Source organism: Xenopus laevis, chromosome 5S, assembly GCF_017654675.1.
Source record: "Xenopus laevis strain J_2021 chromosome 5S, Xenopus_laevis_v10.1, whole genome shotgun sequence".
In the NCBI taxonomy this organism is placed as follows: domain Eukaryota; kingdom Metazoa; phylum Chordata; class Amphibia; order Anura; family Pipidae; genus Xenopus; species Xenopus laevis.
This window is the reverse complement of record NC_054380.1, coordinates 23,275,509-23,419,687: the sequence shown is the minus strand read 5'-3', so window position 1 is coordinate 23,419,687 and position 144,179 is coordinate 23,275,509. Positions and strand designations below refer to the sequence as shown.

Here is a 144,179-nt window from a genome sequence, read left to right as displayed (position 1 = left end):
TTTTTCGTTCACATTTTCTAGTAAATTAAGGCCATTCATGGTTGTGAGATTGGTCAAATTTTTTTCACTTTTATAAAAATGAGGAAAAACGAGTTTAAATAAATACACCCCCTAAAAATCATTTTTAATTATGATTAACTTTCCAGTTCACCCTTGTGTATGATTATTCTAAAATGATATCTGCCTTGAATTTACAATTTCAGAAGGTTTATATCATCTGAACTAGCACAATTTTCATTTTCATATTGACCAACTGCAGAAACACATTACCTGGGCATGGCTTCAAAAAATAAACAAATACATAAAAGCAATATCACATTTCAAAGGGTCTATACTTTTCATTAAGAAGTAAATCACCGGAGCATGTATATTATTAGTAAAGAACATAAGCTACTATTAAGAAACTAGAGGGAAAGTTGATGGATTATTCATGCCAAATAGGGTAAAATATCATAAGTACTGTATAGTGTTTTCATAATCAGAATTCTGATTAACAGTGAACTAACTTTTTTCTCAACTTCATAGAAATTGCCCCAAAGCCATTTTTATTGATCTCTGACTTAATTAAACTCAAACTTAGGTATCAGTTTCTCAAAACAGTTCATTCTGAGCCGTTTCGTTTGTCAGCCATCATTTGGCACATGAATGGTTTCGAATAAAACTGTTTAATGTGCAAGGTGTAGTATGTGCATCTGTCTTCACAGACAGACCTAATCCTTCACGGTTGACTGAGTTCACTTTTATGAGTACTTTTGATTGGTAATTGAGAAAATAAATCTTTGAAGGACCTACATAAATGCATAATATAAAAACAGACATTAGATTTCAGCAGGTGCTCAAAAATATATTTCATAAGGTGCCTTAAGAGACCAATGGAATTTAAATTAATTTTGGTAGATAGAGATTTAGGATTGCCATTCAAGCTATAAATGCATTTGTGATGCACTGTCAACTGCAACCTATGTGTTTTCACTACCGTTCCCTTCATAGTATATGATCTATGGGTAAAATGCGTTCAGGCTCCAGTCACGTAGCGTGGAGCAACAAATCATCATCCGAGCGCGTAGAGACCTTAGAGACAGAAGGTATCTCATATTTATAGTTTACTGATGCACATCACTAATTTAAAAATGAAGGGCTACACTTTTCCACTCTAGGAGAAAAGTTGTGGAAATGAATGTAGGAGCAAAATACTTGTTAGTTGAGAATTGAACAATGAAGTTTCACTTTTCACGCCTCAATTTTGGTACTAAACACAAATAAAAAAAAAACAATTTTATATATTTTTATATTATTTGTTTTCAAACATTTATCAATAAATCTTACTATTTCTGACAGTCTGCTTTACTGTTGCATCTTCAGAGGCGAATTCCACCAGGCAGTTGAACCCAAGAGTAGTGATGAGCAATTTATTTTCGCAAGGCAATTGAGTCACTGCAAATATTTTTGCTACAAAACATGTGTGACGAAATGCCCATTGACTTAAAAAAAATGCTGCATAATGATAGCTACTGCCTTTAATGCATATTTCATGAAAGAAATCACTATGAAAAATGCCCATTGACTTCAACGTGCTTCAAATTTTTTTGAAGATTTTCATTCATCCAGGACATGGTATATCTAATATAAGTAATTCTAAAACAACTGGACTTGCTGAGTAATCATTGAAGATGTTTCACTACTCATCCCAGCAGCTTCTTCAGTTCAACTGACTGGTGTTGGAAGTCCTCTGCATATCCAATCACAATGGCACATTGTAACTCCTCCACAGAGGTGACATCTGAAATGCACAGATGTGTTAATTCTGTGTAGTTACTTTGATAGGATTACCAATGGGTCATTGATTGTAACTGCAGTGTCTGGTAGCACTATGGAATAAATTGGGATCACCCCTGTTGCAGCATATCAAGGTATTGTTTTTTTTCTATATTGCTGACGTCTGGCTTGGCCAGTGCCATTGCCTTTCACCCTTTAAACTGAACTTCTCTGGAACTCTTACCAATGGGTCATGCAACTCCCAGAAACAGGTGTTACTTGTGAGAGTTGCATGGATGGATGTGTGAAGTGTACTGAAACCGCCGGGGTACAGATGTGAGAACAGCATTGTATAGTATGTACAACAATATCTGTTGTTTGACTAGTACTGTATGTCAGCTTTCATTTAGCAATAGCATACAGACAGAATAATCATGTGATGCACACAGATTGTTGGTGAACAGTAAAGGGTGAATATTAAAGGAGCAGGAAGTTCTTATTGACAATGATGATTGAATTACAAAGAACATATAAATTAACTATGTATTCATTTTAAAAGTCTTGTTTCTGGAATTATTTTGAACCTCAGCAACTAACATTGATTTGTGCCATTCGTTTTCAAGATGCCAGCGCCCATGGCCATACACAGACATCATCATGATGCAGCAGCACATGGCATCATTGAGTTTAGGGTTGCCACCTTTTCCCACCAGTAACTGCAGGTGTGGGGGGTGGGACAATTATGTTGGGTGGCGAGGTGGTGATGTTGTAGGTGGATTTCTGACATGGGATGGGTCAGTGGGTGGGGTTATGGCATGGCAATTGGCCGGTTGTTGAGTCAATCTTAGGGAATGCTGCCCAGTTTTACATATTAGGAAAGCCGAGCAGGTATTTCTGACCCGGGCAGCCCTCCTTAAAACTGTCTGGGTCAAAACCGGACAGGTGGCAACCCTAATCACACCACGTTTTCTGTGAGATTTGGATTTAATTCCTGAATATAGGTCTTTCTTGCTAAAGTTCCTGGTGTTGAGGTGTTCCTAAATTATTATTCTGCCTCGATCCTTCAATTCCAGACCTCCTGCTTTGACTCTGAGTCTGATCTTTCTACTCGCTGCCTGCCCCATCTTTGCCTGGGTAACAACTATGAACTCTCTTAAAGCTTTGGATACCACAAATTGTTCCATGGCCCCCACGACAACCTACAAGTGTTGCTGGCCCCTGACAATTTGAATGAACGCTTCCATGGACAATTTTCAGTAGCTTTAGTTCACATATATACTGTATATAGAAGTACTCCATTCTATTGAGCTGAACCTTCTTACTTTCTTAAAGGAACAGTTCAATGTAAAAATAAAAACTGGGTAAATAGTTAGCGGATGTCTTAACATAACAGAACAGAACCCTACTGATTGGTTACTGCCTGGTAACCAAGCAGGGGAAACCAAGAGAGCCACAAAGCAGGAAGTAATGTTCTGTTTCAGTCTCTCCAGCCTTTATAGATTATATTTTTGGCTAACTATATATGGAGACAATATTTAATTTGCACAGCCTATTTACCCAGTTTTTAATTGTATACTGAACAATTCCTTTAAGTACTGTACTTCCCTCATCCATTCTAAACTTTGTGTTACTTTACTATGTACGTAGTGACCAATTATTAATGGCACATTCTTTGAAACTTTGGTAGAAAAAATGTTCTTGGTAAGGAGGAAATAGTTCATTGTGCAGCAATTAGAATAAATAATGATTGCAGTCTGGAATTTGAAAATTAATAATAATGTGCAGTAGCCCTGAAAATATCTGCAACTATAACTCAAATACTTCATTTTATCAAAATGTGAAATCAGAAAAACTCACCCACTTTCTATTCATTCATATGGGATTTATAAAAGTGTATTTATTGGTAGGGATGTAGCGAACCGCCGAGTATGTGTTCGCGAACGCCGGCAAAAAATGCGAACAGTTCGCGAACTGTTTGCGAACTTCGAACATCTGAAAATCGTTCGAATCGAACGATCGAAGGATTTTAATCGTTCGATCGAACGATTTTCGTTCGAATCGAACGAAAATCTTAGATTTTAGCAATCGAATGGTCGAATGGTCGAACGATTTTGACACGAACGCCTATTGGCGAACGTCGCGCGACGTTCGCGAACTTGCGGCGGACGCGAACAGTCGAAGTTCGCGCGAACTAGTTCGCCGGCGAACAGTTCGCTACATCCCTATTTATTGGTGGATGAAAGTTAAAATTCACAATTTGATAAATATGGTTCTAAAAATCTCATATAAATTGATAGAGAGTGTGTGTGTTTTTCTGTGATGAACTTCAATTTCACACTTTGGAAACCCAGCTCAGCTCAGAAAATCTTCCAATTTTTAACGGGACATCTGCCATTGACTTTTACATGTTCTTGGCAGGTCTGAGTTGGAGTATGTTTTTCATCCAACTTTTAACACCATCTGAATTTAATAAATCTGAAAAAAAAATCGAGTTTCAAAATTGTTTATGTGCCATAACATGGGACCTAATGCCCATTGCCATGCATGGGCTACACACATAGGGGCAAATTCACTAAGATTCGTAGTTGCGTCAGGCGTAACTTCACCGCACTTCGCAAATTCACTTAAATCCGAAGTTGCGCTCAGGGGAATCGTAAGGTTGCGAAGTTGCGCTAGCGTTGATTCACTAAGCGAAGTTACACTAGCGATGGTTAATTTGCATACGGCGCCAAATTCAAATTTCAATGGAGGAATATGTAGCAGCACTACAAATGCCTGGGAAACCTTCAAAACATCAAATAAAATTTTTATTTTGCCCTACACATGTGCCCACTGTATAGTTAAGTTGCCATGAGTTAGGAAATGTAGGAGGGAAGGAGGGGAGCCCCAAAAAAAAAAATTTGGGACTTAGAAAAATTTTTAACTTTTTTTGAAGAAATCCCTATCTACTCTATTGCGCTTCGACTGGTCTGAGGTGGCGAAGGAAGTCTAGCGTAAAAGGTAGCGTTCAGAACAATGCGCGCATTAGTGAATTTGCGTAGTTACGTCCGTTGCGCAAATTCGCCAGGCGTAAGGGTGCGAAGTTACGCTAGTGAAGTTACGCTAGCGTCCGTTAGTGAATTTGCGAAGTAACGAAAATGGCCAACGCTAGCGAATTGACGCTAGCGTTAGGCGCTTCGGCGCATAGTGAATTTGCCCCATAGACTGTGAGATGGGAGAAGGAAATGAGAGAAGTGCATTGACATCTAGAAATTGCAGCATAGAAAGTAAAAGTAATTGCCTGTCCCGCTTCTTTCCCAGAGGCATAGAGGAGGGGCAGGCAATATATGATTGACAGCTGACATTTTGAAATACAGTTTTTAACAGAGATGGATGTTTCAATACAGAAAGAATTAGGGTTTCAAGTTTATTTCGAAAAGAGCTTTTATAATAAGGTTTATTGTGTCTGGGTGACAGGTCCCCTTTAAAAGTGGTGGTCATTGTGTATAGATTAACATAATAATGGAAATAAATGTTACTTATTCTGCTTGCAAAAATGTGCTATTTGATACAGATCCGTAAAAATATTAGGATTGCACATTGGCCTATTTATTTCAGACAAAGGATAACAGTGACTGCCCTTGTTTGCTATATCATTTTCTCTTTTCGTTAAATATGAAGAGAAATGCATCTGTTTTATAAGCTTGATATGAAATAACACACACTCTTTTTACTCCAAATAACTCCCTGGTTGCCTTGGCTAGATTTGCATAGCACCAATCAATTCAAATGTACAGAATTCTAAGATTCTAACCTTATGAGTTCTGACTTTGACATGTTGATGTTCATACTGCTGGCAGAGTTTTACTGAAATAGTCTCTGCATTTATGTCAGCTATGTTTTGATCAAGATGTTTACAGATCAAGGCAGAACAGAGCCATTGATCAGTTATTACAGGTTTATTGAAGTGGATAAACACCTCGGGTGCAAAGATAACCCATAAAAAAACAGCAAATTATATCATTCATTTTCTTGGAAGTTCTTTTCTTATTAATAAAAACAATAAGTGAGAAGAACATTCACTTATCTTTTGTATTGCGGATAATGTCTTATGCCACCTGTGCTCATGAAAATCTAATTGTTCTTGGTATTTCCTATGCTTTGAATACATTCGGTTACTGTGTCCTTGTGAATATATCGACACATTGTAAAGTTTCTGCTTTCATGTTATTCCCTTTGAAATGCTTTTTAATGCTGTATGGAGTGGACCCGTTCTGCTCTTCAAACAAACCCATTTTACTGTGTTTGATTAATTAATTGTTAACATGGACTGTGAGAGTTTACAACCCTTTGAATTGAGGGCTAGTACCATCAAGAGAATAGAAATATTTTTTGAATTGGTTCTTTTAAATGTGGGATAAGGATACAATTAAGCCATTACAATAATTTTGAAAAATACAGAGGTCTCAAAGGCGCACCAACTGTCTTGTAGTTAACAGACCTTTGATCCATTAACTTCAAGCTCTGTTTTCTTGGTAATACAGATATTGTATAAATTATTCCTCTTTTATAGTGATGGGCGAATTTATTCGCCAGGCACAAATTCGCGGCGAATTTGCGCAATTCACCGCCAGCGAATAAATTTGCGAAACGCCCGCGAAGATTCGCGACAAAAATTTTTTTCAAAAAATGGTCGCTGGCGCCGGTGTCAAAAAAACGGGTGTTGTCGAATTTTCCCATCACTACTCTTTTATTTTAGTCTGATCCATTTCCTCTCTCTCACTATCCAGTCCTCTCGCTATCCAGTCCTTTTGCTATCCAGTCCTCTCACTATCCAGTCCTCTCACTATCCAGTCCTCTCACTATCCAGTCCTCTCACTATCCAGTCCTCTCACTATCCAGTCCTCTCACTATCCAGTCCTCTCGTTATTCAGTCCTCTCGCTATCCAGTCCTCTTGCTTTCCTGCCCTTCTGCTGCAGTTTCCTTCTACACTCTATCCCCAGTTTGATCCAATCTACGCCTGCACCATCCTGTCCCATCCAGTCTGTTCCTGACCTTCGCTCTCTTCTTCCTGTCTAGTCCAGTCCTGATCTTTGCCCTCTCTGTTCTGTTCTGCTCTGTACCTGCTCCAGTTTGATTCATCGCCCTTGTCACCCTGTTCCTGCCCTTTTTACTGTTTGTGTCCCATGGGTTCAGCCAGCTCTTGCCTGAAAGCAACTACTGTATATGTAACTATGTAACTATTGAACCTTGTTTAAGCCTTCAGACTTTTAGAGGTTTTTGGATTTTTTTCCTCTGGCAATTGTCCAAAAACTCACATTTTTAAAGGTTTTCATATTTTTCATTTTTTGTACTTTTTTGTGTGGTTTTTTTTGTGTTTAGCATTCAGATCTTTTAAAACGTTTCGTGGCATTCATGGTTTTAGAGAAAATAAGCTTAAAGGGATACTGTCATGGGAAAAAATTTTTTTTTCAAAATTAATCAGTTAATAGTGCTGCTCCAGCAGAATTCTGCACTGAAATCCATTTCTCAAAAGAGTAAACAGATTTTTTTATATTCAATTTTGAAATCTGACATGGGGCTAGACATTTTGTCAATTTCCCAGCTGCCCCTGGTCATGTGACTTGTGCCTGCACTTTAGGAGAGAAATGCTTTCTGGCAGGCTGCTGTTTTTCCTTCTCAATGTAACTGAATGTGTCACAGTGGGAGATGGGTTTTTACTATTGAGTGTTGTTCTTAGATCTACCAGGCAGCTGTATCTTGTGTTAGGGAGCTGTTATCTGGTTACCTTCCCATTGTTCTGTTGTTTGGCTGCTGGGGGGGAAAAGGGAGGGGGGTGATATCACTCCAACTTGCAGCACAGCAGTAAAGAGTGATTGAAGTTTATCAGAGCACAAGTCACATGACTTGGGGCAGCTGGGAAATTGACAAAATGTCTAGCCCCATGTCAGATTTCAAAATTGAATATAAAAAAATCTGCCACTAATAAATGAATATCTAGATGTCCACTTTATGACTGTCATTCAATTTGATGGCAGCATTAAAAACTTTGTGACTTGAACCCCCAACAACCATCTTCAAGCTGGGTTGATTAACCTCAAACCAGCAGTATTTTATTTTATATTTTACCTATGACCTACCACTTGAGTTTGCCAAACATCAAACTTTGACAGCATAAACATAGTACATGCCCCTGTTTAAATGCTATTGTAGTTTAGTGTGTAATCTCTTACTTTATAAAGATACCTTTTTTGAAAAAATAATCTTTTCAGCTAGATTGAGTTGGTCATATTAGATCCACCAAAATTATAGCTTTTTCTGCTATACGCATTCTGCACATGCACATTTTGTATTTTCATATCAACTACATTAAGGTGATCTTTCCACCAGTTGTTCCATGCAGTGGTCCAAAAACAATTGTTCTTTGCCAAGGGCAAATTGTTCTAAGCAAGGTCAGATTTTAATGATTTTATAGGTTTTTGAAACCACAATTAAACTCACAAACATTTAAAACATGATTGTCATTAAATGTATTAAAAGTTCAGATTATAAAAAGAATGAACAAAAAAAATCACTGACCAATCTGAAAACAATATGAAAACCTCTAAAAATAGTTTTTTGGGCAATTTCTAGTGGAGAAACAATTGGAAAACCTCTAAAAGTCCAAATTGATTCCAATAGGATCAATAGGATCAGCACAGCTCCCATTAACTTATATAGCACCTCGACAACTTTTACTTGGCAAAATCTTGCCTTAGAGGTATTTGCTTTAGAAATATAGGAAAACCACTATGTTTTGAGATCTAGGGAAAAAAATAAAAATTAATTGTTGAATTGATATACTCCATCCTTTACGGTTCCAAATTTTGCTCCTGCAACTGCATTGGAATTAAGGGAAAGATTTAGCAATTCGTGAATTTCCCGCAAAATTCGCGAAACAGCGAAAAATTCACAAAATGGCGCCAGTGTCTCGTTTTTGACGAATGTATTCCCCGGCAGCAATTCGCGCCTGGCGAATAAAGTCACCCATAACTATTTAGCAACATTAGGAGGCCTATTTATTAAGTCTCAAATTTTTTTGTTTATAACCAAAAAAATACATTTTTTTAGAGGAAAAAACCCACAATTTTCGATCTGAGTAAAGTAAGCTAAATCATAATTGGGAGTTAGGTCAAATTTTTTTTTTAGAGGCCTAGTTACTAAAACTCAAAATTTTCTCTCTCTGTTATAAAAAAAATTTGACCAAAATCCCAAATCCTAATCTTCTTAATTTCATTAGTGACAAAATAGAAAATCAAATTGATTCATGCTACTTTTTCTAATTCTTGTATTTATTGAATTGTCTACCCAAAAACTTGAATTTATTGGATTATGGAACAAAATGTAGGGCAAACAACCCAAAACTCAAAAATGAGCCTGACCAGCAAAATTTGAGGTTTAATAAATAGGCCCCTTAATTTAATGAGAAAAATTGAGTTTTAATAAATAGCTCCTTAGAATAAATAGCTCTTTAGAATATTACTCGAGATTTAATAAACTGCGATGGTGTTAAAAGTCCTAATAAAAAAAGTACTCCAACTCAGACCTGCCGAGTTCATGTAGAAGTCAATGGCAGATATACTGTTGATATTTGGATCTGCGCATGATTTCGTTCAAGATTTTGTGGTCAAATGCGACAAATCAAAAAAATGTGTATGATTCCGATGTTTTTCATTTTTATATATGTTTTATTGATAAATAGATGGGAAAAGTCAGTGTGGATTTGGTTGGAGTAGTTTTCAGAACATAGTGAGAAATCTTTGGATTTTTAACTGTAGAGCCTTAGACACTATTTTAAGAGTAAGCCTCTCTTTTCAACTTTTTGTTCATGTTGCATGTTCCTTTTTTCTATTCTGTTCCTTTGTTTGGAATAAGTTACATTTTTATAGCCCATGCAAAGGCAATTTTACTGAAGCAGTTTGTACACATTCCCTAAGGCATTTGTTTCTTGAAGCTCACCTGATGAAAGCTGTCAAAACTTTAAAGTGTGTTACTCTGTCTTTTCACAAAATAGATCAATTTCAGTTTCTGCATTTCTTTCTGATGCTGGGACATTTTCTCAGCTGAAGAAAGCAACAAGGCTAATTTTGTACCAATAACCTCACCTTATTGGATCAGAAAAGTACTTATCTGTTTTCATGACAATGTTTTGATGAAAATGTAATTTAATTCATTGGTAACGGTCATTATAATGGCAATACCTATTAAAATATATTAATTTTCATTGATCAAGCTATTTTTAAACTTTTTTTTCCAGTTAAGGAGATAATGCCATCCCATAATTCTTTATATATCACATTTTTTTAATGAGCACTGAGTTTAAAGTGTCTGGACTGGCACATTATGAAGAAACAGCATTAAGACAAGTTAATGGCTAAACAAATGGACTGCCACACCAAGAGCAGACACCTACATATATTCTGCTGAACTAAGTAAGGACCTCTGACTACTCTACCGCATAGCGAGAGCCAACAAAAAGTAGTCACCACTGAGAATCATCTCTATTGGTCAGAAAAAAAGGAAACATTAGCTTAATCCAAGATGGTGAAGACCCTGCAGCCTGCCTCCCCGATACAATAAAAACAAGTGATGCTGCTCCACATTGGTTTGTTTAATGGTGCTCACATGCCCATTTTACCCTTTCAATATGTGAAATCACCAAAAAGAACAAAGGTTTTCTGACATATTGTTCCTATTTCAACCATTTAGTTATTTATTCTTGGTATTTAACTTATAAAACAAATTTATTTGTCTCCAGGCAGATAAACTGAAGCAAGCTATATCAGCATTCAACCAATATCTCCAATTGCTGAATTCTGATCCACATCTTCCAATTAGAAACATTTCGGTCTGGACAGATAGTCAGCCTGTAAAGGGCGGAACATATTTATCAAAATCAAAAATATTTATCAAAATCTGATCAAAATTTTTCTGATTTTTAAATATAAAAAGTCCGACCAAACTAGATTTGCCCTTATTAATCATTAGAGAACTCGAAAAAAATCAGATCTGGAAAAACCTTTTTTGGATTGGCACGTGAAAAACTTTTGAAGCCTGAAAACCATGAAAATTTTTTGTTGAAAAACCAGCATGAAGCCCAAACAGGGTTAAAACATCTGCAAATGGTTAAGATGACACCTGCGATTGACTTTTACATGAATTCAGCAGGTTTTAGATGGCGTATTTTCAGATTTGGACTTGGAACAGCTTCGGGGCATAATAAATCTCCAAAAAATCACATCTTTTTTTACCACAACTTTTTTTGGGTCTACGGATGCCAAGAAAAAAATTGTGTTAATAAATAACACCCTAAGACTGCAAAATTGGGAAACAACCTTTCAAGTCAAGCCTAGGCTTTAAATTGATCTCTAAAGTGAAAGCATCTAAGAAAAAACTGCATGTTAACCACCAGTGAAACCCAACTGGATGTACAAAAATGTACTAAATACTTGGAGAAAATGTAATGTGAAAATGTTACAAGTATACAGTACAGTATGTGGGGGCATATCTAGCTCTTCCCAAATGCTTGAGAGGCATCACACCAGAACTAGTTTTGGGGCTCGTCTCACTACCTCTGATAACTAATGATAATAAGGGTGCCAGACAATGCTGTGTCTTAAAAAGTTGGGGATTGCTGTAATTTTATTCTTTTTAGAAAGATAATCTCCGTTACACAACAGGGCAGGGCTGCTACATTTTAAATGGAAGTAGGCACTACAAATATGAATGGAACTCTCCAGCTACAAAATAAAAAGCATTTTCAAAATCTAGGTTTTTTTTGTAACCTGGTAAGTTTTGAACAAATGAATCTCCTGTATTCAAAAGTCAATTATGCAACAAAATTCCATCACCTTGGATTTGTACTTCCTATGTGAATATAAATCCTTATTTCTAACTAATACCTAGTCAGCATTTCAGTATTTCTTACTGAATTTTGATATGGGAGCCCTTTGTATTAAAATTTGTAAATTTTAGAGATTTTTTATATTCATAAACTCAATTTTACCAAACTTAAATGTTTGCTTATTTAGTATAACATGTAGGGGGTTATTTACTAACCTCAGATTACCTGAAATTTCCCGAAATCCGATTTTCTGTGTTATAATAGTCTTTTAAAAAGATCACAAATTTTTCGGAATTTATTAAACCCGAAGGCTAAAAAGCCCGAATATAAAAACAGGGCATCTCAAACCTGTAGAGGTTGCATAAAAGTCAATGGGAACAGTCCCTTTGATTTTTGGTTGTGTCGGGGGTTTCGGGCAATTTCACAATATTTTTGGACCTTTCGTATGAAAACTTATGAAAATTCACGAAAAAACTGTGAAAATCGGAGCTTTTCCCGCAAAGGTGATTTTCGGGAAAATGTAATAATAAATAAGCGTTAAAAACCTGAGCGGCTTAGATCAGAGTTTGTAGCAGCCGATATTGAGATAAATTAGGACCTTGAATCTAAAAATCTTAAATGGAATAAATTGTTAGAATAAAAATGTTGAAAAAAATAGCCAGTACTTTAATGCATCAAATTGATATTCTACTCATAACTTCATCATCATCACTCAGAGTCATCATCACTCGGAAATCTTGAATTGCTAAATGGTAAATTACCCTTCCTCTATGATACCAATTATTGTAAGATTTTTGAGTTTGTATGAAATAATGTTTATACAAAAAAATTGCATGCTATTTTAATTTTTTGTACTTTTTTTTAAAGAAAAAAGAAATATAAAGGCTGATTCCTTAAGATCTGTTTCATCTCATTTTCTTGAGAGAATCATGTTGATTAAGAGCTTTTATATCTGTCCCATGCTGAGTCATTTCCCATTTGAGATCTGAAGAGCACTTATGGGAGGATAGTTTGCTACATCTGTAATTGTTCTAAGCTGTTATCTGTTCACCATGATCACATACAGTTTTGATGATAGTTGCATCTTTTGTTTTAAATAAGAAGCAACACACATCTATTAAGTTTACTCCATTCCTTGAATTTTAACATGTTAATTAGTGGTATGTCTTCAACTGCTTCCTTAAAATGTGTACACAATATTTAAAAAAAAACTCTGAAAAAGAATCTGAATTCAATAAAAAAAGAAGGAATATTACTTGCCATATTTTCAGATGTTATTCATTTATCCAAATGAATAGGTTTCTACATGTTTTGTAAATTAAAACATAGGGAGGGTTGAATACATTTTAAAAGGCACAGATTAGTAGCAACAGAAACCAACTTTCAAAAATGTTCCTAATTTGCATCAAAAAAGGAACATGTACAGGTATATGACATAATAATAAAGATAATATTATCATAGTTCATAATTCAGTTACTTCTTACATAATAGTACCACAAATGGGCAAAATAGAATTTATAAGGGTTCATCTCTGCTTAAATATTTGGTGCAATTAAATCACTATTATTCTATTGCCATTTTTGCTGCAGAAAGACCCACTTAGGGGCAGTTTTTTTTAAGGTCGAGGTGAAGTTTTGAAGTGAAAAACTTCGAATTTCAAGCTATTTTTTATGTGTACTCCAACTAGTGAATAGTCTAACTTCGACTCGAATTTGAAAAAACGAAGGTCGAATTTTTTTGAACTACTGTCTCTTTAAAACTTCGACTTCGCCCATTCACCACCTAAAAGCTGCCGAAGTGCTGTTTTAGCCTATGGGGAACATCCTAGAACCTGTATGGAGGCAATTGGGGGAGTTTGGGAGATCGATGGTCTAAGTTAAAAAAAACTTCGAATTGAAGTACGATCAAAGTACAATCGTACAATTCGAAGAAGGCCGAATTCGGCCCACTTCGACCCCAAAAAACTTCGACCTCCATTCGGTTGGTCTTTTTGAATTTGAAGTTCGAAGTTTTTTTTACTTCAAACTTTGATAAATATGCCCCGTAATGTGCATTTAATATAAATGCTGTAGTACTAGGAGAGAATAGCACCCTCTTCAAAGTCTATGCACAAACAGGACCAGCACATGAAAGTTTTTGCTTGGGAATGTTCCCCTGTAGTTTTATTAATGTACATACCATACTGCTTGACTGCAATAATTTCAGCATACAGTAGCTTCAAACATACATGCAATATAAACTTTGTTTGCATGCCCTCATTCTAAAGAGCTAGAAAAATTTAACACATTTTTTTTTCTTGGATTTGTATAGCTTTCTTTTATAATGCAGCCATCTCAAAAGAAAACCGTTCAATATGGCAGGTGTTGCAACTCCAGGACATTTTCATAAAATAAAATAAGAAGTTTAAAAAATGCTTATTTTAAGGGGTCAGGGCACTTCCATTAACTTTAATAAAAGCATCTCTACAGCACAAAAGGCTTAGTATTGATTTATTAAAAGGTATAGGTCCCCTTCTCTCCAAAATATAAAAATATTAGACTTCATAGGAGAATCCAGTGACCATCATATCAGGATATAACTTGCAAACTTCTGATCATTGTTTTTAAAATGAAACACTTGTAAATACATAACAAAAGAACAATTTGTTTTTTAATGAATTTTTAATTTTTAAACCTTTTCTGAAAAAAGGTTTGTTTTATATCTGTTTGAAAAAAACGTATTGGGTTAAAAACATAATGTAGAAAATAGATAAGTTGTATCCTTTTGTAACGTTGCATCAATACCATGAAAGATGTAGACTTTAAGGGGGTATTTACTGAAACTCTTAATTTACTCATTATTTTATTAAAACAAATTTGACCAAACTCCAATCCACAATTTTACCTTATCTATCAATAATATAACTTTAAGGGGCACATTTACTAAGGGTCGAAGTAAAATCCTTCGACTTCGAATATCGAAGTCGACGGATTTACCGCCAATACTTGGATTTTAATCCATCGATCAAAGGATTTTCCTTCGATCAAAAAAAGCTTAGAAAGCTTATGGGGTAGGTTTAAAGAGCCGAAGTATGTAGTCAAAGTTTTTTTTAAAGAGACAGTACTATCGAATGGTCGAATAGTCAAATGATTTTTAGTTTGATTCAAAGTCGTAGTTGAAGGTTGAAGTAGCCTATTCGATGGTCGAAGTACCCCAAAAAAAACTTCGAAATTCAAAGTTTTTTTAATTTGAATCCTTCTCTCGAGCTTAATAAATGTGCCCTTAAAATTTTGGTGCAGGAAAAGACGTAAAAAAAATTCTAAAAGCATGCATTTTTTCAGATTTGATGCCTGAAAACGCAGAATTTTTCACAACATTCACAACATTTTTAGATGATCTGATGAAACCCATCGCAGATAACAATATCTTCCAATTGTAAAAGGGACATCTGCCATTAACTTCTATGTGACCTCGACAGATTCGAGATGGAGTATTTTCAGCAGCCTCGGTATAATTAATGAATCAAAAATTTGAGTATTTTTTTTCCACAAAAAATGTATGTTTTCCCTTTTAAAACCTTGACCAGAAAAATTAGATTTTTAGTAAATAACTCCTTAAATACCATGCCACACAGCACAATCTGCAGATGCCACTGATGTCTGGTAGCTTTTTTGGTCATATGTACTGGATGTTTGTTTTTAAGGCAGACAGTTTAATGCAATCAAATTGTTATGGTGGTACAAAATAAAAACACCCTTAGCACCTCATCAGACAAGGTTTTATGGTTTTAAGAAGGCATTATAAATTGCACCATGCACGGTAAACATCACTAATGTAACCATCTATGTTAAAGAACATGACACAGAGAAATTAAACTTTAGTTCTTAATTTGCAAATGGTTTTCAATTGATAATTTGTATGACATTCCTCCACTTGCAACTAGCTATTCTTCAATTTATATGCAAAGATGCCTTTTAATAGATTGATGACAGTTCTATACTAATTAATTATAACAAACTGCTGACACTTTGACAGGTGTCAGGATGCAAACAATGAATTGTATTTGTTTTAACTGCCTTGGTAAAACAAATCACTCTTCATTCCGGTATTCAAACCAGTGCATATAATATCAAAATTCATATTGTGTTTGATAGGCCTGCAGTCATCTTCTCTGAAGAACAAGTTTCCCAAACTGAGCATGTACTGAATCTGTCTGCAGTGAACAAATCTTTGTAGTGAATTGGTAGTGTTAAATATCAGCAGCACATTTAAGTCATTCTGGGAAAAGATCCCTGCATTATATGAATTATCAAGGCTTATCAGTTAGAGAAGTATCTAAGGACTTCCTTATTTAAAGCCGGTATTCCAATTACCATGGTTATCCCTATACATCCTGAATTACAGCCCCCAGTTCTACAACTGCATATATCAACAGAATCAGGCACAGAAAAATATTTATTGAAGCCATAAACAAGTGAACCCCAGAGCCTTGTGGTAAGAAAAGGCACACACAATGTAGTAGGTATAAATACAGGTATGGCAAATAGATGGTACTAACTTTGTTTGACATCACAAAGTCGTTAGTCGGTAGTGATGGACGAAGAAAAAAATCGTGAAATAGCAAAAAAATATCAAAATGCTGTAATTTTATGTGCGCAACTATTCTGAAGCACAACCATTTTTTTGGTCACGGTTGATTTTTCACAGGCGATTGAAATCCGCTGCAAATTTGTGGCTGCCGAATTAATTCGCCCATTACTGGTCGTTGGTCTTGATGTCTGATAACGATCTGTTTTAATATACTGACATGGTAGGACACGGTGTCTATATATAGTGAATAAAGTACCCCCTTTTGTAAAATATAGGGATATTATAAGTTACCGAGGAGTTTCATGACCATATAAAAACACGAGGCCGAAGGCCGAGTGTTTTTATACAGGTCATGGAACTCCGAGGTAACTTCTAATATCCTCATATTTTACAACTGGGGGGTACTTTATTTATTATAATACACAAATTTCAATGAGTCATGTGACAGAAATGACATCAGAACTCACCGTTTATAACTGATGACATCAGAACTCACCGTTTATAAGGATATAATTTACAGGATATTCATGGCTTTTGTGTATTATAAAGTCTTATCCATCTATACAACAGGATTTAACTTAAATCGGTTGGTCTTACTACCTCTCTAAGGGACCCATTTACTAACAATCAAATTAAATTTTTTCAACGAATCCCGAAAAATGCAAGGTATTCCTATATTTCTAAGAGCTCTTTTTTACACTTAGGGGCTGATTCACTAAGGGTCAAATATCGAGGTTTGATTAACCCTCGATATTCGACTGGGAATTGAAATCCATCGACTTTGAATATCGAAGTCGAAGGATTTAGCGCAGATAGTACGATCGAACGATCAAAGGATTATTCCTTCGATCGAACGATAAAATCCTTTGAATCGAACGATTCGAAGGATTTAAATCCAACGATCGAAGGAATATCCTTCAATCAAAAAAAGTTAGGCAAGCCTATGGGGACCTTCCCCATAGGCTAACATTGACTTCGGTAGCTCTTAGATGGCGAACTAGGGGGTCGAAGTTTTTTTTAAAGAGACAGTACTTCGACTATCGAATAGTCGAACGATTTTTACTTCGAATCCTTTGATTCAAAGTCGTAGTCGAAGGTCGAAGTAGCCCAAAAAAACCTTCGAAATTCGAAGTTTTTTTACTTCGAATCCTTCACTCGAAGTTAGTGAATCGGCCCCATAATTTTGTGTAAAACCCACTATAGTGCTATAGAAATTAATGGGAGTTGTGCTGATCTGACTGGACCTCTTTAAATTAATTCAAACTTTTAGAGGTTTTCAGAATTTTTTGATAGGAATTGTCCAAAAAACTAAAATTTTTTAGAGGTTTTCAAGTTGCTCTTATTTTCTGTGTATCATTCAGTACTTTTTTGTTCATTCTTTATATAATCAGATCTTTTAAAAAAATTCAATGACAATAGTGGTTTCAGAGTTTTCATTCAGAGCTGAACTCAAATCCACAATTTTACCTTATTTATCAATAAAATAAATAGATACATTTGGTGTAGGAAAAGACTCCATAAACTCTTAATAAAATTGTAATAACTCGAATCGTACGTTTTTTTCAGATTTGAAAATGAAAAGTTTTTTGCATTATAGTACCGAACCCAGCACAGATCATGATATCTTCCAATTGTAAAAGGGACATCTGCCATTGACTTCTACATGATCTTGGAAGGTTTGAGATGGAGTATTTTTATATTCTGACTTTTAGCAGCCTCGGGGGTATAACAAAATTCCTTGTTTTTTCACAAATCTCTAAAATCTATATTCGTATTCTGGCCATCTTGTACTCTATCCTAATCTGCACTGACTTTTTCTCCCTATTTATCATTAAATTTTCACAAAAATGTCTTGGGCGGGAAATGACTCGATAAAATTGCGAAGAAATCCGAATCATATGATTTTTTCAGATCTGAAGACTGAGACTTTTTCAGATTTGCCACCCAAATTACGTAATCTTCGGATTTATGAATGAAACCAGTGCAGATAAGGATATCTTCAAAATGTCAACGGGACATCTGCCATTAACTTCTATGTGAACTTGGCAGGTTTGAATTGGATTTAATAAATCTTGAAAAATTCAAGTTTTTTTTTCTATGAAAATTATGTTTTTCTGCTTTATAAGTCAGACCATAAAAAAACCAGACTTTAATAAATAACCCCCATCAGTGTAAGAACCAGGAAAACCTATAATACTAAATGTGCCAGGTGAAAGCTGTCAAAGTCATATAGAAGTCAGTGGAAGCTGTGCTGATCTTAATCAATTTTTTAACCAATTCAGACTTTTAGAGGATTCCTGATTATTTTTTTCACTCACATTTTAAGAGACTTTCATATTTTTTTTAGTGCATGGTCTAGGTTTTTTTCCAGTTTACACATTTTATATTCAGATATTTTAATAACTAACTTTTATAGCATTTGGGATTTTAGAGAAATTTAATTGTGGTTTAATCCTGATTTCAAATCCACGTCACGTTTTTTCCTTTATTGCAGTGCAGCAAAACTCTTTTCTCTCTACAGCCCATAGTGGAGTTTTTACTGTTTCCTTTTTTTTTGCATTAACTTTTTTTCATGTAATAAAATCATGAAATCCAAGTGTCCTATTGAGTGGATTTATTAAGTGAAAGATGGAAGCAAAGTGTCTATTAAATCATAAAATAGCACCCGTAATTGTTTAGATGACAACTTTATTCTAAATGGGATATTTTGAGAATTGCTTAATAAAAAAAAACCAACCTCTTTTATTGAGGTGCAATAAGAGTAGTTACACTGAAGCGACATTATTGTCAAGATTATCTACAGGGTTTTTTTTAAAAAAAAAAAACTGAACTACCTTGAAACTAGCTATCAACAATACCTGTTTAGTCATGAGAAGTAGAGTTCTTGATGTTGTGTGATGCCACATGCTAATGCGATTCTTGAGGAAATGAGAAAAATCAAGTGATACATATGAAAAAAAGTGTTTATTATTAAATGGAAGTCAAACACCTTAATTTAGTACCATTCTCTCGCCACATAGGGACAATTACAGTAAAATAATCACAAAATAAATCTATCCCTACTTTCTCACCTTAGGAGAGGCTCAAACAACTCTATTAAACATCTAAAGCAGTGCATGGGAAATGGTCCTTAATATTAAATCAATTCATGAGTAAAATTAACCAGCTGAAGTTTCCATAAACAATAACACTGGTGAATTGTGTAGATGGTAGTACAGATATGAAATCCCTTATCGAGAAACCTGTGAATCAATGTCCCTTTTAATACAGCTCAAGCCCTTATTTGCCCTCAATGCCGCTGACTGGCATTGCTTGCTACAGCCAAGTTTATTATCTACAAGGACTCCAAGCTCTGTCTCCATTATGGATTTGCCTAGTGCAGTCCCATTAAGGGTATAAGTGACTTGGATATTTTTACAACCCAGGTGCATGACTTTACATATATCAACATTGAATCTCATTTGCCAATTAGCTGCCCAGATTGCCAGTTTGTCAAGATCCTGTTGCATGAATGCTGCATCCTGGATGGAATTGCTGGTGGTGTTAAAACTATGAAATAAAAAAATACTCCAACTCAGACCTGCTGAGTTCATGTCGAAGTCTATAGCAGTTGTCCTGTTAATATCCTGATCTGCGTTGGGTTTTGTTCAATAATCTGAAGATTTTGTGGTTTTCGTGCATCAAATCCAAAAAAGTCAGAGGTTTCGTGTGTCAAATCTAAAAAAGTTGCAGTTTTCGGCGACAAATCAGAAAAAAATTGTATGATTTGATTTTTTTCACAATTTTAAAATGTATTGATAAATAGGGGGTAAAGTCAGATTTGGTTGGAGTAGTTTTAAGAAAATAGTGAGAACTTTTCGTATTTTGGACTATTGGACTTTTTCTTAGTCATTTAGACTTTTAGTGGTTTAGTGGTTTTTAGTGGTTTTCGATTTTTTTTTCGTTAGTTATTATCAGAAAGACTCAAATTTTAAGAGGTTGTGGAGATATTAGTATTTTTTTCTGCACTGTTTTCTGTTTGTACTTTTTGTATTCAAATCTTTTAATAATGCTTATGGAATTCGTTATACAGTATTAGAAAAAAATTGTTTAATCATGGTTTCAAAAAGCTCTAATACCACAATACCACAAAAATTCAGCCTTTAATAAATGGGCCTTATAAATATGCCCCAAAGGGTCAGTGTGTGTGGGTGTGGAATGTGGTGCAACTGCTCTTCAGCAGCAGAATGCAACTTACTTTCTATTTAGTTTGGGACTTTCCAAACAAAATCTACTGAGAAATTATAACAATTGATGTAATGACATAATTATTGAGGTGAATGTGCCAATGGACCATTATGGTTTCTGATGATAGATGAAAATAATGTATGTGATTTAGCTGAGCATTCTTCCACACAAAAGTCAAAACAAGAGATGTTGTTCCAACATTTATCATTAGTGTTGGACTGGGACACCAGGGCCCACCCAAAAACCTTAGACCAGGGGCCCACTAAAAAAACTTAGGCCAGGGGCCCACTCTCAGCGATATTATTCTTCCTCTCCTCACTGAACCTCTATTTGCCTATTCTGTTTTCTTTACATACTATAATCTATTATTCCATCTATTTAGCCTCTTTGTTCTCATAGAAATAGGGAATGGCCATGAAAAAAGCCAAATATTTAGCAGCATGAGGGCCCACCGGGTGTTTTCCTGGTATCCTGGTGGGCCAGTCCGACACTGTTTATCATCATACTTTGATCCTGTAATACCAGTGACAGTTTTGAGTGTAAATTAGCAATAGAAGCAATACTGCTGGGTTTTCATTACATCAGTACTCTAATAACTGTAGCGTTTTCAAGTATTTTCATGTATTCTTCTTTTTTATTTTTATTGAACAAATTTGTAAAAGTAAACTGAACAATACAGTTTTAAATGCAGTTAAGATTTTCCGCAAATTTTCCTCAAATGTTTTTAAGCCTATTTGCGATATTTTTTTTTTTTTGACACCTGATAATTTTTTTTTGACGCCTGACAATTTTGTTTTTGCTGAACGATAATTTTTTGAGGCGCATCCATTTTTTTTCACCTATTGGAGTTCATGGGCATCTTTTTTTGCAGCAAACCTGGTAAACAATTTTGCTTATCACTAGTCATACAGTTTTTACTCTTCGTGTTTTTGTAAGTATGTTAGCTATTGAGAAAAAAATTACAATGACAAAAAAAGCATTTTATTTACAATGCCTATAAAGATTTTCAATTATCCATATCATGATATGCAGAGCATGATATTTACAACTCATCCAAATGGTTTCTTCAGTTTCCTACCACTGAAGAATTGAAGCCAACTGGACGAGTGAAGGATTCGAAGTAAAAAAACTTCGAATTTCGAAGTATTTTTTGGGCTACTTCGACCATCGAATGGGCTACTTCGACCTTCGACTACGACTTCGACTAGAAGGATTAGAAGAAAAAATTGTTCGACTATTCGACCATTCGATAGTCGAAGTACTGTCTCTTTAAAAAAAACTTTGACCCCCTAGTTCGCCATCTAAAAGCTACCGAAGTCAATGTTAGCCTATGGGGAAGGTCCCCATAGGCTTGCCTAACTTTTTTTGATCGAAGGATATTCCTTCGATCGTTGGATTTAAATCCTTCGAAACGTTCGATTCGAAAGATTTAATCGTTCGATCCAAGGATTATTCCTTCGATCGCTCGATCGTACTATCTGCGCTAAATCCTTCGACTTCGATATTCGAAGTCGAAGGATTTTAGTTCCTAGTCGAATATTGAGGGTTAATTAACCCTCGATATATTCGACCCTTAGTGAATCAGCCCCTTACTGAATACTGGATTCTTGGTGATACATGATGAATTTAGATTTTTGAATTTTCGAAATTTTCTAATTTTTTTCAAATTTGAATCCAAATTGGACTATTCCCTAGTCGAACTACACAAAAAAACAGCTCAAAATTAGTTTTTTTTTTTCATTCGATAAATTCACCTCGACCTTTGATAAATCTGCCCTTATAATTTTGAGTTGCACCAAAAAATAACCTTCAATGCAAAATACAGGCATCTGTATGATCATCAGTTCATCATCCGTCCTGATTTGTCAATTCTCAGTACTTACATACTGTATCAGTGCCATATATCTGGTCTTAGATTGTCCAGAATAAATAAATGTTGATGACAAGATAGCTGTGCTTGCTTTTTATGTTTTAAATTTAAGTAAATTTAAGTTTACGTCTAGATTTTGCTTTAATGAATTGCAACATTTTTGATGTCCTTTAGAAGTTCTGTAAGCAAGACCATGACGTACTGTATGAATGGGGTCTAACACCGCAGCAATGATCACAATGAGTACGGTCACATAAGGTTTGTTGATGCATGTCCTGCAAGTAACCAAATCTATCACCTCTGTTGAAGTAAACATTATCTTTTCCTAAAATGTTCTGCAAAGATATACAGCAGCCTATTTAATATAAGTTGCTAGTAATCTCATAGAATGTAAGTACTGTATATATCCTTGATGTATTTCCCCATGAGTTTGATAAAAAAATGTAATCTAATTTCTCCTGAAACTGTATTATATATATTATCTATCACTGCAGCTGCTGCTCATTCTCTATCTCCTTGTGTGGTGTAGATGCCAAGAAGCCCGTAGTTCAGTAAGTATTGCTGAGCTTGACAGTTCTGACAGCAGCTTTTTTTTTTCATATGAGAAAGTGTATACAGGCTGGTGATTTGTTCATTTAATTGGAACCTGAGAGTGGCTGCACTTTATGGTTGATCCCATTAGTAAACTTACTTGGGTGAGAAAAAGTTTAGTATGACCACTCAGATTGTTACCTGTTTCTTTTTTTTTTATTTATTCTTTTAAGTCTGTTGAACAATTGATAGTTCCAGTCAAGGTTAAAGGACATAAAATCAAGAGAACTGTCATTATGCTATAGTTGATTCATGCCACTGTGTATAGCACAATATAGATTAGAGAGAAATATCACTACATTTATAATCACTAGTAGCAGCATCCATAATGATATTCATGTCTAGCTCTTTCCTGACATGCTTAGTGGACATCTTTTTTCTGAGATGAACAGGCAGAAAAATAGATCTCTATTTGCAAAGCATTAGGCATACTTGGCTTGGCTGGTATACACCAATATACACACTAATATTTACCATCCCAACTTAAAAATAAAATGTGTGCAAATCATCATGTTTTTTTTTACCTACAATGCATGTTTTTTTTACCAAAAATCCAGTGTAATGTAGATGCTAGAAACGTTGTACGGGTATAGGATCCATTATCCAGAAGTCTCCAATAGTGATGGGCGAATTTATTCACCAAGCGCGAATTTGCGACGAATTCCCACAATTCGCTGCAGGCTTAAAAATTTGCCGGCAAAAATTCGCCGGCATCCAAAAAAAATTAGACACCGGCGCCGTTTCAAAAATTTTTTTCACTGGAGATTCACAAATTATTTGACGAAACAGAACTCCACAGATTTGCCCATCACTAGTCTCCAATCGACTCCATTTATTTAAATAATTAAAATTGTTACGACAATTTCCTTTTTCTCTGTAATAATAAAATAGTACCTTGTACTTGATCCAAATTATGATATACTTAATAGTGATGGGCGTTTTTGATGCCGTCGTCCGTTTTTTTGGCGAAAATGCGTCAGCGCCCAAAAAACAGACACCGGCGTCCATTTTTTTTTTTACGCCGGCAAATTTTTACCAGCGAATTTTAGCGTCCGTTTCGTGAATTTATTTGCCGGCGGCGAATCGCGCAAATTCGTCGCAAATAAATTCGCCCATCACTAATAATTAATCCTTATTGGAGGCAAAACCAGCCTATTGCTTGGCTAACTTTTTTTGATCGAAGGATATTCCTTCGATCGTTCGATCGAACTATCTGCGCTAAATCCTTCGACTTCGATATTCGAAGTCGAAGGATTTTAGTTCCTAGTCGAATATCGAGGGTTAATTAACCCTCGATATTCGACCCTTAGTGAATCGGCCCCTTAGTCTATTTCTGGAATGTTTGCATCTAACTGGTATTGCTATTAAAAAAATAGATAAAAAATTGCTTTCAGTTCCCCTAAACTTGAAACCTAAGCAGAAAGAAAGATTCAACCTGACCGGGAAGACAGAAATATTTGCAATCCATCCTACAAATTTTTACATATCAGACTTGCTTAGGGCTGTGAATGTGATAAAATGCATGTTTTTTTATTTGTGCACTGTGCATTTGTTATGGACTTTGAGGTCTGTTTTTGATGTGCACCTACATAAACAATACATACTGTATGCAATATCATGACTTGTGTGCAACTCCTTGACATTGGTATGAGACTGCTACTGCAAACAAAGGTATTCTGTCTGTTTGTGACAAATATTAGAATGGTTTTGGTCTTCTTATATCTTATATCCCCATACACAGTAGATATTTAGGGGGGTATTTTTTTTAAAGCTTTTAAAACATTTTCTCATTATTTCAAAGATAAAAAATTGACCTAACTCCCAACCCCAGGTTTGGCTTAATTTACTAAAAAATCAGAATGAAAATTCTACTTGCAGCAGAAGTTGAGACATGAGACAATTCGAATCGTGAAAACTTTTTTGAATTGTCGCCCCAAAACCACACATTTTTCAGATTTTCGACTAGTTAAAAAACAAAAAAAACCTTGAAAATCATGAAGGCAAAAAACATCTTCCAACTGTGAAATGGACATACACCATTGACTTTTAGGTGGAGTATTTTCGGATCCAGATTTTTGGGATAATTTGAGGGTTTTTTTCCCTCTAAAATCTCAACCATAAAAATTCAAGGCTTAATAAATAGGCCTCTACAAGTGAATATTTAGGGGATTATTTATCAAAATCCGTAAAGTTCTCACTATTTTCTGAAAACGACTCACTACTAAATTACGCACAGACTTTTACCCCTTATTTATCAATACATTTTTCAGAATATTAGTTGTGCGTGAAAAACTCAATAAAATTATGGAAAAATCGGAATCCTATACATTTTTGGATTTGCTGTGATTTCAGATTTGACACTCGAAAACCACAAAATGTTCGGATTATTGAACGAAACCCAGCACAGATCAGGGTATCAATGGGACATCTGCCATTGACTTCTACCTGAACGTGACAGGTCTGAGTTGGAGTACTTTTTTATTCAGACTTTTAACACCATTGGGGTTTAATAAATCCTGAAAAAATTGTGTTCTTCCCCTTTAAAAGGAAAACAAAATCTGACTTTAATTAACCCCCTTAAAGTGAATTGAAAAATACAGGTTGTCTTTTTTCCAGTTTTCATTTTCTTGTAATTAGGTAAAAGAAAAAAAGCTAAATCCGATAAATTAAGATATATGTGTTATAAGTAATGTCCAAGAAATTACAATTTTTTTTTCTGTATACCATTATTTAATACCCACGGAAGCAAAAAAAGCAATCAGATCAATATTTTACATTGCTCTGAAGCATTGTTTCTGTGTGTATAACAAGTCATTGTTTTAGCAAAGCAATAGATCAAACAAATCGTTCTAAATACAATTTTCACAAATCTTCCAGCACCTACTGAGATATAAATTATACTGTTAATGTTTTACTAGTTGCATTAATTATCTACTAACATTGTTAATTAAGTTCTGAGGTCTGTTTCGTGTATTTATTCACATCTAAAGACATGACAAATTAGGCTTTGAAGGGGCTATTTACATGTGTTCTATATAAGCTATAAAACAGGAAAATGTGTTCTGTTGATTATGTTTATCCACTTGTGTATTCATTTTACAATGTACTTCAGGCATTTTAATTTTCATTGTCATCTGCATATGAAAATTGCTGCCCTATTGCTGAAGGTTTGCACATTATTAATTTGCCCCACTATTTAATTCAGACCTTGGGGAGTTTGCAGTGAATCATAGTAAAAAGTGCCCCATATTGTCAGATATGAATAACTGCAGCAGATGCGTTACAGTGATATTGTCATTAATGTCCACTATAAGAATTGCTACAGTCCTAAATAAACTATTGCAATGTAATTTGCCATCTTCAATATATATTATTACCCATTTCAACTCAATTGTGCCAATGTTAGTTACCCAAATAATTCTGTCTTCCTGGACAGCTGGAAGCCAAGAATTCTTTCTTTATTTCCTATGGGCAAATGAAGAAATCAAGTATTTCCCTTTTTCCCATGCTTGACAAAGGGGTTACGCCAGAAATGTTGCAATAAATGAGCAAGGCTTTTCCTGCTAGCATTACCCATGATGTGCCGGTGTGTTCTTTTCCTGACTTCATCTTTTGGACATAGGGGGCAGTTTTGAGACCTCAATTTTCTCCATAAACTTTTTTTTCTTTAGTGTGGCTTATTGAGGTTTTAAGAGCTTTCCCTATGTCCACAAGAAGAAGTCAACCACAGTCCTCATGAATCTTCTGAATAAGGGGAATAATGATCTCCTGATTCATATTGGGAAAAGAACAAACTTTTGATCTTAAGGTTGGTAAGGGTCTTAACAACACCCTGTCCAGAAAAAAGGTTAAATAAGGCTCCTTTATTGATTGTGTCTGAAGTTCTCCAATTCTTTTAGCTGATGTAATAGCTTGGAGAAAGAGTGTCCATTGGAAGTAAGTCCATTGGATCAAAGATACTATTGAGATGGCATGCATTAGAGAGAATCTCATCTCACTCCTCCTCAAGGGCCTATTCCACCAGTAAAGATGCAACTTTATGGAGTTTGCTGATTTTTCTATAGATCACATCTATAGATCAGCCACTTGGCGCAATCCAGACACCTTCATTCAACCTTGCAGGGTGGACATCTTGGCCTGCTGAAAAAGCATACTTTGGCAATAAGATTATCCTGCAACTTAACCAGTAAATCCATAAACCAACCCTAGCTACTACTGTCTTGCATTGTGAAGGTTTTTTTTTTCTCCTTTTAGCCCGTCTCACCCTAACCAGGTTGGTTTCTCTGCTTAGCTGCTCTCCTACTCCTATCAACTCAGAAGCCATGTTCCAAAATCTTGCACTGATGAGATCTAATAAGATGGAAACAGGCTGTCTGAAAGTTTGGATATATGGCTTTCAACTATTAAGCTGTATCTGTGCTTTTTGGCGCCTTTTAGCCCCTCTCATCCTAACAAGGTTGGTTTCTCTGCTTCGCTACTCTCAAACAGTATGGGACGTAAGGAACGAGTAAATTTATGCATACCAAAATTCGCCTTTCCCTTAGTGCCTTTGGCAGATAATCCCCCTCCCCACCTAAAGATATTCAGCGTGATTTTTTGTGTATGTCTACTTTTTTATTAAGGTGGCCCTAGACATTAAGATTTTTCTCTCCTAATTATTGTGAGGTTAGTGGTGCACCTAAAGATTGACATCCGTCAGGTTAGAAAATTGTCATTGTTCACAGTGAAATGTATCATTGTCCTATTGTTTGCAAGGCCAACCAGGCAGCTATGCACAGTTGTCCTGGCTTCAACTAGACGGTATCACTTGAAATAGTAATTTTAGCTGAATGACAAATCGTACATTTAAATGAACCTTTCAGGCTAAGCTTGGTTCTACAATAACGAAAAGATTTTTTTTAAAAAATCTTAAAATCTATGGGCTTAACACTGAGGTTTCTTACTGGTTGGTTATATTTATGGGTGGGGTTGGAGTAAAATCACCTCTTTCTTCCACTTGTCCTACATAGCAGGAAGGCCAACATATAATTCATGGTCTATATATAACTTGCTTGACTACTAGTTGATCCAGAGGAAGGCAAAAAAAAACACTTGCAGACTCTCTTATTTGCCTCAGAGAGGTAAAAAATTCCTTCCTGACTCAAAGATGGCAATCGGACTTGTACTAAGCCCTGTATTCCCTCTCTTGCTAAAAAGCCATCCAACCCCATTTTAAAGCTATTTAATATATCAGCCTGTATGACTGATTCAGGGAGAGAATTCCACATCTTCACAGCTCTCACTGTAACAAACCCCTTCCCAATATTTAGATGGAACCTAATTTCTTCTATTCAGGATGGGTGACCTCCAGTCAGCTGGAAAGACCTACTGGTAAATAAAGCATTAGAGAGAATATTATATGATCCCCTTATATATTTATACATAGTTATCAAATCACCCCTCAAACTCCTCTTCACCAGCATGAACAACCCCAACTTGACCAGTCTTTCCTCGTAGCTAAGATTTTCCATACCTTTTACCAGCTTAGTTGACTTTCTTTGCACCATCTGTAATTCAATAATGTCCTATTCCCAAAGTAACGCAACTCCAAACTGCATAAATGTTGCGTGACAGTGTGCAGTGTATGTAATAAAAAATATTTCCATATTTGCATTTGTCTAAAAAAATGTCAAGATCTCAATGTAATAGACTACAAAGGAACATTATTACATTGCATAATGTGTTTTTTTTTCTTATTTTCTTATTTTCAAATGATTATTTTTTGTATGTATTTTATTTCATACTGCCAATAATTCCTGTGACATGTATACTATTTAATTTAGTGTTGAAATATAGTCTAGTCGAAATATACTGAGCATACTGTAATTACAGTTGCAGCCACATTGGTTCTGGTTTGTATGTGAGCGATTGTGTTTCACCTAGAGGCGGTATACTTTGTGGTACACTGAATTCCATTGTTGAAAAAACTGTCAAGCACATTAATGTAAAAGTTGTTAGCTGAATAATATGGGGACCAAAACATGGGGTAAAACAGTGAATTGAATCAAGCACAAACGTTGCTTTTGTCTATGAAAAGAATAATGCTCTAGGTTGACAGATTTTCACTCTCATTCCCTGATGGAGCATTTACATTAGGATCTGCAGCTCTGCTGTTCAATAAGCACATTTATTACATACTGTATAAGCATATGCCTCAAATATAAGCTTCTAGCTGCAGGGTTTGTGTATTTGTTTGAGTTTCCAATTAATTTTGTTAATATTTTGCACATGAACAGTTCCATACATATGTATCCCATTTCCCTTGGCTCTTTAAAAACACTTCTTCTGCTCCAGGGAGCCTTTGTAAATATTTGTCATGGGTCAGTAGGTCAGTGGATGGTAGGCCATCAGAGAACAATGGCTGAGATTCCTTCTTTAGACAACGGGGATCTCTTCTTACAATTTTCTATTCACAGAACCTTTTTAAAGTTACTGAAAACACGGACATGACAACATGATTTATAGAAGTAGGGACTTGATTCCCAATATGTGATGATAAGCTGTTCTTGTTTAATTTAAGTATGAGCTTCCAAATAACAATTTCCGCAACCACCTTTAACTTTTCTATGCACAAGCCCCTTAAAATATGAATTTCTCGGAGGTTGGGGATATTAATAAGAGTTCAAAATTCTTATTCTCATGATTTACCAGCTGTTCTTTACACTCCCCATTGCTTATCTGTCTTCTTCAAGATAAAGATTCCTGAAATTTTGTAAGTGCATTACGATAATAATATAATGCTCTGGAGCATTTTTACAGATTAATTTAAATGGAAAACTCAATCTCCCAGGTAATGCTTAAACCTTAAGGGCAGATTTATTAAATTTTTTTGATTTGATTTTATTGAGTTTTTTTCCCGCCCAGGATTGATAAATAAGGGGATTTCGAATTTTTAGAGGTTTAAGAATTATTCATTTGTTTGCTTTTTTTTTCATCAGTTTTTATTTTTTTGTACTTTCATGGTTTTAGAGAACTAGAGTTTAATATTGGTTTGAAAAACCTCTAAATCCACTGAAATTGGCTTCCATGAGTCAAAGGTAGAATGGCTTAAATGGGGTGTCAAACTTTTACAAATTTCTTCCAGAGTAGTGATGGGCGAATAAATTCCCCAGACACGAATTCGCTGCAAATTTCTGCATTTCTCCACATGCAATTGAATTTTTTTTTTAATGCATGTCAAAATTGGCGTGCGCATCAAAATTATTCGGACACCCATTAACGTTAATGCATTTGGACAAATAGTTGTGCGTATAAAAATTTGCCGCACGTCAAAGTTATTTTGATATTCATTGACATCAATACGCTTTGCAAATTTTTCGCCTTTTGGTGAATTTCGCGGCACAGCTTCGCCCATCACTATACCAGAGTGGTAGTATTTTCCAAAAGAAAATCTTTACCCTATATATTTTTTTAAAAGTCCACTTTATATTATTTAAAGCAGTAAACTATATACCTACTCAATTTTACTGGTAGATTTATCACATTAACGCAGGTTGTCACTGACCCTCCTGTTCACAGGACCGTCATCAGAAATCGCAGGGCCCCATACGACAAAATTTCCTGGGCCCCCTGGGCTGCACCCACCGCAAGCCCCACCTACAGGTCCGCCCACCCCACAGGTGGCTAGGGTTCCCATATGTTAATAAAAAAATAAAAAGCTATTGGGGGGTAAGGGCCCCCCATAAAAAACATTTGTTATTGGTGGCTAGGACCCCACATGAGAAAAAAAAATTGGTGGCCAAAATTGGTGGCCAGCCCCCCCCCCCACATTATGAGAAAATTGGTGGCCAAGGCCCTTAAACGTCCATGCCTTCCCGAAGTCAGCAGCTTTCAGAAAGATGGGGGGCCCAACTAATCAAGTAAGTGTGGCGTGGCCGGGCCCCCCTTACCCTTGGGGCCCCCTACAACAAAGTACAGTGCAGGGTTAAGTGCTTTTGTGAATGCCAGATCTAAGAATGACTACAGCCCAGCTAAGCAACATTAGTGCTTAACACTGCTCTACCTTCACTGATTCTCTCTCTCCCCCAACTGCCGATCTTCTCTAAATCCACAGTAAACCCAGAATTGATGAAGAAGGCACTTTTTAAAAGGATTATACTTTGAGAATTACTGGTTTCCTAAAGGAGTAGGAAAAAAAAACTTTGGACTTTGCAAAAGGTGGGTATCCCTGTTAAATCATAGTTGATGAAAACCAAAGATAAACATTTCCAAAATTAACAAAAATTGCTCTGACTCATCAGAGTATTCGTAATAGTCATGGGCAGAAAATGGGTGAAGGCACAGCAAGTGAAACATAAAAAACCAAGACGTGGACTAGGAAAAATATTTCTGAACAAAATTTGCATTAGAAAACAACTACAAAGTCAGTAATTGAGTGCAGTTAAAAAGGACTGAAAAGCATCAGATGCTAAAAGAAAGTGAAATGCACAAATAATGCAAGGACAAGAAACATTTGAAACGTTGATGTTTAATTGGCTATATATAGAAAGATCCATTATCTGGAAAGCCCCAGGTGCTGAGCATTCTGTATAACAGGTCCCATACTTGTATGCTGTATGTGATCATTTCTTACTTTTCTATATTTAATGGAGCCACTGCACACATGCTTATACAGCTGAAGTGTGACATAGATATATTTAGTTGACTTAACACACGTTGAGGCTGAATAATACCAATAAGTTCATGGAATGATATAGAAAGGATTAAGTCAGGAGAATGGAATCAACTGTGATTCTGAACATAATCCTCTGAGCTCCATTACACTTCACCCACTACTGCTACACTTTATGTACCTGCAATATAACATTTTTCTTCTCCTCACGCAATTTATTCACAGCACCCATTAACTCATTATTGGCTGAAAAATATTTTTACTTGTCATTTCTTTTTCACAATAGACTTGGTCTGAACAAAAGTCCCAGTCCCATACCATATCTAAGGTAATTAAGTGTTTAATGCCATTGCAATTTATTTAGGATTCACTAACAGTTGTAAGTGGTCAACATGTTAACATCACAATCGACCTTGTCTGAATTCAGCAGTGGAACAATACAGTAACTACATAAGATCAGAATACTCTCTTGTAAGTTCAGGACTTGTAATTGATGACCATGCTGACTTGTCTTTTCTTCATTTGCAAGTTTTAACAGGGCATTCTCTATGGAAACGTGTGTAAAAATAAACACAACTACAGATTAGAAGCCAATTTGCATTTAGATAATTTGCACTATATTATGTTGAGGTTTGATGCTAATATCTTAAGTCTGTATGTGTCATGAACTTATTGATTGTCTATTGTCTATTCACTGTTTATGATGTTACAATGCAGAGTGTGCATTATGCCTCTAGACTGATCGCCATTTAATCTTTCAACATGTTATCTGTGCACTTTGTTTTTCAAGGAGATTCAGCAGTGATACAGCTATTCAGATGCCCAAATTCGTTTGAGTCCTTTAAGGATCCAAGGCAGATCTCATAAGGTCACATACAGTAGTATAATTACAATAACATTATGGCATTAGGTTAAATTAAAGAGTTCCTCCCCTTCTGTGGAAAATCCCTTAAAAAGTATAACATATGTCCTCTTGGAGGAGTTTGAACCTACTGGCCCAAGGGTGTTGTGGGTATTCCCTAGTTTAAAACAGGAAGCCACCCTGGACTTCACTCTGTGGGATAGGTGTATGCTAGAGAGCCTGTGGTAGCAGAACCTGAGGCAGAAGGACCTAGTATGTGCCTGGAGCACGAAGCCTGAAACTAGGAGCCTAATGTAGACGTGAAGGGTCACACCTACTAGAGCCCTGTAAATAAGGGCTCTAGTGGGTGTGATTGTAGACTTCAGTGCATATGGACTCACCACTGGAAATCCAGTACACTGGGGCCGAACAACAGTCATGATATTTTCCAACAGAAGAACTGGCATATAATCAGGGTAATTACAGATGGACTGCACAAAATCGCAGGGGACAAAACCCATTGAAACAGCACTGAAGTCAATGAGGTTATGTCAGTAAAAGTCAAAAGCCAATGGGTGTATCTTTTGTGCGTATATATGTTTTACTGACATAACTGCCCCATGTGTTAGCGAAGAAGGCATGGCTGGAACTAGGGGTAGGCAGTAGAGGCACCTGCCTAGGGTGCAACATTTGGTGGGGCACTGGGCAGGTATCTGTTAAAGGGTCTTTTGCCTACCTCTAGTTCATGTTCGCTCCCATCTGCCACTCTCCCCGCCCCTGCCGTCACCACCGTCCCACACAACATCACAGCAAGTGCATGTGCCCGGACGGCTTGGCCTGGCCCTGGAATAAGGTAATCCTGAGAAAAGGGATTTGAGTGTTTTGTTGATCAAATGGAACTGTAGATACTCTTCTTCGACCAATAACAGAAGTAAAGACTAGGGATGCACAGAATTCTGATTCAGTTTTGGATTGAGATGAATCTGAGCCTTTTTAGCTGGATTTGGTTCGGCTAAAACACCACCAATGATTCAGATTTGGTTTGGAATATGCCTAAATCAATTCCCAAGGATTCAGGGATTCGGTGAACTCCCAACTCCAGGGTTCTGTGCATCCCAAGTAAAACTGAGACATTAATGGCTACTGCTTGTTTGAGCTTTCATCCCCAAAATGTACACCACCATTTTTGGGCAGTACTTTGCCCCATGAACACAGTGTCAGGCTGCTGCCATTAGTATCAATGTCAGTGTGCACTAGTGCTAGCAGTCATTTCTCTCGCTGGCAGAAATTGGCAGAAGCAGAAAATGCAGGGTGTGATATTAGCCTTATTATAAACATGTGTATAGGTGGGTAGGTATAATAGTATTTCACAATAAAGATAAAATTGAATCTTTGTTTAGGATTGCAAGCACAATGAAAAACAGAAGAGGCATCAATTTGGGAGAAGGAATAATCCCATTATTAAAAACTATGCTGTCATTTACTATGTTAATTGCAAAGTGCATTGATGCCACCCTGTGGTTACTAGATGCAATAATGAGAGCTGAGCTGTATTCATAATATTACGTTGCCTTAAAAATGGAAACATTGGAGATTCAGGGGACACCCACAGAGTACCCTTCATTTCATCTGGATATATTTGCAAATTATTATATAATGCAAGGTTTGGGTTTTTTTTTAATGAAGAATTTAAGCCAGACCTTGCAAGTTTAAACCATATCTACTTCTAATGCTTCCAAAAAGCATTTAATTTCTTTTTCTCTATGTATGACGCCCTGCTACATCTAGTGGTTTGAAGGTAGGCATTTGCAGAAATCATATATGAAAGTCTTCTAAATGGATTAAAATATAATGTACTGTTGCCCGGCACTGGTAAAACTGGTGTGTTTGTTCCAGAAACTCTACTATGGTTTATATAAAGAAGCAGCTCTGTAGCCATGGGGGCAGCCATGCAAAGCTGAAAAAAAAGAAAAGGCACAGGATACACAGAAGATAACAGATAAACTCTGTAGTATACAATGGGATTCTTCAGAACGTACTGTTTATCCTGCGCTTGAATAATTGCCCCCACGGCTACACAGCAGCTTGTTTATATAAACTATAGTAGTACTTATCTGTTATCTACTGTGTATCCTGTGCTTGAATGGCTGCCCCCATGGCTACACAGCAGCTTGTTTATATATAGTAGTACTTATCTGCTATCTACTATGTATACTGTGCTTGAATGGCTGTCCCCATGGCTACACAGCAGCTTGTTTATATAAACTATAGTAGTACGTATCTGTTATCTACTGTGTATCCTGTGCTTGAATGGCTGTCCCCATGGCTTCACAGCAGCTTGTTTATATAAACTATAGTAGTACTTATCTGTTATCTACTATGTATACTGTGCTTGAATGGCTGCCCCCATGGCTACACAGCAGCTTGTTTATATAAACTATAGTAGTACTTATTTGTTATCTACTGTGTATCTTGTGCTTGAATGGCTGCCCCCATGGCTACACAGCAGCTTGTTTACTGTATATACTGTAAACTATAGTTATGTTTCTGTAGCAAACACACCCATTTTACCAATGCAAAGGCAACATAGCTTTTTATTGTAATTCCTTCAAAACATGTAATTTTTTTTACATTACTGTTCCTTTAAGGTTTGGGAGTTCTGAGACTGCAGTTTTACTAATGAAGTGAAGACCCATCGATATAGTGATTTAGCAGGTATCTGAGGGTGATATAGCCTACATATACTTTTTGTTGTAACTGAACTGCATGGTGCATGATTTCTTTAAAACATTAAGACCAAATGAGTATTGTAAAATTTTCATTACGGAGTCAGGAACCAATTGGGATCCACAGAAACGAGAATAAATTTTAAATAATAGAGAATTAACAAAAAGGGCAAGTATGAATTTCTTAGACCAATAGAACCACTTAAGTGTACTATTATTAAAATTTTCCATATTATATTCACATTTAAAATATTTTTCTTCTACTAGGACACATTCATAGTTGTTATTCCTGAAAGAGCTGTTTTTTTTTTTAGCTCCATATTGCTTTCTTTATAAGCAGTGCCCTAAAGCAACGTGCCAGATCCTGTAGTAAACTCATCGGCTGTCTCATCCTTCCAATGTAACTGCTGCTCCAGGCACTCAAACAACTGCAGGACATGCACGGAGTGCCTCTCTTTATGATCAATTGCTCTTTGAAATTCATAATCTGTTGGCACAATATGAATATGTGTTTCATGAAATGCATCTCGGCCAATTCTCTCTTCTTAAAGAAGACGCTCATAAAACCATTTGTTTGTTTTGTCTATAAGATTCCTCATTACCATGTGCTTAGATTTTTCTTAACTCGATACATTCTACAAGAGCTAGGAAGCCTAAGTTATTATTTTCTTTCTTTCCGAAATGGTAGCTGACTCATGGATTGAGCTACATAACCCACAACATTTTCACCTCTATCTACATGGCCATGTTTCTACAGATCAGTAGATAGAGGGGGAAATATTTGGTAGAAGTGATTTGTGAATTTGTCCCATTTAGGTCCTCCGAAAAAATTCAGAAATTTTCCATGAAATTCGCGAAACGGTGAAAAATTCACGAAACACAAATTTTGATGTCATGGGTGAATGTATTCGCCAGGTGCGAATTCGCGGCGAATTCATGTGAACGCCGGTGTCGAAAATGGACGCTGGCATCGAAAAACGGACACCGGCATCTTAAACAAGATGCCGGTGCCGTTTTGTGAATTTTTCGCCGTTTCCCGAATTTCGCGGAAAATTCACTAATTTTGACGCCTGCATTAAAGTCAATGGGCGTCCAAATAATGTTTACGTGTGACAGTTTTTTTTATGCCCGAGATCATTCTGACGTGCATCAAAATTTTTTGCAAATTTATTCACCAGCAGCAAAGCACGCAAATTCGCACCTGCCGAATTTATTCTCCCATCACTATTTGGTAGTTAATTGAGCGAAGGTGATTTTGAAAGTAACACACAAACTGTTTTTGAATGGACTATTTTGTGTACATAGGACATATTCATTTATGGCATACGGCACGGGCTAAACAGTATCATTTTTGCCTATGGTGATACAGGTATGGGACCTGTTATCCAGAATGCTCAGTTTTCCAGATAAGGGATATTTCCATAATTTGGATCACCATACCTTAACTAGAAAATAATTTCAACATAAATAAGGGGGTTATTTATAAAAATCCAAACATTTTCTCACTATTTTCTTAAAGCCACTTCAACCAAACTCGCATGCACATTTATATTTTTAAAAAAAATCTGGTTCGAGAAAAGACTTTGAGTACAATTTTTGAACCAGAAAAACTCAGTTTTTTGTTGGATTATCACCCAAAAACTAAAAATGTTTCAGATTATTGTATGAAACCCAGCGCAGATCATGATATCGTCCAATTCTAAATGAGACATCTGCCATTGACTTCTACATGACCTCAGTTTGAGATGGAGTACTGTTTTATTTGGACTTTGAACAGTCTCAGGGTTTAATAAATCTTGAAAAATTTGGTGTGCTTTCCCTTTAAAACTCAGACCAGAAAAACTCTGACTTTAATAAATAACCCACCCAATAGGATTGTTTTACCTAATAAGAATGATTTACAGGTATATCTTTGTGTGGATTAAGTGCAAGGCACTGTTTTATTATTATAGAGAAATACAGAAATCATTGTAAACATTTTGAATTATTTTTATATTTGGGAGATGGCCTTCCCGTAAGAGCCATTACAAAGAATAATTTTTTTTAGATGGGGTCAGTGACTTTTAAAGACTTCATGTGCACATCTCTGCTGTGGGGTCCTCTATAGTTATCCCAGTGGCTCTGAACCAAACTGTAGGTGACAACATTTAGTTCACAGATTGGACTAGAATATTTACAGTATGCATATATATGCAGATTAAGGTTCAGATTTGATTCAGTAAAAAGACTATGGATTATGGGTTTCCCAAGTACAGGTATGGGACCTGTTATCCAGAATGCTTAGGACATTAATTATATATTAGTTTGAATCAAGTACAAGATACTGTTTTATTATTACAGAGAAAAAGGAAATCATTTTACAATTTTGGATTATTTAGATAAAATAGAGTCTATAGCAGATGGCCTTCCCAAATTTGGAGCTTTCTGGATGATGGGTTTCTGGATAACAGATCCCATATCTGTACAAACAAAATAAAAATCAACAGGGTCTCAGCTCTTGGAATCCAAATATGTTGTTTTTGTTTTGACACATAAGAAACGTACAGTGAAATATTATATTGGCTAATAAGCTAAGAAACACAGAAGTGCTATCGTTTAGTTGCCAAAGCTAAATTTGATGTTATGGCAACTACATTTCTGATTTTAATTCTGAACATTGCAGAAGCCTGTCCACGCCATATGTTATGCTATTATAAACAAATACAATTCATGTAAAAATAACTCGCTAGTCGTTAATTTTTTTTTTTAATTTGCAAAGAAACTTTGAAATGAGAACTAAAACTATTATTAGAGCCGTCACATATTCTTGCAGGTTTTTCAATGAAGTCATTTTAAAAGAATGGCAATATAATGTATTGTTACCCTGCACTGGTCCAAATGGTGTGTTTGCTTTAGAAACTCTACTATAGTATACACAGTAGATAACAGATAAGTACTACTAAGAAGCTGCTGTGTAGCCATGGGGCAGCCATTCAAGCATAGGATACACAGTAGATAACAGATAAGTACTACTATAGTTTATATTAACAAGCTGATGTGTAGCCATGGGGCAGCCATTCAAGCACAGGATACACAGTAGATAACAGATAAGTACTACTATAGTTTATATAAACAAGCTGCTGTGTAGCCATGGGGCAGCCATTCAAGCATAGGATACACAGTAGATAACAGATACGTACTACTATAGTTTTTATAAACAAGCTGCTGTGTAGCCTGGGGGCAGCCATTCAAGCATGGGATACACAGTATATAACACATAAGTACTACTATAGTTTATATAAACAAGCTGCTGTGTAGTAATGAGGCAGCCATTCAAGCACAGGATACACAGTAGATAACAGATAAGTACTACTATAGTTTATATTAACAAGCTGATGTGTAGCCATGGGGCAGCCATTCAAGCACAGGATACACAGTAGATAACAGATAAGTACTACTATAGTTTATATAAACAAGTTGCTGTGTAGCCATGGGGCAGCCATTCAAGCACAGGATACACAGTAGATAACAGATAAGTTCTGAAGATTGTATACTGCAGAGCATATCTGTTACCTGCTGTGTATTGTTTGCCTTTTCTCCTTTTTTACAGCCTGAATGGCTGCCCCCATGGCTACACAGGCAGCAGCTTGTTTACTGTATACAAACTATTATACTACAGGGGGAGGTATAGGGGCCACATGATGCCCTAACCCATATACAGTTTCAATAAATACTGGTAAAACAAGTCAATCACTAAACATTTTGGAGACCTTTAAAATAATTTGCTGACCATAATTTGCTGACCACTGTTACCTAGTTACGTCACTGATTGGCATTGCTTTAAAACTAATTTATTTTTTGGTGTTACTGTTTCTTTAAGAGGGTGGGGTTTAATAGGTGAGCATCATTCTGCACAATGGAGGGAGAAAGGGTCAATGCTATTGGACCCTGAAACAGTGGAAGTTTGGTAGATACTAGAAGAACATGTTTTTCAGCATTAAGGCAAAGGGGCCTTGTTCTAGTTAAAGCAGACATATGCCATTTATGATCATTCTGTGAAAAAAGTTTCTTGGAAGACCCTTAGCTCCATACACAGCAATATCTGTACATAATAGGTTTTCTTAGATGCAAGTGGAATAACTTGACTGGCCACTTGATTGGTTTAAATAGAACCCTGACCTTAACTCAAGTCAACTGACCACCTATGGGATGAATTGGTCATAACTGACCCCTAAAATGTCTAAGGGGCCTATTAACATTAAATCTAATCTATTTTCTCATAAATCTCTAAAACAATTTTGGTGTTGTTGTAATTTTCTAAAACTCAAAAAATTTGAAATTTATTAAGGGGCCGATTAACTAACTTCGAGTGAAGGATTCGAAGGTAAAAAAACTTTGAATTTCTAAGTTTTTTTTGGGCTACTTCGACCATCGAATGGGCTATCTAAGGATTCGTAGTAAAAATCGTTCGACTATTCGACCATTCGATAGTAGAAGTACTGTCTCTTTAAAAAAAACTTCGACCCCCTAGTTCGCCATCTAAAAGCTACCAAAGTCAATGTTGCCTAACTTTTTTTGATCGAAGGATATTCCTTCGATCGTTGGATTAAAATCCTTTGAATCGTTCGATTCGAAGGATTTTATCGTTCGATCGAAGGAATTATCCTTCGATCGTTCGATCGAACTATCTGCACTAAATCCTTCGACTTCGATATTCGAAGTCGAAGGATTTTAATTCCTAGTCGAATATCGAGGGTTAATTAACCCTCGATATTCGACCTTTAGTGAATCGGCCCCATAGTGTACAATTTTTTAATAATTCTAATACAAATATTCACCATGTAAAAGCAGTCAAGGTCCTGTAGAAGTCAATGGGAGATGTGCTGATCCTATTGGACTATTTTTAATAAATTCTGACTTATAGAGGTTTTCTGGGGTTTTTTCATAATTCCCTAGAAAAAACGAAAATTTCTACAGCTTTTGAGGTATTCGTATTTTTTAGCACATTGTTCAACTTTGCGTTTATGCTTTTTAGATTTGGGTCTTTTAATAACCTTCATGATGTTCATAGTTTTACAGAAAATGTGTTTATTCATGGCTTTAAAAAAAAAACACTAAAATTAGATAAATGGGCCTCTCCATGACCTTAAGATATTTATAAAGGTGCAGAGCATTCCATGTTTGCATTGGATTTTGTGGTCATATCCTGGTCCCATCCCCAATATAATGATTTCAATTTAGTTGAGAGTTCAACTTTCCCTTTCCCTTATCCACTATTCTACTTCTACAATTAACTTCCATGATGGTTAGACTCTAAATCCACCCCCTACTTATACTACCTCTCAACAAACAGTTGATGAAGTAAATAAACCAAAACTTTTGTGGTTGTTAATTGCAAATTTGACCTTTAACAATATGTCCTGGGTTGGCAACTGCTGGACATGAGAGCAACTAATGCACCCATGAAAATAGTCATTCTAGAATTGTACCATTGGAACATTGGAGTTCTTTATTGCCTTGGGGAAACCGGAAAGCTGAATCAGTTTGAAGAACATTGTTAGTTTAAATAGGACATGCAGTTCTTTCTAAAAACAATATATAAAAATGGTTTATTAATACGTTCCATGAATTAACGATTCAGTCCTCTGAAATAAGTCCAAGATTTAATAATAAAAAAGGGCATTCAAGTCACGTTTCCTCCTGCGAAGTTCATCGACTAAACAATTATTTGTTTTCAAGCATGCCTTTATTGTCAATTAAAATAAACAATATTTATGGTGCTTTTTGATTCTGAACTTATTTTAAAAGCCGAAAGGAAACCTGACTTGGATAGTTTATTCTGGACAGATTGCTGGTCGCTTCTTAAATCATCTTATAAAAAGAAGCTTAACAGTCCTTAATTATAAACAGATGTATTGTGTTATGAGAGAGAGATTAACGGAGAGATAATAGTCAGAAAGTCTAGCCATGGTAGTAGCCATGGTAGTTCACACATCTCTGTTCAATGGAAATCTAAACACTGTGCACTCTTGGCATGGGGTGGGAAGGGAATTCTGGAGAAGAAGGACTCATTTTAAATGGTTGGGGGCAGATTTATCAAAGGTCAAGGTGAAATTTCAAATGGAAAAAAAAATCAAATTTCGAGTTTTTTGTGTACTTCGACTAGGGAATAGTCCAATTTGATACAAATTTGAAATAAATTCGAAAATTCGAATATCGAAATTTATCATGTACTGTCTCTTTAAAAATTCGACCATTCACCATCTAACATTTGCCGGATTGCTGTTTTAGCCAATGGGGGACCTCCTAGAACCTATTTGGAGTCAATTGGTGGACTTTGAAAAATTTTAATTTTTTTGGGAAAAACTTAAAATCGAATTCAATTGAATGCTCTATTCCTTCCATTTGTATGATTCGAATTCAGCTGAATACGGACCTATTCAATCGAAAACTGACGTATTTAACCAAGAAAAAACTTTGACTTAATTTCGATTGGTCTTTTTGAATTCAAATTTCGAAGTTTTTTCAATTCGAAATTCGACCCTTGATAAATATGCCCCTAAATGTTCACAAGATTTAGGGGCAGATTTAATAAGGTTCAAATTGTAAATTCAAATTCGAATTTTGAAATTGGATTTTTGGTCAAAACTTATAAATTCAAGTTGGGAATAATCCAAACTCTAATTCGACATGTATCATACCTTGACCCTGGGAACAACTCAAATTCACTAGTACGCCACCTAAAACCTGCCGAGTTCATGTAGAACTCAATTGCAGAGGTTCAGTGACCCATTTGAAGATGTTAATAGTCTTCCTGACATTCAAGCTTTTTTCAGAGAAAAAACTCGATTATAGTTTAGTCGATTATATTCAAGTTTTTGGAAAGGTAATATTCGTTCGAGTTTTAGACTCGAGTTCATTCGAGGTAAAAATAACTCTAACTAGACCTTTGATAAAGCTGGCCCTTAAATATAATACAAAGTGATGAAGGTAGCAAGAAAGTAGTATAAAATTACAGAATTGAGTTATTACCACTGTAAAAATTCACAAAATTAATTGAAGTCAATGGCCATTTTTTCTGAGCTGTGCAATTTTTTTTGACAATACATTGGAATCTGAAACCTGCCAAAAACGCTGAAAAAATAAAATAAAATAAATGGCAACTTTATCAAAGGGGTGTGTTTTATTTTATGCCAGCCTTGTGCCACATTTGACACCATTATTTTGCACCACTTTAGACCTCACGTAATCTGTTGGGAAAATTTTAATGGAAAAACTCAAGGGTGGGAAAAATTCTAGACCGTGAAAATTGATTGAGAAAAAAATGTGTAAAGAAACTGCAATGGGTGAATGTGTATTTTCCCTTTGCTTTATAAAAAAAAAAGGGCTGAGGCTGACCCTGAGCTATTGATTTTCGAGTTTCAGGTGTCCCTTTGGACCTTGGTAATATTGCCATGAAGTCCTCCATACCACGGTCAATTTTGCATAAGTGATTATCTACTAGGGTGTCTTCTAATTTTGATATTGCACCAACTTTGGTTCATTCTCTCTGTCTCTCCCTGACCAGTGTTACCAATGTGTCAACCACAATAAAGGGCAATTTTTTTTTAGCTAAACAAAGGAACTGAAGCTACTTCATGTTTGGTCCTTCCAAGGCAAATACTTGGATTGCCAGTGGTCAGATAAGCCCTTTGCATAATGGACTTCTGTTTGGCTTTACACTAGATCATAGCCTGACTACTTTAAAAACTGAATGTAGAAACTCCTTTGAATATGTACTTCACAGAAAAGTATGTTTATTTCAAAGGCAGAGTCTTGTTATAGCCTTTTATTTGATTGACCATTTTTTGTTATAATGTGTTTCCTACAGCTTCCAGTTACATGTGCCTGCTCCTATAAACCATATAACTTTCCAAATGATCAAACACTGCCAACTACTACTACTTTTTTAAAGTACAGCCATTTCAGATCCGTCTCCCACATTCTCGCCCTCTCTCTCTCCTGCTTTTACTTGTCGTTGGTGACAACTGTCCAGATCTTGCTTCCTCCTACTTTCCAATTTGCTTTCATTCTCACAGTTCTGCAGGTTTCTCCAAATTCTTTCAAACATCCTACCCCATGTAACCTTATACAGAAGCCTGTCTGCAGTTCTTTTGTGCCGCTTCGAATTAGTCCATGTCAGAATTTAACTTTGATGTAAACACCAGCCTATTTTGTTTCTGAGTATATACATTTTCCATTTCTGCTTTAGATTATGTACCATCTTAAATACATTTCATTTTTATTTCAAAAGCCTGCATTTTAATATATACTAATTAACTAACAAACACATTGCCACAATTTTTTAAATGTTTTTCTTTCCTGGAACTATGGGACACAAGAAAACTCTCTATGACAAATACTACGTAACAAGTAAATCCACTTTGATCAGTGATCTGTTTTGTTCAAATACTTCTTCTTACGTTGCCCTAACTGAAACCTGGCTCCCTTGAAAACACCATACTGCTGAGGCTCTCTTTCTCATATACTTTCCACTCCACTGGCCAGTGGCCACAGAGAGCGAGGAGGCATTCTCTCTCTTCCCTTTGATGCTTCAACTACATCCTTTCCTCCTTTTCCTTAATTTGGATGTGCATGCAGTTCAACTTTTTATCACTTTTTGTTTGGGTGTTATTTACAGCAATATAGCAGACAAAAAGCAGCCACCCATAAGAATGGTCACTTCCTTGATCTAAGCTTCTCCAAAAACAAATCTTCTCCAAATTTAACAGTGTTACCTCTTTCATGTCCAGGAATACTCACACCAACTAACACCCTCACCTCCAGTCTCACCCTCAACTGTCTTCTGTACTCTACAGTTGACTCCCACAATCTCTTACAACCTCAAGTAGTTGTGTTCACAATGGTTGGCAAACCTATGAAACAATATTTGTGCACTCTTGTAGACAAGCTGCAGAACATATATTAAGGAAATCCTGTGCAAAAGTTTTTCCACTATAATTTTTCATGTAGGGCCTCAGTCTTGCTCTCTCTCAGGCCAAGCAAGAATGCTTTAATACATTACTCATTAACACCAACTATGCTTGTTTCCATATTCAAGACACTTCTACATCCCTTACCAACTAAACCACTTACCTTTCTATATTTTTAGCTGGGCTTCAAAAACAAAGTTAATTTGAACACTTTGCCACTTTACCATTCCAAATTCTACATTCCCTTGGTATCTGCAATGAAGCTGCACACTAACTCTCTCCTTATTTTTTAACTAAATATTCCCTGTCATACGAATGTCTTCTCCAGTCAAGATTATTGTGGGTCTTCTCCAGTTAAGATTATTGTCGGGTTTATGTTTCCAAGACTCCTTCTTGCTACAAGTTTATGGAACTTTGATGGGAAAATGGTTTGCACCTAGCTAGGCCAACCTCCTTATGGGGTATTGGGAGGAACACACTGTCAATGTCAATTAAAATTTGCAGCAGAAAGATTTCAGAAAAGAGAATCCAATAAGAAGGTGATTGAAAAATCCACTAGACAGATGGCAAATATTAGTAGGGAGGATTTAACCAAAAGGAAAGAGAAGTATAGAGAAGACCAATGAGAGAAAGCACGTACATTCATATATGCCAGATGCATATGAAAGCCAAAAAATAATCCTGAAACATTGGAATGTTTTCGAATCTGATGAAGTTTGAAGAAGATTATCCTTAAAAAAAGGGGGGGAGTGATATTTAGAAAAGCAGACAATTTAAAACAAAAATTAGTCTTTATTTTCCAATTAGAGTGATAGAGATAAAAAAAAAAGAAAGGGATGAATGGAAAGGTTTTATCCCCATGTGCTATGCAAAGCATGTAAACATGCAGTAAAAAAGAAATCCTTTATAGTAAACACTATAGGAAAGGAATTTAAACTAGAGGACAGTATTAAATGTACCCATGGGGAATGAAGTTTTGGGGCATTGAGATTGTGAGGAAAAATTGGAAGGGGGTTGTGTAAAAAGGAAAATTCTCCAAAGAGAAAGTAGATGGATATATGAAATGCAAACATTTTTATCTTTAGGCCTTAATATGATATACAGTAAATTTGAGAGCCTTTTTCTGTTGTCTTTTCTGGTGTTTTATGAAGTCTTAATTAGTTTTTTAGGGGTATTTGCATGTTTGTCATTTATTGCTTGAAACTACTGTATTCTGTGTCTATTATACAGTATCGTTTTGCATATATATATATATATATATATATACATACACAAATGATTATGCCATTTTAAGAAATGTACGAGTGAAATAATAACAGGGCAAAACATATTTTTATATAAGAAGGGAGCTTGGTGTAAAAGGTTTGCCATGGAGATGTATTGCAAGACTAAAAATGAAAAATGATGAGTGTGTCTCCCTACAGCAACCGGGAAGCACAAAAAGTGTGTGAGAAGGAAGTGGTGACAAGACGCCACTGAGGAAGCAGGAAACAGTGAAGCGCGTCAGGCGAATATTACATACCGTACAGAGCAGGAGCGGCCCTGATCCAGATCCAGAGAATCATGTTCTCTCTCTTGCGGTACTAGCAGAGTGTCCACCCAATCTTGGAACTTAAGTGTCAATGCCCTAACCACTGTGAATAGCAGAACTTATTACACTCCTCTTTATGCTTGTAAGTTGCCCACCCACCTGCACTGTAAGTTCTATGGGCTAAGAACCAGGGCTATATTTATATATATAGGAACCCTAGGGCCCTTGCTTGGGGCAGCAGCTTTAGGGGGGATGACCTGGGGTGCATATTTGATAGATTCAAATTTATTTCAAGAATAGAATATCTCCCAATCCACTGCTGGAGACTATCTGAATAAATCCAGCAGCAGAGCTGGGCCATCAGACATAGTGACATCATGCTCAACCAGACGGGACATCACACACGTGTAGATTGCAAGCTCAGAGGGGCACATTTAGCTTCAGTGCCTAGGGTGACAGCACTGGCATGGACCTTCTTTCTCCTGTATACCTTAAACATTTAGGGGTTATTTATTAAAGTCTGAATACTACAAAAATTCAAAAAATTTGCGCTATGGCGAAGGGACCTAACTACGCTAATTCACTAAGTTGCGGATTTTTGTGAATGTTACCTCTTGCGCCAGACTTTACATCTCCACCTCAGACCAGGTGAAGTGCAATAGAGTAGATAGGGATTGCTCGAAAAAAAGTTGAAATTTTTTCTAAGTCTCAAAAAACGCTGGCGTCTTTTACTTTTTTTAAGGGTGATAGCCTGAAAAAGAGCGAACATTTTTTTTTAGGGTACCCTCCTTCCCCCCTACATTTGATAACATATGGCACCTAAACTATACTGTGGGCACATGTGTAGGGCATTAGAAAACATTTATTAAGGTTCCCTGGCCTTGTGTAGTGTAATGTGTTTGCTGCTGCATATATGGCCATTGTACTTTAACTGCATGCCGTATGCAAATTTCCAAACGCTAGCGTAACTTCGAACCACTGATCGTCACATCGCTATTGCAACTTCGCAAACGATCGGTAACTTGTGCGCAACTTCGAATCTTCGTGAATTTGCGCAGCCCTGGCAAATCTACGACTGGCGAAGTGCGTCACAGGCAACGCTGGCTTAAATTCGGAGGTTAGTAAATTTGCCCCATTGAGAGAGGTCCCTATCCTATTTGGAAGTTTCTGTGGTCTGTGCTGGAAAAATCCGATAGATCCCAAATTTTAAAAAATGATTTCCTTTTTCTCTATAATAATAAAACAGTAGCTTGTACTTGATTCCAACTAAGGTATACTGTAATTAATCCTTATTGGAAGCAGAATCAGCCTATTTCATGTTTACATGATTTTCTAGTAGACTTAAGGCATGAAGATCAAAATTACGGAATATCAGTACCCCAGGTCCCGAGAATTCTGGATAACAGGTCCTATACCTGTTCTGTATGCCAATCTGTAGAATATACATAAACGTATACTGTATAATACACCCCTATAACTAGAGTAATTGTTCACTAAAAACGTGAGGCTTTTGAATAGTAGTCTCCCTTTTAAAAGTGTTTAGAATGCAGGTATTGTCTCTGATGGATTTATAAAAAAAAAAAAACCATTGGCAGAAACGTCAAGGACAGTTGGAACTTCAGATAAACACCCTGTCCCTTGCCCTGAAATAATACAACTGTTAATATTACACATTCAGAGTTGTGTCCAACTGATTTTGTTGTCTTTTGTGCTCTTGGGATTAAACTTCAAGGTTACGTCGCAGCCCGAAAAAGACTTCTATGTTGTTCCCAAAAGGGATTTCTATTGATAAACAGTGATCCCATAGAGCTCGGCTGCAACTAAATATGAGTGAAGAAATGAGCTTCTCGTTTTCAGGCACGTTACACCTCTTTTGAAGGCGGATCTTTAAAAGTATTTCCCTCTCTCAGGAAACTGAAAGTCTGAACTTGTTTCCAGCACGAGAGGGGACATCCCATGAAGACAGAATGCCTCTTATTTTCCTCTGCTTATTGTTTTCTTTGCAACCCTGTTTTGGATGTCATGCTGTTTGCCAGTGCCTGGGCAGAAGTTTTGTCTGCCAAGAAAACAAGATGGTACAGATTCCAAATAATATCCCCAAGAATGTCACTGAATTGTAAGTCTTATTGAAGTTATTCATTTATTTAAAAGCAATTATTTCACTCATGGCATATACAGTATATATATATAAATATCTATATCTTGGGACTTGATCTTTCCATAATTTGGGTCTTCATACTTTAAGTCTACTAGAATATCATGTAAACATTAAATATACCCAATAGGCTGGTTTTGCCTCCAATAAGGATTAATTATATCTTAGTTGGGATCAAGTACAAGCTGTTTTATTATTACAGAGGAAAAGGAAATTATTTTTAAAATTTTGATTATTTGGTTAAAATGGAGTCTATGGGAGATGGTGTTTCCATAATTCAGAGCTTTCTGGATAATGGGTTTCTGGATAACGGATATATATATATCTATATATATATATATATATATATATATCTATCTATCTATCTATCTATATATATATATATATATATATATATATATATATATATATATATATATATATATATATATATATAGTCATGCATGTGGCTGGAGCACTCAAATCATTTAGGTAATTGCCCAGGTGCAGGTTATTATGAAAAATTCATAGAGTAACAAAAACCGCACACAAAGGACTTGTAAATATATATATATATATATATCTTCAGCTGCCTGGCAAAGTATAAACTATTTTAAGATATAAAACTGCCTGTACCGAATCTGAGTTGTATAAGCCTGTTCTTTATGATTAATATTTGATATACAGGTATGGGACCGGTTATCTTGAATGTTCGGGACCTGGGGGGTTTTTCAGATAACAGACCTTTCTGTAATTTGGATCTTCATACCTTAAGTCTACTAGAAAATCATGTAAACATTAAATAAACACAATAGGCTGGTTTTACTTCCAATACGGATTAATTATATCTTAGTTGGGATCAAGTACAAGCTACTGTTTTATTATTACAGAAAAAAGGGAAATATTTTTAAAAAAAAATTATTTGATTATAATCGAGTCTATGGGAGATGGCCCTTCCATATAGGAGCTTTCTGGATAATGGGTTTCCAGAGAAGGATCCCATACCTGTATAAGACTAGGAGCATTACTGGTGTCTCTATAAGCATTTCTACCAATCACCATATAATAAGTGTTTATGGAAACGTTTAGTTAAAGAAAATGTTCTTTTCGTGTGAGGCGCAATCTATTTTTATATCCAAAGTTGTTGTTTTTTTTGCTTTTCCCCCACAAATTCTTGGAAAGATGTTCTCTACATCTCATTATAGCACTTAGGGTGAAGGGAAAAAAAACATCTAATGTGGCAATTGTAGTGTTTATCTTGTAGCGTGTCTTATCTGCGTTAAGAAAGCATGTTTACTGTGATGTCAGCGCAGCAAGTGGTGTCACTTTATATAGATACAGAAGAGAGCCGAGCACTCCAATTCCTCCCACACACACAAGCACAGCTGAATATATAAAGAGAAGAAAGGATCAGAAATATATTGATATACATATACTAAATATTGAAAGATATAGATGTTCTATATTTTTTTCATATATACTTTAATCTATGAAAATATATATATATATATATATATATATATATATATATATATATATATATATATATATATATATATATAAATGTATAGACGGCCAGCACCTCTTCTCCAAAAAAGCTAACTTGTAGCAGCCCCTGTGCTCGGTATAAACGTCATACACAACTGGAACAAAAAAACAACACCACCCTAGGGGCACATTTACTTAGCGATTTCCTAGTGAAGGAAAAGAATAAAAAAAACTTCGAATTTCGAATGATTTTTTTGGCTAGTTCGACCATCGAATTGGCTACTTCGACCTTCAACTTCGACTTTGAACGATTCGAACTAAAAATCGTTTGACTATTTGACCATTAAAGTACTGTCTCTTTAAAAAAAAACTTCGACCTCCTACTTCTCCACCTTTGGGGAAGGTCCCCATAGACTTCCTAACAATTTTCTGATCGAAGGAAAATCGTTCGATCGATGGATTAAAATCGTTCGATTCGAAGGATTTAATCGAACGATTTTTCCTTTGATCGAAGGAAATGCGGTAAATAATCCTTCGACTTCGATATTCGAAGTCGAAGGATTTTACTTAGACGGTCGAATATCGAGGATTTATTAACCCTCGATATTCAACCATAAGTAAATGTGCCCCTAGGGTGGTGCTGGTTTTTTGTTCCAGTTGTATATATATGTCCATACAGTGAGCGCACTCTTTCCGTATTTAAAATATGGAGATTGGTGCGTTGGTCAAATTTTGTAATACATCGTAGTAAATGGACCAGCACTCCTTATTTATAGTGAAAAAAATTGATGTGCTTTATTCACAAACGCATAAGGAGTGCGGGTCCATTTACTACGAGACCTGGGGTTTACCCGATAACAGATCTTTCTGTAATTTGGATCTAGCTTGTCAACTAGAAAATCATATAAACATTAAATAAACCCAATAGGCTGGTTTTGCTTCCAATAAGGATTAATTATATCTTAGTTGGGATCAAGTACAAGCTACTGTTTTATTATTACACAGAAAAAGGAAATAATGTTTCAGTTTTAAAAAGTTGGATTATTTGAATAAAATGGAGTCTATGGGAGACGTCCTTTCCGTAATTCTGAACTTTCTGGATAAAGGGGCAAATTCACTAAGCGCCGAAGCGCCGAACGCTAGCGTCAATTCGCTAGTGTTGGGCATTTTCGTTACTTCGCAAATTCACTAACGAACGCTGGCGAAAATTCGCTAGTGTTACTTCTCACCCTTACGCCTGGCGAATTTTCCCTACGGACGTAACTACGCAAATACACTAACGAGCGCAGTGTACTGAACGCTACCTTTTACGCTAGACTTCCTTCGCCACCTCAGACCAGGCGAAGCGCAATAGAGTAGATAGGAATTGCTTCAAAAAAAGTCAAAATTTTTTCTAAGTCCCAAAAAACGCTGGCGTGTTTTCTACATGATGGCTGATAGGCTGAAAAAGATCGAAAAAATTTTTGGGGCTCCCCTCCTTCCCCCCTACATTTCCTGACTCATGGCAACTTACCTAGACAGTGGGCACATGTGTAGGGCAAAATAAAATTTTTATTTGATGTTTTGAAGGTTTTCTAGGCATTTGTAGTGCTGATACGTATTCCTCCATTGAAATTTGAATTTGGCGCCGTATGCAAATTAACCTTCGCTAGCGTAACTTCGCTTCACTTAGCGAATCAACGCTAGCGCAACTTCGCAACCTTACGATACCCCTGTGCGCAACTTCGGATTTTAGTGAATTTGTGGAGCGCTGGCGAAACTACGCCTGGCGAAGTGCGGCGAAGCGCGGCGAAGTTGCGCCTGGCGCAACTACGAATCTTAGTGAATTTACCCCAAAGAGTTTCAGGATAATGAATCCCATATATATATTTTTTTTCCATATATATTTTCATAGTTTTTTATATTTCTAATTGTAATATTTAAAAAAATATCTATTCCCTTTTTTTAATATTTAATATTTATATAATATACAGGTATGGGATCCATTATCCAGAAACCCATTATATAGAAAGGCCGTCTCCCGTAGACTCCATTTTATCCAAATAGTCCAAAATTTTTAAAAATTATTTCCTTTTTCTCTGCAATAATAAAACAGTAACTTGTACTTGATCCCAACTAAGGTATAATTAATCCTTATTGGAAGCAAAACCAGACTATTGGGTTTATTTAATATTTACATGATTTTCTAGTAGACTTTTGTAATGAAGATCCAAATTATTTTGGTTAACTGGTCATATATATATATATACTGTATATATATATATATATATATATGCAGGGCCGCCATCAGGGGGGGACAGGGGGGACAAGCGTACCGGGCCCGGGCATGAAGGGGGGCCCGGCAGCGCTGCATTTTTTTGAAGATCCGGGCCCCCCTTACGAGCGCCCGAGCCGTACGTCTTGCCTCTTCAGTGCCGAATGCGGAAGTGCCGAAAAGCCGAAGCCGATGCGACGAAAAGACCCGAAGTCATGGAAAAAGCCGAAGTCCCGAAGTCACGAAGCGCCGAAAAGACCCGAAGTCACGAAAACAGCCGAAGCCGAAGTCCTGAAGCAGCGCAAAGACCCGAAGTCACGAAAACAGCCGAAGCCGAAGTCCTGAAGCGGTGAAAAGACCCGAAGTCACGAAAGGAGGCGAAGTTGAAGTACTGAAGCCATGAGTTCAATTCTACTGAACACCAGTTTGTGTTTTTTTTTTTTTAATCCCCTGGCCACCAATGTATTATTTTAATATTCTATAGGCCCCTGCCACCAATCTTTTTTTTAAAACTTTTGTTTTTGGGGCCCCAATTTTTTTTTTAACTCGTAAGGGGCCCCTTGCCACCATTGTTTTTTTTTGGTTTTTTTTTTAAAAAAAAAAAATTAATTTTCTTTTTGGTGGCCCCAAATTTTTTTAACTTGTAAGGGGGCCCCTGCCACCAGTTTTTTTTTTTTTTTCAAAAAAAAATTATTTTTTTTTTAAATTTTTTTTGGGGCCCCAATTTGTTTTTAACTTGTAAGGGGGCCCCTGCCACCATTTTTTTTTTTTTTTCAAAAATAATTTTTTTTCTCCAAATTTTTTTTTTGGGGCCCCAATTTGTTTTTAACTTATAAGGGGGCCCCTGCCGCCAATGTTTTTTTTTTTTTTCCAAAAAAAATTAATTTTTTTTCAAATTTTTTTTTGGGGCCCCAATTTGTTTTTAACTTATAAGGGGGCCCCTGCCGCCAATGTTTTTTTTTTTTTTCAAAAAAAAATTAATTTTTTTTCAAATTTTTTTTTGGGGCCCCAATTTGTTTTTAACTTAGAAGGGGGCCCCTGCCACCAATGTTTGTTTATTTTTTAGTTTTTTTTACATTTTTTTTGTTGGGGCCCCAAGTTTTTTTTAACAGGGGGCCCCTGCCACCAATGTTTTTAAAAAAAAAAAATTTTTAATTTTTTTTTTTTAGGGGCCCCAATTTTTTTTATAAGGGGGCCCTGACCATCAATAGCTTTTTACAACTTGTGTGGGGGGGGGGTTACTTTTTTAGCGCTGATGTCTGTGTGGTCTTTTAACTGCGATGTGGGCGGGATATGGGGCGGAGCTTGGTCGTCAGTGTGGGCGGGGCCCAGGGGGCCCCAAAAATTTTGTTGTACGGGGCCCCGTGATTTCTAATGGCGGCCCTGTATATATATATATATATATATATATATATATATATATATATATATATATATATATATATACACACACACAGAGTGAGAGAGAGAGAGAGAGAGAGAGAGAGAGAGAGAGAGAGAGAGAGAGAGAGAGAGAGAGAGAGAGAGAGAGAGAGAGAGAGAGACACAGAGAGTGTGTGTCTGCAATTTTTTTTACTTTAGATGGTTTAACAATGGAGGGGCAATTAGGTAATAAACACAATCAGCACCCACAAAAATGATAGTGCTGTTGCCTAATTGGAAGTGGAATCGTGTTTGTTATTTCTCTAGACGAAGCACAATTTGGTTGAAATTATGATCAACTCAGCAACACAATATTTACTGATCAATAACATGTGCTTCATAAATATTAGCCTAAGCCAGCGAGGATTTTGGATTTCTGCCATTTGAATAGAATGAGAACACTGAGCAGATAATAATTAGAGCAGTTGGTATTTATTTTGTTGCCCCTTTTATGGGGATTGATATAATTCAATGTTTAAAAAAAACGAGTGGAAGTATAAAGATCTTAAATTAGGGTCTGATTATTAAAACTTCCAGGTCACACTTTTACATAATTTGTGTAGATTGTGGCAAAAAAATGCAATATTCCTTTTTTTGGCCATGATTTAGGTAGAACGAAAGATCGAAACAAAGCATGCTCTTGAAAGGCAGTAAATTATATTTTCCTGCAGGTAACTTCTCTCCAAGAAAAAGGGGATCCTATAGGGGGGGGTTATTTTCCACTTATTTCCTTGTGATTTATACATGAAAATAAAAAGTTTAATTACTGAATAGATATTTTTGCAGCTGCTGGTGGAAAATGACACATGTTGATAATATCACAGGCTACTTCAAACAATTAAGTACTAAATTAACCCAACTGATTTGCCACCAATATGGATTCAGCCAGTTTAATTACCTTAGTTGCCTTCCACTGCAATCATTGGTTGCATAATATAAAATAGAAAAGTGTTTCTTTATCTAAAGTCATCGCTATTATTTGCATCAGGCCAAAGTTATTTCCTGGAACATGATGTGGAGTTTGGAATATCATTTTAGTGTTGAGAACTTGCTGTTCTTGTTCGCATGTTCAACTAAAAGAGACAGTTCATAATGTATATAGATTCTTGTTTGATATTACTCCATGTAGCCACTCATATGTACCAGTGTTGATTTTGCCTGGGTACAGTCCAATTTTGGGAACAGAGAGTGGAGGTGTCCAAAGGTTGAGAACCATAAAGCATTTCAGTTGTGAACTTGTGATAATGGACTCACTTTATTCAGTTGTGATTATGTACATTAAAGGGATACTGTCATGGGAAAACATGTTTTTTTCAAAACACATCAGTTAATAGTGCTGCTCCAGCAGAATTCTGCACTGAAATCCATTTTTCAAAAGAGCAACAGATTTTGTTTTATTCAATTTTGAAATTGCTAGACATACTGTCAATTTCCCAGCTGCCCCCAGTCATGTGACTTGTGCTCTGATAAACTTCAATCACTCTTTACTGCTGTACTGCAAGTTGAAGTGATATCACTCCTCCCTTCCCCCCCCAGCAGCCTAACAACAGAACACTGGGAAGGTAACGAGATAGCAGATCCCTAACACAAGATAACAGCTGCCTGGTAGATCTAAGAACAGCAAAGCCAAGTCCCACTTAGACTGATTCAGTTACATTAAGTAGGAGAAATAACATATAGAAATAACAGCCTGCCAGAAAGTGCAGGCACAAGTCACATGACTGGGGCAGTTGGGAAACTGACAAGAGATGATGAAATTATAGATAGATAGATAGATAGATAGATAGATAGATAGATAGATAGATAGATAGATAGATAGATGATAAATAGATATATACAGTAGATTATTGATAGATAGATAGATGAATACATAGATAGATTATTGATAGATAGATAGATAGATAGATAGATAGATAGATAGATAGATAGATACATGATAGATAGATAGATAGATAGATAGATAGATAGATAGATAGATAGATAGATAGATGAATACATAGATAGATTATTGATAGATAGATTGATAGATAGATAGATAGATAGATAGATAGATAGATAGATAGATAGATAGATAGATAGATAGATGATAGATAGATAGATAGATAGATAGATAGATAGATAGATTCCTATCTATTTCCTGGAGCAGTGGTTCCAAAACTGTGAGGTACTGTGCTGATTGGTGGTTGTCTGCATGGGGCACAAATGCGTGCCTACTTTGCCTACTACACATGCCTACTTCATGAGTAGACAAGCCCTCTTGTAGGCTATGCAACATTTTTCTTTAGGAAACAAAATCCTGCCTACGCATAATCCTTTAACTGATGTGATGTGTAGTTTTCTGAGGTTTTTTTTCCATATTGCATAAAACTTTGTGTTTAACTGCTCAGCAGCTTGATTTGAGTTCCTTTTGTCATCTTTTATGCTATACTAAATTGCTCCCGCAAATGGCCCATTTGCAGCATTCATGTAATGGTACGATTGTCAGCCTTCCCTTTTCTTGCCTGCTAAATGTCTCTACAGGAGAAGTTTTTACCTTCCATAAAACACGACCAGACTTCTATGTTTGATCAATGGGATTTGGCCATAAATCTCATAATTAGTGGTATAAAAGCTTGTTCAGGAAAGAAGCTGCAGCTTCAGGGAGATGCCTTTTATACTGCACAATACAAGCTAACCTGGTGCTACATGAGCCTCCAGACTCAAACAAAATACTCATTCTTGTGTATGTACCTGTATATGTGTATGTAATTGTCTTTTATATTATTGTAAAGGAGTGAATGTGTGTGTTTGCTTTAACATACCAGAAAATATTTTTTCTTTTTCTTTCTTTTTTTTTTTCTATAAATATAAAGGAGATGTGGGAGGGAGGGATGTGGGTTTACCAGAGAGTATTCCAGAATACGATTAAGTCTCATAGCAAGTATAAAGAGAAATGTCCCATAACTCAAAATCTTCCATAAAAGCACACATTTATTTAAAACTAGTGATGGGCGAATTTATTCGCCAGACGCGAATTTGCGGCGAATTTGCGCGATTCGCTGCCAGCGAATAAATTCACAAAATGGCCGCGAAAATTAGCGGCGTCAAAAACGGGCGCCGGCACCGTTTCGAGAATTTTTTGCTGTTTCGCGAAATTCGTGAATTTTTCTGCGAAACGGCGCAAATTCGCCCATCACTATTTAAAACGTCTCAAAAAAAGGATGCCTTCCACATTTCATACCCTCCAGTACAATGGTATGAAACACATAAGGCAGAATACCCTGGGGTCTGTGATATATATATATTTTTTAATATGGAGTTTTGTACTTTTATGGAAGATTTTGAATTACAAGACATTTCTCTTTATGTAGTTTCTTGACAATCTATTTGTGCCCAATTCCACACGTAACCATCTCTTTGGTTTTCAGCAAGCAAAGCTGCTGTGTTATTAGGATTTGGTTCCAGTTCACTATATACCTCCTAATAATCACAGCTGGAAATGGAGCGATGAACCTGATCAGTCCCATCCATTTAAAGGGGTAGTTTACCCTAAAATGAAGTATGATGTCAGACTGTAGTCAATATAAGGTCTTTATTTTTTTTCCCTGCAGTTTTTAAAATATTGTCACATTTTTGCATCTCCTTTTGTTTTACAAACACATTGTCTTGCATTGTGGGTGAATAACCCCAGTGGGCCACAGCCCTCATGACCCAGGCCTGGTCCCTGCCTGAAACCATGGCTGCTCCCCCCTGACCCCCTGGATCATTGTTGCAAGGTAGAATACAAGGTACATAAGAGGGGGAAGGGGGTTGCAGTGTTGGGTATTATACTGTATGTGGAGGAGCTCATCACTGGTTAAGTCCGATGATGCATTGTGGGTAGTAGTGCAAGTTCTTGAAGAACAAGGACCAACTATTTCCACATATATACATCATTAGTACAAGTTTAGCAATGCCTGAGACACAAGTGCTGGGTTAATATGTACAAAGTGGTAAGATTTTGCACCCATTTCCATCCTTACTGGCACCTACACCTGGGACAATGGTAATTGGCCCCTGTTATTTTAATGGTATGATGAAAATGCTTCTAATTTATAGATATTACTCTATCATCTATTGGCTTCCATGTTGGCTATGTATAAAAAGTGATGTGGGTTGCTGTGCTTGCTAAATACTCAGGTTTGAATGTATTAGGGAACTGTGATCTAAAATGAAGGTATTAACATCAGACATGCCATTTGTTTATGTACTGACCTCAATCATCTGCAATAAAAAATGAATGTGGGTCCTTGAGTCAGATAAACAGTCAGGCATGAGTAAAAGGAGACTTTCCAAGCATCATGGGTCATGTTGATATCTAATTGGAGACTAAGGCAGACTCCTTTATTTGTTCTTCATTATATTTTATTTTTACATGATTTCTATATTTCTAAATTCTATTGGGATCTTTTATGATTGTGTTCAACTTATATACCTACAATCAAACTGCAATCAGTGTCCTTTGCTCTATTTAAGTAGCTTTTCCACCCTGTTTACATGGGATAATACAGAGTATTCTTAGCCAATGTCTATATTTTGTTAGATGCCACTGTTTTTTCAAAATTAGTGATGATTTTTTTCGCCAAGTGAAAAAAATTAAAAAAAAGTTTTGTCGCCCATAGACTTCAGTGCATTTCGGCAAAGTTTTGTGAATTTTTGACAAATGAAACAGGTCAGATTCGCCCATCACTATTCAAAATGTATTTATGTTCACTTTTATATCAAGATTACATTGAATGTTTGCTTGCTGGGAAGACACTAAAGAGAAGGTATATCTCTCCCAGAATTCACTAGGATACAGAGAAAAATGGAGAATATCAGGGGCTATGTTCACTGAGGCAGTTTACAGGAGTTGGGATTTAAATTTATTCATCACCTGAGGTGTGAGAAGCTTAAATAAAGTAATTTAAATATCATTTTCATGGATCAGTTTGCCCCAATAGTGGCCGAGTTACTACCCAGTAGCCAGCTTCGTTGAACTAAAACTCTCAGGATGGGCATTAGTGTTTCTTAAGCAATGAACAAAAGTTGACGTTTGAATAACAGCTAATGGCTAGAGTATCACCCACAGGTTAATCTCCACTAAAAGCTATCAAGAAGTAGGAAGGACAACCCTGGATCCATGTCCGTTGTGTTACCTGCACAGGGCAAGTATTGCCTAGTAGGTACTATCCCAACAATTTATTCTAAATTTCTCGCTAACCTTGTCTGACTTACACCCCTGGGGGTATTATGGCTATCAATAGCTATTCCTTATTTATGTCATCCCATATGCCATAAATAAGGAAGGAGTGTCCTTTATGGTTTTATCCAGTAAGTGAGACCCATTTTAGATTCTCAACGCTCAGCTCTCCCACCTCATTCTCAGAGGGAGCATTAAAGATAAGCACAGCATGAACCCTTTTATCAGCTAGGGAGAAGGACATCCCATTATATCACAGAGAAAGGGGGGCACACACTTCCCCTCCTACAGGCAAGGATTATCCTTATGACCTATCCTAGCAAAACAAAATATTAATATTACACACCTTTACAAAAGATTTCAAAAAATGTTTCAGAAAATGTAATTTCAAGTGATCAAGGGATAGTAGTAGCAAACCTAAAGTTACTAACTGTGGTATGCATCTCTTCATTGTACACTAAAGAATAACTATTCTAGAGGATTTACCAGTAGGGCTTTCCAGCTCAAGCAAGGTCACCCATTCTGATTAGAAGAAAAGAGGTTCTGCCTAAATATTGAGAAGAGGTTTGTTACAGTGAGAGCTGTGAAGATGTGGAATTCTCTCCCTGAATCAGTGGTACAGGCTGATACATTAGATAGCTTTAAGAAGTGGTAGGACGGTGTTTAGCAAGTGAGGGAATACAGGGTTATGGAAGATAACTCATAGTACAAGTTGATCCAGGGACTGGTCCCATTGTATTTTGGAGTCAGAAAGTAATTTTCCCCCTCTGAGGCAAATTGGAGAGGCTTCAAATGTGCATTTTGTCTTCCTCTGGATCAACTAGCAGTTAAGCGGGTTAAAATAGAGTTAAAAGGTTGAACTTGAGGGACGTGTCTTTTTTCAACCTAACTTACTATGTTTACTATGCAATTCCCTGGGGGATCTGTTCCCATAGATTCAATAACTGGCTTGAGGGAAATGGAGGTTTTCCATATAAAACTCTATTCCAAACTCTGGAGTATGTACCACTGCAGCTTTCATCTAATACTGGCTTCACACTGAGTTCCTTGTCATGGAATGATGATATAATGCTTCTTTCTAATATGCACATTTGTAATCAATCAATTATACAAATTAGATTTGGTGAATTATTGTTTAAAAATATAACAAGTGGAAGGGATCCACCAATCTGTATTACATCTGGCAATCAGACCACAATAAAACACTTTGGTATAAAATTATATCATAAAACTTTATTACTTGTCAAAGACAAGTGCAGTCTATGCTCATGCATTTATGAGCTCCAGTCATTTAAAAAACATAGAATAAGCGAAAAGGGGGAACATAAATTATTAGAGAACAAAATGAAACAGTTTTGGAAGGGTCGTTTATGGATCAAAACACAGTGTGCAAAGTTCAAAAATAGGCAAACACGATTGTAAATTTGCACCTGCCCCCTACTGATCCCCTAGTTTGTACATCAAGCAACCACACAAGAGTGTCAGGAGGCGGAAGCCAAAATGGGGTCCTGTGCTTAACATTTGTTTACAGGGTTGTTTGTATAGCCATGACTTGCCTGCACATCCTTTCCTTGTGCTTCTTAGTCCCCAACATTTGCTCCCCAACAGCTGTGTAATTGACCCCCAATAGGAACAGCCAAACGGATAGTTTAAAGTTTGGGTAGAGTTATCAGAAGCACCAAACTAAATGATAAGAGAGAACCATTACAAAGAGCTTGGCATTCATTTGTTACCTATACAAGAATGGGATCTGTTATCTGGAAACACATTATTTAAGTATCTCCGAAGTGACTCCATTTTATCCAAATATTTCTTAAAAATGATTTCCTTTTTCTCTGTAATAATAAAACAAGCTGCTGTGTAGCCATGAGGGCAGCTATTCAAGCACAGTATACACAGTAGATAACAGATAAGTACTACTATAGTTTATATAAACCAGCTGCTGTGTAGCCATGGGGGCAGACATTCAAGCACAGTATACACAGTAGATAACAGATAAGTACTACTATAGTTTATATAAACAAGCTGCTGTGAAACCAGGGGGGCTGCCACTCAAGCACCCACAGTCATTGGGAGCTTATATTGCCTTCACTTTCTCCTATGGAACAGGGTCGGACAGGCCTGCCTGGGCCCCGGGAGAAGACCTAGTGGGCCCCGGCCTTGGTGGGCCCCTATGCCCTAGTTAATTTGCCATCAAACAATAATAATCAATTTAGTACAGTACAGTTTGTGAGCCACATGTGGGCAGTGGGCCCAACTAAAATCATAAGCAATTGGGTAAATGATTGGCACTGGGCCCACTGACCACATCCGTCACTCCGCTTCCACCCATAAATCATGGCCCACCACCTGCCTGCAGTTCAACTTAGCCCTCTCTCTAGGCTGTGTAAGAAGATAACAAGCAGGCAGCTCAAAAAACAGCAAAAGAGGTGTAGCGTCAAATCACAGATTTCGCTATTTGAATATCACGCCCACATTTTGTGGGTACTGTTGATAAGATACGGGGAAGGATTTCTCTACTTTGGGCTTTATCTGCAGTTAGGAAATGTGGCTGGTTGCTTTCCAGATTCCACCCTCCCCCCCTAAAACCACATCATACACAAGAGCCATGAATATCCTGTAAATGATATCCTTATAAACGGTGACTAGTGATGTTATCAGTTATAAACGGTGAGTAGTGATGTAATTTTTGTCATGACTCCTAAAATGTGTGTATTATAATAAATAAAGTACCCCTTGTTGGAAAATATGAGGATATAAGGAGGATATTAGAAGTAACCTTGGAGTTCCATGACCTGTATAAAAGCACTCGGCCTTTAGACTCGTGCTTGTGACCTATAATATCTTTATATTTAAGTATGCACTGAAACACTTCTATCCTTGATAAAGGCACGAATACGGGATGAAACGTTGGATGCACAAGTATGAATAAATACTGATTTTATGCATTAAACATAGGAGCGCGGGTCCTTGATAAATGACATATATATATATATCTTGTTCAAGTTGATGCCAGTTTGATGGCATTCAACTGTGCAGGGAACGACTGAATACCTTCAGCAAAACGACACAACCCCCAATTTGAAATTGTTCCTCAAAGCAGCCTGTATGAAGTTTTGAAGAAGACCTTCTACTCTGGTCTTTGGGAATCCCAATGATGAAAGTTGTCTATCTTTGAGCCATACAAATAAATACACATATCTGTTGGATTTTGTGTTTTTTAATACAGTCTTAAAGTTTTATGAATCATGGTAAATGCGGTATACTGTAGTTCAGGGGTCCACAACCTCCACCCGAAACATGTTGCAGAACCACACTGAAGAGACCAGGACTAACTCAGCAGTGTTATTGCTCTATACTTTTAATATAACTTTAAAAAGAACCACCTCTAACTAAAGTCTTGGGATTTCAAGAAGCTGGTATTACCTATCCCACTGCTCTTCAACCGAATTACTGTAAATTCCTATGGAAACTTCATACTATGATGACCAGTTTGGCCACAATAGACCCTCAGGGAGAGAATTTAGACTAGGGACCAAGGCGGAAGCTGACTGCTGTTGGTAGTTTAACCATATCTTATATGACAGGATAAGAAAAACAGATGCTTTAATTATATGGCAAAAAAAAGAGTCTTGGTAAGATTTTTAGCCATACAGACCAATGCTTGATATGTTTTACAAAAACCTGGATTATTTATTTTCATTTTAAATTGCTTTCACAGATAATATGAAATGCACAACGTTACTTGTAAGAATCTTATAGGTTGAAATTAATCCATCCAAAAATGTTGGCAGCATTTACATCATGGCATGGTACCTGCTAAACTGCAAAGTAGAGATAAGGATGATTATGTTCGGTCATCATGGTTCTGTTTGCTTTATGTTTTTAAACAAAATGGTTTATATAACAGTCCAGTATTATTTAATTTACCTACCAACTACTAACTCCCTGCTCAACTGCCTTAGGTTGTCTTTATAGGGAATGCATAGTTTTGGGGCTCTTGGACTGGCAATTAGTGGGTTCTGCCAAATGCCAATGGGGTCTCTTTAATTTCCCATAGACAGTCATTCTTTATTGGGCTGGTGGGGTTGTTTGGGCCTCTGTGTATTTGTATTTGTAAGATTGGCAAACAACAAGGGCAAGGACAAGTCAGACAGTACACATTGGTAACACAGGGTTAACAGACTTACTGGCAGGGCAAGAAATGTCCAAGATTGAGCAATCTTGTGGATCATTCCATATTTTTGCACATGGGGGGGGTTAACACAGTACAAAATCCAGAGTCCAGGCAAAGGTACAGGAATGGCAGTGCTTAAGCAGAATCAGGAAAAGGTACAATGGTAACAGGAGCTGGCATCTAGCAAGGGTTCAATGTAAGATGGGGGCCCTGTCCTTACAGCCTTCCCTAAGGCAGAAGGCAAATACAGGGCTAAGCTGCATCTCCTGGCGCTGCTCTCTGCATGGAGTGCTGGATTTTGGATCTGGAACATTGTGCAGAGAATGACAACCCTGCGGTGTGTAAGTTCTGGTACATGAACACTAATAGGCACACTCTTGCACCCCTTAATGCTCTTGCAACCCAGCTTTTAAATTAACACTAGAGTCTCAGCTCGGTATCTAGGAATGGCCTCAGCTCAGCAGAGGACAAAGCAGGGGACAATAGTTTTCACTCACTTCAGGCTGAACTTATCTTGCTCCCCCCCACCTCCGACCTGCTCATTATGTCACTGGCATTCTGTAGCTACCTATGAACCTTATACTGTATGTTTTGCTGTGCTGCCTCTGTTTCAGTTATATACCGGCTGGGTATTGATGCTTTTTCAGCCAGCAGCAGCCCATTAAAATCCATGGACTTTCATAATCTGCTGAAATACTTTACTCATTTAAATTCCTGGGCATGACCCAAAGATTCCCCAGCATCTCTTCCCTCATCCCTGCAGAAATGTAATGACTTGTCAGAGCTGTCACTTAGGAGAGAGAAGGTGCTAAATTTGCTCCTTATATGCTTGAAAACAGTTAGAAGTCAGTCGTTGGAAACTATTTTAATGTAATTCAAATTTTATGAGGTTGGCAGGAACATTAAAAGGGCCATAGTAGTGAATAATTATGGATTCTAACATTAGGCGCTGCCATTTTAATTATAATTTGGCTAATGGGGTAGTTTTTTAATCAGCATTAAATATTGCAGTTTTGAAGGAAACAGATAGCTCTTATCATCAACAAGATGCCAAAGATGCCAAAAAGCATGTGTATTATATAAAGCAGTGGAGTTCTGCTCCAACTGGTTCCCGTTGCTTCTGTTAAGGTTACAGTCACAGTTTTAGCCTCACTGGGGAGTAAGTAATTCTAGGTATTCACTTAAAATTCTACTACTTCCTTTCATGGTAAAAGAGAACATGGGCATGGAAACTATACCTGCCATCTGAACCTCTTTCTTACAACACACTGATCAAGATCCATTACACTTTATCTGAAAGTCTAGTTTTAGGGTGAAGCAATGATGGACACTTATGTGTTCATGGTAACTCTGCTGGAATTGAGACTAAAACAGTAAAAATCCAGTTTTTCGACTTCCAATTCTAAAAATGTATGGTATTGCCAAGGGTGCTGTGCCAATGAGGTGAGTTGAGAAACTTGTTGTCAGATGATAAAGCCCTCAAAGATGGCAAAAAAGGCACAAATGAACTCTCTGCACTGGCAATATGAACCCCCGCTGCCTTGTTGGTCATGCCTACACAAGGTTGTTGATGATTGGTTATTGAGATGATTTGAAGAAAATCATAGAAAGACAGAAGATGGAGGGTGCAAGAGTAGAAAGACCCAATAAAGATTTAAATGGAATTGTGTTCAGCTTGGGAACCCAACTGCTGCTGCCTCAACCAACACACAAATCACCTAAGCTTGCCAATATAAGGCCAACCCGATCCAAGAAGTTGGACAGCACTGGTCTCTGGAATTGGTTCTAACTTTCCCATGTATACAATATGCATAATGGATTATACCAAAAACATTGTCAAAAGAAATCCATGGGACCCTTAAGAATGGTAGCGATACAATCTATTCCAAAGTCACATCTTGCCCTATAGCCAATAGTCACTTTGTTGAAGAAGAGTAAAATGATAAGGTTTTGATCACTGTCAAAAATTGTCATGATTAGCAGCTCCCTGTGCTATTACCTAAAGATCAATGTTTGTTTCTCTAATCCCTAAACCTGAACAGATTGTGAAGTAAAGACGACGATTGTTTCCATAAAAATGGATAGCTTTACTTTGCTAAGATTAAACATGATATAATTGCATCCCTTTTAACCCAATTACAACTAGGGGATCAGTGTTATCTACAACACACTCATCCAAGGCATTACTCTTTGGCAATTTACCAATCATTTAGTTCAATATCACTGATGTTCAACTCACAGTTTTATCTTTCATCATTTTCTGCTTTGGAAACCCTACAAAAACAAATGGTACCTCTTTAATAATTGTGATCAAATCATTCACCTAACCCTAACCCAATAAAGAGTGAAATAGAATTGTGATCAGCTTGAGAACCCAACTGCTGCACCAACCAACACACAAGTCACCTAAGCTTGCCAATATATGGCCCACCCTATCGAAGAAGTTGGACAGCAATGGTCTACGGAATTGTGTCCAACTTTCCCATGTATACAATATGCATAATGGATTGTGCCAAAAACATTGTCAAACAAAATCTGTGGGTCCCTTAAGTCTAGTACAGATAAAATCTATTCAAAAGTCACATCTAGCCACGGAGCCAATAGTCACTTCGTTCCAAACGAGTATAATTATAAGGTCTTGGTGACCTGGGTTTAACTAATGTGACTTCACCAGAGGAAAATTGCCATGATTAGCAGCTCTCTTTGCTATAACCTAAAGATTGTTGTTTGTTTCTCTAATTTCTAAACTTGAACAGATTGTGAAGCAAGGACGATGATCATTTCCATAAAAATGAATAGCTTTAATTTGCTAAGATTAAACATGAAATAATGACATCCTTTTAACCCAATTGCAACATGGGGATTAGTGTTATCTACATCACACTCTTCCAAGACATTACTCTTTGGCAATTTACTAATCATTTAGTTAAATATCATTGATGCTCCACTCACAGTTTTATCATTCATCATTTTCTGCTTTGGAAACCCTACAAAAAGCAAATGGCACCTCTTTAATAATTATGATCAAATTATTCACTTTGATTGCTCGGGTGTATCAGAGCGCTGTGCCTCTAATCGCAGTGAAGAATCCACACATTAACTCTATGCTTATGAACTCAAAATAAGGACATTAACATATGACCAGTCGTTTGGCGGCTTGTCTGAATGCATCGTAATGTCTTGCAAGCTAATGTTTTAATGGAAAAGGTGGCTGGAACCATCAAAGAGCCTGACTTCACTTCAGGGCAGTGAAATCGCAGTGAAGGAATTAGCATACAAAATTATTTTAAGAGCAGCAAAATTATGATTATGTCAAGGAGCATTAAAAATACAAAAAATAAACAAGCGCTAAACTGTAAAAAAAAAAAAAAAAAAAAAAGGAAAAATTCTTCATGGCTTCATGTTAAAGCAGTAAAAATATGTTAATGTCCCAGCTTAGAAATAACTTTATTAACACTTCATTATCATAGACGTTCAACTTGTATGTTGCTAATTATTTCTTCATAGTTAACGTTGCTCAGGCCATTCATTTAAAAATAGGTGACTTCAGTTTGTATGTTCCACAGTAAGGGCACCGTAATAGAATGCCTATATGGAGTATGGAGGTTCAAATCAAACATATATACAAGTTGTACATGTGCACATCAGTCATGGAAGAAAATGAGGTATTCGCCATCTGTTTCTGCTCAGTACCTTGATCAATAGTGGCCTCCAGAAAGCAGAGCCACCAAAATACTTGGCTTTCTACGAGAGAGCTCTCTTGTTTAATAAGCAATAAAATATTTCAGGGCCCCATGAATGAATGGGTCCTGTACTCCTTGTCAGAACGTCATAGCACATGTTGAAATCATTATTTTTTTTCCCCCACACATCTTGAACAATATCTACTGCATCATCTCATCGACCCCTAGCCAAGGGGAGATTACAGTCTAAATTCCCCGTAAGGTCCATGTCTGTCTGGCATGCAGCAATTATGGCCCTGAGCCTGTGCTGCTCTGTAAGATCAATGCGTATGCGCCAAAGACTGGAACATGCTCACGGGACATTAGGGGGCACATTTACTAAGGGTCGAATATCGAGGGTTAATTAACCCTCGATATTCGACCATCGAAGTAAAATCCTTCGACTTCGAATATCGAAGTCAAAGGATTTACCGCAAATACTTTGATCGAACGAACAAAGGAAAAATCGTTTGAACGTTTAAATCCTTCGAATCGAAGATTCAAAGGATTTTTCTTCGATCAAAAAAAGCATAGAAAGCTTACGGGGAAGGTCCCCATAGGCTAACATTGATGCTCGGTAGGTTTAAAGTGCCGAAGTAGGTAGTCAAAGTTTTTTTTAAAGAGACAGTACTTCGATTATCGTATGGTCGAATAGTCGAACGATTTTTAGTTCGAATCATTCGATTCAAAGTCAAAGTCGTAGTCGAAGGTCGAAGTAGCCTATTCGATGGTCAAAGTACCCAAAAAAAACCGTAGAAATTCAAAGTTTTTTTACTTCGAATCCTTCACTCAAGCTTAGTAAATGTGCCCCTTGGATCTCAGGGGGAACTCCAGAAGCAAGGTGCCTGAATGGTGCTAAATTCAAAATTTGAAACATCACTGTGACCAATGGAATAGTTTGTTATAGTCAACTACCTACTATGGGTGGTAGACCCTCCTGATATCTGTGAGTTCTATGCTTTGTATCCTGTTAACCAGATATTGATCCTAACCTGTACTGCCTGAACACTGTCTGCCTGAATATGTGGACTTTTTAGCTTGTTAAACTCCTGTGTGCTGAGTACACCTGTGAACCTGCTTGCATGGCTGTTAACCCTGCTAGTGTCAATGTTTAACCTCCAACCTACCTTGTTACATGCCTGTGCTTCCTACAGATAAAGCCATAAGGATTTCAAATTTTGTTGCACCAGACACACTTTTTTAAGTGCAAAGTCCATCATGAGTCCAGGAATGCAGGCAGTGGGATCGAGGACTGCATCAATTAACCATTGTGCTCCTCGATCTGACAGGAATTTTTTCTGCCCCATACTGTCCCATTTTCAGAGAGACAGTCCCTCTTTCGACAGCTCAACCCACAGTCCCTCGTTTTTACTGGAAAGTCCAGTTTTTCTCTGCACTGAACAGCCAGAGAAAGAAAGTTTCTAACTTAATTGGCTTGTGGCAGAGAGCCGAGAACAGCCAGAGCAGCTGATAAGATACTGTTGTAACAATTTTGAGATAAGGAAATAAGTAATTGTAACAATATAAAATAACAGGTGCCTTGGGAAAAGTTAGACTCACAGCTTAAAGGGCAATTCACCTTCATTAGCAAAACTGTAATAACTGAAAAAAAAAAACACAAAAATATGTTTAAACTTTCATAACCTGCCAAATTTTGTAAAATGAACATGGTAATTAGGGGGTGTGGCCTCAAAATGGGCGTGGTCCAAAAAAGCAATGTGCTAGAAGTAGTAACTTTTTTTTCCCTCTTTTTATTTCCAAAATGTTGGAAGGTATGCTGCCCAATCAACATCTGGGCAATTTATGTCAGAGAGCCCAGTACACAGGCCAATAAGCTGCCGACTTTCTCTTGGCCCCTGTAAGGCCACCTTAAGGATATTGGCTCTAGCACTACTTAGAGGTTTTAGCACTAAAAAAATGACATGGTGTGGCAAAATGTAAAATCCTGATGGCTTCATTTGTACCTTCTATTAACCCTGCCTGTGCCTCCTGTGTATTCATGTTTGCTTACGCCTTTCTGTTTGCCAGCTCAGCATTTTCTATATCCCTATCCCAAACACTATAACCAATGGCCTTTTGATCATGATCAATTTTATCTTGAGCCAATTAAGAGGATGGGAAGGAACCAAATTAATCTCACAAAGTCATATCCCTTGCATAAATTGCCCAGGCTGGAGTCGAACTCAGGAACTTAATGCCACAAGGCAATATTGCTAATTTGTGAAGCAACGAGCCACTGGAATTTCAGAAAGTGAAGACCCAGAGATAAATACACAAGCAGTGCAAATGTGTACCCCTTAGTTTAATTACATAATTAATTTAAAAAGCATTTTTTTAATTTAATTTTTACATTTAATTTAAAAAGCATTTGCATCTAGGTTTGGCCTGGTGCTCCTGCCATGGGGCTCCATTGTGGTTTGCATCCGTTGGAACTGCTAACTGGACATGCAAGTAAAGAGGCAGAAGGAAGGACACTAGCTTGCCTGTCCTGCCCACCCATTATGAATATAGTATATGTATGGGACCTGCGGCTTTCTGGATAATGGATCTTTCCGTGATTCATAATGGATCTTCGTACCTTAAGGCTGCTAGAAAATCATGTAAACATTAAATAACCCCAATTGGCTGGTTTTGCTTCCAATAAGGATTAATTATATCTTAGTTTGGTTCAAGTAGAAGGTACTGTTTTATTAGTGGCTCCCAAATAAAAAAAGCTCATGACATACCATAGTTTGGATGAAGTTTATTGTATTTTCACTGCAGCTGTTAGTCCTAAGATTGAAAATCTTTAACATATATAGTAAAGATAATGTAATCACCATAACACCATATGTAATCTTTGATTACAGCAAGGACATTGTCTCAGAAGGTTGCCCCCCCCCCCCAAAGTCCTCTGTGCCCTTCTCTATAAATGTCCCCAGTCTACTGTAACTGAATCCTATCAGGTCCGTCACAATAGGATTTAGTCCAGACCACCAGGATCGTGACAAGCTTTCACAGAGCTACAGCTGTTTCTTTTAAAACCATTTTTAAGAAAAACAGATGTGCTAAATTTACGGAGAGCATCGACTGCAAGCCTTGGGAGTCTGTGCCGATAACATTAATAGAGGCTGTGATTGTATGATGTATTATTCCCTAGATACAGACTAGAACAATGTTTAAGCTGGATGAAATGTGTGCCAAAATCCAAAATGGGGAGGGCATGTGCGGGGAAAACATTGTTTTCACTGAAAGAGAAAAGAGAATTATGGGGAGCGTTATCGCTGCGGCTCCCATACATGAAACACAATTAATACAACAGGTGTAAAGTTATTGCCAGTGTATTACATAAAGGGAGTGAGGGAGGAGAGTGTGAGAGAGTAAAAGACTGAGTGGGAATGGACATGAGAAGCGGTATATATCAATATATACAGAAGCCAAATGAGAGAGAGGGTCCCATTCAGGGGTGCTTCACCAATGAGGCGAGTTGAGGCTGTCGCCTCAGGCGGCAATGCCCCAATAGGTACCAGGGGCAGCAAAAATGATGCTCCTGGTACTTTAAGAGCGAATTTCCGGGGGAGGGGGGCAGCAGCAACTGTTGCTGCCTCAGGTGGCGGAGGGGCCAGGATCGCCCCTGGTCCCATTAGCTCATCAATAGTAAGGAATGAATCTGTCCCATGTAAAAAATGTTGATGCCTATTGATGTCAATGTGTTTAGTGAATTTATCGCCATTTCACCAAAAATTTGAATTGCAGTCAATATATATCAAAATCTTTTTTACTTTCAACAATTTTTATGCAAGAGAAAATTTGTTCTCACTCCAAATGCATTAAAGTCAATGGGTGTTTTTCTTACGGTGCTTTTTTGACTCTGCAACGTTTTAGTCCAAATGCATTAAAGTCAATGCACTTTTTTTTTCTAATGCCAACTTTTTTGTCTCTGCTACAATTTTGCCTCGGCGACTTTTTTGTAGCAGTAAATTTTTCTCTGCGGATTTTTGCAGCATGTAAAATTCACAGATGGCAAAGATTTGGAATTTAGCTGCAAATCCATGTTTGGCAAAAATGTTCACTCATCACTTACTCATCAGCGTTGCCAATAAAATAATTTCTTATAAAAATACAAATGATTGCAATCAAATTAATAATACAATTATTCATGGTTTTAAAGGTTTTAGAAACCACAAATAAACTCACTTTCTGTAAAACCACACGTTTTTTGCTTGATTACTAGCAAAAAAAATATCTGGATAGATAAAAAAAAGATCCAATAGGATTGGCATGGCTCCCATTGACTAATGGACCTCAATGGCTTTGACTTGGCAAATGTTTGTATTATAGTTTTTTTGTGGCTTTTAAACTTAATAAATCACACAAATATTTGAAATGAACCTACAGGAACATAATTGGGGAGAAGATTTCTGGACTGAGAAATGGTTTGTGCTCACTGTCCCTCTACCATCGCAAACAAGAAAGCCACTGCAAGAAGGTGTGAAAGATGGAAACTTGTTTTAGTTTTTATATTTTGGAATATGAATATATTTCTTCTACAGAGCATTGAAGATTTTGATTACAAAATCCGAGACCCTGAGACTGTGGTCAAAATTCTAATCAAAATTCTAAACCTTGGGGGGTCAAAACCTTACGTTTCCAACATCCCAAGTTGGATTCTTTTGTTCTTGTCCTATCCAAGAAATCAAGGTTGGTGTCAGTGTTACGATATTTGGATAAGGTGGAAAGCACATCTCTTCCTTCACTACTGATATTTATATACTTGGATTTTTACTATTGAGTGCTGTTCTTATATATACCAGGGAGCTGTTATCTGATTACCTTCCCATTGTTCTGCTGATGGGCTGCTTGGGGAGGGGTATGATATCACTCCAACTTGCAGTGCAGCAGTAAAGAATGACTGAAGTTTATCAGAAAACAAGTTACATGACTGGGGGTACCTAGGAAACTGACAATATGTCTAGCCCCTTGTCAGATTTCAAAATAAAATTTAAAAAAAATCCATTTGCTCTTTTGAAAAAGCAGTTTCTTGTGCATTTTTCTATTTGAATCTTTTATTAAATTACATGGCATTCGTGGTTTTAGAGAAAATGAGTTTATTCATGTTTCTACAACCTTTAAAACCACTGAAGATAGTGAGAATAATGATAAATAGGCCTCCCTGTAATAATTATAGAAAGAATCAGGGAGCACTTACCAATCTAACATTGACTTTAATGCATTTCGATGAAGAGTTGTCAAGATGAAAAAAAGCCACAGAAACAAAAAAAAACACAAAAAAAACCCTACTGACTTGCATGCAATTGGAGTGAGAAAAAAGGTGAAGTATATTTGCCCCCTATTTACTTCATTGCGTTTTACAATTTTTGTTCTGCATTTTGCAAATTTTCAAGTAGTTTCACAAATTTTCGGTAAAACGTGACAGATTCTCTCATCACTATGATCTGTTTCTTTCTAGTCTATGGGGCAAATTCACTAAGGCGTGAAGCGCCGAACGCTAGCGTTAATTCACTAGCGTTTGGCATTTTCGCTACTGCGTAAATTCACTAACGAACGCTGGCGTAGTTTCGCTATTGTTACTTCGCAACCTTACGCCAGGCGAATCTTCGCTAGTGACGAAACTACGCAAATTCACTAACTTGCACAGTGTAGTGAACGCTACCTTTTACGCTAGACTTCCTTCGCCACCTCAGACCTGGCGAAGCGCAATAGAGTAGATAGGGATTGTTTCAAAAAAAGTCAAAATTTTTTCTAAGTCCCAAAAAACGCTGGCGTGTTTTCTACATGATGGCTGAAAAAGATCGAAAAATTTTTGGGGCTCCCCTTCCTCCCCCCTACATTTCCTGACTCATGGCAACTTACCTAGACAGTGGGCACATGTGTAGGGCAAAATAAAAATTTTATTTGCAGATTTGAAGGTTTTCTAGGTATTTGTAGTGCTGATACGTATTCCTCCATTGAAATTCGAATTTTGCGCCGTATGCAAATTAGCCTTCGCTAGCGCAACTTCGCTTTATATAGCGAAACAACGCTAGTGCAACTCCGCAACCTTACGCTACCCCTGTGCGCAACTTCGGATTTTAGTGAATTTGCGATGCGCTGGCGAAACTACGCCTGGCTAAGTGCGGCAAAGTGCGGCGAAGTTGCGCCTGGCGCAACTTCGCATCTTAGTGAATTTGCCCCTATGAGTTTATGAATTTGTGTTTTGGAAACTCAAATTTGCAAATTTGCCTCCAAAAATATGAATCTCTGTGAAAACTCAAACTCAAATATAATACAATCAATACCAGAAAGTACTTGCAGAGAAGGTAAATATCTTCATCTTTACCCTGTGTGTTTTTTATATTGTTTACATTGAATTTGTGCTGCCATTTAAAATCATTATCATCAATTCATTTCACAAATCAGTTTCTTTATATAAAAAAAGAAGAAGTACAATCTGGTACATTAGCAAAGTGTCTCAGCTCAAGCATTCACATAGTGTCATTAATCCTTCACATTCAGGGCTATGACATGTAATTGTAAGCTTGTCATTATCATAAGTATTTGAGAAATAGAAAGTGTATTTTTTTAACTACGCTCGAATGTCTCATTTTGTCTTTAATCTATCAAGTAGCAAAAAAGACACATGTAGAGCTGTTGAAGTAGAACTGAAGTTTTCTTGATTAAATACTGTCTGATGAGTCAAATTTAAAGGGATTCTGTCATGATTTTTATGGTGTAGTTTTAATTTCTGAATTATACTGTTTACACTGCAAAATAATTCACTCTACCATGTAAAATGTAATTCCTAATTCAACATGTGTATTTTTTGTATTAATTTTAATATTGGTGTGTAGGTAATTTTGCCTGGTCATGTGCTTTCAGAAAGAGCCAGTACTGCACTATGGAATTGCTTTGTGACAGGCTGTTGTTCTTCCAAATGAATGTAACTAAAGGAGGTGCAATGGGACATGGATTTTACTATTCAGTGCAGGGGTGAGTCTGTGCCCCTTGCCATCAGAGGCATCACTAGTAGTGATGTTTTTGAATGTTTTGATGTTTAGGAGGCAAGGGGAACTCATTTGATGTTTTTGAAATGTACATCTGATTGATTGAAGTGGAGTTCAGGGGACTCCCTTGAACAACAAAACTGGTGAAATAACAGCTTGCATGCATATTTCAGGATATTATTATAAATACTGAATTTCATAGATTCAGAGTGCCTTTTGTTAATAAGCTGGAATGTGAAAGACCAGATCCTAAAACAATGTGTCTTCTCGGGTTTTTAGACCTAGTTTTAACTAAATGCTGCATATCTTTTAGGAAGGACATTAAATTATCAATTATTGAATTTGAAAGCATTGTAGTACTTTTTGTTTTTGAACAAAAGTTATTGCTTATCAAAATGACACCTGGGGGCAGATTTACTATGGGTCGAATTTCGAAGTACAAAAAACTTCGAAATTCGACCATCGAATTAAAAAACTTTGAATTCGAATATCGAATTCAACGTTTTTTCAACAAATTTGGCAATCCTGCGGTCGAATAAAAATCGTTCGATCCAACGATTCGAACGATTTTAGCAACCGATCGAAGGATTTTTATTCAAAAAATGTTGTAGAAGGTCCCCATAGGCCAACATAGCACTTCGGCAGGTTTCATTTGCTGAAGTATTGAAGTCGAATTTTTTTTAAAGAGACAGTACTTCGATTATCGAATGGTCGAATATTCAAACAATTTTTACTTCGAACCGAATTCAAAGTAAACTCTAAGTCGTGGTATCCCATTTGATGGTTGAAGTATCCAAAAAATTACTTCGAATTTTTAATTTTTTTTACTTCGAAAGTTCCCTCGAATTCACTTCGACCCTTAGTAAATCTGCCCCCTGGTGATTTGGTCAGTTGGTCAGCTTCAGAAAAATTCATTTTCATCCTGTATGATTTTATTTCTGTGGTGGTAAGTCAGAAAGTAGTAGAATGGGCAGGTTTTCTGTAGGTGCCATTGTCTGGGTTTTACTACAATGCTTCTGCATTTAAAATGTAGATTTTTCCCTGAAAATCACCCACCATTTCTACGATGTTAAAAATGTACTAGTACACAGTGTAGTCAACCACAACTGCACTACACATATCACTATATTACTTTATATAATGATAAAAAAATGATTTTATAAATAATAGTCAGCTGCTGCTTCTTGGAATAATAGTATTTCAAATGGTAATGGTCACATGGATAATACATTTTTATGATCCCATTTTTGTTACCTACAGTGTGGATGGTACAGTATTTCACTGAAGTGGAGTTCAGGGGACTCCTTTGAACAACAAAACTGGTGAAATAACACCTTGCATGCATATTTCAGGATATTATTATAAATACTGAATTTCATATATTCAGAGCTTGCATCCCTGTTGATGGTGTATAGAATTAGTAGTTTAATCAAACTCTGACAAACCATGTCACTGGTGTTTCAAGAATGAACTGTCAGTTTTATTCATAACAAAGAACAAAATCCACGAATAGCATCTCCTTATATATCACGACATCTTCTTATATATGGTGACCAATTGAAAATAATCTAAAAAACAAGACTTGTACCCCTATGGCTCATGTTTTTGTCTATCACCTAATCAATCTTTTGGAATTTTAAATGAAGCACCATTTGAATTGTGCTGGACTGACAGGTTAAGCTTTATGTACAGTGTCGGACTTGGACACCAGGGGCCCATCCAAAAACCTTAGACCAGGGGTCCACTCTCAGTACTATTATTCTCCTCACTCAACCTCTGTTCTCCTAGTCTCTTTTCTTTACATACTATAATCTATTATTCCATCTACTTGGCCTCTTTGTTATCATAGAAATAGGGAATGACCATGAAATAGGCCAAATGTTTAGCAGCATGAGGGCCCCCTGACACCTGGGCCCACCGGGAGTTTTCCTGGTATCCCAGTGGGCCAGTCCAACACTGTTTATGCAACATTAGACAACCAAAATAACAGCTCACTAGCTCACTCAACTTTCTTTTATACAGGTATATTCAATATTTCCATACCTAGAGTCCTAGTACTCCTTGCTTCCAAGAATTGTTGAAATGATTGGAAGAAGAGCATCTGACTATCTAACAGTTATGCTTGCTCTTACCAACTATAATTGAGTGCAACCAGGTCCCCGATATTAGATCTTATATTCGGATACCAGATATAGTTCTTGAAACATAAAACACAGTTAATCTCTGAATTCGACCCCAAGGCTTGGTTAATGCTTTTTCCTTGGGAGAGATATCCTATGTATTGTATCCACAAATTAAGGGATCAGATTAATGGTCACCACAAGGCCCTTATAGACAGTGGCTAGACCTAAACAGAGAATCATTAATTAATTTTTACATTGAACATTTTCATTGTAATTTTGCTAAATTTTTCCTCTTATATCTCCATATTGTCACTTCCATTTTATCAATATTACTATAATTTATTCATATGGAGTACCAACGCTTTCCACAACATTTGCAGAGATTATAGCCCATTGATGTTTGCAGTCTATGTTTCTTTATACACACTATGATCAGTTAACCTTCCTTTATGTTTTTGGAGTGCAGGGGGAAACCTTTATTGCAAAAGGACCAACAAATGTAATGATCTGACCATGTTGTATGTGGATGCAGGTAATATTACCTTAAAGAAATTCAGATTCACCTCTCTTCTTTAATACAATGTCAATGGTAGTGATGGGCGAATTTATTTGCCAGGCGCAAATTCGTGCGATTCGCCGCCAGCGAATAAATTCGCAAAACACCCGTGAAAATTCGCTGTTTCGCGAATTTTTCCCCGTTTTGCAAAATTCGCAAATCGAAGCGAAACGGCGCAAATTCGCCCATCACTAGTCAATGGTATTAAACAATAACATCATTTGGTGCTGGTATTTGAGCCCCAACTTACCTTAAAAATGGTTATGTTATTTAAAGATGTCTATGAAGCTATTTAGTAGTTTGCAGGTCAAAAAAATCCTTTGGAAAGCAATCTCCAGTGGGACAGCCTAAAATATTCCTTGGTGTAACCATCACTACATCTATTGGAACACCATATAAATAACTGAAAGCAGCAATGTGGAATCATCTGTGTTAAGGGAAGAGTAGAGATGTATAAACAGATAGGAGACGTTTGGAGAACATGACTTTAAAATCAAGGATAACAGTTGGAGACAGAACACATGAAGGATGCCGTTTCATCTGGATCTAAATAATGAATATTCATTTGGTGGCCTTGAGCACTTGCTCTTTCATGCAGAAACTATTCTTCACGCAAGAAGCTGCAGCTGTGTTAACTTTTAGAAAAAAAAATGTATCAATGCTCAAAACGTGTGTGGGTCATGTTGGAATGCTCACTAGGCAGCCAACTTCATGTGGCATCCTTGGGAAATAAAAGTTTTTTCATTGAAAACTCCTAACGACCCTGAGACATATTTACATCCTAGAATTGCTACATGAAAATCCTAGTTTTGCATTTAAATATCAATTTATTTCTTAACCTTTTCCATAAAGAAAAGAAATTTGAATAATTTAGCCATGGTCTCATCTACAGACCCTGTCTGCATTTTCTCTGTCCTTTGGTCCTACTGCCTTTATGTTTATTTATTTATTCCTGCTTACTTCTAAAATATATTTTATGGCCTTTGTTATTTAGTTTTCCACTGGGCCTTCACACCTCTGATTTATTGATCCTATAGAAAAACAAATCAGTTTTATTATGAAATTATATAAACCAGAAGATGATACAGTCATAAATCAAAGGATGTATTTGAACATTGGTTTTCATAAGAAGACCTAGGGCTAGTGGAGGATGATAATTGATTCAACTCGAAGGTTAGATGTATAATAAATCGGAGCAAGGTGATTTATTCAGGTGTTAAATCTGATAACAGTGATTTTACTGAATGAATGCAAAGGGCTTTTTTAGGCTTTCTTAACAACTAATGCATAATCTCTGCTATATACACTTCACTGATACCAATGAATTGTAATTTCACACTTCCTTTAAAACATATGTAATTGCATTTTCTGTATAATTGGTGGAATACATAAAAATCGTGCTTAGTGCTTACTTTTTTCCCATCTCTGCAGCAGAAGACTAGTAGGGAAATCTACCAAGTGGCATATACTATTTAAAAGTGTTTTCTGTGTGACGCTTGTATAGCTTAAAATGGAAGTACCACTTATAGGGCTTATTTATTAAATTGCAATTTTATTTGGCCAGACTTTTAATGGGGGAAAAAACAAATTTTTTTCATGGGAAAATACCCCTCAAATCTATTAATCCCTGATGGTGTTAAAAGTCTGAATAAAACAATTACTCCAACTCAGACCTGCCGAGTTCATTTAGAAGTCAATAGCAGATGTCCCATTGATATCCTGATCGGTGCTGGGTTTCATTCCTTAATCTGAAGAGTTTGTGGTTTCAGGCATCAAATCTGAAAGTCACAGGTTTTGGGCTTCAAATTAAAAAAGTTGAAGTTTTTGCCCTAACACAAGAAATTTCATGAAAATGTATTGATAAGTAGGGTGGAAAAGTCAGCGCAGATTTGGTCAAAGTAGTTTTCAGAAAATAGAACTTTTTTTTTTGTGATCCATAAAACTTGTGATCTCCTTATGAACACAACTGTATCAATGAGGATCAGGTGATGGGAGGTACGTAGGAATCTCCTCCTCTAATGGTTGCAAGAAAGTTCACCCTTGCAAATTCTTACTGTAAATCAGATTTTTAATACTAGAAGATTATGAGTGCCCCAATAAGCATGAAAGAGTTAGACCATTTTTTTTGTCCCAATAAATGTACTTTTAATATTTAATTTTTGGGAAATCGACATGTCTTTATTCTCCATTGTTTGCATGTAGGGATGTAGCGAACTGCCGTTTATGTGTTCGCGAACGCCGTTCGCGAACACCGGCAAAAATGCGAACAGTTCGCGAACAGTTTGCGAACTTCGAACATCCGCAAAATCGTTCGATTCGAACGATCGAAGGATTTTAATCGTTCGATCGAAGGATTTTCGTTCGAATCGAACGATCGAAACCATTCGATCGAATGATTTCATTCAATCGAACGCTGGCGCCCTTTTTTTGATGCCGGCGGCCATTTTTGACGCCGGGGTCCGTTTTTTCCGACGTTGGCGAAAAAAAACATTTTTGCCGCGAATTTTCGCACCTGCCAAATAAATTCACCCATCACTATTATGCACTGTTCTTTGCCTTTTTCCCTGCCATGTTCTCTGCACTAAAAAGTTGTTGAGGTTTATCTGATTCAAAAAAACTTGTGATCTGTATTTAGGAAGATTGGGTAATGGACGGTATATAGGAGTCTCCTCCTCATACCTATCTCCTAATTTAAATGGCATTGGTGTCACTACAGTGGGTGAGATCACACTCAAACCCACACCTCCCCCCCCCAGTTATATCGTTGGCGGCAGGGCAGAGAGAAATGTATTGGCGTAGGAATCGGATGCTTGCCTGTGCGAGTTTCAATGGGGGTACCCTGCGGGGTACCAGGTGCACATCCTGCACCCAGGCCCCAATGTGGCAAGTTTTGCCACTGTTGAATGCCATTAAAATGCAAAAATGCAAGAGTTAAGCAGTGTTGCCTTGTGCCCATTCTGAACCTAACACCACATTTTTCCAGGGCAAGGGGCTGAGCACTGCCAGACTCTGGATTTATATGTTCTTAGGATATTCCTTAGTGCTCTTAGTATTTTTCATTTTTGTGCGAAATACATAACACTCTGGTTGAATAACAAATGCAGCACCTTCACTGACAAAGACTATCATGGCAATATACTTGAATTATTACTTGATATAATGCAGAAGGCTTTCTACTGATGCCCGTCTTAGAAAATAAAGCCTTTTATCTTGAAATAAAAGTGTAAATTGCATTTTTACAGTTATGTCAACTTCACAGTTTTCTTTGCCAGGTCGGCCTAGGAAAGCTGTAATTCTTTCATGTGCATAAAAGCTCCCACTAATTGTACCTTCCTATTAATGGTGACCCAAGTGTGCTTGCTGTCCTAGACCTTTGTATCAGCTGGAAGCTAATGGCTTGCTTTTATTCCAAAAGACTAGCAATGATATGGCACTTTAAACCAATTATTTTACAATCAAATATAAACATAGGGCTGTCAAGAACTACATTTATACCCTACAGTTGTAAAACATGTGCATAAGATTTGTACGTGAAACTTTAAACGAACGATTTTGTAAAATATGTGTGTAAAAAAAATGAAAGCAAATGAAATGGCATGTAAAATAGTAATGTAGGTATGGGTTTATCTGAAACCCCATAAGAAAGCTCTGAAAAATACCAGCGTGTTTCCCATAGCTTCCGAATATGTTTCTTTTTGTAATAATAAGACTCATAAATGAATTCAAGCATAAACTGTAAAATGCTAAAACAGATACAAAATTAAACATACTTACACTGTATTCACAAAGGTGTTTTGGGGTACACGCCTTTGGGCCTTTTCCACCAGTTTAACTTTCCGCTGTTAAGGCCCCATACACGGGCTGATAAAAGCTGCCGACAGAAAGAGTCGGCAGGTTATCGGCCCATGTGTGGAGCCACCAGACAGGCATTCTCGATCGTTATCTGGCCGAAAGTCCGCCAGATGCTGATCAGGCAGGTAAAAAATCCTGTTGGATAGCGGGCGCATCTTTTCGTTGATGCAGTCCCGTGATCTGACTAGGGATGTAGCGAACTGCCGATTTGGTTTTCGCGAACGCCGTTCGCGAACACCGGCAAAAAATGCGAACGTTTGCGAACAGTTCGCGAACTTCGAACACCCGCTAAAATCGTTCGATTCGAACATTCGAAGGATTTTTCATTCGAATCGAACGTTCGAAGGATTTTAATCGTTCGATCGAAGGATTTTCATTCGAATCGAACGTTCGAAGGATTTTAATCGTTCGAACGAATGGAAATCGTTCGAACGAATGGAAATCGTTCGAACGAATGGAAATCGTTCGAACGAATGGAAATCGTTCGAACGAATGGAAATCGTTCGATTTTAGCGGTCGAATGGTCGAATGGTCGAACGATTTGTATTCGAATCGAACGCGAACTCAAAATGCGAACGTTCCCAAACGTTCGCGAACATTAGGCGGACGCGAACGGTCGAAGTTCACGCGAACAAGTTCGCCGGCGAACAGTTCGCTACATCCCTAGATCTGACTGCCTCTATGACCTCCATTCTGATCCAATCATTGGGCCCATGATTGGATTGGCCTGATATCGCCCCCCTCATGTCTGGCATGTCGGGGGGCGATGCAAATTTTTGGTGACATCGCCAAACAAGCGGATCTCCCTGTGTATGGCCACCTTAACTTGTGGGGTTTGTGTCATTTCTGCCACAGGCCATCTTGTCAAGGGTGCTTCAGCTGCAGGTTTCCCCAAATTTGCACATTATTCATCAGATGAACTGGAAAAATGCAATGGCAACTATACTGAAGTGCAAGGAACTTGTGGACTCATGTACCTGTAATGAGTGCCATCAATGAATGCATGGTTTGTGTCCATTTTAGAGCAACCAGACTTGAGGTCATAAATTAGGTGTAACCCTAGTGTGACTATATTAGGCTATGTCCAACTAAGACCAGTAGAGCATGGGTTACACTGGACTCTAACACACGAGGATGAGCCTTCGCTAGGTGGAAGGGTTGAAGTTGTAGTGGAGCTTTAAAAATAAGATAAGCCAGGGGGTTCTATGCAACAAAACAAAATAACCAATTTATTGTCCAAGATAATGTCCATAGGGTTTATACTTACAATCAAATTGGACAAAGTAGCAGCACAAGATGGTAAATGCCAGGAATGTTCACACAGTGACACAAGGTGGTGACAAATAGGGATTAAGGTTCACCATTTAGGATAGTGCTGTCCAACTTCTGTGGTAGTGAGGGCCTGGAATTTTCTGGCCTACATGCTGATAATGGAAGCCAGTGTTAACCACTTCCTGTTTTTAAACCACACCCACTTTAAAAAAACAATAATGTTACCACAAGACCATGTCCTCATTTATGGTGGTATCTCACCAAAAAAACAAATGGCTGGTGCTTGCTACATGGATATCATTCATAACTCATATGTGGAAAAGGTTAAGTCATAAAAAGGCATACTCTTAAATCCATTTGCCTCCTCCTCCCTTGTGATAGCACAGCAACCCTCAGCACATGAACACCTTGGGGGGCCCTAACAACAATTTCCAAATGCGAACAAACCCCTACCAGGCTTATGTCCCACAGGGTACACAGTATGGCAGGCAAAGTATGGCACTCACAGGGAGCATAGGGCATACAGAGTAAGGCACACCCAAGGAGCATAAGGCAGGCAGAGTATGATGCACACAGGGAGCATAGGGCAGGCAGAGTAAGACACACCCAAGGAGCATAGAGTACGCAGAGTAAGGCACACACAGGGAGCATAGGATAGGCAGAGTATGACACACACACCGGGAGCATAGGATAGGCAGAGTATGACACACACCGGGAGCATAGGGCAGGCAGAGTATGGCACACACAGGGAGCATAGGGCAGGCAGAGTATGACACACCCAAGGAACTTAGGGCGGGCAGAGTAAGGCACACACACTGAGCATATGGCAGGCAGAGTAAGGCTCACCCAAGGAGCATAAGGCAAGAAGAGTATGGCACACAGGGAACAAAGGGAAAGCAAAATAGAGCAGGAGTTCTGAAGGTTGGAAATAACATGGGAGCAGAATAAATGCTGTTTAGATATTTATTGTGCATCCACACAACATGTTTCGAGCATCAAGGGCCTTTTTTCAAGTGTTGCATCTATGCGATTTTTGACTTGACCATTTAAGGCTCTGCTCCAAATGATATTGTCATTGATATTGGGGTGTGATATCACTCCAGCTTGCAGTGAAGCAGTAAAAAGTGACTGAAGTTTATCAGAGCACAAGTCACATGACTGGGGGCACCTGGGAAACTGACAATATGTCTAGCCCCATGTCAGATTTCAAAATTAAATATAAAAAAATTAATCCAGTGCAGAAGTCTGCTGGAGCAGCACTATTAACTGATTAATTTTGAAAAAAAAAAACAGTATTGCTTTATGATGTTAACACCTACAGACTGACGTCATTGTATTATAGCTATTTTTAGAGTATATGCATTCACATGTTAATATCTGTCCTCAGCTGACGTAAATGGCTTCCCTTTTCTCCGTTGTACTTGTTTATCTTTGTGGTTCTCTATTTCCTAATAGCAGTTTCTGTGCAGATGAACATAGATGATAATACTGCAAACAGTGTCTGGCCCACCGGGATACCAGGAAAAGTCCCGGTGGGCCCAGGTGTCAGTGGCCCTCATGCTGCTAAACATTTAGCCTATTTCATGGCCATTCCCTATTTATATGAGAACAAAGAGGCAAAATAGATGGAATAATAGATTATAGAATTATAGTATGTAAAGAAAAGAGACTAGGACAGTGATCCCCAACCAGTAGCTCGTGAGCAACATGTTGCTCTTCACCCCCTTGGATGTTGCTCTCGGTGGCCTCAGAGCAGGTGCTTATTTTTAAATTCCTGACTTGGAGGCAAGTTCTGGTTGAATAAAATCCAGGTGTAATGCCAAAAAGAGCCTCAATGTAGGTTGGCAATCCACATAGGGGCTGCAAAATGGCCAATCACAGCACTTATATGGCACCCCAATAACATTTTTAATGTTAATGTTGCTCCCCAACTCCTTTTACTTCTGAATGTTGCTCACGGGTTCAAAAGGTTGGGGATCCCTGGACTAGGAGAACAGAGGTTGAGTGAGGAGAGGAAGAATAATAGTACTGAAAGTGGGCCCCTGGTCAAAGGTTTTTGGGTGGGCCCCTGGTGTCCCAGTCCGACACTGACTGCAAATACAAAATGCCAACGGTTTTAACCTTATAGACCTCAACCCTTGCAGAACACAGAAAAAAAGCTGCAATGGAGATAGCTTCACTTTGACCTCAAACAACTCACAAAGATCACCAGCACACAATATGCCACGACAGTCAGTGTAATGGGAAAACCTGTAGAAATTAGATAATAGATAAGAAGGTACTGTAATACTTCTTTTTACTAATAAGCAAAAAATAATCCATACAGCAGATGGAAGAGGGAACCAAGGAAGGATGAGATTCAAACTCATCTCATCTGTCCTTCTTTGCTAATTTTATACACTGACATCAAGAAATGCTTAAAAAAGTGTGTTTCCATAGACTTTTCCTTACAGCAAATAACACAATTCGCATAAATTACTTGTAGGGTCAAAATCATGCCTGATTCATTAGTCTGTCTTTTCACAGAAATAGCCTTCCCAAAATAGACATGGAATCTGCTCAGCAAACTGCAGAAAAAAATGTGAAAATATTCACAAATATTATCTATCTTCCAATCTGTTCTCATGTTCTTTGTCCCCTCGCTCCCTTTTCCAGGCTGTCTTACTTCTTGTTTTATTTATTTCTTTGCCATGAATCATTTTCCTTTGTTTCATTCTGTCATTCTTCAGTTATTGTTAATTAAAGAGGAGCAAAGCCCCCAACCAATTTCTAACCATTACTCCCCAGCATAAGGTCTGCCTACCCCCACCATACCACATAAATGGGCTCCCATAATCTGTCCTTTTCGCCCTGTACCTCTCCTTAAATCAATTATAAATATTTCTTATTGGTTATTGGGCAACTTTTTTGTGACACCCAGAATAAATTCAAACAGGTATTGGAAGATTACCTGGTGGTTTAGAGAGGACACCCACAGTCTGTTCGTAGATGCCAGACACACACATATGTTAATTTCTTCTATATGTTTGTGCACACACAACATGGTTACGCAGTGCACGTGATGACCTCAATTTGGCGCGATGAAACTTTGTGTATTTAAACCTATTTCTGCAGTAAATCAGTGGCCATTGTAGGTCTATGTTTCATAGTTTCCAGTGTGTACTTTCTGTATTGACTTCTGTTACCGAACTTTGCCTGTTATCTGACCCTGCTTGAACTTTGCCTGTATTTTGACCCTGTTTGTACTCTTCCTGGACTGACATTTGCATGTATGTTGACCCTGTTTAAGTTTCTGCCTGGGCTGACCTTTGCCTGTATTTTGACCCTGTTTGAACTCTGCCTGGACTGACCTTTGCCTGTATTTTGATCTTGTTTGAACTCTGCCTGGACTGACTTTTGCCTGTATTTTGACTCTGCTTTAAATCTCCCTGGACTGACCTTTGCCTGTATTTTGGCCCTGTTTGAACTCTGAATGGACTGACCTTTATCTGTTATCTGACCCTGCTTGAACTCTGCCTGGACTGAACTTTGTCTGTATTGTAATCCTGTTTGCACTCTGCCTGGACTGAACTTTGCCTGTATTTTGACCCGTTTTAACTCTGCCTGGACTGACTTTTGCCTGTATTTGGACCCTGTTTGAATTCTGCCTGGACTGACCATTGCCTTTATTTTGACTCTACTTGAACCCTGCCTGGACTAACCTTGTCTGTATTTTAACGCTCTTTGAACTCTGCCTTGCCTGGCTTTGCCTTTATTTTGACCGTGAGTGAACTCTGCCTGGACTGACCCTGCCTGTGCCTTGACCTCGCTTTTGTCTTCCTCCGATACGTTACTTGAACTCTGTTCCAGGCCACTGGAATTTCCTCCTGTTCCTATCAAATTGTTCCATTCACTTGCTCAGAACTCTCATCCTGTTCCTCGCACAATAAGTCCTGGCGGCATCTGAGTAGCTGAGGGCTCTTTCCAAAGCCAAAGGCGGCTGCTATAGGCAGAAGAGTGAACCAAGACTGGCATCTTGAAGTTAGTTCTGAGTTTAGGGTGCCATTTGTGACCGTACGTTGCCTGTGTTTTATTCACAACAGGGTTTTCCACAAGTAAAGCTAAACAATAAAAATACAATTTCATAAATGTATGAAAGATAAAAAATAATACACTTAGGTCAACACACTTTCAATATCTCTCTATAATGGATACATAAAACTTATATAACTGGAAGAGTCCTGGAAGAGTCAAATATATTTTCTTTAACAGAATTAAAATGAGGCAGAGACACATTTTATTTCATACACAGTATGAATTTTATGTTTTTTGGGCATAATAGACGCCTATTGTGTCATTTTCTATTATTTTCTCAGCTTTACACTTTTTACAGTTCAGTATAATTCAGTTTTTTTATGCTATTAGAACTGTTCTGAGCTTGTCATTTTTTGGAATTCAAAAGTCAACAAATATTCTTTATCTCTTCTGATGATATAATAATTACTAGGATAAACAAGAGGAAAGTATCATCCCAAAGTGACCTTGACCACATGGTAAAGGAAAGATGCTAAAGGAAAGATATTTGTGCCTGAAACTGAAACTTGCAGGAATAATTAGACTTGTTTAGTCTGTGTTATGGGGAAGAGAGGACAAAAAGAAGAAGAATAGAATAAAATCTATAAAGATAAATAGATATATTAGTAAGAAAATATTTTTATGGAAAAAGCTTATTCTGTCTGCTATTTTTTAATTTAACACAATTTTTTTTTGCAGCAAAAGTCAAGCAAATAAATCTTCAATTAATCTAGAAATATTTTACAGCATTTGACAGATATTTTCTATTAGTGAACTCGTGTTTGTTTCTGCTAACACTATAGTTTGTATTTAGTTTCTTCCTGCTTGTTACAATTATTGTATTCAGGGGCATATTTATCAAGGGTCAAATTTAGAATTTGAAAAACTTTGAAATTTGAATGCAAAAAGACCAACCAAAATTAAGTCGAAAGGTTTTTTTTGGCTGAAAAGGTCCATTTCGATCTAATAGGTCTGTATTTAGCCGAATTCGAATCATACGAATCTAATTAATAGCGCATTTCGATCAAAATCGATTCAAAGTTTTTCCCGAAAAAACTTTGATTTTTCAAAGTCCACCAATTGACTCCAAATAGGTTCTAGGAGTTCCCCCATAGGCTAAAACAGCAATTCGGCAGGTTTTAGATGGCAAATGGTCGAAGTTAAATTTTTAAAGAGACAGTACATGATAAATTTCGATATTCGAATTTCCAAATTTTTTTTCAAATTCAAATCGAATTAGGACTATTCCCTAGTCAAAGTACACAAAAAACAGTTCGAAATTTGAATTTTTTTCATTCATAAATTCATCTCGACCTTATAAATCTGCCCCTAATTGTCCCACTCAAGTTGAGCATCTCTGTTGTGGAGGGTGTTTGTTACAAAGGTTTGTTACCAAGACCAAGGGGGTTATTTATTAAAGTCTGAATTTTTCGAGATTTATTATACCCCGAAAATTATGAATCTGAAAATCCGGAATCTAAGATCTACCGAGGTTGTATATAAGTCAATGAAAGAGGTCCCTAATCTATTTGGAATTTTATGTGGTCTGTGCTGGAATTAACCTAAAAATCTGCCTATTTCAGACTACTTCAGGCAAAAATCAGAAAAATTCTGGCTTTTCGGGAAAGAGCCCGAAAAATTAATTGGATTTAGATTTTTTTAGTCAATTTTTTCGGGTTTGTCCCCAATCCGATTATCTCTTCTTTTTTTTTTATAGTAAATAAGCTCCAATCATGGATTCTAGTTTGGTCAAACTTTTTAAATTAAATTTGGATTTTGATAAATAAGGCCCCTAGAGGATTTCTCATGTCAAATAAAGGGGCAGATTCATTAAAGGGCAAAGTGGCGTCGCTAGTCACAATTCGCCAGAAGTCTCATCCGCAAGGACATTGCCAATTCACTAACAGGCATAGAGGACAATTCGCTAGTGAATAAGACAGTCGCTCTGGTGAAAAGTCGTTACTCGGCAAATTCACTAAGATACGAATTTTATGAGTTTACTTCGCCACCTCAGACCAGGCAAACTGATAAAACAAAGCAGAGCTCCTCTGTCTATATTATGGCTCATTGGTGATGTGTTTGAAAAAATGGGCACTTAAAGCATTTGCACCAACATTACAATTAAAAACATCCATATGACTTTTAGGTACCCATCCTATTCAAATAAACCTAAACACAAGAGTGCTAGCGAAGTTTCGCTAGGTAGAAATGAATGCTAGCTAAATTCGCTATGAAATGCTTGCACCGTAACATTAGTGAGAATTCACCAGCGTTTGGCTGCTGAGACACAACTTTGCATATTAGTGAATTAGTGTAATGGTAACAAATTTGCGCCCGGCAAAGTGGTGCGGAGTGTGGTGAATCGGTCAGTGGTGAAAATTCGCCCTTTGGTGTATTTGCCCAATGACATGTGTAAGACTTGAATAAGGCAGTAACAATCATTGGGGGTTATAAAGTAAAGTTTAATTAGCATTTGCTAGAAATTAGCAAATATATACCCTGTTAATAAAAAAATATTGTTGGATTAATAGTTTATTTGGACATTATTTGGACATTTAAAGGGATTATGCAATAAAAGATGCAAAAGTTAGAATTACTTGTCACATGTTTAAATCCAAACCATCTGATTGGTTCCTATAGGTAACTGCACCTGGGCAGATTTTGTGTCTTTTAATACCAATAAAGGGGTAAGTTGATGATTTTTGTTGAGACACAAGATTTTAAATATGTTAAAGGGATTCGCTCAACAGAACAAAAAAACCACTCATTAACTTTGGGGGCAAGGTACAATACAATGCACCAGATTCAATTTAGTGAGAAAAAGTTTTCTCATGGTTTGTCACATGAAACTCATGGATGAGATTCAATTCAAGTCAAGTCCCAGTTTCTTCCCCATAGAGTTTTCACGTGATAACCCGCAAGATACGTGTTTCTGAATTGAATTGCATCTCAGATTGAATCCCATCCATGAATTTTCACAAGATAAACCTTTTTCTCATTGAATCTGGCCCAAAACACCTTAGGGCAGATTCACAACAGGCGTAGGCAACAATTCGCTAGCGAACAGGACCGTCGCTAGCGTTCGTACTATATCCCCAGGCGACTTTTCGCTCTAGAGAACGGGCATAGCTCCGCAAATACACTAAGAATTTTACTGAACGTTACCTCTTTTGTCAGAGTTTCCTTCACCACCTCAGACCAGGCGAACTGTTAAAATGAAGCTACACCTTCCTCAATTCCTCAGTCAGTTAAATCATATCCTGCCTGTCGGAAAGGCATTAAAGTTGTGAAAATTCTGCAGACATATCCTTTTTTAAGCGGGATTGCCTGCAAAAATCTTAACTATTAAACTTTTTTGTGTTTAATAGTAGGACATTTGTTTTAGGGTGGGCTCATGTGTAGGGCATTATAGGATCTCTTTTGTCTTTATTCAGGTTCCTTGGACATTTTGTAATAAAAAGTGGCCACTTCAAGCATTTGCACCAACATCTGTAATAAAGACGCCCATACAACTTTAATGTACCCGCCCTATTCAAATTCACCTAAGCGTAAGAGGACTAATGAAGTTTCGGTAGGCAGCAGCAATCGCTAGCTTCACTATTAACTTCACTCTTTGATAAATATACCCCTCTGACTTTAATGATTTTGGACAAAAAAGCCTCCAAGACTAAAAAAGTTGCTAAAACAAAAAGTCACTGCGAGAAAAACCCCCATTGACTTTAATACATTTGGAGTGAGAAAAAATTGTCAAGTGCATAAAATTTGTCGCCCATAAAAAAATGTTCACGCCTATTGACTTCAATACTTTCTGCTAAATCTTTTGCTATTTCGCAAACTTTTGTTAACGATACGCTCCTCACTAATAAAGTATAATAATATTACAATCTTATTATAAAAGAGCCAGGCATAATAAGTTCGCAACTTATAAAATGTATATTTCATTGTCATGTTCCTATTTCATACCATTCATCAGGAAATCCCGCAAAAATGTAAATCAAAATGACTATGTATTTCTGTTATTTTTTTACATTCCCTTGTTCGGTCATGGCTGTTTAACAAATGGTAAAAAAGCACATAGAGATCAGCCGTCGGGAGGGGGGGGGAAGTATGGCACCTATGAAGCTCACACTGGGGCAAATTCACTAAGATGCGAAGTTGCGCCAGGCGCAACTTCGCCGCACTTCGCCGCACTTCGCCGCACTTCGCCAGGCGTAGTTTCGCCAGGGCTCCGCAAATTCACTAAAATCCGAAGTTGCGCACAGGGGTAGCGTAAGGTTGCGAAGTTGCGCTAGCGTTGATTCGCTATATAAAGCGAAGTTACGCTAGCGAAGGCTAATTTGCATACGGCGCGAAATTCAAATTTCAATGGAGGAACACGTATCTGCACTACAAATGCCTAGAAAACCTTCAAATCTGCAAATAAAAAATTTATTTTGCCCTACACATGTGCCCACTGTCTAGGTAAGTTGCCATGAGTCAGGAAATGTAGGGGGGAGGAAGGGGAGCCCCAAAAAATTTTCGATCTTTTTCAGCCTATCAGCCATCATGTAGAAAACACGCCAGCGTTTTTTTGGGACTTAGAAAAAAATGACTTTTTTTTAAACAATCCCTATCTACTCTATTGCGCTTCGCCAGGTCTGAGGTGGCGAAGGAAGTCTAGCGTAAAAGGTAGCGTTTAGTACACTGCGCAAGTTAGTGAATTTGCGTAGTTTCGTCGCTAGCGAAACTTCGCCTGGCGTAAGGTTGCGAAGTAACACTAGCGAAACTACGCCAGCGTTCGTTAGTGAATTTGCGCAGTAGCAAAATGCCAAACGCTAGCGAATTAACGCTAGCGTTCGGCGCTTCGCATCTTAGTGAATTTGCCCCACTGTGAGGTACAAACCAGCAGTAAAGATGATGAAGGAGGAAATAAAAGCTAAGATAATATATATAATGTAATTCAGTCAAAACTAGTGTTCTGTACACTGGAGATGATAAGATAAAGGGGCTCAAATAGAAAATGGATTAAAAACAAGCATTAGAAAACATATCTTTACTTTAATGATAAAAGTGATGAAGAGGATATATATATATCGAAGTTTTGCCAAGTAAAGACACGTTTGTAATTCAAAATTCAATTAGCTGTTGGTGTGGAGAGTGGAAGATATTGTATAAGCACTAGAATTGCTTTTTTTTTTTTGTTGTTTTTTTTTGTGTACAACAAATCAAGGACAATACTTTGCAAAACAGGGGGCGTACCCATGGACTTCTTTTTGGGAAGCTAACAGTAGCAAAAGGGCAACAGGCTGAACACCCCTCCTAAAAATATATATACAGGATCCCTTATCCAGAAATCCGATTCCAGAAAGCTCCGAATTACGGAATGGCTGTCTCCCACAGACTCCATTTTATCCAAATAATCCAAATTTTTAAAAATGATTTCCTTTTTCTCCGTAATAATAAAACAGTAGCTTGTACTTGATCCAAACTAAGATATCATTAATCCTTATTGGAAGCAAAACCAGCCTTTTGGGTTTATTTAATGTTTAAATTAATTTCTAGTAGACTTAAGGCATGAAGTCCCAAATTACAGAAAGATCCGTTATCCAGAAAATCCCAGGTCCCGAGCATTCTTGATAACATGTCCCTTACTGTATTAACTTTATTTCTAAAGCATTGTTTTTGTTCTACAAAATGTATTAAAGTTATAAAATTACATTTAGAGGCAAACCTATATGCATATCCATATTTTCATCCATGGTTCCTTTTGCATTTCATAGAAATATTAAGATAAAGAATTAGAATAATATCCCTCTAGTGAACAATTAATTTGCTCCTCTAGAGCAATAAGAGAAATGATGAAATGTGCATAAAAATAGGCTATTTATGTGTAAGGCAATAAGTCCTGAGAGTGGTATGTAGTATGGTCTTTAAATATATATAAATATATATAATATAAATAAATATTTATAAATAGTGATGGGTGAATTTATTTGGCAGGCACGAATCCGCTGTGAATTTGCGTGTTTCGCCACCGGAGTATACACCAGCGTCAAAGTTTTTTCAACTCCGGCGATGGTTACAATTTTCTCACCGGCGTTGAAATCGCCCTTTTTACTAATTTTCCACCAGTTTTCGCGAATTTCACGGGAAATTCATGGTGAAACGAAATTGGACAAATCACTATTTATAAATGAATATTATATAATTTTAAAGTAGCTTTTGTCTGACTTACAACACTGACACAAACAAAAACTGTGTACATCCTGTTTTTAGAAGTTCTCAACTAACCGATTTTAAAGGGAATTCCAACAGATTACTCCTAACCCATGTGAGGTATAAAAGTGGGAATATACTGTAGGCTGGTCTAAGTAGTGACATTGGTAACATCTCAAGGAATTTTCTATGGTGGACCTTACTGAAAAATATTGGCTCGTGTTTGGAATAAATAAGCAACTCTTCCTCGATTTATCTTCAGTTATCAGGCAGGCAGGGTAAAAAAAAATTTCAGGCAAGGATTCCCTCAAGCCATGGATGTGACTCCCAATAAGGCAACAAACAAGTATCAACAGAACCCTTTGGAATCCAAGTATCAAACAAAAGTTTCTTTGTGACAGAATTTTTTCTGCAAATAACACTACTCAGATTTTGCTTAAATTTGCTACAGATTGAGAGAAAATCACTATAGCAAAAGACCCCTCACAATTAGAGGCCTATTTCTTAAGCCTCTCAAATGTCTGGTCGAGTTTTTAAGGGGAAACAATCAGAATGTGAAAAATACTCCAGCTAAAACCTGTTGAAATCATGTAAAATTTAATGGCAGATGTCTCTCTTACGATTGGAAGATGTTTTTTTGTCTTCATAGTCTTCAAGGGTTCCGACTGTTTGACACTGGTTTTCATTCAAAACCTCGAAAAACTTGAGTTTTTCGGGTGACAATCGCATGATACAAATTATTGAGACTTTTCCCGCATGTGCTTTTTTGTTTTCTGATTTTTTTTTTAGTAAATTAAGAGCATTCATCGTTGGGAGTTTAGTTGGATTTTTTATAATAAAAGTGAGAATTTTTTTTAATAATGCCCTAAAAATCACATTTAGTTGGCTTTAGTTTTTTTTAAACAGAACTTATACATCTTCCTATAAGTGCTTAAGGGCTGAACTACACAGTGTGCGTTCTTCAGATCTGACGCAATAAGAGAAAGCGTAGTCAGCACGTTGGATGCTCCAAATATAATGTAAGTAATACAAATATTGCATCTACAAACTGCGTGCAAACCGCGTGCATCCGACAGAACATGGAGGATACATGCCTTTCATACAATGGTAGACCTTTCCTTTATTGTAGATGTTATAAGTTGCAAGAAGCTTTAGCTTCTAGTGGAATCTTTATACAGCTACGTGAAACAATGTTGGCAATTCATGCATTTAAAGTCCATCTGTATTTGAGATTTAACAACATTCATCATATTAAACAAATAACAAATGAACCGTGCATTTCTATTTTTATGCAGACTTACACTTACACACAAGGGGCAGATTTATCAAAGGTCGAATTTCAAAGTTACAGTATGTGAATTTTTTTAACTAAAAAATTTGTATGTACTCACAACTCGAATGTGAGGTTATTTATGAAAAAACTTGAACATTAAGGGGCAAATTTATCAATAGTTGAATTGAAAATTAGAATTTTTAAATTCGAATTTCAAGTTTATGGGAGTTGATGGGAGTTTTTAAAAACGCCCATAAACTCGAAATTCGACCCTTGATGAATATGCCCCCTAATATTCCATTGAATACAAAAGACCCAAAAATTCAAAAAGTTTTCCTCCGAAAAAAAAACCTTTAATGTCAGGAAGGCAATTAATATCTTTAACTGGTTCAATGGACCTCTGCCATTGGCTTGTAAATGAACTTGGCAGATTTAGTTGGCGAATATTCGAATCAGAACTGTTTCCAAGGTCGATAAATATCACAATCTAATTCAAATTTGAGTTGGTGAATTAAAATTGGTATTTGTGAGTCACTATTTTTGTGTCTCCTCAAAGGCGGTGACACAAAAATGATGTCATCACAAGCCAACAACATCAAAGTAATGTCAATACATCAACTGCAAACAGGGAAATTGTTTAGGTGAAGTTTACCGAGCTCTTAAAGGCTTGCATTTAAACCTGCTCCAAAAGAATGCATGTAACCTCTTGTGTATGTCCAAGAGAAGTAGGAGGCTTAACCTAAAGGAAAAAAAGGGGGGGGTGCTATAAGTGAAAAGCAAAAAAAAGAAAGGACGGGCACCATACATTTATTGCATGCAAAATTTATGAAGCACTGGACAACAAAAGTTAAGATTCAATTCAGTGAGAAAAATATTTCCCATGGTTTATCATATCATGAATGAGATTCAATATGGAGAATTGGAGAAAAGTTGTTTCTCCTTGAATTGAATCTTGTCTATGAGTTTTCATGTGATAAACATAAGATAACTTGAATCTGGTCATGTGCCAATGCATTATACTGTTTTGAGTTGAAAATTTGTTTTTTGGGTTGATTAAAAATGTCTGTGAAAACCCTACTATTCTTACCCATCTGCTTTGCTTCCCATCATGCTTTGCTTGTGTGATTCCAGGGTTGTGATTGACTTCACTGTGCTGCTGGCAGGGAAACACCCACACCATTTGAAACAGGAAAATATCTGCAGATCTAAAGGGAGCTCCAATAAAGGAGAACTTTTTTAAAGATAATATAAATTTTTAGCCCAAAGTTAAACCATCACCATACAGTATATTCATTATTGCCTACAAGATTGGAGGGGGTTTTTTTAGCTATGCAATGTGTTTTCTTTTTTTTTGTGAAAAGAAATCGCATCCTCAGCTAGGAGGTGAATGGGTGGCCAGATCAATGATACTGTCTAAAAAACATTCTTTTCATTATCTTGACCACCACTAATTATATGAAATTGTTTGTTCAATGAACAAACATTAAAACTCCCTTTTCAGCGAGCAGTATATTTGTACAAGAGCAGCAACAATATAGAGATAATGGGCCCCATAAAATACCTTTCATGTTGTTGCATGTCTGCATTTAAAAAATAAGCTCACTGAAATCAAACATCCATGTGTCATTGTGGCACAGGACCATGATCCATCTGGGTGTCATCCTCTAAAACAGGCAAAGTGGAAAAAGGAACCAGCCCTACATACAAATGGAACATTGCTCATTTTCAGCCATTATTGATGCAGGTTTGGGTATATAAAAGCTAAGAGACTTTCTTTCACTTTCCACTGAATACCAATTTCTTTGCTATTTTACAAGGGTACTGCTTGGATGAAAGCTTAGACTGATGAAAAATAAGATCAGCCAAATGAGTAGGGGTTGATGAAATGCAGGATAAATTCAAGTGTTGCCTGAAACCACCACAATCTGCTTCACCTAAGGGAATACAGCTCTCAGGCCTTAAAAGAAGAATAAATTATCTGCCAAATAAAAATAAATGTAATGGTTTAAATGTAATGGTATAGTAAATACGTATACAATAACTTGTGTATGTTGATTTTTTTTTTCTTGTGCATTTTTATGAATGTTTTCCACTGTATTTGATGCATCTGTACATTTTATTTGCAGGAGATTTATGCTTACAAAAATCACGAATATACCGAATGGGGCTTTTGCCGGATTGCAAGACCTTGAGAAAATGTATGTATTACGTGCATAGATTTGTATGATATGAAATAAATGCAGTTTTGGGAAGCAAAGTAGAAGAAAATACGTGTGAATGTTAAATGCAGTTCCAAGTAAAAACAAGAATACATAGTATGTCCCCACTTACTTTAAGAATTTGATTTTCCAAATATTGATTCAAAATGTTTGACTTCAAAAAAGCTGAAAGTATTAGTTTGATTTAATAATTTCTGGTAAAGATTATTTGAATAGTTCCTACTGGTACAGTATTTACAGTTATTTACTAAAATCTGAAAATGTTCTTATTATTTTATTAAAACTACTTTGACCAAACTCCCATCCACATGTTTACCTTATTTATCAATAAATTAACTCGAAAAAATCTGGTGCAGGAAAAAATTTGATAAAATCATGAAAATATCCTAATCGTGCAATTTTTTTCAGATTTGACACAAAAAAACTCAGATTATTGCCCAAAAACCACAAATTATTTGGCTTGTTGTACGAAACCCAAATACAGGTATAGTATCCCTTACCTGGAAACCCGATATCCAGAAAGCTCCGAATTATTTAATGGCTGTCTCCCATAGACTCCATTTTATCCAAATAATCCAAATTTTCAAAAATGATTTCCTTTTTCTCTGTAATAATAAAACAATAGCTTGTACTTGATCCCAACTAAGATATAATTAATCCTTATTGGAGGCAAAACCAGCCTATTGGGTTTATTTAATGTTTAAATGAATTTCTTGTAGACTTAAGCTATGAAGACCCAAATTACAGAAAGATCCGTTATCCGGAAAACCCCAGGTCCCGAGCATTCTGGATAACAGGTCCCATACCTGTATTCCAATTGTAAAAGGAACATATGCCATTGACTTTTACATGACCTTGGCAGGTTTGAGACTTTTAGCAGCCTCTGTGTTTGATAAATCTCGAAAAATTTGAGGTTGTTTTTCTACAAAAAATGTGTTTTCCCTTTTAAATGTCCAACCAGGAAAATTCGGACTTAATAAATAACCCCCTAAATGTGCTGTATAGCAAATAATGATATACAGTACAATATAGGGTTTCCTGGTTTATAAAGGTATATTATCTGTACTGGAATGATTGGACTGGCAAGTTGAAAATAGGCTGACATATCAGCCAACACAGGAGGCTTAAATATTTTTTTGGGGGGGCACTAGGTGACTGTAATCTCTAAAGGGATTATTTACTAAACTCCTAATGCAAAAATCATGAACACTTTGTGATTTTTTAATATAAAATCAGACTTTTAAAAAAATCACGAATTTTTCAGAATTTATTAAACCCCGAGGATGGAAAATCTTTATCTTAAAATCCAGCATCTCAGACCTATCGGGGTTGCATATAAGTCAATGGGAGAAGTCCCAATGATTTTTTGAGGTGCGCTGGGTTTCAGACAATCCCCCGAATTTTTCTTCATTTTTTGGTGAAAATTATGAGAGAATCGGATGAAAAAGTCCAAAAAATCCGTGGAAATCTGATTTTTTTTTTTCCCGCAAAGCAATTTTCTTTACAATGTAATAATAAATCAGAGTAAAAAAACAGAGTGTATTTGATGAGAGTTTGTAGCAGAAAATATTGAGATAAATTCTGACTTTGATAAATAACTCTGTAAGTGTTGGGGGGCTAAAGAGAGGAAAGCAGAAAAAAAGATATGTAATTGATTTTATCAAAAATACAAAGACTAAGATGTTTGTAAACTGATTTCTTGGAGAAAAGAAAGGTAGGGCCGGGGTTTTGACAGTAATGAGTTAATGCGAAACTTTTTCATTTTTATTTTTAGCTGCGGCCACTTGCAAGTGATTTTACAATTATTCACAGAACAGGGAAGTGCTGGGGGATTTGAAAATGGGCTTTGATCAATAAAAATATAGCCCGTATGCTGAAATTTTAATTGGTGTTTTCCTTTACCCTACAATTTCTTCATAATATAATTTCATGGTGCTGTAAACAAATGCTTGAATTCTAAATTGCATAAGGATAAAGTCTGAATGATACTGTACAAATTCTACATTTATCTCCTGTCTCTAATGATGCTGAAAAAATAGAAACACATTTCCATTTAGCATATAAAAACTAAGAACTAATACAAGGGATTTATTTTAGAGAGAATTACACCAATGTTCCTGCTTTTAAATTGTCTTTTATCCTGTATTTATAATGATTCAGGATTTTGTTCACTAAATAAATCTTGGAAAATGTAATGTAATTTTATAACTGGGTCCAACATTTTAAAAGGGTTTAAAGGTACAGGACCATCAGCGTAGGTGTATATATTGCTAGGAAATTAATGTTTTCAACGAATGTAAATAGAATGCAATAGATGGTCTTAAGTTTGCAACTTGTCCAGCTACACATAGTAACCAGTCAGCAGGAGTTTTTTATTATATTACCACAACAGTATCTACAGGGACTACATGCAAGGTGGGGTACAAAGTGCAAAAGTGCAAAACATGGGCTTAATCCACAGTGTTCTTGCACCTTGCACCTTAACCTGCATGCTAGTTAAGTTGCTTTGAGTCTCTGTGCTCCAAAATTAAGAGTGGACCCTATGTTTCCTGATGAATACAGTGTTGCCTGCACTGTATTTACAAGGAACAGGTTGGAGGGAGGCATGTAGGCCTCCTCTCTCACCCCATTCACCTGTAAGCCTCCCCTCTCACACCACACACCTGTTCCCTAACTTTGTGAACATTAGTGGGCATCTGCCCAATGGCAGACAGTATGGACTAGTGATGAGTGAAACTGTGAAAAATTGTCGAAATGATTTGAAGTCAATAGGAGTCAACATTTTTTATACTCATGACAATTTTTTACTAACAACTTTTTAGACACGTTTAAATTCTATGAGTGAAACCTATTACTGCATGTCCATTCATAAACAAGCTACAGACTTTTCCCTAAGTCTTATCCCATACATGGAAATGAGTAACTACTACTACTGTGAAGGGGATAGAATAGCATTCTCACCCCTAAGAAGACAATGAAATGTATTTCTGGACAGTAAGATAATATCTTCCTATATGACAAAGGGTTATTACAGCAGCACCCCCAGATAGGACATTCATCATAATAAACAGATACAGTTTTGATTTAAGTCATGGAGGAGCTACCTATAAATACATCACTCCTGCTAACTGAATCACTGGCCTATCTAAATTTAAATCTCTGCTTGTCTATCAGGGTGAGCTTGAAACTAGAATTTACACCATCCCATCACTTTCCTGCATATTGCATCAACATAAATCAACTATAGTAATCCTCCAACTACTTCCAGTTATGATTTCCATAAATCTGTCGGGGCAAGGAAATTTGATGCATGTGGCTCCTGAGCAGACAACTACAACATTGGCTTCAGCATTTCAGTTGAAATCCAAATTTTGTATAGATGTGAGTAGTTTGGCATGGTTCCACACTGTTGTAAGAAAAAGTGCGAGAACCTTATGCTTTTATTGTTTTTATTGTATTCGATGAGCATCCAGTGATGGCAATCCATACAGAGATCTCTTTGTTTGGTGAGGTTAGGTTGTGTGGTGAGGCTATAATAAGTGAGGCTTTGAGAGATTTGACTAGCAAAGTGGTAAACAAATTCTAGTTACATAGTTAGATCGGGTTGAAAAAAGACCAAAGTCCATCCAGTTCAACCCCTTCAAATGAAACCCATTCTCAATATATACACACACTGACCCCTCCATACACACACACAAGCTATATCCTATATACTCATTCACTAACTATAGATTTTAGTATCACAATAGCCTTGGATATTCTGCTTCCCCACAAAATCATCCAATCAGCCATCATTAACATAATCAGCCATCATAACAGTATCCGGTAGTGCATTCCCCAACTTCACTGTCTTCACTGTGAAGAACAACCTACATGGCTTCAAATGAAAGTTCTTTTCTTCTAGTCTGAAGGGGTGGCCTCTGGTATGGTGCTATTTGTCTATAATGTCCTCTAATGTACTTGTAACATGTAATTATGTCCCCTCTCAGGCTTCTTTTTTCAGAGAAAACAACCCCAACCTTGACAGTCTACCCTCATAATTTAAGTCTTCCCTCCCTCTAACCAATTTAGTTGCACTTAGTCTCTGCACTCTCTCCAGCTCATTTATATCCCTCTTAAGGACCGGAGTCCAAAACTGCACTGCATACTCTAGATGAGGCCTCACCAGGGACCTATAAAGAGGCAGAATTATGTTTTCATCCCTTGAGTTAATGCCCTTTTTATGCAAGACAGAACTTTATTTGCTTTAGTAGCCACAGAATGACACTGCCCAGAATTAGACAACGTGTTATCTACAAAAAAGATCCTTCTCATTTAAGGAAACTCCCAACACACTGCCATTTAGTGTATAACTTGCATTTATATTATTTTTGCCAAAGTGCATAACCTTGCATTTATCAACATCGAACCTCATTTTCCAGTTTGCTGCCCAGTTTTCCAACTTAGACAAATCACTCTGCAAAGTGGCAACATCCTGCATGGAACCTATAGTTCTGCACAATTTAGTATCATCTAAAAATAGAAACAGTACTTTCAATACCCACCTCCAGGTCATTAATAAACAAGTTGAAAAGCAAGGGACCTAGTACAGAGCCCTGCGGTACTCCACTAACAGCACTGGTCCAATTAGAAAATGTTCCATTTACCACCACTCTTTGTTGTCTATCTTTTAGCCAGTTCTCTATCCAGGTACAAATACTATGTTCCAGACCAACGTTCCTTAATTTAACCAGTAACCTTTTGTGTGACACTGTATCAAATGCTTTAGCAAAGTCTAAGTAAATCACATCCACTGCCATCCCAGAATCGAGGTCTCTACTTACCTTCTCATAAAAAAAAATGAAGTTAGTCTGGCAAGATCTATTACGCATAAAACCATGCTGGCACACACTCATAGTATTATGATTTGCTATGAAGTCCAGTATCTTATCCTTTATTAACCCTTCGAAAAACGTTACTACCACTGACGTCAGACTAACTGGCCTATAGTTTTGAGGCTGAGAATGGGATCCTTTTTTGAATAGAGGCACCACATTAGCAATTCGCCAGTCTCTCGGCACTATGCCAGATCTCAATGAATCATGAAAAATTAAGTAAAGAGGTTTGGAAATCACAGAGCTAAGCTCACTAATTACCCTGGGATGAACACCATCTGTCCTGAGTTTCTCTCACACTCCAGCTACATATGGGTTTACTATATTCTGCCTACTACATATGTCTCATTTCAGAACATCTCACATTCATTCATGCAACTCTCACAAGTAGCACCTGTTTCTAAGAGTTGCATGATACCATGGTAATCCTATCACAGTAACCCCACAGAAGTGCTCTTGTGTGTATAGTGAGTGAGCAGGTTATAGAAGAATTTTGTACATTCTACATGTTTTGGGCTGAAGTTTCTTCATCCTGAATTATAGTTGCTCTTAAACTTCATACAGAATAACTGGCCTTCTAGTTTGTCAGTAGCTTTTCATTAACAACTACCACATATGGTCAGTATTATGTGTACATTTGAAATAATGCGGTCAAGTGACCTTCTGTTTATAGTTTTACCATCCTTAAACTTCTTAATATGGGTTAGGGTAATTGATGTTGGCATTGAAGAGATTAATATCGTCCTCGGCCTAATCAAGAACTTCTTTGTGTAACATTGTCTTTTTTTCATAACACAGACCCCCAAATATATTTGAGTTGATTCAGTCATATGGATAAAGTTTAAAAGTACAGGTACTGACACATCAGTAAATTTATTCCACGAAGATTTGTGTTACTGCTTCAAGCAATGGATTCATCATTAAAAGAGCAAAATGAAATATTTCTCCCCTTTTTTTTTTTATTTCAAACTCCACACAAAGAGCCCTTTTCCTCTGCGAATACATTTTTTTTGGACCATCTGCAGTTCAGTTTTGTTTTCTCTTTTTTATCAAGACAACACAGATCTGTGGGAGAGACCTTGAAAATCCTTCGTTATTGAGACACAAAAAAATGACTATGGGCGTGTTCTTTCAGTCAGAATTTTCATGACAATAATACACAAATCAGCTACAAGCACCTGTTTGTTTAGTTTAAAGGCAGTGCCGATGGAATGTATCCATATCATTTATTCATGGTATGATTTCCTAGAATGAATTTTACAACACAGTCACGATATCTAGAGTAAGTATTTATTCTTTTATAGGCATTTTTACCTCAGGCCAGTCTGTGCATCTTTATGATGAACGCATAAATATTAGAAAAGCGACTCCTACAAGAGTATGTGATCAGATTGTAGAAATACAAGCCAGGCTTAAGGATATTCTTTCATAGGCATAAGGAAGTGAAGACACATCATGAACAGAAAATTAATGAAATAGAGGAGTAATTGTCAGCTGTAGTAATGGTGGGCACACATGGAAGCATCTATTTGGAAGTCAAGTCCAATATCTGAATTATCTAAATAGAAGTAACCTTTACAGGGTGGCCAGTTTGACCACTGAGATGGTAAAATAATCTATGTTCTATTATCAGGGGTGAAGTTCCACTAATGGACTACAGTGGGCTCTGGGCAGTGTGGTGGGTCAATGAACAATACAGAGATATGATTTTCAGTTTTTCAAGAAAAGGCATAATTAATTAAACCTCGATATTCGATTGGCGAATTAAAATTCTTCGACTTCGAATATTGAAGTCGAAGGATTTTGCGCAATTCGTTCGATCGAACGATCAAAGGAATAATCGTTCGAATCGAAGGATTTTAATCCATCGATCTAAGGATTATCCTTCGATCAGAAAAAACTTGGAAAGGCTAACATTGACTTCGGTAGCTTTTAGGTGGCGAACTAGGGGGTCGAAGTTTTTTCAGTACCCAGTACTTCGACTATTGAATGGTCTCGAACGATTTTTAGTTTGAATCGTTCGATTCGAAGTCGAAGGTCGTAGTCGAAGGTCGAAGTAGCCAATTCGATGGTCGAAGTAGCCAAAAAAAAAACATTCGAAAATCAAACTATTTTTCCTCTATTCCTTCACTCGAACTTAGTGAATGGGCCCCCTAATATTTTGCCACAATTCCTAATACAGGGGTTCCCAACCTATTTTACCCATGAGCAATATTCAAATGTAAATAGAGTTGGGGAGCAGAAAAAACTTCCTTTAACCTCAAAAACCCATGGATCATTTGTCTTGGACAAATAAACTGTTCTATTTTTGTTTTAAGAACCTCCTGGTGCCTTTGTATTTGTTTTTCATGCACAGTAGCAGATGGGAGTTGTAGTTGCACTTCACCATACCGTCATGTCTTCCATATAGCAAAGGCCCATCCTGGGGTGTCTAATGTAACACATGCTCTATGACTATAGCTGGACATGAACCCTTTTGTGCTTAAATAGCCCTAAAACCTGTTACAATATCTACATACTGTATCTATTTTTACCATGTATAATGTTTAAGGTGGAGCATTATTGATATTGTGCCTTATATTGTTTAGCACTAACCATCTTGACCTTTTCATGGTCTGATACTGCTCACTCAAATTGATTGTCATCTGATTCAGTCATGCAAAAATTACATTGCCCCAATAAAAGTTACAATTGCTGTTACAGTATACACATATTTGTGGTCAATAGTACAGCCGAGCCTTTGTACAGTATATCACCAGAATATCTATAGTTTTTAGGTTCAGGGGTAACAAAACGTAACATAGTTGAGTCACTCTCCTAAAGTTCCAGGGAAAACCAAAGCAGAAAAAAAAACCTATTTGTAACCCAATGTATCGCCATATGGAATCCAGTTGGACCCACTGTGTCACAATAACAGTTTTCTATACAAAGTCTCCGATATTAAGAAGAACTTATTAGAAGTACAGGACAAAAAAATTATTATTCCTATATTATTCATCATCTGTTCTTATAGGTTTTAGCAATTACTGTTATTATTTTCTTGTCGTCTGGTTTTACATTTCACTAATCACAGTTCCGAGAGGCTCCCTATTTATTTATCTTTCTGCAAATTAATGGCTACTATTTAGAGACATGTACTTTGTCCAAATTGTTTGTGTTGCAATATTGGTACTTAAACGAGTTATATTTTTAAATGCACATTTAATATTCAGTAGAGATTACTTGTTTTACCGCTTTTCTTATTAATGGATATTCAACTGTGGTACATGCTGAAAATGGAAATTGCTGCTTTTGAACAGAGATAAATTAACCCTCTTATGAGATGCTTATTATTCTTATGAAACTTTCAGCAGATGTCTCTTTTGGTCAGAAACAGATACACACAGATACATAGTAGTTATCAAGTACCATGTAAGAACCATGTAGGATAATAATAGTAGATTAATTTAAAAGAAACATGCTTTCCAACACTGGGCAAGATTCAATTACTGTATATATAAGGAAAGTTTTCTCCTAATTCAATTCCAGATTTTCCCATCGAGCCAGATAAAATTTAATGAGAAAAAACGTATCTCACTAGGGTCGAACTGGGCTGGCAGGATACCAGAAAAAAACCTGGTGGGCTCCAGACATCATGGGCCTTGTTGACCAATGCCCACTTCCCCTCAATTCTGGAAACCCTTCCCCACCTCCATTACAGCAACAGAGGAAGAAGGTAAAAGAGATGTCATGATGGGGGAAGGTTGCCAGGGGGACACGTGGGAGGGGAGGCTTTGGGAAGGGGGCCCTTGACATCCCAGTCCAATGCTGTATCCTGCTGTTTATCATGAAAACTCTATTGAAGTCTATGGGTAAAAAAACTGGAACTGAATTAGAAGAAAGTTTTTTATTATTTTTTTTTTGTTATGGGAAATGGTTCAATTCAGTGTGAAAAAGGTTTATCACATTTGAGATGTAATTCAATTCAGAAAAACGTATCTCCTGTTTATCATTTGAAAACTCTGTTGAAGACTATGGGGGAAAAAAATTGAAGAATTTTATTTTCCTTCTCAAATTGAATATCGTCCATGAGTTCTCACGTGATAAACCATGAGATAACTTTTTCTTACTGAATTGAAAATGGCCCTATAGATTATTTTCTCATTTTCTCAATTAATTGAATTTGGCCCATTGGCTCGAAATCCGTTTGAGTTGTTTCCCAACAGCAAATCTACTGCTTGAGTGAGAGTTGTATAGATAATAACTGCAATATATGTGCACAGGTAGGTTAAGAAATGGGAAACAGACTTGATGATAGAGATAACGATGTTCTGGAGCAAGGAATGAGATAGACATGAAAAGAGAGATGCTGTTGTTGATTGAAATGGTTGCAACCAATGGACAAGTGCTTTTCTGGCTTTATTATTTGTATATCTAATAGGGCACCAGGAAAAGCCTGATAATTATTGCAAGTCACTGGCTGCAATGACCATGCAACAGATAATCTAAATAAATGTTCTGTTTTGCTTATATACTCTAACCTGATCTGTCCAACAGAGAAATATCTCAGAATGATGTTTTGACATCCATAGAAACCAATGTGTTTTCAAACAGCCCTCAGCTGCATGAAATGTAAGTAACTGATGCTGTCGACTAAACAGTCTCAAACTAATATACACATGATAAACAAATATATATATATATATATATAAACCAAAAATACTGTACAAAAACCGCACTCACAGGACTTTATACAGGTGCAAAAAAGATCTGTTTATTTTTTACGACGTTTCGGCTTCTATTACTGAAGCCTTTCTCACACCACTTGAGAAAGGCTTCAGTAATAGAAGCCGAAACGTCGTAAAAAATAAACAGATCTTTTTTGCACCTGTATTAAGTCCTGTGAGTGCGGTTTTTGTACAGTATTTTTGGTTTACATAATCTTTGAATACTGCACCCAGGCAGCTGTTTTTTCATGCATGAGTGCTCCAGTTTTGAGAGATTATATATATATATATATATATATATATATATATATATATATATAGATATATAGTCGTGATCCAAGGAATGACGCACTCCAGGACTTCATAATAAGATCAAGCAAAGTGAAGTTTATTTGTCAACGTTTCGGTCCAGTCTGGACCGTCCAGACTGGACCAAAATGTTGACAAATAAACTTCACTTTGCTTGATCTCATTATGAAGTCCTGGAGTGTGTCATTCCTTGGAACACGACTATCTGCACTATATATGACAGCACCCAGGCAGTAAAACTCTGCTGGATTGTAGTGCACCACAGCCTGAACTGTATATATATATTAAAATCATATCAACATCGTGACTGTGTTTATATGGCAAGTTTGAAACAATTTCTCTATAAGAATGTAAATGCTGTCAAGTAAATTCTCTCAGGGGCACAGTTACTCCTCATAGTTTATTTTTATATTCCCTTTACCAGTTTAGTTGCACTGCATACTCCAGGTGAGGCCTTAACAGGCACCTATAAAGAGGCATAATTATGTTTTCATTCCTTAAGTTTATGCCCTTTTTTATGCAAGACAGAACTTTATTTGCTTAAGTAGCTACTTCCTAGAATTACACAGTTGGCGGCACATTTACTTAGCTCAAGTGAAGGAAAAGAATAAAAAATTATATAAATCATTTTATGGCTACTTCAACCATCAAATTAGCTACTTCGACCTTCGACTACGACTTTGACTTCGAATCGAACGATTCAAACTAAAAATCGTTCGACTATTCGACCATTCGATAGTCGAAGTACTGTCTCTTTAAAAAAAAACTTCGACCCCCTACTTTGCCACCTAAAACCTACCGAGCATCAATGTTAGCCTATGGGGAAGGTCCATATAAGCCTTCCTTGCTTTTTTTGATTGAAGGAAAATCGTTCGATCGATGGATTAAAATCCTTCGAATAGATTTAATCATTCGATCAAATGATTTTTCCTTCGATCGCACGAACAAAGGAAATGTGGTAAATCCTTCGACTTCGATATTCGAAGTCGAAGGATTTTACTTAGATGGTGGAATATCGAGGGTTAATTAACCCTCGATATTCGACCCTAAGTAAATGTGCCCCTTAGTTAACCAGACAAACTCAGTATCCACAGAAAAAAACAGATGTACCCTGATTCTGTAGATATTCATGCTTATAAAGACTAATAAACTGTGAGTTCAATACCCCAGATTGAAATCCCATAAAGACTCCAATGATGCACTTGATTAGTTGAACCAAGGACACACCCCTCTCCTATGGATGGGCTCCAATAGTTCCATCTTGTGGTGGTGAAGTGTAAAATGTAACCAATTCTCTCCACAGATGGGAAAATTCCCTTAGATTTTTGATTCTCTCATCCCCAGACAATGTTAGTTTTACACTACTACACTATTTACGGTAAAACAAACTGCAATATTAATACGTATGTTAGACGTCTCAAGGATCAAACTTACTTCTGTTTATTTTCTTTCTTCAGAAGGATTGAAAAAGCCAACAGTCTAGTATACATTGATCGAGAGGCTTTCCAGAATCTCCCGAAGCTTAAGTATTTGTAAGAACTCTTTATCTTCAGATATGTTACACTTTATAATCTTATTGAACATAGGTAAATTGTGCATATTTTGTTTACACATTTCTTTGTTCATGCAAATAAAACATGTTGCCCAATTCTGCTGAGCAGAGGAGCAATACAGTGTGAAATGGTGTTTATTTACAACATAAATGAACAGGACCTTGTTGCCACACACACAGAGGTGTATTCCAAAAAAAAAAAAAGTCAATGAAAGATATGAAGTCACCCTACAGGCATAGCTATAGTGAGCTCTGCAATGCTGTATCAGCTCTTGTATATGTATTATTCAGCTTATTTATCAAAATCCGAATTTATCTCACTATTTTTGGAAAGCCATTCTGACCAAATCCACATGGACTTTTGTCCCCATTACATTTTCCCAAAAAATTCTTGTGAGAAAAGATCTGGTACAGCAGGGGGTTCTGTGTAATGATAAACAATAGCTTGTACTTGATCCCAACTAAGATGTAATTAATACTTACTGGAAGCAAAACCAATCGGATTTATTTAATGTTTACATGGTTTTCTAGTAGACTTAGGGGCCGATTCACTAACTTCGAGTGAAGGATTCGAAGGTAAAAAACTTTGAATTTCAAAGTTTTTTTTGGGCTACTTCAACCATCGAATGGGCTACTTCGACCTTCGACTACGACTTCAAATCGAAGGATTCATAGTAAAAATCGTTCGACTATTCGACCATTCGATAGTCGAAGTACTGTCTCTTTAAAAAAACTTCGACCCCCTAGTTCGCCATCTAAAAGCTACCGAAGTCAATGTTAGCCTATGGGGAAGGTCCCCATAGGCTTGCCTAACTTTTTTTGATCGAAGGATATTCCTTCAATCGTTGGATTAAAATCCTTCGAATCGTTCGATTCAAAGGATTTTATCGTTCGATCGAAGGAATTATCCTTCAATCGTTCGATCGAACTATCTGCGCTAAATCCTTCGACTTCGATATTCGAAGTCGAAGGATTTTAATTCCTAGTCGAATATCGAGGGTTAATTAACCCTCGATATTTGACCCTTAGTGAATCGGCCCCTTAAGGTATGAAGTTTCAAATTAAAAACTATCCATTATCCAGAAAGCCCCAGATCCGGGAGTGTTCTGGATATCAGGTCCCATACCTGTATATTCTGCATTTATTTATTTTAATAACACACGTTGGTCTAGGTACATTTAACCACATCAAGACATTGTTAGTAGCAAATGTGGGGAGGTGGCAGCCTTTGCAGCACCTTGTACTTGATCCAATCTAAGAAATAATTAATCCTTAGTGGAAGCTAAACCAGCCTATATATATGTACACATTTCCTTGCAGAGAATATAATGGTTAATGACACAAGGAGAAAGAAATGTGCATTGTTCCTCTATTTATGGGTTTGAATGATGAATATCATGACTACCCAGAAAAGGTGATTGAAGAGCTCGAAGGAAATTAACTGTGACTTTCCATTAATATCATTTTATTCCTTTATATTCCCTTATATATTGTGATATATAATCTACGTCTACTGTAACTTGTGAGTGGGTCCCTAAGTTCAGTAAGTGACAGCAGCACAGAGCATGTGCAGTTAATTAGCAGAAAAGAAGATGGGGAGCTACTGGGGCATCTTTGGAGACACAGATCTTTACTGCTAAAGGGCTGTGGTTGCCTTGGGCTGGTACAGAAGCACAAAACATAATGTACAACATTTCTAGCTACTTCCTTAGTAATGCTTCAGTTCTCCTTTAAACAATGTTGTACTAGATTATTCAATAAATGAAGAAGAATGCAGGGGGAGATAAACCCCACCAGAATATAGTATCTACCCGAGGCTATAAATTCAGACAGAAAAACACAAATATGCAGTTTATATTATTCATTGCTAGGGATGGGCAAATTTGGGGCATTTGGTTTCGCCGAAAAATCCACAAATTTCCGGCGAAATTCGCGAAAAATTCACAAAACGTTTTTTGACGCCGGCGTCCATTTTCTTTACACCCGCGAATTTTCACTGTGGTTTTGTGAATTTATTCACTGGCGGCGAATTGTGGGAATCTGACGCGAATTTGCCCATCACTATTCATTGCTATCGTACAGTTTACAAAATCGAAAAGAATCTTGAAATATAGCAGGATCCCTGTAAGTAATAAGAAATAGTGGAATCTGCAGAGACTTGCAAACATTTCCTCATGGATGGACAGATTCATCGTCAGTAATGTCTGAGCTGCCGAGGAGGAGATGCGTTGTGCCACCGCCAGCAGGCAACTAGGATGTAGCACAGACAGCAACATATGCTCGTTCCTTGGAGCTACATCATCTGACTCCACTGTCAAGACTACAACGCTAAATGAAGCTCCATCTTGACACCTCCGAGAAAAGGAAAGCCATTAAAGGCATTATACATGATATAAATGTGAATTTAAATGCCAAATATGGAAGTCAATAAATATTTGTCATCATTTACTATTTACCAGTCTAGTGATGGGCGTATCAGAATCGTTTTGCTTTGACAAATATTTGTGAACTTTTTTTGACGTACAACAAATTTTTTGGTTTCTTTTTTTCACCCATCGGAGTCTACGGGCGTCCTTTTCACAGCAAAACCTATAGTAGCAAAGAATTCACTCATCACTATTTACCACTGATTATACGTTGTACAATGACCGGATGTACAATGACAGATCCCCTCCCTGTACTTAATTATATAAATACAGTATATATTTTTAAAAGCTTATTTTGTAAATTATTTAGGTATTTTTATTATATACATGTGGTATGGGACCTTTTATCCAGTATGCTCAGAACCTGAGGTTTTTTAAGATAAGGGATCTTTCCGTAAATCTCCTAAAAAATTATTTAATCATTAAATAAAGCCAATAGGACTATTTTGCCATAAATATGGATCAGCTTATTTGGGATCAAGAACAAGGTATTCAGTGGTGTAACTTCCGGTCAGTGCCCACCGGAGAATGTGCCGCAGTGCGATGATAATCTAAAACCGTGTCCAGCACATTTAGAGGGGTGGGGCCCAGGTGCACATCCTACTCCCGGGCCCAGAAGCTGTTAGGTACGTTACTGAAGGTACTGTTTGATTATTACAGAGAAAAATATTTTTTTTCAAATGTTAATGATTTGATTAATATGGAGTCTATGGTAGACAGTCTTCCCGAAATTTGGAGGTGTCCGGATAATGGAAAAAGGGTGTGCATTCCTAAAAGGGAAAATACACCCTCCTTTATGACAAATAATGCATTGAGTTGGGCTTATTTAGAAAAGGTGCACAAACACTATTAAAACTTCAAAAAATACATCTAACAGACATATCAAAGTCCACAGATTAAAGGAAACCAAGACAGCTTGTCCCAACTCCTCCGTCACATTTTCCGTTTGTAATTGCTGGATCTTGACCCTTTGTTTTCCATTGTGGTTGGTGCGCAGAATCAATGAAAAGTACATAACCTTCAATTTATCAACACTGGACATCAATTTCCATTTTGCTGCCCAGTTTTAACTCGGTAACGCTGTAATTCATTAGTCAAATCCCACTGCAAAGTGGAATCTATAGTTCTGCACAATTAAGTATCATTAGCAAAAATAGAAACAGTACTTTTAATGCCCACATCCAGGTCATTAATAAACAAGTTGAAAAGCAAAGGAGCAAGTACAGAACCCTGCGGTAGTGGTCCAATTAGAATTTGTTAGATTTACCACCGCTCTTTGTGATCTATCTTTTAGCCAGTTCTCTATAAACAAATACTGTAGATGTCCAGAACTTGCCTTATACTTATAGCGATACCATTAGCAATTAATAGAGCCCCTCTTCTCCACTCATCCTCATACTCAGTATTTACTCATACAGTGTAAAATATATTGGATTTCAACTACATCCTGAGAGTATCAGTAGTGTAAAATTTACACTACTGAGATGTCGCTGATTCTGAGGGCCCCTATACCAATCATAATTTGAGATCACTAGTATTTAAAAGACTGCTGTTTTGTATTGTCTTTTTTGTTTGAAAAAATATGTATTCAATGAAGAAAGAAAAGTAGGTAACAAAAAGTATTGTTTTTGTCCTTTAGGTTAATATCCAACACTGGAATTCATTGTATCCCTGTGGTTTCCAAGATACAGTCTCTACAAATGGTGTTATTGTATGTATTTACTATGTCATACCTGCATCTATTAATTACCTTGTTCACTAGGAAATAGATTGATAGAGGCGTTACGGACATTTGCGCTTCTGTTTTCTCAATTTTTGCAGTAAAATAAGTTTTGTACCTAGAGAAAACCAAATGCAAACACATTTGATTTGTTAAAATTCAAATAAATCACTACAAAAAAGTTTAATATCATAGTTGTAATGGCTCATATAATTTCCCCAGAATCCCGATATTATCATTCGATGCCACATTATGGATGCAGATTTGCACACTTTCATGCATGCCCAATGATGGTGATACTTGAGGTAGTATAGGATGTACAGTTTCATAATTCTTCTCAATACAATGCTTGACTCCCATTTGCAGTGTGAAAGATAATGGGATTTTAACACAGTGCCTCCATCTAGTGGGCGCTGAGGAATTACACCTCAGGGTACTTCCACTAGGAAAAATAAAACACACAAGTGCAGTAAACCAATATAAATTTATATGAAAATTTAGAAATGCAGTTATAACAATTTACCCCTGCCCTGGGGAACCCATGTGGTAAGTCGAACCCTGACATTTTATCCAGGTAGTGCTACCTCTCCTTTGGACAAGGTAGTTTCTCCCAAAAAGCACAAACACGTACAATGCCTGTCCGCACACAGGGGATCTTATGCTGGATAAATCATATACAACGTCTCTGCAGACAGTTAAAATCTTCAGGCCAGGCTCCCAAGCTTTCTAGCTGAGCACACAAAGCCTCTTTCAAATCTTCAAGGCTCCTAACACTACCCAAAGGGTGAGCACAACAAAGCCCTCTTTCACTGGAATCCATCCACATGCAGCCCCTCACATTTCTCTGCTATCTCTGAGCTCCAGACATCTCTCTAGTCAAGCTACACATGATTCTCAGGGTCCCAGTATCCCCAAGTCACCAATGGCCAGACCATCCTTGAGCCCTCTCCTTTACTGGAGCCTAGACTGCATGAGCCCCAGCAAAATCCACTTCCTCCTGGAGTGGAGGTGCAAAGAGACAGAGGAAATGGCACCTCTCCATTATTAAGGCCTATGCAACAGTGACACCTCCTGGTCAAATCTCGAACTGCCAGGGCACACTTCAGTGGGGGAAAAAGGACTCATTCTCCTTCCAATATTCAATTTAGACCCATTTTTAGCTGGCCACACCATTGGATTTCCAACCTGTTGGGGATTGCCAAAACATAGGTGAAGTTTACCATGTGGACCCAGGGGTCTTTCAGCCATGAGGCAAGATGAGCACCGTGCCTCTAGCAGCAATTTCCCAGAAATTACCAGGGGCGGCAAAAAGCCATTTAGAAACTGGAAAGACAGCTTTTCTAGCACAGAGAGCACGATTTTGAAGTAAGAGCTAGTGGTAGGGGGCAGCCTTGCAAATGCCTGAAATGCCCCTACAATGGTCCATGGTCACAACTGGCTAGGGAATTATTTATAGGTCCAGACTGGAGGTAATTCTAGAGTCCCCAGTGTCCATATACACAGTCCATATCAGAGGAGAACAGGCACATTGACATCAGCTCATATAATTTTGAGTTTTGCCTCAGTTCTAGCTTGTGCCTGTAAATGTAACCCTGTATTTGCCACAGAAAATTAAACATTTTCTGCAGAAAAAATAATAAAACATACCCTGCAAAAACATTGGCAAAAATACAGATGAAACGTTGGCAGTCCAAAATAATGCATAGTAATTTAGGTTGAAAAAAGACACACATCTATCAAGTTCAGTCTTTTAACTCTATTTTCACCTACCTAACTGCGAGTGGATCCAGAGGAAGGCAATAAAACACAATCGGACTAGTCCTTGGATCAACTCGTACAACAAGCAATCTTCCATAACCCTGTATTCCCATCACTTGCTAAACAGCCATCCAACCCCTTCTTAAAGCTATCTAATGTATAAGCCTGTACAACTGATTCAGGGAAAGAATTCCACATCTTCACAGCCCTCAGCCCACAGCCAAAAAAACCCTTCTGAATATTTAATCAAAACCTCCTTTCTTTTAATAGGAATGGGTGACCTTGTGTCAGCTGGAAAGACCTACTGGTAAATAAAGCATTAGAGAGATTATTATATGATCCCCTTATATAGTTATACATAGTTATCAAATCTCCTCTTCTCCAGTGTGAACAACCACAATTTGGCCAGTTTTTCCTCATAGCGAAGAATTTCCATACCTTTTACCAGATCAGTTGCCCTTCTCTGGACCATCTCTAATTCAATAATGTCCTGTCTGAGCACTGGAGACCAAACTGTACGGCATATTCTAGATGGGCCTTACCATTGCTCATACAGTGGAAGAATCACTCCTTCTGCCATGAATCAATGCCCCTTTTAATACAGCTCAATACGCTATTTGCCCTTGATGCTGCTTATTGACATTAGAACAGCCAAGTTTATTATGTACAAGGACTCTAAGGTCCTTTTCCATTATGGATTTGCCTAGTGCAGTAACATTAAGGGTATAAGTGGCTTGGATATTTTTACATCCCAGGTGCATGACTTTACATTGAATCTCGCCACTTAGCTGCCCAGATTGCCAGTTTATCAAGATCCTGCTACAAGGTGCCACATCCTGGATGGAATTAATTGGACTGGATAGTTTTGTATCATCTGCAAACACTGATACATTACTTACAATACCCTCCCCTAAGTCATTAATGAACAAGTTTAATAAAATTGGACCCAATATCGAGACCTGAGGGACCCCACTAAGAACCTTACTCTAAGTAGAGAATGTACCATTAACAAGCACCCTCTGTACCCAATCCTGTAGCCAGTTTCATATCTGTGTTAAAATGACTTCATTAAGCCCAAAAGACCTGTCCATCATCACACTGTGATGCCATCTCTACTCTTGTCAAGTAACAAAATCCACCATCAACAGCAACCAACCAAAAAGGCCTTCTCCATCATGTCCAGTACATTTGCTAATTCCAGACCTGAATGGTCAGCCTAGAGTAAAAGCCATGGCACAGGGACTTGCATATAAAATTAATTTATCATGAGAGTCTAATTTTGAACCTTTATTTAACTTCATTGCTTGGTATCTAGTTTGGTTCAGAGGTACAAACATGTAGGGGCAGATTTATCAAAGGTTGAAGTTAATTTTCAAATGAAAATAATTTGAATTTCGTGCTATATTTTGTGTACTTCGACTACGGAATAGTCCAAATTCGATTTGAATTTGAAAAAAATTTGAATATCGAAATTTATCATGTACTGTCTCTTTAAAAATTCAACTTCAACCATTCGCCATCTAAAACCTGCTGTTTTAGCCTATGTGGGACCTCCTATGACCTATTTGTAGTCAACTGGTAGACTTTGAATAACTTCAAATTGCCGCTATTCCTTCCATTTGTACGATTCGAAATAGACCAAATACAGATGTACTCAATCAAAAATGGACCTATTCAACCAAAAAAAAAATGACTTAATTTTGGTTGGTCTTTTTGAATTTCGAAGTTTTTTGCAATTCGAAATTCGACCCTTGATAAATATGCCCCGTAAAATATGTGAATGCTTTCAATGAAATTGATGACAATAGCAGAAGACCTGTTTTAAACAGAATAAGCCAAAATGGACAATTCGTATGAAAAAAACAGTGCCAATCCAAAGAATCCAAATTCATTTGAAATTGAGAAAATATATGGTTTTAGATTGATCAGTGATACAGTATGCATCATAGAAGGCTGTACTCTATGAAGTGCATATTCCATCAAAATAATATTTATTTTCTCTCCAATTAGGGAGATTCAAGACAATATCAACATCAAGAAAATTGAAAGAAATGCATTTGTTGGACTCAGTGTTGACAGTGTCATTTTGTGAGTATATTTAATTTGGTCTTATTTAATCTATATAAAGATAAAGAAAAAAGAAGAAAGAAAAGAAAAGGACCCGATGATTCAATGTTCCATTTCAAATTGTAGCAAACAGGATATGTTCAGTTTTTATTGGAGTCTTTCCACTTGACATGCAGTATCCATGCTTCATCTTTCACTGTTGTGCTACACTGATCATTGCTATTTGCTGCAATTAAACCCCTTTCACTGCACGCCACCTTTCTCGTAGGGTATCGCAACTCTGTCCTTGGGCCATTGTTTTTAGATTTTGATTTTAAAGATGATTGTCTTTCATCTATATGGAGTTTAAAAATTAATAATACTGTATTATAATAATCCACAGTCTTGAAGTTTCTAATCTCTAAAATTCCAGCAGATGGGAAAAATAGAGACCATTCCCTTGATAAGTTTCTTCCCTAGTCTTTGGGGCCCATTTAATAACAGCTGAATTGAGATTTTTTTTTCCACAAATCACAAAAAAATTGTGGTTTTGCCTATTTTTCTAAAAAGCTCTAAAAATCAAGTTAAAAAAACATGAAAGCTTTCCATGCCAATGTTAGAGGTTTTCAAATACTTTTTCCACTATAAATTGTCAAAAACACTCGAATGTCTAGAGTTTTTTGTGGTATTCATATTTTTTCATATTTTTCAGTGCTTTTTTTGTTCATACTTTTTATAATTGGAACTTTTAAAAATTCAATGTCAGTCGTGGTTTTAGTTTATGGGCTTAATTGTGGTATTGAAAACCTCTAAAACCACTAAAATCTGACATGTCATAAATAATCCTCTTAAACCTGGAATTGCCTCTGCATAGAACATTATAACCCCAGAATGTCAAACAGAACCACCCCCTGGAATAGTGAGCAATTGGTGCAGTCTTTAACTGTTATTGAAGTACAGTCTTTGCCTGCTTAGGGTTTCTTCTTTGCTGAATAGTTGGTTCCTCTTGACCCTCATGGGAAATTTTACATGGTAGGGATTGGGATGCTGATATTATATGGATACCCAATTGCCTCTGCCCTACAAATATCATCTGCACTTGATTTATTTGTGGTTTGAGGCTGTTGGCAGGGAATCTGTAAGTAGCTGCTCATAATGCTTCAGTAAACTATATAAGGAGAAAACTTGGCATAGAAGACATACACAATGGACACCTGGGTGTCTTAGATATGTATTATAACATGCAAAATTGATATATTGCTTAAGACCTGTAAAAGAAAAGCTTGGCATCAATGACAATACTATCAATTTATAGTCTGAGGGAACTGTAGGTGATCTGACTGTAAACATCTTGCCGCTTGTTATTAATTTGTATTAAAAACATTGAACCTTCCTTGATAATATTTGTTTATCTGATCTACTCCAAGCAATTTCTAAAATAATGAATGTAATGATAGATTGTGACTGAGTCTATGAGTTCTAATTGAACACATGGTTTTAATAAAGTTATACTGTATACAGTGTATGGCCCTGCTTACAGACTGACAGAACTCTTGGGGTTGGTGAATCTTAAATATTGAGGAAAAATGGGAACAGCTACAAATTATAGAGGCTGGTTTATTTAGAAAGATAAGTGAAAAACAGAGAATTGAATGTGGCAGTTAGGTGTCTCACAAAAGTCACTAATTTAATTTCAAATGTCAAGGTTGTTGTTTTTTTCCAGTCACTTTAGTTTTGTTTGTGTTATTCAGAATGGAAGGTTTTAGCCAGCTACCTGTAGTCACTGTAGCCAAGTCTTCAATCTATGCCGCCGCCACAATTGTCATCATGAAGGGTTTTGTTCACACAAGGAAAAATGCTACAGATTCTTTTTTATACCAATACATCAACCATGAGGCTTACACTAAAGTAGCAGTTTGTTATTACTGATAGGTTCAGAAATACTATAATTGTCATGATTTTGAGGTTTTTACTTATGGGCGGGCAGCAGAATTAGCTCCATGCCATTCTCCCGTAGTGACTCCCATGACTATGAATCTCATAATGCCTGGTATGGTCCTGACTCCTGATATATATAAAGTGAAAAAGCATCAGTGTCAGGACTCTTGGGGATTCGAACTCTAACATGTGTTTTCCTGGTTCAATCTCCTTCCAGTTGAGCCACTGTAGGCTCTCGTAGCTGCATCTGACCAGTCGTCCTACCTATTCAAATATTTGTTGTGTTTTCTGTCTTCTCCCATATTGTTACCCTCATGTGTTTCCCATTTCCAATTATGTACCCTTTATAAACTTGTCCCTGACCAGTGCTCCTTGCTTGATCATCAAAGCTCCCAAGCCTGATCTTGCCTGTGGTTCCTGTGATTCCTGTACCTGACTTCTGCCTCTGTTTCCTGAGTCACTACCTGTTCCCTGTTCCTGCTTGTGTCCTGCCTATCCTGGATGACAATATTTAGCAACCCACGCTTGCAGTTACTAGCCATACATGCATTTCGCTCACTGCTCAAAGTGCTACTAATCACCTGGGCAAGGAAATGTTCCGAATCAACCTGCGTGCCAATGATCTAAAGACTGAAATTGAAAAATGAAAGAGTATGCCAGTTTCTCAGGGATTTGTAAAATGTGGCAGTTAATTAGTGCAGCTTGAAGCTTGAATGAAATCAAAAGATTGCATTAGAAAATCGAAAGCAACGCTAAAAAGCTGCAGTCTCTATTTACATGGGTCTTGTGTCCACAGAATACAGACAAACATGCTCAAATCTCACAGGATCTTCTAGAGAAAGAAATGAAAAATGGATATGTCACAGTTGCAGTCTGAGATGATAATGTTCATTTTAAGTAATGTGTCTACAAATGTCTGCAAAATAATTCTGGTCTTCCAAACCAGTAGAATAGAGAAGGCACATTCATTTCCTCAAACCCCAGAGGATGTTCTACTGAAAGAAAATGTTCAATGTTCTAAACAATTCATGGGTTACAGAGTGAAAGAGAGTTTCACTTCATTTAGATACTTGAGAATATTAATGACTGTTAGAGAACAATGTGTGATGGACACAGAGAGAATTTTTTATAACACTTTAGGTAACAAATATGTGTGTATGTCATTCTATCCTGCCTTTTGACTTATTGGGAACTCCAGACCTTTTAGATGCAAGAAGGCTGAAATTCTGCCTCTGAAATCTTTTTTTTCATATTTTTTCATATTTTGGTGCAGCAAAACTTCCTTTTGCCTTTACCTAAGCCTAAATGTAAACATTTTATTCATTTTGGCATATACAATAAGGTATAGTAGCCAGTAGTGATGGGCAAATGTTCAGCATTTTTCCAAAAAATTTGCGAACATTTTCATCTTGAGTCTTTTTATCCTTCCAAAAAGCACAAACCATATTTCAGTTCATATATTTTCCTAAGTGTATATTTTTACTTCCCACAGATATAATTTTTAAAGCATTTTAGTTTTTCTCTAGTAATAATGTGGTTATGTTTTTTTTGCTTTCTTTAGGAGGCTCAACAAGAATGGAATTGAAGAAATACAGAACTACGCATTTAATGGCACAAGTGTAAATGAACTGTAAGTTAAAGAAAAAATATTTTCTATACACATAAATAAACTTTCAATTATTCAATATTAGTATTGTTATTAAATAATCAGAGGGCTGCTGTACAAGCCTAGAGGAACAGTATGCTGCAAATTTAGAGCAGTGAGTTGAAGCCCCCCACTATATCAACAATTGTTCTTAACATACTGGTGTCAAAGACAGTAAGTGAACATTTACTCTACAACCCCCTCTTACACCTTTTGACTGCATTGATCAGCAATCCCACACTTGGAAACAACTGGTTTAGATGACTAGAGACTTTATGATGGAGGAGCAAAATACACAAAAGATGATGAAGAAGGATAAGGTAGGAGTCGTTCTGTGCTGTGTGGGGTCATTGGAATTTGTGGATAAAATTTGCTTTGTTTGTAAAGAAGTGTGTAAAGTCTTGAACACTGTGTAAATATTTGGCTAGTGTACCATGTTTGCTATAGATCAAAACCAAAAGATACATTGTAAAGCTTGAGCTTTCTGGACTACTAGGATCCTGCTTTCATGCTTGAAGCTGTGACCTAAGTAGGCAAGAAAGCTTGGGCTTTATAATCTGCTAAATTAGTCAATGAAAAGTAGCATATACTCTATATTTTCTGGTTTTGACACTATATAAAAGATTAATTCTTCTGTGGACAGGAATACGGAAAAGTGGTATACATTGAAAAAACAGGAAGATTGGATTTGTTATCGTTTAAGAAACCACTGTTGTAGATTTGTTTTTTGAACGGGAATGGTCATGACTAGAAAAAGCACCAGAAAAGATGTAGTGGAGAATGTATTTCTCTATTTAAACATTTTCAAAGCCACTTAGCACAATATCTGAATTATTACATAAAGCAAGTGTGTGACTTTAGACAAGGATGTTTGTTTCAAGTGTTCTAGTAAGTGGCATATGGTTGACACACAGAATGAGTTGGCAGAGGATAGAGAAGCAAGCATCCTTGAGAATGCTCAAGACTGGTGGAGGATTTAAATATATACTATATGGCCAAAAGTATGTGGACACCCCCATCTGAATGAATAGAATTGTCTATTTAAGTTACACCCCCTCATTGCCAACACACATGTGACTACATAATCCAATGATATTCTTGACAATTACTGTATGTACTTCCTGCTCGTGGAAAGAGTTTGGAGAAGATCCTTTCAGCATGATAATAACCCTATGCACAAATTAAGATCCATGCTAAATTGGTTTGTAGAGATGGAAGTGGAAAATGTCACTGGCAAATATGAGATGGCCCTGTAACATCAGAGCCCAACCTCATACATGTGAATAAATCAAATCCCAATGTCTATGTTGCAACATCTCATAAAAAGCCTTTCCAGAAGATTCGATGGTAAAGAAAGTTTTGCCAGCAACTTCATACTAACTTCATATTATTACCTTTCATTTTGGAATGATATGTTAGGCAGGTGTCCACATACTTTTGGTATACAATGTAGCTAGTGAGAAGGCCATTTATCAGGCTGACAAATGAAGCTGCATGAAATGAGGTCCTTTTAAACGCTAATGTTGAGAAATTACTGGGCAAAGAAAAAAAATACTTAAAAGGTCTAGTCTCAAGACTTCTATAATGGGCCGATTTGTCATTGGTCAAGATTTCTCCTTGGCTCAAGCCCAACAATAAAAAAAGCAATCCTGCCGCAGATTGAGATTAATGGATATTTACCAATTTTTTTTTTGGTCTTCTGAACGCCACTTTCTCCCTGTAACATTTGAGGTTTGAACTGAAATATTTCTGTCACTCCAGCTGAGAATTCTACAGATTTTGTAGATTTTCCATTATCACGCTTGAGAAATGATAAATGAGGGAGAGACGCTCTAGTCAAGAAAAAAAGAAAACGTGAAAAGCAAAATCAGCAATTCTTGGGTGTGAATAAGAATTTTTCTAAATGTTTAATAAATCTATCCCTAAGTCTTTATGGTCTATGGCATAAGATGGATAGTTATGGAATATGTTTTTTTTTTTTTTTTTTTTGATAACACAATGTTTTTACAGAGAATGTTTATCTTTAACTTAGTAACATTAGACAACAAAAACTGTTAAGTAGAAAGGGAATGATATAAAGCAGGTCATTAGAAAAATCATCTTGTGATTAAAGGACCTATTCATTGTCTTCTATTTTTTATGCAATGGAAATATTAAAAGGTTATTTCCCTCTTGTACTTTTTTCCCATGGAACTACCAATACGAGCTCAGCTTGCTGAGACACACTCTCTTTTAGATTTACATAATTGGGTGAAAAAGCAGAGACACTATTACAGAATGGAAGTAGAATCAGTGCAGCCCCTATAAGTGTATATAAATAATCATTCATCTTTTAGCTTCCATTCAATGTCGGACTAGGGGGCCCGGGGCTGTGCGCGATTACATTTCTTTTGTTTTTGTGTAAAAACTGAATGTCGGGAGAGGGGGTCTGGCCCATGAGGGTTGGGGTCCACAGGGTTTTTTCCCCGTGTCCTGCTGGGCCAGTCCGACCCTGCTCCATTATCTCAGACTGGCTGGCCATAGTCTATTATTATAGTAGTCTCATCACAAAAACCTGGCAGGGAAATTACCCAACTGACTAGGGGCGGGTGCTGAAGAAACTGGGGAGAAGTCAGCAGTATAACCCAAAAATCCAGGGACGATTTGCTAATTTTTTTCAATATCCTATGCACAAAGCAAAATTTTGCAAGAAATGGTAAGCGCATAGTGATTTGATTTCAAAGAATTGTATTGAATTTTTGCAATGCAGAAATGCAGATTACAAATAGCTATGAGCTCATTTTGCCAGAAATGGATTTGTGGTGAAATTCCGCACTTCGCCAGCTGCATATTTTCTTGCGAATTTATGCAAATTTGCAAAATATGGAAAGACGGGTACAGCTGTGCAATATTTTAGTATTCGGGGGAAAGCACGGGCAATACAACCATTTGTGAATAAATATTCACTGCACAACCTTTTTTGATGTCCAACAGTTACTTTGGGGTTTTTTGGTTCTGCCCAATTCATCTATTTTTTATTAACCTCTCATTATTAAATGAAGTTAACCCATTTCCTTTATCAGAATTCTCAGTGGCAATGAGAAGCTGGCAAGACTACCGGACCTTGTTTTCCACGGAACCACTGGACCAACTGTTTTGTAAGTTTTCACAGTGTTATACTCACATTTTTTTACTTGTGTTCAATGGCTTCAATTAATATAATATTCAAATACTCGGCTCAGTTCTTTTGTATGTACAGAAACAAATCAGGGCTATTGACTTTTTCTGCTTTGCAAATTGTTCAACATTTTGCAATTTTTTTTGGTGAAGCGACAGATTCATTCATCACTAGTCATGACTACCCCTCATTCATGGGGTCCCTGTATCCCCGAGTTCTCCAAAGGCCTCACCACCCATGGGGCCTTCCCTTGACTGAGACCTTAGATCCATAATCCCAATGCATCCACTCCCTCCTGAAGTGGCAGGGAAAGGAGGAAGCTCCGCCCTCTGCCCAGCACTATACTGAAGTGTGACAGGAAGTGGTCATCAGTCTCTGGGCCAATAACACACTGTACACATTAGGTTAATAAGCAAAAGTAGATACATGGACTTTTGCCCAGCAACAAGAGAACAATGAAGTGTAGGCATTTAAAGCCAAAGGGGATCATTAACACTATGGGTCCCTAGATATGTAAACCAGACAGATTCACTCATCACTACGGTGGTTATACAGTATGTAATGCAACCCCAATGCCTTCACATACTTCTAAATCGCCAAAATCCTATTAAAAACAGTTAAGGCGCCATCACTTTTTGCACCATTCTTCCAATTTAGTTACTTTTTTTTTCAGAGATATTTCAAACACTAGGATCAGCTCTTTGCCAAGCTTTGGATTGGAGAAAATCAAAAGACTCAAAGCAAAGTCGGCTTATAATTTAAAGAAGCTCCCAGCCCTGGAAAAGTTTGAAGAACTGATTGAAGCTGATTTAACGTACCCCAGCCACTGCTGTGCTTTTGCCAACTGGAAGAGAGAAATGTAAGTGTTTGATTTCTCAGAAATCGTTTGTTGGGTGCTTCTTGTGTCAAAGGATTGAATTCATTTTTTAAATGACAAAGGTCACAAGACAACACACAAACCTTCCCTGTTGATTATAAATTAACTGTTCCCTACGCCTTCAGTCTCAACATTTACTGAACTAAGGCTTATAGGGTGGTTCACCTTTAAGTTAATTTTAGTATGTTATAGAATGGCTAATGCTAAGCAATTTTTCAATTGCCTTTCGGTTTTTCTTTTTATTGTTTTTTAATTATTTGCCTTTTTCTTCTAAATCTTTCCTGCTTTCAATGGGGGTCACTGACCCCATCTAAAAAAAAAAAAAAGCTCTGTACGGCTACAAATGTATTGTTATTGTAGTTTTTTTATTTCTCATCTTTCTATGCAGGCCTCTCCTATTCATAGTCCAGTCTCTGATTTAAATCAATGCATGGTTCCTAGGGTAATTTGAACCCTAGAAACCAGAATGCTGAAATTGCAAACTGGAAAGCTGAACAAAAAGCTGTATTGAGAGTCGCCTGCGTTATGACACACGCGGCGATTCGTTTTCCGAAGTTGCACTTCGAGCAACTTCGGAAAACGAAGCGATGTGTGTCAATAAAGCAGGCGACTCTCATTACAGCCGGCACAGGAGAAGAGGAAGCAGTTCAATAATTTGACGATAGAAGCTATTTAGATTAAGACTGTTTTGCAAATTGTGGCCCATCTTGTAGGTCACATAGTGGTTTGATTCAAAGAAATAGAGATCCCTGCCCACTGCATTAACCTCGGTAAATAATGTTTATGCTAACATCAGAATCTTTTGAGCAAACAAACTCAATATTTAGTCCAAGCGAAAGCCTTCCAAGCCTTTCATTTGAACCGCCTTCTGAATACACAATTCCCTCATTTCATGTTACTATATAGGATGGCTAAACTGTACAGTTGAAAGCTTGTTCTCCCTTTTTCCAAATAGAAAGTAAGGCATAACTGAACTGTTAAATACAGTCAAATGTCACGTTTCACAGCACAATTGAAATTATTTAAAGGATGGCCACATTCTCTCCTTCTCGCTTTCTCCTCTCCATGATAAGCTTTACACTTGATAATCATCCACTAAAAAAAGCTTGTCTAGACTAAGTGCCAACTCATCCCAAATGCCAAGGGACAAGCACCAGACATGTAAATCAAAACTTGTTCACATACCATCAGTTGCAGATACAGTGGGTAAATCATTTTGGTACAAGGATAGGGAAACTTTTGTGCCTCTATCCTTTGTCTGCCCCCAACACACACACACTTTCTTACCTTAGAACAGGGATCCCCAACCTTTTATAACCGTGAGCCACATTCAAATGTAAAGTTTGGGAGCAACAGAAGCATGAAGAATATGGGCTGTGAATGGCTAATTTATTAGCCCCTATGTGGACTGGCAGTCTAAAGGAGACTTTGGTTGGCAATACACATGGCAACCAAAACTTTTCTCCAAGCTTGGAATTCAAAAATAAGCACCTGCTTTGAAGCCACTGAGCGCAACATCCAAGGGGTTATAAGCAACATGCTGCTTGCGAGTCACTGGTTGGGGATACTTTATTTAGGCTTCCTTGGGGAGAAAAAGTACTAAGGTCACAACAGAGAACTTTGGAAACTTTTTTTGTAAATGCTCATATTTCACTAATTCGATGTCTGCGACACATGCTCACTGGGCTGTGAGCAGCTCTTGAGAAGCTATGGGGTCGTCGCTAGTGATGGGCAAATCTGGGCCGAAACTCATTGGATTTAATGGACGTCAAAATAATTAGATGTGCGATAATTTTTGACGATATCGACAATTTTTAAATGCGCGACTATTTTGTCCACATGCACTAAAGTCAATGGGTGCCTGAATAATTTTGACGCGCAAAATCTTTATGCGTGTGCCAATTTTGGTGCGTGACCATTTTTTTTCTGCAGCGGATATTTCATCAGCTAATTTTCGATTCAGTTTAGCAAAAACATTAGCTGCAAATCCATGCATGGAGCCAATCACTAGTCATCACAAATTCGAGCAGAAAATGAGGTTGGTCGATAACATAAGCTGATGCTACAGGGCTGATTATTAAATTCTGATGATAATTGCACTGGTTTCTGTGCTGCCATGTAGTAATTATCTGTATTAATTACTAATCTGCCTTATATTGTGACATTTCTATTCTATGGGGCAGATTTATTAAGGGTCGAATTGCGAAGTAAAAAACACTTTCGAAATTCGACCATCGAATTGAAATACTTCGAATTCGAATATCGAAGTCGAAGTATTTTTCACCGAATTTGGCCATCGAACGATCAAAGTAAAATCTTTCGATCGAACGATTAAATAGTTCGAATTGAACGATTCTAACGATTTTAGCGTACGATCGAACGATTTTACTTCGATGTGTGAAGACTTAGAAAAATGGTCTAGAAGGTCCCCATAGGCTAACATAGTACTTTGGCAGGTTTAATTTGGTGAAGTATTGAAGTCAAAGTTTTTTTAAAGAGACAGTACTTTGATTATCGAATATTCGAATATTCAAACTATTTTACTTCAATACGAATTCAAAGTAAATTCGAAATCGTAGTATCCTATTCGATGGTTGAAGTATCCAAAAAATTTCTTCAAATTTCAAAATTTTTTACTTCGAAAATTCCCTTGAATTCACTTTGATTCTTTATAAATCTGCCCCTATGAGTATTGTACATTGTGAGTGGGTCCCTAAGCTCAGTAAGTGACAGCAGCACAGAGCATGTGCAGTGAATCAGCAGAAAAGAAGATGGGGAGCTACTGGGGCATCTTTGGAAACACAGATCTTTACTGCTAAAGGGCTGTGGTTGCCTTGGGCTGGTACCGAAGCCCAAAACCTAATGTAAAACATTTCTAGCTACTTCTTTAGTTAAGCTTTAGTTCCCCTTTAATGAAAAATGGACAAGATCCATTTTTTGTGATATAAATTCACTTCATACAGGTTTTTACATTTCTTGGTAATGTGAGTCACAATGATCTGACGATGTTCAGAAATGGTCAGCAGGTACCTGGCAAGGCCCCTTCAGAAAAAAATAACAAAAACTATTATTAGCTGCATGGCATGTTTCCCAGCACCTGATCGAACTACTTTGTGTGATAATAAAGCAGCTTGTAAAGCACACTTACTGGGAATACACAGCGCTTCAGTATGCGGCAAGGAAATGAGCTAAAATGCTATTTTTGTCTAGCGGCCAAAGAAGTTAAATAGAAATCTACTTTATATACTTTTATAGAACTTTTCATTGACTTTAATGTGTCATATGCTTGCGTATCAACTGTAAAATAAGTATGAGTTTAAAATGATTGGTTTATGATCTGTACATTATGGAAGTGGTAAAATTTTGATTTTCATAGAAAATGGAATTTGAAAATGAAATTAAAGCCAAAACATTTCCACTATGGGTTATAAGAATAAAGTCTTCATGTATTTGTCATTCCTTGCGTGAAGTACCTGCAAATATTGATTAGCAACTTGGTACAGGTAGACGATCAGTTAGATTAATTATCCAGAATGCTGGGGATGTGGAATTTTCTATAACTTTCTATAAAAACTGAATGCCTTAAAAGTACTATAAAAAAAAAAGCCATCAATTGGGATCTATTTATATATTAATGTTCTGTCCTCGCTACGTGTTATCCTGGGGTAGTGTGTAGCTTGACATGCAGCTAAACTCCTTCCTTCATTAATCCACTGACACAGATTACTGAGCTTCAATTTTATTAACGAAGGGGAAGGTGTAAAACTGGGGAAGACAGAAAATGACATTGCTTAATAAGGCTGTACAATACATCATGATATACACACTGTGTAGAATATGTTAAACTAAAGAGGTGAGAGGCGTCTGTATATAATATAGGGTCTAGATACACGGGGAACATACATACCTCCCAACATTTGGGAAATAAAAAGAGGGACAAAAAAATTAGCCGCGAGTAGCCATTGATTGACTGCACCATTTCTGTGGCCACACCCCCTAATTACCATGTTCATTTTACAAAATTTGTCAGGTTATGAAAGTTTGAACATATTTCTGTGTTTTCTTTTCCAGTTATTACAGTTTTGCTAACAAATGTGAATTGCCCTTTAAGCTGTGAGTCTAACTTTTTCCAAGGGACCTGTTATCTAAATTGTTACAATTACTTTTTTGCTTATCTCAAAATTGTTACAAAGTACCTTATTTGCACTTGGTAGCTGTTCTGGGCTCTTTGCGCAGGACTGTGAGTTGAGCTGTCAAAAGAGGGATTGTCCCTCTGAAAACAGGACAGTTGGGAGGTATGGAATATTTAGGGCGTTATTTGTCAAGGTCTGAAATTATCTCAATATTTGCTGCTACAAACTCTGATCTATGCCGCTCGGGTTTTTAACGCTTATTTATTATTACTTTTTCCCTGAAAATTTGCTTTGCGGTAAAAACTCTTTTTCTCTGAGGACCCGAAACCTCAGATTTTTGCCCGAAATCTCCGGGGTTTGGCACGAGACTCAGCTCACATCAATAAAATCATTGAGACTTCTCCCATTGTCTTAAATGCAACCTCGACAGGTCTGAGATGCCGGCATTTCAGATTCGCAGTTTACCAGCCTTGGGGTTTAACAAATTCCGAAAAATTCATGAATTTTTAAAAGCCTGATTTTATAAAAAAAATCACAAATTTAGATTTTTGCATTCGTGGCTTAGTAAATAACCCCCTTACTGTATAGCAGTGCAATGAGGTAGCTGCATATATAAAGATACAAAACAGATAATAGTGATCTACATTTATAGGCCAGGATTGGGGTATAAGTAATACCTACCAACGATGCTACCACAAGGCTGGATGGGGTAAGATTACTGCAGATGGTGTTGTCTAGCTGTGAACACTGTAAATATGGCATCTATACTAATCATTTCCTGGTGTTACACATGATCACATGGTAAGTGTATGGTAGCCTAAGAAGGACATTTCTATAATAATGCACATTCCATACAACTATTTCACTTAGGGGCAGATTTATCAAAGTTCGAGGTGAATTTTCGAATTTAAAAAATTTTAATTTCGAGCTATTTTTGTGTATTTCGACTAGGGAATAGTCCAAATTCGATTCGAATTTGCAAAAAATTCAAAAATTCTAATATCGAAATGTATCATGTACTGTCTCTTTAAAAATTCAACTTTGACCATTCGCCATCTAAAACCTGACAAATTGCTGTTTTAGCCTATGGGGGACCTCCTAGAATCTATTTGGAGTCAAATGGGGGACTCTAAGTTTTTTGGGGGGAAAACTTTGAATCAAATTCGATTGAATGCGATATTCCTTCGATTTGTACGATTCGAATCCCGCCGAATACGGACCTATCCTACCTATTCATTCAAATTTCAGCGTTTTTTCAACTCAAAATTCAACCCTTGATAAATATGCCCCTGAGTGATGCAACATAAACAATAAAACAATGCTGGAGGCATAACAATTAAATGTAGTTAATGTCAATGACAAGGCTCTGCATTATTATTGTTATCACTATTATTATTACTATTATTATTAGCAAAATGCAAATTAGAAATGTTAAATTGTTTAAAAAGGATGATTTTTGCGTTTAATTTCTTTAAAATTTAATTTTCCCATAAGAATAAAAGTTTTCTAATGCGGAGATTTCAATAGTTTGAACCTATCCATCACTGAAGGGAAAACACTTCTAATGCTTTTAAACAATTTTCATATTTTTGCAGCAAAAAAACAAGTGAGGGAAATCTTCCATTCGTTGTGCATTTCAATTCATTTTTGGCGCAAGAAAAAAATGGCCTTTAGCTCTATTGTATTGGGGGAAATGGTGAAAAAAACCACCCACTGACTAAAATGTATTTTTTTGGGGCCTACAACATTTTTTACACGCAATAATTTTTTTTCACTACAAATTCATTAAAATCAGCGAGCATTTTTTCTTGTGGAGATTTTTTTGTCTCAATACATTTTTTTTTGCAAAATGCATTAAAGTTAATGGGCATTATTTTTCTTGTGGCAACCTTTTCATCTTGGTCACTTTTCGTCTTTGTATGTTTTTTTCCAAATGCATTAATGTCAATGGGCATTTTTTTCTTATGGCAACTTTTTTGTCTCTGCAACATTTTTGTCTTGACATTTGTTTTCAAATTTTTATATTCTCTGAAAAATATGCAGATTTCGAAGTTCAGAATTGTAATGTGAATACATGCTTGGCGAAGATTCGCTCATCACTACTGATGACATCACTAAGCGACATTTAAAAGGATTCCATTTACAAGATATGCATATATTATTTTCTGTGTTGTGTGAAACAACACGGCGATTCGACATCACCGGTTATTTGATATACCTAAGTATGTGTAAATAACCAATTTGTCTTGTTAAAATTCCTCATATGTGATGCAGCGATAGTCTCTCCTGTTATTGGGAACATTTTGTGATTTTGAAGGCTTCATTACAAAGGATGTAACGCTCCTTATTGGGAGCTGCAAAGAATGTAGAAAAATTGTATTTCCGGCCTGTTAATAAATAAATAATGTGTTCCCAATGGTAGAATCTGAGTTTCTTTATCAAGCCATTGAGTGTTCTCTACGGAGGAATTCAGATTTGAGAGGAAAGATGGTGAGCTATGTGTTTCAGGTGGCTTTGATGTATTCAGGAGGAGATAGCTAGCAGGCAGTTAGAGATCTGGGTCTGAGTGTCAATGGTTCATGAAGGAGTGTCTTCATTTATTTTGATGTTATCTTCATATAAGTTATATTGTAGGCCAAATAAAAAGATACAGTCTCCTAAAGTGAAAAGCAGGGGGCTGTGTACAGAACCCTCATCCATCCTCACACTAATCTTATCCAGAGAAGAGCTGTTTGAGAAAAAGCAACAGAAAGGGAGAGATTCGAAGAGAATAGAGATTCCAGATCACTAGAATAAAATCTTTAGCAATATCAAAAGCAAAGTATCAATCGAGGAGAATGGGAATAGAGTAGTGTCCTTTGGTCTTGCCTATTTGGGGAAACTCATATAAGGCTATCTCCCATGTAGGGGCACATTTACCTAGGGTCGAATATCGAGGGTTAATTTACCCTCGATATTCGACCGTCCAAGTAAAATCCTTCGACTTCGAATATCGAAGTCGAAGGATTTTGCGCTATTCCTACAATCGAATGATCGAAGGAATAATCATTTGATCGAACGATTAAATCCTTCGAACCGAACGAGTCAAAGGATTTTAATCCATCGATCGAAGGATATTCCTTCGATCAGGAAATTGTTAGGAAGCCTATGGGGACCTTCCCCATAGGCTAACATTGGCCTCGGTAGGTTTTAGGTGGTGAACTAGGGGGTCGAAGAAATTTTTAAAGTACAGAACTTCGACTATCGAATGGTTGAATAGTCGAACAATTTTTAGTTCAATTGTTCGATTCGAAGTGGAAGGTCGTAATCGAAAGTCGAAGTAGCCCATTCGATGGTCGAAGGCCATATTCCTTCACTCAAATGGGCCCCGTAATGTGCTTGGTGAAAACTAGACTGAGTAGGCTCTACCAAATAAAGGGCGTGGAGAAAGTAATAAGAGAAAAGACAAGATTAAGAGGACACGAGAGTGAGAGAGAAACAGTATGGTAGTTAGGTAGGTGGCTTGGTCAATTGTAGCCTTTTAAGAATATATAGTACTTGACCTGTTTAAATATAAAGTAGAGGACAAAAGGTACTGACAAGTGAATCAGGATCAGAGGGAGAATTAAGGGAGGAGAGGTTAGAACGGAGAGTGTTAGCTCAAGCAGGTATGCCAACATGATCTGTGGTTTTGTCCTGTCTGTTAACCATGGGTATATTTTCGTTGGCCAACCAGCTTCTGTTAAACTGTAAAGTAGAACCAAATCTCAGAATTGTCTGCTTGATGATATGCAATATTTAGCTTCTCAACACTTGCCCAGAGCACACTGATCATGTGTTTTGTTTCTGGTCAGTCCTAACAAAATCCAAAATGGTAAGCTCCTTGCACAACTTGGAAGTCACTGATATAAAAAAATGCTGAAAAATATTTAGAATTTGTGCTTTAGAATAAGGGTTAACAAAATAGCAATTTTTTTCATTCAATCAGTAACAATAGCTTTTTCCTTGTTGCAGCACAGACTGGGATCCACTCTGCAATAAAACTTATGAGAGTCAACCTGATGATCTGAAGTCTTTCAACAAAAGGTCAGCACAAGTAGATTCCTCATTCTCAACCGGAGGAACAACATATGACTTAATAGACAAGGAAGATGAGTTTGGATTTGACTACTTCTTTTGTCATGGAAAACAGGATGTTGTATGCTCTCCTACGCCAGATGAATTTAATCCATGTGAAGATATAATGGGGTACACAGCTCTCAGAGTCCTCATATGGTGTGTCAATATCCTTGCCATCACTGGAAATTCAATTGTTCTGATAATATTGCTAACAAGTCAGTACAAATTTACTGTTCCCAGATTTCTAATGTGCAACCTTGCATTTGCAGACTTGTGCATGGGTATCTATCTGTTGTTGATTGCGGCTGTGGATATTAAGACCAAAAGTCAGTATTATAACTATGCCATTGACTGGCAAACGGGTGCAGGGTGTCATGCTGCTGGGTTTTTTACGGTCTTTGCTAGTGAACTATCTGTCTTTACCCTAACAGTAATAACTTTGGAAAGATGGCACACAATAACATATGCAATGCAGTTAGACCGGAAAGTCCGATTTCGGCACGCAACAATAATAATGGCATCTGGATGGGCGTTTTCATTTACAGTGGCTCTGCTTCCAATTGTTGGTGTGAGTAGCTACATGAAGGTCAGCATTTGTCTGCCAATGGACATCGAAACCCCACTTTCTCAGGCATATATAATGTTCCTTCTTGTCCTCAATGTTTTGGCCTTTGTAGTTATCTGCACATGTTACATGGGGATCTACCTGACCGTCAGGAATCCTAATGTCATATCTTCCAACAGTGACACTAAGATTGCCAAACGAATGGCAATACTGATATTTACAGATTTTTTGTGTATGGCTCCAATATCGTTTTTTGCAATCTCAGCTTCCCTAAAGATCCCTCTCATCACAGTGTCCAAATCCAAGATCCTCTTAGTTCTCTTCTATCCCATCAATTCCTTTGCTAACCCTTTCCTGTATGCCATTTTTACCAAGACATTTCGCAGAGATTTTTATATTCTCATGAGCAAATTTGGTTGTTGTGAAGCAAGGGCACAAATATTCAGAACAGAGACCTCCTCGAGTGCTCACAATCTTCATGCTAGAAACGGACACTTTGTTCCAGGACCAAAAAGCAGCAGTGGGTCAGTTTACACATTGGTTCCGCTTAACCACTAACAGTGAAGCTGTAACAACATACCTCAGGAGGTGTGAAATTTCTATTTGATAGAAGTTAGTAAGTCTAAATTATTTAGTGTTTCCAAAAAAAAAAACACTCCTTTTCCAATTTTTTTTTTTACAGAAATAGCCTACTCTTGAATTATATTTTCTTTATAAATTAGAAATAGTATATGGTAATTAATTTAGTTACTCCTTTATAGTTTTTTGCTTTAAACATAAATTCAGAATAAGTATAGCATCAGATTTTAGAATTTGTTTGTATCGAGAATCCTTTATAAAATTTTACCCAACTATTTCCAGATTTTAATTTGTTTATTAAGTAAGTGCATTTTTCTTAAATAATTAGTGAATCTTTATACATAAGCTTTACTAAACTCTACAACTTTGATCTTACCTGAAGATCTGTAACATCAATAACACAAGTAGCAGAGTATGATTAATAAACAGGTAAGGGATTCTTCCATAATCTTTTAAAAAAGAGGCAATAGGATTGTATTGCCATTAGTATGCATTGATGCTATAAAGGTTTCCTTCAGGAACAAGGAACTCTTTTAGTATTAAAAGAAACACAAATTAGATTCTATGAGAAATGGAATTGCTGTATTTTAAGCTTACTGGATAACACATTTTTGCATTATAGGCCTGTAACTTTAATTGGAGGCAATTTACTCAAATTTAAACTTTTCTGAATCTCAAAAAGCTTAAATTAACGTGATCATGTTTTTGACTGTTTTTGTGCAACAATATTTCAAAAACAAAAATGGCAAAGATTGATAGCTTTAAATTGGGCAAAAAACAAAATCAACACATGCAAAATCTCAGCTCAAATTTTAAAATAGCTTGAAATTGGAAAATAGACCTCCCACTGAATTATACAGAAATACGCCATCTTGTAGCTGCCAAATTTCTTTCAATAGATAGGGGCAGATTTATCAAAAACTTTGAAATTCGAATTCAAAAAGACCAACTAAACCAACTTAAATTAAGTTAAAGATATTTTTTGGTCAAAGAGGTCGGTTTTCGATCGAATAGGTCCGTATCGAAGTAATAGCACATTCGAATCAGACGAATCAAATTCTTTCCCAAAAAAAAACTTAAATTCTTCAAAGTCCACCAATTGACTCCAAATGAGTTCTAGGAGGCCCCCCATAGGCTAAAACGGCAATTTTGCAGGTTTTACATGGTGAATGGTCAAAGTTGAATTTTTAAAGAAACAGTACATGATAAATTTCGATATTTGAATTTTAGATTTATTTTCAAATTCGAATCAAATTTGGACTATTCCATAGTCGAGGTACACAAAGATAGCTTGAAATTCAAATTTTTTTAATTCGAAAATTCACATCGATATCTGATAAATCTGCCCCATAAAGTATAGAAAACTAGGGGGCAGATTTATCAAAGGTCAAGAAAAATTCAATTTCAAGCTATTTTTTTGTGTACTTTGACTAGAGAATAGTCCAAATTCGATTCGAATTTGAAAAAAATCTAAAATTTGAATATCGAAATTTATGTACTGTCTCTTTAAAAATTCAACTAAAATCTGCTGAATTGCTGTTTTAGTCTATGGGGGACCTTTTTGGAGTCAATTGGTGGACTATGAAAAATCAATGTTTTTTTGGGAAAAATTTTGATTCGAATGCGCTATTACTTTGATTCATATGATTCAAATTTGATCGAATACATACCTATTTGATCGAAAACTGACCTAGTCAGCCCTGTGGTTGAAAAAATTTGAAATCAAATGTATTGCCTTGAAAAACTTGAATTCCATAAAAATTTGAATTTGATTTTGTCAATTAACCCCATAGTATCAAAAGCTGATAACAGTGTTATCTAACTTTTTAATGTTAAAGATCAATTATACAATATGCTACATTTGTTGAATGGTTTCTAATAAAATCATTTACAGAGGTCTGTTGGATGTTTGGAGGATTAGAACTAGTCCTCGGGTTTCCAGTTACCCTTAAATGAAAGAATATTAAGAAGTAATGAACTGTAGTTTAAAAACAGTTTTCTTGTATTTAGATAGTATCAGGCCTGTTGATAAAGCTGAAATTTGATAGTTGGACAAATGTTTGAGGCCTCACTGGAAAGTCAAGATATCTAATAACAAAAAAAGTGTAACTTTAATGCATTTTTTGTGGAATGTGAAAAATTCTTGTATAGTTCTTTGCTATTGGTTTTTGTATTTATAGGTCTGTTCAAATGTCAAAATATTTAAAGAAAGGGAAGGTGGGGTCGGATATGCTTGTTCCACTTTTTTTTAAAGGGACAGTAATGCTAGAAAGTCTTACAGTGATACTGAAATTATAATACAGTTGGGTTCTACATATGCAGCAAATGTATCCCTTAGTTGTTTAAAGCACATCAAAAATTTCCCCTTTGCTCCCTAGTGAGCTGGTTCTCCACAGTGACTGTAGCAGGGGGTGCCGCTTTGTTTCGGATACCAGTTCACCCCATCTGTAGGGCTTGCCTACAGCCTCCATGAACAGAAAAAAAATCCATAAGCTTTACCATGTTTTAACTGCATGTTCTTATACTAACAGTCATGCATTTAATATGTTGTATACTGATGTATAATTTCAGCTTGCTATTGTTACTTCCTGGTAATATTTCTGAACTTTTTATTGGCCAGACACATGCTAATTTTTCCTCCCCAAATCTTTCAAAATAAGCTAATTACGTAAAATATATGTACCTTATGTCTAGCAGTATATAGGAATTTTACATAAAGCAAGCTCTTGCACCTATTTCAACTTGTATTTTCATGTGTTACAGATCCTTTAATTCACTGATTCTTTTAGAAGATGCATTAGGAGCTTCTCTGTCCCCAGAATAAAGCATTCTACTGAGATGAATAAAGTGCCTGTTTCTTTTTTCAAGGTAAAGCTGTAAGTGAGCTGCCAACAGTTGCCACTTTCCCCTCTTAGAATGTATATAGTGCTGTAGCTGCCGCTAGAGAATAGGGTATTTATGTTAAGTAGTATACTGCATGAAATTAGCTGAAAGGTTGCAATGCACCAGGAATTCAGTTTATGATTAGTGTAGGTACAAAGGTTTGCATGCTGTGTACACTGCCGAGAACATCAAATACACCAGGACAGCACATCCTGCAAAGCTATAAATAATTCACAAACACTGTTATGAAAGTGAAGCCCATTTTTCTTTTCAAAGGACTACTTTGCACAAGAGCTGGAACAGAAAACATAAGCATGTGCAAAGAAGATGAAAAGAATACTGGGCGACATAGGCAAGGAACGTGCAAAGCATGAAGCTACATTATGTGGCACCATGTCCAACATTTTATGGACCTTTTTTTCATTCGAAGAAAGGTATTTCCCAAAACAGAGTGAACTGTTTAAAGGATAATTAAATCTTTAAAATAAGTGAAAGTAAAATTGGTGAGAGTGCTATTCTAAGAACTTTTGGCATTTACATTAATTATTTATTTTATTTTTTTCCCAAGATATTAAGGGAAATATGTACTGTTAATATGAATGAATTTTGCTACAACAGCGCCACCTGCTGGTCAGTTTCTGACCAGTCTGACCACCAAGTAGTGAAGGAAGTTGTCAGGAGAAAGAAAGAGGCTGCTCTGATGTTCTTCTGCTTAGGAAAAAAATAGAAACCTTTCTCAAATCTTTCCTAAGCAGAAGAACATCAGAGCAGCCTCTTTCTTTCTCCTGACAACTTCCTTCACTACTTGGTGGTCAGACTGGTCAGAAACTGACCAGCAGGTGGCACTGTTGTAACAAAATTCATTCATATTAACAGTACATATTTCCCTTAATATCGTGGGGAAAAAAGAAAATAAATAATGAATGTAAATGCCAAAAGTTCTTAGAATAGCACTCTCACCAATTTTACATTCACTTATTTAAAAGGTTTAATTATACTTTAAAATACTGTAAATATGGCTTGATGCTTTCCAACTTAGGTTGCCTGGTTTTCCACATTTCCTGTAGATATTTGTACCGCAGTGAACCTGGGCACGATACCCTGGTGCCCCAACTCAAAAAAAGAGAAAAAGGAGAGGCAAAAAGTAAGGAATGCTGATCCTTTCTTTGTTTGATTACTATAGTTGATAATCTTTTCAGATAAATATTTCAGTAGACTTTGTGGCTGGGACAATACCATACATGAAATTGTTCAATAATGAAACAGTAATAAGGAATCACAAGAAACCCCTTACCCAGCCATGTATTCTTTCAAATCCTTAAAACATTAAGTACTGATAATACTTTCAATCAATTCAAAGACCTCAAGTCCATATTTGAAAATAGATGACCTAAAAAGTCCATATTGTGGAAGCCCTGTGAAATGTCCTTTCAAGATGGAAACTAACTAACACAAAATGGGCCTCATTATCGTTGTATGTTTGAAAATGAGAAAAATATTGTTACCATACATAGCATACCCAAGGATGATGGTTAAAGTTTCCAAAGCTAGAGGTTGTAGAGTAATAGCAGACATTGAGAATGAAGATCAATTTAACATTTGTCAACTATTTTAGGAACAAAGGGTCCAAACCAGGGCCTTGCCATGGAAATTAGCTACATTTTGCAAAGGGGTATTAAAAAGTCATACCAACCATGAATTTAGAAACTTTAGTTTACAAATATAATTTTTGTCCAATTAATCTCCTTTGAATCTTCAACCATCTAGTTGCTATGGATCCTAAAGCTAGCAGCCTAGTGGTTGCCTGAAGGACAGACTGGAACAGAAATAGGAGGGGTTCTGAATATAAACATATGTACAACGTAGTGATAGCAGTCATGATTTATTCTCTCATTTGCAATAATGCCTTTGCCATTTTGATCCAAGAAAATACCAAAACAAATTCCAGTTGTTAACTGCTGTACATAATCACTGCCTGAGAAATGATAGACGTTCCTCCGGGGTCCTGGTCGATGGGCGCAATGGATGGCTGCACAGGCACCAGGGTGCATACCCATTTGTGAAGTTATGCATGCACCTGATCGCGTGTCAATGTGTGCTCCACCACAGGCATCAGCTGGCACAGCACCAGAGCGCCCAGTGTCAGTGCACACGCATTCGTTTGGCACCAAAACCTCCTTTAAAAAGACGCTAAAGGATTCTCAGTTATAAACCTAACTGTGTGAACTTCCTTGTGATTCTTATTGATCTACTGTGTATGAACTCGGACTGATTACTGATCCTGCTTGAACTTTGCCTGCCCCAGACCATGGCCTGATTACTGACCTTGCTCAAACTCTGCCTGCCCAGACCTTGGCCTGTTTACTGACCCTTCATGAACTCCGCCTGTCTCCAATCCTCGGCCTAATTACTGACCATGCTTGAACTCTGCCTGCCCAGACCACGACCTGTTTACTGACCTTGACTGAACTCCGCCTACCCCAGACCTTAGCCTGTTTCAGTTACAATCTTCTGCTTCCCCTCACTGCACTCAACTCTGTCCAACTTTCAGGTGCTGTTGTGTTTGTGACATGGTGAATGAGACCTTCCTCATATCTTGAGCTCCTCCGAAGCAACACTGGTTGGTATCAATTGTTACACCATCATAAGATTAATTATGTTATATGTGATTTTGCTTTTTGTTTGGCTCATTGTTCCTTGGTGCAATATATATTGCAATATAGCAAAACTGTATAAAGAATGTAGATTAGCTTTATACATTAAGTTGCCATTCAACACAAGCAACATCCTAGACTTTTATTTGCCTAGACATATCAATAAAACAGATCCCTGTCATGAAACAAACTGACCTTACTAAAAATTTTATGGTAGACAGTGCCCAATAGACATAGAATTCTTTTATGTTTGCATAAAACAAAAACATTTTCTTCCCATTGCCATTCTTCATAAGCTAACATATATCATTTTCCCTGAAGGCATGTCCTTATGCATTATGCTTGGCAAGAGTGAGGCAAAGATAAAGAATGACTCAAAGCAAGTGATATCCTTAAAATGATCTGCTCACCTCTAGTGTTGGCACACTTCTGAGACAATGAGAAGGGAAGTGTTAAAAAGAGATTGCTTTCATTATGGAGAAGATAGAAGAAGGCAGAGGAGGTTTAAGGCACAGTGGCATCTGTATTGGTTGCATCTGTTTTTAGGTTCATCTGAACGGCTGCTCATTTTAAAGGCAGTAACTGTTCTGGTGCTGCAAACAGCAACACAACAAGCAATGACATTTAGCATAACTCTCTCCTATATTCAAAGAAGCTGACATTAGGTGAACAACATTATAGATTCTAATGCTACATCACAGCACAAGACTTAATTAGGATAATTAGGGGAAAAAAACAATAAGCAAGTAAGTACATCTCATTTCAGTTTATATTGCCTTGAAATGATGACAGTATACAGTATTTGGTTCTTATTATCAGATACAGCAAACTGGAAGTATAAGATGTTTACACTTAAGTATCTGGGTATCTACTTAAAGATATATTACATTGCATTACTTAACATATAGATATCTAAAATATACACAATATTACAAGGATTTTGCACGACAGAAAAGGTCTGGATTTTTTTGTTCTGAATAGTGATGATTGAAATTTTTCGCCAGGTATCGCCACGAAAAAGACACCCAAAGACTCCAATTGGTGAAAAAAATTGTTGCATGGCAAAAAATTGGCCGCACGTCAGAAAAAATTTGTTGCCCATAGACTTTTTTGGTGAAGCAAAACGGGTCAGATTTGCCCATCACTTGTTCTGATGAATAACCATGGACCATTGGTAAAAATATCATGATGTTTGTTTGCTTTTGTTTTCTAACTGTTCTAAATCTAATTGCTGATTGGTTGTTATGAGTAACATCACCAGTAAGGTTTTACTCCACTTATGGATAAATAGACCCCTTGATAAATAGACCACCATGATTTCAACATTTAATACTCTTTTTTTAAACAAGACAAAATTGTGTTCACTTTAGTTGCCATTGAGTGCCACTGCCTAGAGTTGCACAGTTTTTTATCCACAAAAATCCATAAATACTTACTCTATTAAAGAGGCCATTTGATATTTTTGTCACTTAAATTGTTACTTAAAATTTAGCCATGTTTCTTTGCATCCAAATGATTTTAGCATATGTCTCAGGAAAATTTGGGAAATAATGGTGAAACTGTTTTTGCCTACATACTAACCAAGGACACAAGATGATGTTCAAAGTAAAAGCTCAACAAGTCAGTTGTGGTCCAGGTACACCAACCCCAGACCCTCCGTTGGGGAAGCAGAAATCTGTAAAGAAACAAAAAAAGGTGATCCACAAAGTGAAAAGAAAAAGTATGTCACATCTTTGGTAGAGCTTCACTCAATTTTTTCTCAAATGACACTTTTAAAAAGATGTCAAATCATATTCTTACTCTATTGCACAGACCCTGTAGGTGGGTCTTACAAGCAATGGATGGAAGTTAAGAATAGGAGAAATTGATCTACATATCCCAAGGAAGCTGCTGAAAAGTATATTAGTCATTTATATGTTACACATTACATAATTATACATCATTTGAAGCTGTGTATGAAAGATCTTTATACTGATTACTACAATTCACGCCATGCATTTGTTTACTAAGGTGTTATTTAAAAGGAAGAGTATTATGGAATACAATTATCAATGAAAAAATGTAGTTTGTTTATTGGGACAGTGAATGCACAAAACATTTACCATCCACACAAAGGGGGTTATTTATTAAAGTCTGAATGACAAAAACTGGAAAAAAAAAAGTGTTTTTTTACTATAAAATAGGAATTTTTAGTGGAAAAAAAACTAGAATTTATTGAGATTTATTAATGTTAAAATCCGGCATCTCAGACCTATCAAGGTTATATATAAGACAATGAGAGGTCCCTATTCTATGTGGAAGTTTCTGTGGTCAGCACTGGAATTAGGTAAAAAAAAATCTGAAAAAAACGCAAGATTCGGATTTTCGCTCAATTTTTTAATGTTTTTGTCCCTGATCCGATTAAATTATGATCTTTTAATAATAAATAAAATCGAATTGTGGATTCTGGTTTAGTCTGACTTTTTTTAGTTAAGTAGTCAGATTTTGAAAAATAAGGCCCCCCATCTGCTCATTGATTTAGCCATGCCATATTCATTTAAAATCTTTAGCTTGATTATAGTAGATTAAATATTGATAAATTCAACTTAATAGAGCATTTGGACTATAATCATGAGACCCCTTTGAATAAAGAAATCCTGTCTGTGATGGTGACAGAAGAGAGTGTGATTGCTAGCTCTGCGCTGCATATCCTCTTTTTAACTCTTGGTCTCAAAGCCTATATAACATTTTCCTTATTTTATGTTCATCTACCACCTTACATCCTGGCCTGGAGAATGAGATGGATGAGCATGAATGTTGGCAGTGGTGTCAATAACCATTTGTCATGATAACAACTTTGGATCCCTGCAGAATTTTACTCATTGCTTTTGGAAGAGAAACCTAAAATATGATCACACATAAAATGTTCATCAAGCATCCCCGGACTAAGGGCAGTATCGCTGCCAATTCAAGGTAAACTGAATCAATCAATGACATAAAACATGTGATATAGCAATAATAAATAACGAGGAGTCCCTGTGTTCAAATAAAACACGCTTTTAAATACTTATACTCTCTATATTGTACATTTATGTGTTGAGTGTGTGCCCCTTCCTGTGCAATTATATCTTGGAATGTCTAAAAGCTAGATATTGATCAGATACTGAACACTGATGATTTGGGTAAAATATATCTTTCAATTAAATCTTGTTTATACAGGATTTTGCAATTTCACAACTGTAATTAAAAATGGATTATGTGCTAAACATACTTTGTAAGGATAAGCTGTCAGATCCTACAGTATATTATTGTAATTTCCACTGAGAACATTTAGACTCCAGAGAACTACTTTAATGTCCAGCTACTCAAAATCATTGAGTTTAAAGGCACATATATAATATGACCTTTCAAAGAATCCATATGGAATGATACAGTTTAGGGAACATTATCATATTCTGTCTGTACATTTTCCAAAAAGTAAATTATTGTACTTTATATTGTTTAATGTTGTATTTTTATATACAGAGCTCTATCTTGATCCTTTGTTGTCCAATGAAGCTTTGGTAAAAAGAGGGTCCTGGGCCACTGATGCCATGAGGCAAGGTGAGAACAGTTACAAAGGGCAGCAAAAAGTTGCCTCTTGTAACTTTGAGAGCAGAATTTCCTGGTTTTAACCTGGAAATGTGGCTCCGCTAGTCTAGAGAGCATTATTGCGCTGATTCCACTAGCAATGCTGTGACCCTTTGACCAGCTCCAATGATAATGTTTTAAGTGAGAGAGTGAGAGTGGCAGCAGCCCCAGGATCACCCTTGAGAGAGCCCTTTCAAAAACAGTCATGTATTTCATACGTATGCACCCTGACCTTCACTTTCAAGAATAGTCGCATGCCTTCCATCTTCAAAATTGAGTGCAAAGACCTGCTGCCCCATCAGCACAGAACTTCCTGCATTTGGGAACCCTGTATTCATAGGCAACACTCTGCCCACACTCTACAGATAGACACAAGTAAGGGAAGGCCAGAGAGTGCAGGGTTCAAAGGAATCATGAACTTACCAGGACAGGTATTATCTTCGGGTCTCAACACCAATTTGTGCATGCACAGTTGAAACCAATTCCTGACTTGGCTAAACTGCACGTGCTCCCCCAGGCATTGTGTCAACGAAGAGACCTGAAGACAATATTAAGCCCAATAAGATGGTGACCGGAAGCACTGTTGCAGTTCTCTGTATTTAAGGGGCAGATTTACATAGGGTCGAATATCGAAGTTTAATTAACTCTCGATAATTGACTGCCGAATGTAAATCCTTCGACTTCGAATATCGAAGTCGAAGGATTTACCGCAATTCGTACGATCGAACGATCGCAGGAAAAATAGTTTGAACGGATCGAATGATTCGAAGGATTTTAATCCATCGATCGAAGGATTTTCCTTCGATCAGAAAATTGTTAGGAAGCCTATGGGGACCTTCCCCATAGGCTAACATTGGCCTCGGTAGGTTTTAGGTGGCGAAGTAGGGGGTTGAAGTATTTTTTAAAGAGACAGTACTTTGACTATCGAATGGTCGAATAATCGAACGATTTTTAGTTCGAATCGTTCGATTCGAAGTCATAGTCGAAGGTCGAAGTAGCCTATTCGATGGTCGAAGTAGCCATATTCGACCATTTGAAATTTGAAGTATTTTTTCTTCTATTCCTTCACTCGAGCTAAGTAAATGGGCCCCATAGTGTCAGATTTTTTTAAAGCGGAAGGGGCAATGCCAGGAAGTTTAGGGGAGGCTTTTGGTAGGGGGTGGGTTGATTCTCCATTAAGCAGATCATACTCCAAACTGGCTAGATTATACCCTGCCAGTTTCAAATTAACACAAATTTTCCTAAAACCAGTCTAGAATAGATTTAGTTTGCACCAGTACCAAGAGCTTTGGGAATCAAGGCATTGTTATAATTGAATCCCTTTGCCTTTTTCTATTCCTATGCTTTAATGCCTAGGCGAATCCTACATATAGTATATCTAGAAGAATGATGGCAGCACCTGGGCACCTAAGCTTGGAAAAATATTGCTCCAATATGGGGTGAAATGGTTGTCGTTTCACACTAGAGAACATGAACACTATTTGTGCAAAACCTTTTCATACTTGACACTTTATACTTCTTATTCTTGAACAACAAACCAGTTCAGTCTTATAGTTTAGAGCAAAATGAATGATTTGCATCCCTGGAATCACATTACCTATAACTCATCTAATCAATAAGAGCCCTAGTTAATGTAGTACAGGGTACAAATACAGGTAAGTGGCTTCAGCTAGAGATGCTAAGAGTAGAAGTAAATAAATCAATTCATATACTTCCCTGCAGACCAAAAACCATAGTTTGACATCCATATATCAGAAATGTCTTGTAAAAATATAAATCTCAAAATAAACATCGGTATCTCTGCCGGTCTGTCTTTAAAACAAGCAGCAAGCTCCTCATTCTAAATCTGTCTCATCACCACACGTGCAAATGACATTATGAATTTACGTCATTTCTGAACTTTGGATATTCTTTATGCTGCTTAACATTTGATTATGCTCAGAAAACATATCTAAAAGATATTCTATTAAAGTAAAAAAACTGCCATATTTGCCTGCTCCTGTTATAGATTAGAGCCTGAAAAGTTTACAACTTACATTTAAGTGAACTATATTTTTGATCCAAAGAAAATTTCATGGTAAGAAGTGGGCCTTCAACAGAAAAGTGCGAGTGATTATGCAATGCAAGTTATCTGCAATTCTATTTATTGAGCACATCCTGTATGTTCAAGGTCATTGTGACCTACCCACACTATTTAAGAATAAATTCTCCAGAGCAGTCTTCAACTGTCAGTCTGTTTACCCTGGGAACATGTCCATAAAATCAGTGGCAATGTGATATTTATTTCTGCAACTTTCATGTTGCGCCCTGGCGCAATCGCACCCCTTGCTCCCCCGGTAGTTCTGCCACTGTCTACTGTGTATCCTGTGCTTGAATAGAATTTATAGGTCCCTGGTGAGGCCTCATCTGGAGTATGCAGTGCAGTTTTGGACTCCAGTCCTTAAGAGGGATATAAATGAGCTGGAGAGAGTGCAGAGACTAAGTGCAACTAAATTGGTTAGAGGGATGGAAGACTTAAATTATGAGGGTACTTGCGAAGGGACATGATTACACTTTACAAGTACATTAGAGGACATTATAGACAAATAGCAGGGGACCTTTTTACCCATAAAGTGGATCACCGTACCAGAGGCCCCCCCTTTAGACTAGAAGAAAAGAACTTTCATTTGAAGCAACGTAGAGGATTCTTCACAGTCAGGACAGTGATGTTGTGATGCTGATTCAGTTAATGCCTTAAAGAATGGCTTGGATGATTTCTTGGACAGACATAATATCAAAGGCTATTGTGATACTAAGCTCTATAGTGAGTATAGATATGGGTATATATAATTTAATTAAAAGTAGGGAGGGGTGTGTGTATGGATGCTGGGTTTTCATTTGGAGGGTTGAACTTGATGGACTTTGTCTTTTTCCAACCCAATTTAACTATGTAATTAACTATGTAACTATGAATGGCTGCCCCCATGGCTACACAGCAGCTTGTTTATATAAACTATAGTAGTACTTATCTGTTATCTACTGTGTATTCTGTGCTTGAATGGCTGCCCCCATGGCTACACAGCAGCTTGTTTATATAAACTATAGTAGTACTTATCTGTTATCTACTGTGTATTCTGTCCTTGAATGGCTGCCCCCATGGCTACACTATAGTAGAGTTTTTGAAGCAAACACACCAGCTTTACCAGTGCAGCACAACGGTACATTATATTTTCATTCCTTTAAAATCGCTTATTTTTATTTTTTTTTGGTGTTACTGGTCCTTAAAAAAAGTGTACTCTAGCCCCATCTAGAGGAATAATTTAGCACCAAAAATGTCATCTGGACATGGTGCAACTAAATGTGAAATCATGATTGCTTCATCTGTAAATAATTTTGATTTTTGGCATAATTAATTCCACCCAAACTGATCTCTTACTACAGTAAAAGATTAAATTAAAAGATTGCACACCAATTCCCTCAACTGATTTATCACATTAGGTCCCTTAAACTCATATATAAATATAGGGAGACTTACCTGGCACATCATTTGTTTTGCTGTGGCTTGAAAAATGATGGTGAGTTTAAAAAGATACAGTCTACCCCCATAATGCCCCCATAATGTTTACAGTGATACCCTTGTTGAACTGATGTGGCTGTTTTGGAAACAGTTAGTAGCAAACTATCAATTTTTGTATTTTTTTTCTTTAATCTCTTCTTTTACCTGTTTCATTTTCATAATTATGGGAGTAGTGAATTTTAGAAGCTGTTTTTAGATGAACCACAGGTCAGGATTAAGCAAAGGATGAAGGTGCCAGAGTGTGGGAGTCCAACAATCCAATGTTCTGCAGAGAAGCACAGTGCAGATCTAGAGTAAAAAAAACACTAATAGAGATAATTAAAATACTCTGGTTTCATAGAAGACACTGGTTGCTATTGTCTACAGAGCCCCCTAATTTCCATGTAAATTAGCTATACATCATGACATGTACAGTATATATTGGACTATGGTGTAATCTCTGTACATTACTTTTCAGAATACTAAAACACTGGGTTGCTATTGCTTCTTGATCAGCAAATAATTCATTAATCTTAATTCTTATTTTAAGGTAGCTTAATAGGAGTACATTAATACCACTACAAATTGTATTATAGGTATGGGACCTATTTTCCAGA

The 144,179-nt window shown here is 36.9% G+C and overlaps 1 protein-coding gene across 1 annotated transcript; it reads left to right on the top strand.

Annotated features, from left to right (window-relative positions):
* Positions 1-47,373: 47,373 nt before the first annotated feature.
* Positions 47,374-131,933, top strand: fshr.S (follicle stimulating hormone receptor S homeolog). Its single transcript, XM_018264768.2, has 10 exons — positions 47,374-47,691; positions 94,406-94,477; positions 103,909-103,983; positions 105,845-105,919; positions 110,005-110,076; positions 113,854-113,931; positions 117,389-117,457; positions 120,535-120,609; positions 121,303-121,488; positions 129,633-131,933. Exons 1-10 carry the CDS (start codon positions 47,543-47,545, stop codon positions 130,858-130,860), a joined length of 2,079 nt encoding a protein of 692 aa, XP_018120257.1. The 5' UTR covers positions 47,374-47,542; the 3' UTR covers positions 130,861-131,933.
* Positions 131,934-144,179: the final 12,246 nt, after the last annotated feature.

Coding starts and splice junctions, on each gene's coding strand:
- fshr.S (XM_018264768.2), top strand. CDS start 47,543: ATGCCTCTTATTTTCCTCTGCTTATTGTTTTCTTTGCAACCCTGTTTT. Junction 47,692..94,405: donor CCCAAGAATGTCACTGAATT/GTAAGTCTTATT, acceptor TTTTATTTGCAG/GAGATTTATGCTTACAAAAA. Junction 117,458..120,534: donor GGCACAAGTGTAAATGAACT/GTAAGTTAAAGA, acceptor TTCCTTTATCAG/AATTCTCAGTGGCAATGAGA.